This window comes from Labrus bergylta, chromosome 12 (genome assembly GCF_963930695.1).
Source record: "Labrus bergylta chromosome 12, fLabBer1.1, whole genome shotgun sequence".
In the NCBI taxonomy this organism is placed as follows: domain Eukaryota; kingdom Metazoa; phylum Chordata; class Actinopteri; order Labriformes; family Labridae; genus Labrus; species Labrus bergylta.
Window position 1 is genome coordinate 16405032 of NC_089206.1, and position 112355 is coordinate 16517386.

Here is a 112355-nt window from a genome sequence, read left to right on the forward strand (position 1 = left end):
CCTCAGTTTTGATTGAAAATTTGTTGGACTTTTGTTTTGATAAGAAACAAAGAACGATTTCTTTTGCCTTTTGTTAAAATAAATATTTTTGTTTGTTCTGCACATGGTTCCAGTTCCTTTTTATTTTTGAACTGATGACAGTCAGCTATTATGCAGTCCACTATGTTCCTTCCTCCAATCACTGGATTGACACTGAAATAATTTTGTTTGTCAACAAATAAGTGAAGAATATCCAAATCCATCCATCCATTCTCCTTCTGTTCTCCAGGGTTAGCTCATGTTGGCAGTATACTGAGGTATTCTTCACTCTCCCCAGCTGATGTTTATAATCCCTTCAGCTACACGTGATACTCCTTCCAGTTGGATGTGCCTGGAATACCTCCAAAGGGATGAAAAGGATGCATCTTATTTGAATGTCTGAACCAAGGGGCAACCTCCGGTCTCGAAAAATGAAGCCTATGCGGAAGTACAAAAAACTGCAGTTCCTCGAGGTTCCGCTTGAGGCTGGCTGCAGAAGCGCCGGAAGTGCCATAAGCCCACAGCCAAAAAAGCCCGTTTTTACCACAGGAATCAAAATGTTTACAGCCTGGTTCAAAAAACGAGATATATCTGAGAAGTTGACGGCCCCTTCTCCTCACACTGTGGGGGGGGTGAATTTTTTTATAACTCATTGGATTTTATTCTATTAAGGAAAACGGCTATGCCCATATTTGGTTGTGTCAGATTTGATTGACAGCTCTGCGCGGTCAGCAGGTCAGGAGGCTAACAGCTTGATCCGTCTGATTTCTCCTCTTTTTTACTTCGTTTGGAGAGTTTGTTTAACACATATCTGACAACATACATGGCTTGCTGTGCGGTTAACAGACCATCCAACAAGTTGATGCTTCAGTTTTTTTCGGTAAGTGATAAAGTAGTGTTATATTTACTGTATACTCATGTGTTTATATTTACGGACCTAGCTTGTTTAGCGTTAGCTTGTAAACCAGTCGGCTAACTGTGTAGCTCATTATTTACATTATTTACGGTCAATGGTTTAGAAATGTTTGTTGTGAAGATGTTGTTGTTGAAAATAATGAGTTTGTGTGATGTTAGAAGCTAAAGGTTCATCTCGGTGGTTAACCACAGACTGTAAATATGGTTATCTGACGTTATGATGAATGTTATACTCCACGTAAATGTGGACATTAAAAAACAAACTTTGTGTAGTAATTATCCGTCAGTAACATAAACTGAACTGAACCTAATCTGCTGTGCAGGTTATAGAGGATGACATTAACATTACATGGTTGATGTAGTGTCTTAAGATTTGAGCAAACTGTTAACAAATTTAAAAAAATGCACTTTGTAAGAGCATCTGTAACCATTAAGAACTATATTAATAACCATATTAATTTTCACTGAACTCATACACAGAATATAGCAGTAGAAATATAAAATATAAATAACATATGGAATGAAAATAAGATATAAAGCACATAGATATAAAGTATAAGAAATAGTTTGAAGAAGCCATGTACTGAGCTCATGTTAATAATAAATGAGTTACTGTATGTTCTGTACTAAAGCACAGAGAGTTGGGACCTGTTACTGATTTAAATAATTCAGATTATATTTGTTTCATGTTAAGATGAAGTATTATCCACAATAAATTGCTGAATTTTTCCTCACACAAAATCTGAGACCATTTGATGTGGAATATCATTGTGTGAGTGAGAGAGCTGGAAACAGCATGATTACAATAAAGTTTGTCTTCTTAACTTTAAATAGATGTTGATTACCTGAATACTGTACCTTTGTTGTCTGGGTAGTACACTGTTGAATTTATAAATGTGCTCTTACACACAGATGAATACAGAAAAATAGATGAGAACAAACAAAATGATTTAATGAATAACTGATATTTTCTCTCTTTCTTTGTCATCCTGAAGACCCCTCACTAAAAGTCCATGTTCTCCTGGATCCATGTCACATGCTCGAGCTTCTTCTGAATGACTTTTCAACAGTTGAAGTTCTGCTGAGAGAAGATGGCCAGCAGATAAGACAGCAGTACATCAACGAGCTCGACATGCTTCATCAGGAGGAGGAGGAGGGTTTGCACCTTGGAGACTGTATTCATGCTTCAGCTGTTCAAATAAAACTAGATCTCCTCCAAACAACTTGCAATCAAACTATTTTCTTCCCATTTTAAAACCCTTTGTCCAGTTTAGATGAGAGAAGTTGATATTATGTGATATTGATCAGGGAAGACTACATTTCTAAATCATTTTTAACTGTGTTTTTATTCACAAGTTATTGATCTTATTTACTCTCCATGTATCTTGATTTAAGAGTGGGGCTGTGTTTAAGGGCAAATTTTTGCAATGACTCTGTTCCATCCCACTTTCAGAAATGAACTACATTAGTATTTATCAAAAGAATAAGAAGTTGTGTAAAAGTAGACTTCCTTCCCTAAGCTATTGAGTTGAGCATTAATCTGAAATGTATACTCATAAGTAGACATAAAGGAGTGCATTTATATAGAAATATTTATTTAATCTGAAAAACAACATTTAAAAAAGTCTGTTTTTACAGCAGAGATTAACATGTTTACAGCTTGGTACAAAACAAACAAATAGGTGTGATTAGCTCATGTCTCGATGGACACACACTGTACGGGGGGGGGGGGATGTTTTGATGACTCATCAGTTTTGATTTGATGAAGGATAAGAGTTATTCACAATAAGGCGTATAGCTGACCATCTTGACAGGTGGGTGCGGTGTAACGGTTTGTCAAGAGGCTTAAAACCCGCCTCAGCTCCAGCTCTCAGTCTGTGGGTGTCATCACTCAGGCCATCCGGGGGGAGCCTCCCTCACAGCGAGCTGTTGAAGAGAAGCAACCGAAATCCACCCCAGAAGAACCAACAAATACAGATGTTGTTGAGGCTCAGGTTTCTTCCTCTGTCTCTGCAGCTCTCTGGGCACCTCGACGGACAAGTCACCAATAATCCACACTGTGTCTATAGGAGAAATACAAAGGTGTTCAATTAATGCCTCAGACAAGACAAAATGTACAGTTAACTACATGTGACAGCTCAGGCTGTTTTTTTGTTATGAGCCACATCTGCAGGAATAATATTGAACAAGGTAGCTGCAACTCATAATAATAGATGCCAGTCTTAAACATTATTTTTTCTAATACTTAAAGTTTTTGGTGTGAAGCTGACACTGTCCACAGACTCCATGACTTCACAGGGTTCAATAGAAAACAAATGTCTTATAATAAATACTAAATAATTATTTTTCAGTTGCCATGTTCACCGTCATCGCTGTTGACATCAGTAAATATAAGACACAGACATTCCTCTTTTTGTCAGAACAGTAACATGAACTGTATGCTTTGTAATATTGATTTCTTCTGGATGTCTCATATTTATTTACAGTTTATGGATAAAACTTTGTTAATGTATTTCTCTGCTAACACTGACAAAGTCTAACTGCTCTGACAAATAACTAATAACCATAGTTGTATATTTAAAAAAGTGTAGTTTTAAGACTTTAATTAAATATTTGTGTTGAATATAATTCGTTTTAACTGTGTTGTAGAAAAGTTAAATGTTAACTTACTGTTTATAGAGTTTTCTCAGGACGAGCAGGAATAGTTGATGATAGCAGCCTAGCTGTTAGCTATGCTGTGAAGTGGACTGCTAACGTCGAGCTGAATGGGCGGAGCTAAGTCCCGCCGGTCCCGCCTTACTGCTGTCGTTAGGTTGATCCGAAGTTAGGTTGAGACTGCAAATCCAATATGGATGCGGCCGTCGATTGGACTCATTTTCTGCCTATGTCACAGACGGGTCAGGGTTCGTCCAGTAATATTTACAGTCTATGGTCTGAACCAACTCAGCTAGCCAAACCTGAGGGGTTTCCCTGTATGTCTTAGTCTGTTTCTCTCTTTAAGGCTGAGCTCTACAAACTACTTTCGGAACCAATTCAACTACTTGTATCTGTAATCTTGTTCTTTTTATCCCGCCCAAAGCTTTGAGGTTCTGACTCTAGTCTGGGTTATTCTTCTTTAGATGCAAACAGACCCAGTAGAGCATGCTGGCTCTCAGCTCTGCTGGTTATAAAAGGGCTGAAACCAATGGCTCTTGTACAGCATACAATCCCTCGACAAGAATCCTCAGGGGGTTTAAGCCCTCTCTAAGTCCATAAAACACTTGTTGATTTGATGGGCAAACTCCCATGGCCCTTTTATTAAACCATGCATGAAGAGCTGGCCCACTGTTCCAAGCCAAGAACAAGAGTCCACTTTGCTCCTCCTGAATTTGATGTTTGACAATCGACCTGAGCCTCCTTCTGGCACCCTGGAATGCCATTCCCTGTGGTCGCTTATAGTTTTAAATGCTTCACTTCAAATGGGAACCACCCTTAAACTCCCATACACTGTCCACAACCTACTTGCAAAACTTAAAAGGCAATGCTAGGCAGAACATCTGATAATGACTTTCAGTATTTCAAATAGTTGTTGGCACAATTTGCCTCAGACAAATTTCGTCCACCACCTTGCTGTTGAACAGATTTTGGCCAAAACCAGAGCCAAAATCAGAACCTTGTTGAGGCTGAACTTGATCTGTAGGGGCATCACTGAAGTTAAAGGAATTGTTCACAGAGGCAGGATCTTTAAATTCTAACAAGTATAAAACCAGTATGGTGTTATCAATGATGATTTCCTTAAATTTCTAAAAGGCAGGAACTTTATCCTGTTGAAGTTACAAGTGTTTCCTTGAGGACTTTCTATCTTCGTGGATGAAAGATAATATGCAGCTTAGGTTCATTACCAAAAGACTTTAATAAACATTGAGCCTCAAGGCAGATAACTCTTCTATAATTAAAGATGATAGGGAATCCGACCTGGGTGCAGTAACAGAACCAGCGGCTTGGGTGATCATGCAGTCAGCCTTCTGGTGTTTTCTAATTCAGCCTACACAGGCTAAGCGACTCCTGAAAAAAACACATGATGTCAGATCTATCCGATCATTGTACCTAATCTCAAACTGCTGTTGGTTCATTTTTTTCTCAGTCTATGGAGCTTTCCTTGTATCTAGCAATGCTGGATTAAAATAGTTCAATAGCTGAATTTCTTCTTAAGTACCCTCTAAATCTGAATGCAAAAACTAAAACGATGGGTTACATGCAGGTCTTTGGTTTTTCCCTAACCCCCGTTTCCTTAACAGTTTATCAACAGTGTGTCAACGCCCAAGCACCTGATAACCTTGCTTGTGTTGATGCTATGCTCAACATTGGAATGCCTAAGGTCAGGGGCGGACTGGGATAATAATTCAGGCTGGGAGTTTGACTCCATCCCAGGCCACCCTGTCCACATGATCCACTAAGTGTGTAAGCCAACTGTCCTGCAAAATTAATGGCAAAATAATTAAAATCGCTATATGACAGCAATAAGATGATAATGGTAAATGTGTCTAAAACTGCATTGACATTTTGTGTTGCTGAGATGCTCTGGCCTACAAATTCTGATCTCCAGATGTACCGTAATAAACATGTAAAGCAAGTACAATGTAAAGCAGATCATCATCTTTAATAGTGAATTATATTGAAATCACAATATCTGTAAAATAATTTCAATAAGAGTGTTTGAACATATCATGCAGACCATCATCTTTTACTATTCTGCGAAAGTCTTTAAAGACTAGATTCAAAGATTTGACTGTTTGCATTTCCAAAATGAAAAATGTCATGACATTTTTGGAAGGGAAGTGCATTTCCAAAATGAAAAATGTCATGACATTTTTGGAAGGGAAGTGCATTTCCAAAAGCAGCTGAACTTACAACTGAACTGTACGAATACTGTATGCAGCTAGTGTCTTCTTATGAGCAGTGATGTAACTAAAAATTGATGTACCTCTGAAAGATTTTTATTAATAAAGATGTTAGCCTGGGAAAAAGTCAACTAATATCAAATCTTAAATTAAATGTTTGAGCATATCTGGACAAGACAATTACAATCAAAAGTTGTTTTCACCTTTTTTAGACCAGTAGATTTTTTTTGTCTGTGCTTTAATAGCTGCAGAAATGCTAGAATCTTACCACTTGTCTGTTCATACACCTAGAGTGTTTATTTGTCAGTCGGGCCAATAAAGCTGCTGACTATCCAATCAGAAGAATGTCCTAAAATTCCCAATGGAAGTCACCAAAGAGGGGCTTGTTCACTGTCTTGAGAGCTGTACACAAGGTTTTACAATTATATATTGTTGACTCCTTGAATAAGTGTTTGTAGTTCTGTGCAAAAAAGGAAATGTAACATAAGGTCTTTAAAGCTCATTAAAGTGGTGTCAATGAGGCTCCACATATTGCCAATGAGAATCCATCACATCTGGCTCTTCGTTTTGAAGGCTATGCCAGGATGTGACCTGTCTCTGCTGCTTATTTAATGCTGTCCTATATGCTCATAAAAATCTGTCAAGGTAAATTATGGAATCATGAGATCAAACTGTGCAGCATGGAGACTGAGAAAGAAATTGAAAAACCAACAAAAGCACAACAGTTGCATTATTCATCCTCTGTTTGAATTTGAACATTTGCTATTAGGACTTTTCTAAAATGTCACTTTCTGCTGCATGGGAGATCTCTTTCTGCATGGTATCCCTATGTCCCCATGCATTAGTGACTGCATTGATATTTTAAGAGCGCACAAGCACACAAACAAAACACAAACCGCACATGTTTTATTCAGCTGTGATGGGACAGATCCCCGTGAGAATAAGCAGAAAATTTCCCATGACAGTGCTTGAAATACAATAGACAACATTGATCTGAGCACTTCTTTAAAGCAATAACCCCACATATTTCTGTAGGGGGTTGAATGTGTCGTTTGTTCTATGTATGGTAATATGGCCAGTATGTTCAATGTATGATGCTCATGGACAGAAATGATAAGACTGGACCAAAGAGTCCTGCATAAAGGTAATTTCAGATACAATAAAAACTTGGCTGGTATATGACCGCTGGCATTTCCAGCTCTACTCTGTCTCTTTTCACTGGAGACCAAGTCAATAAAACACATTATTCATGGACCACTCACCTAATTTTCTGTTTGCATTACCTTCAAGAAACAGCAGTTATTGCTTTCATGGTATGAGTGGTCATGTAGTGATCAATTCTGACACATCAAGACAGTTGTGTTTGTCCTGAAGGCAAAGCAAGAGCAGCTATAGACACAGCTAGCATCTGTGAAACATACTGAGTTCTCCAAGCTGGAATGATGTCAAAATACCATCAGGTTTTGTTGGATTGATTTGAGGAAGTATATCCCAAACATTTAGATTTTTTCAAATGAATACGTGTTATAGTGAGTAACTCTATAGTAATGTTGCTTTGTATTCTGATAAGCCTATTTCTAATAAGGAAAGTGAAAACAACCATTCATACTTCATTAACTGAGGTATGTTTTTGAGTATGGTAACTGCAAACACGTTGAGCACCATGTCCATCTTTATTTCTAGCTGCAGTGGTTACGCGCTCTAATCAGACCTTCGAGTAGGTTGCAACATCGTTATTGCAACATTTAACACAAGCGTAACTAACCCCTGTGTATTCTTTGTAATCTTAGAATTTTGCCAAATCATTACAACCTTTCCACAAATTTGACTAATCAACCTAATTCCCCAATGTGTGTGTGTCACCTTAAATCCTCTTTGATATTCAACATATCAACTCCCTTAGATCAGCATTGTTTTACAGTAAGGTATTGTCTACTGTATATGTATTGCCATTTAAAAGCTGCATGTTTTGTTGTTGCTGTTAAGCAGACAGTAGTACCTGGTTAGGGTTAGGGGTTAGGGTTAGGGTTTGGCATCTTAAATATAGGATGTGCGCGTTTAGTCAACCAAACAATTATCATCATCAACCTCGTTGGTTTGCTCCAGCATTAATCGTCAGTTAAACTAACTCTTTATACTTTTATAAATGTAGACCCAGTGATAGTTAACTGTTGTGTCAAAGCTGCAACGTAGCAACCTGACACAATGCTATAGCTCCGGTTAATGGGCCTGTTCTCTCTGCTCCAGTGAATGGAGATCAAGTTGTATGTATGCATGCTTCAGGTTATACTGGCATATAACCCTGCATATAACCAGTCGATCAGAGTAATGCTTACCTCTCAGACATGTGGACGTTAACCTGCACGAAGGACCTAAGGTTTGGAATGCTAGCGTTAGCCACACTCAGAAAACCAATTTGACACTGTTTAACCACAGACACTGTGATCCTGCTTGTTTTAAAAAGATAACAGCTTATCACAACGACTGCACAAGATATGTATGATATGTTTTTTTTTTTTTTTACCTTTAGACAAGTCTACAGTATAATTTAAATTGACAGTTTTATTAACAGGAAAATGAGTACAGTCACATGCTAGACAGAGCAAGGCCTACAACACACTGTAGTGACTGGGATTTGCAATACTTTTTGTCACTACAGTTTGTGGCAAAATCCCCACCCCCTCAAAGCACACACACAGACACACTCACACACACATATGACCGATAGCCCTGGGCTCTCCTCTGTAAAAGACAAGTGCCATCCATAACAGGCAGGCTGAGGCTGGTAAAGTGATTACATTTATAACACACAGTGTCCTGGTAAACACAGCTGGCACCAGTGCTGTCACGCTTGACATGACGGCAAATTGCTTGGTTCATATTGAATAATGTATTGTGTTTTTAGTTTTGTCTTAGCAGAGGGTTGTCATCGACGTAGCAGATGGATGGGCTACACCTTTATTCCACCTCACTTACTGTAAGAACTGTGTGACCGTCTGAGCCAGAGGATGTCACAGACGGCCAACTATGATAACAACTGATAAGATACCAAGAGCAGGACATTTAAGGTCTATTGTGAGCATGAGGAGCACATTATAAGCCTGATGTACATCGGTATCTGATCATTACTGTCATTAAAATTCATTAAAAATCTGTAATGACAGTGTAATGAGATTTTTATCTGATAGCATCATGCCCTGAGTTTAACAAATGAACAGTTATTTGTTTTCGATAACACAGCACCTAGCAATACAAATACAAAGGCAAATGCACTCTCTGGTGGAAATACATGTATTGTTATGACTGACAAAGGGAAAATATAACTTGTCAAGTAGTAAAAAGTGTGACCCATATTATTAGCTTCACCTGTGCCTTTTTATTTTGCTATCACATTACAAAGTGTCAATGATTAAAAATACTTTTTTCATGTGGTTGTTAGTGTCACTAACCCTAACAAAAGGAGATTGTGCTAAGCGGTCATATGAAGCAGGTAATCAGCCTGATAAGTTAATTTAGGATTTCTATGAGCAATGATGATCAAGTCTGCTGTAAGCAGTTCGTCATACTTTACTCAATCGGAGCAAACTATGATCTATATATTTTTTAAATCACTGACTGTTTGAATGCACAAATTAAGGCTTAAAATATCACTTTATCATCACAAGTGTGCAATAGAGATGGATCTAATAACACTCAAATGAAGTATTTTCTCAAATGTTTTCTTGTGGCGTATCTTACAGTTTAAGATGTAATATTTCAGCTGTGGAAAGAGCTGTACAGGGCTTATAAAAATGAATATGAAAACATAATTTAACACAGTCTATATACCTAATTTTATATGATGGTAACTGTGAAGCAATAATAACATTCTTCATGATTATATATTTTATATGACAAACAGAAAAGACAAAGAGTTTATCAGTCCTGTCCTCCTCTCCTCTCACCATCAGCTCACAGACTTCTGGGATCATGAGCGTGATTGGTTATTAGGCTGTGTTTTTAAGGTGCTTAGTACAGGTTCATCGCTTATCCCAAACAAAACCCGCTTCAGAGCAGGTTAGGTTTTTCAGTAAGTTACCATGGTGATCATCCCAGGGTTAGGAGTGAACCACCTTCGTTGTGCTGTAAACCCAGAGTCAACCCTGACGTTACCTGGATAACCTAAGATCTGTACAGCCATCCATATTTATGTTTTGTGCATTTTTTTTATTAAGTGAAAACAGCATAATAAAGAAAAAAAAAAGATTTTTAGCATTTCTGCTAATTTAGGTTTTTTGGATAAAATCTGGCCCCTTTTTCAGTGTTGGCACAGTAACCACCTTCATAGAATTAGTTTGTAGTGTGTAATAAAAATCATTTGGTAAGCAAATAAGCAAATAAAAACATCAATTTCAGGCCACTTGTCCATAATTGCCAACTCAGACAGTCAATGCAGTATGCATCATTAATAATGATCAATCGATTCAGCTCCATCTACCTTCAAACTGTCCATTTCGCAGGAACAAACACGTGTGGTTTAGGAGAATGGAGATGAAATTGAATGGGAACAGAGGGTGAGAAACACAAAGACAGAATGGTGAATTAGTGAACAGATAAATGATTTTTGCACGTTTGATATTCTATCCTTAAATTCCATTCAAATCTATGTAAAACACTTGACATTAATTAGACTAATTTTTCAGAATTTATTTGAGCACACTGCAGCATGCCCACAGAAAACGTTCCAGTACAACTAAAATAAGGATATTATCTTTGAGGCTGAGGTTTGCATACTGTGACTGAAGTCACTTTGAATCAGCAAAATATACATGTACATCCCTTACCACCCATAGTGTTCCTCTCTCACATTTATAGCCACCTCCTGCTGATCTTCTTGTCAGTTATCTCAAAGATAAACATCCATATTGTGCTCAGTGAATATTTCAACTTCATGAAGGGGCAATTTTCACCTCAATTATCACATTTAGTCTGATGTTTAATTCAAACTACATTTAAAAAAAATATCTATAGCTCTGGATAGAAGAAAAGAGGGACACAGTGTCAGAGGACAGAAGGATAATTAGTGAGTGGCTGTCAATACAGGATTATGCTGAATGACAACATTATTTGTTTCCTTCCACCAGTAACTCATCACATAATTAATGATGGCACCCATCTTTCACATTACATCCAGTGTCCGACCATCAAGCCACAGTGACAATGTTTTCCCCGTCCCCCGCTTCCCCACAATCGTTTCTATCACCATAATTTCCCGAAATGCTCCAGGGTCTAGATTGGATATACTGTGGGGGATTTAAATAGAACAGCGTTGGTATGATGTCTGTGAGTCACTGTGCCTTTAACCTAACTACAATAACAAGGAGCTGTACAGTACAGACAGTAGTAGAAAAGCTGTTCAGGAGCAAGAAAGAGGAGGTGTCTAAATGTTTTTTTGTATTCATTGTTGATAGGATTAATTGCATTACAATAATAAAATACTATTTTAACTATCAGAAGCACTCTAATTTCTTAATCAAATTGTTAAATATTCTGTTCTGTCATACCATCTACGGAAAGAAATGAGACTGAGGTCAATTTGGGAATAAATATGATTCTTTTAACTCAAAGTTCTGATGGTAAAATATGAAATAGATATGATATATGAAAATATTTTAAGATATTTTTTGAGGTTTCATAATTACTAATCAAGCAATGCATATTTATTGCTCTATTTTTTTTAAATAAAAAAAATATTTTGTTTATTTCAAATAAACATTTCAAAAAGTATTTTTGTAAAATTGTATCTAAGGATTTTAAAACAAATCCCAAATCTAATAAATACATGTATAGCACAAACAGGAAAGTTTTCTTTTAATGAACATGTGCAGCCTGTGTGTGTTCAATCACAGAAAGCTTTTCAAAGACACAGAATTTCTCAACAATTGACTTTGCGTCATCGAATATAAGTTTACTTTCAGGTCTTTAAAAGCTCATTAACAGTAGCTGTGGCTCTTGAACTCGGTTGGGCAAGTTAATAAAAAAAAAAAAAACAGCTTACCATCATATGTTATTTGATGTCTTGAGCTTGTCAAGGTAGCACCATTTTTGGTGTTCTTGGTTGTCGTATTTGTGCTGTTCATCAGATGTTACAGGTGTAACAAAGACTCTTTGCACGCTGTTTCTGTCCTGTCTGCTTCCCTTACTTTACACCGCGCAGTGACATCAAATCTTAACTTGCACCGCCAAGTCTGTACGTTTCTCTTCTTCAGCTACTTATGTCAAAAATGAGTAGCCAAAAGCAGATAGCACCCTCTGTTGGTTGAAAACGAGTATGACAGTATTGATTTTGTTGCCTCATGGTTTTGAATTATGCCTTATTTATTTGTACCGATATTGAATTGTTTTGCAGGAGGTATAATTACATCCCTATTACAGTGATTAGCTTCAACCAGGAGCTATCCACAAGAAGTTAAGGTTCTTTTTTTAAGTGTGCCTGAGCTCTAGCCCACCTCAGTGAGGGTACAGCTAAAACAATGTTGGTTGGTTCAAAATGTAAAACAAAGGTAGGCTTTCAGAAGAAGTTTCTTTTGTGTTTCATCTCTCACAAAATGTTTTTCAAAATTAGTCATGTTATTACTGAGGAATAGACTGTTCAAGCTAACACTTTTAATTCAGGGAAAGCTTGAATTCTTGACATTTAACAGACATTCCTTTTCAGAAGGTTTTTTTTTACCCAAGGACAAAAATCAGTGTGAGCACACTGTGTTTCTTCTGCCACACTTTTTTATTCAAGGGTCTCCTCATTGCCTGAAAACAGTTAATCAGATTCACTCCAGTCATAGCCTTCGCTGCAATAGTGCGATTTTTTTGCCTTGACCGCCCACTTTGACATGAAGGACTGCAGACCGTTCCATCACAATTGTTGCTTTTGTCTCAAGCTGCTGCCATGCCAACCGTCAGCTCAGCCCTCAGACCACTGAGATATTAATAAGTTACCTGAGCAGGTTATTTTTATTTTTATTTTTTTAAAGTAGTTAATGACAGATTAGTAGGCCCAAGGTTTACTGCACACTGTACTGAATGTTATATGACATGGCTTACTTGTGTGAAAACATCGGCTCAGGGAATGTAGCTGCATCATGTGACCCTGAGTGGGAGTTTGGTTATTATTTGGATTGTGGATGATTGACTTAATTTCCCTGAAGGAAACCAGATATTACTTTTGATGGCCCTTTCGTCTGCCTCGGATGTCTTGAGGTTTCTGCAGAGAAGCCTCCACCAAGGGGAGGATTGATAAATGCTTTCACAGCTAGCATTTTGCCATTTATTCAAATATCGAGGGCTTGATTGAACAGATGATGTAAGAATGAAGAGGAGTCTGACGTGATGAATCTGAGAGGATGAGCTTACACTGTGGTGTAATTTTAGGGAATAAACACCGGTGTAAACCCCCAAGTAGCTGCAAACACAATAACAATATATGAAAACAAGCTGCGGTGAAAAGAACGAGCTCTACAGTTGGTCTCAACACAATTTTGCAACAAGTTAAGGTAATGAGATTACGGAGTAGATTACCCCGTTGTGTCTCCTCTCTCTCTTCACAGACTGTCTGCAGAGCCTGCATTTGTTATTTCCTCACTGATGCACCTGAACCTGCCAACTCATGTTTGTGCATACAGACAGAGAGCACATGTCTGGATTAATCTACCACTCAGATTTCCTGCCTACTCTCACTCTCTATCAGATATTATCTCTGGATTTTTGACAATTTGCAACGTGAACACATGCTTCAACTTGTTCACTTTATTGTTGAAATTCAGCACAGTGAGTTCACACTTACACTCAGTGAAAGCTATTTGCTCAGGTAGACATCTCAAAAAATAATGGCTCTGATGACATCTTTTTTCTAAACCCTTAAAAGCTTTTAAAAACTTTCTCTGCTTGAATAAATGTATTTTGAAGAGAACAACTCACCTCTTCTATTTGAACACTGAACCTTCTGCAATTTTCTGTGCTTAAATTATAGACTAATATTTGGTATAATGATTCATTCTGCATGGGAACATGTTTTATTGCCCCTGTCACCCTCTTTCAATAGTAACGCCTACATTTCATATTCTGCGCAGCATTCATTTTAAGGCTTCAGAATCAAAATATGTGTGGTGAACATAAATATATTCTCTATATTATAGCTTAAAGTTCCTCATTCAGCTCAGGATACGAGTAAAGTCTCTTGTCTTGTTTTCTGAGCTTATTCCAGAGTGAAAAGTCTGTTTGTTTGATTCTCATTGTTATCATTTTTTTCACAGAGACAATGTTTAACAAAGACTGTCCTTGAGTTAGTTAGTAGCACTGGACACAATAATCCTAACTTATTCACTAAACACGTCACAAAATACAGCATACATCTCAACAAATTAAATTTTTTAAAATATTATTAAGCCAAGTGCATTTAAACCCGGCATGTACATTTGACCTATGAGATTGATCTCTTTACACGGGCCATGCCTCCTTAGATGAGGCCACAGCAAAGATTGAGGGAAATGTGGTTCACAGCCCTTTAGGAGAGAAAGGAAAGAACTTTTTTTGTTTGGATTGTATTTGATTTCTGGAGAGGCAACCTGTTACAAAAAGGGAACTTTGTAAAAAAAATATGTAGCGGCATAGTAGTAGATCGCATACAGTAAGAACCGTCAGTTAAAGGGTAACTAGCTAAACCCCACATTTTCTCTACCCTGGAATTTAAAAAAATGCCTTTAGAATTTCAATGTATCAACTTCGAGAGGGAGGGGGGTAAGACACGTCTACTCACTGCTTCTGCTGCACAGAGGTGTCAAGTAACGAAGTACAAATACTTCGTTACCTTACTTAAGTAGAAATTTTGGGTATCTATTCTTTACTGGAGTTATTATTTTTCAGCCGACATATTACTTCTACTCCTTACATTTTCATGCAATTCTCTGTACTTTCTACTCCTTGCATTGTAAAAAATAGCCTCGTTACTCCTATTTCATTTCGGCTTGTTTTCATTCCAGCTTGTCATCGTTCAAAAAAAACAAAAACCTATCCAGATAAATCGCGCCATCCGGATAGAGTGAATTTGATTGTGGTTGGATGAGAAGTATAAACAAATACCATTCCGACACCCTATTGGTTTGTACGCTATCCATTGCACCTGCACATGACACAAATCATGTCACACTCCGGCAAGGAAATAGCAGACGTATGTAGCCTAGTACGAAGATGTCCGTAGCAGAGACTCAAGAGAACTCGAGCGAAATGTCCCAAGTTTGTACATTTACATTCCAATAAAGTCTATTGATAACATGCCTCTGAAGTTTGACTTTTTGCACCATTACAATACTAGGCAACTAGTCATCATATCTTCCGCTCCATGAAACACATGTTAATGCTCAGTAGTACACATATATGGTTCTTTAATGTATCTGCATTGTACTAAAATGCGTTAATTTTCAATGGGCATAAATGCAGCTGAAACACGTGCATCCCAAATTTTTCAACATTAACATTTTAATTTAACATTTTAGTCATTATAGCCTTTAGAAAAATGTTTTTTTGGGGAGGTGGGGTAGTGCACTATAGGCCCCTATGGCGCGGCCTAAGCTTTTGTCCTTAATGGCATTTATTTCCCCTTACATTACTTTTACTTTTATACTTTAAGTAGTTTTGAAACCAATACTTTTACACTTTTACTTGAGTAAAAAGCTTGAGTTGATACTTCAACTTTTACAGAAGTCTTTTTAAACCCTAGTATCTATACTTCTACCTGAGTAATTTTGACACCTCTGCTGCCGCAATATGATACAATGTTCGCCCCTCTCACACACATAAACCCCTATGTGCTGCAGGCTGTGTGTGGGACATACATGCAGTTATAAAGTGAAATGCAGACACCAGAGCTCAATAGGTCTTACAAAATCAATACAGAGAATAGTTTCTAAATATTTTAATTCATAACATGTAGTTTACAAAGTCAGAAAGTATTTTCAGAAGTGTTGCGACACCTGTGTGATTCATTATCCTTGCTTTGGAGTATATCAAATTATTCTCATTTGGGACAAAGCACTGCAAAAAGGCTTACCATTATTCTCACAACTGTATTTTGTTTTGATTACCAGTCATCACCTTTCACTGTTGCAAAATGTAGCAGTGTTATCGTTTGACAGATTTTCAATTTAATGTAATCATCTGTTCCTGCATGGCAGGCGAACTGTTATCTTAATTACACCGAAAATGTGCTTACAAATAGAACCTTCAATAACACTTTTATTGTTCTGGATTGTTATGTTGCATTGTGTACGTACCCTAAGTCCTTTTATATATAACTGGTCAATTAGGGGCTGGGTGACTGGCCCACATGAGTGAATAAGCCCCCCCCCCCCCCGAAGGTGTCTGAAGGTAATGCATTGTTCATGTGGATAATTCACATTGAATACTTGAATACTTCAGAGTAGACCAGACAGTGCACTAATAAGACAGAGTGCATTTTAGTATGAAAAACACAACAAAAAGGCAGCTGGAAGAGCTAAATAACAAAAATAATGCTAGACCTAATGACAAAAAATAAACTGAAGAATATTACCAATCAACTAAAAACCAACTATACCCCAGGGCTTGGAATGCTCCGCCCACCAACAACCAATAATCTTATAATACAATATGTGCATGCGAGTTACCGGAAAGGGTTGCACACCTTTAACGCTTCATTTGAACAAATAATAATTTAATCAAGCTTTTTCAAAAGACTATAATACAATAATACAAGCCTGCTTCATATAAAGGCCTGGCACCTTCTGTGGTGGAAGTCAATAAAGTGAAGTTCATCAGTGAATGGAAGTAAATGAAGTTATTCTTTTAAGATTTACAGTTTTTACACAATTATTTAAACTATCTTATCTGGAAACAACAGTAGAAAGCTTGTAACAGTTGACCAAGCTTGGAAAGACATTCTTGCCTTCACATCAATACCAGTGATTAATCCCATGATAAATCTGTCTATTGCATACCACATATGTGATGAAAACACTCTCAACAAAGAGAATGAGCCAGGATGGAAGGAGGAAAAAAATGGAGAGCAAAAGAACATGGCCTCTTATCTCAGGTGCAGACTTCCATTTAGAGAAAAGTGCAGGTAGCTCAGCTCCCTCTTCAGCTTCCATTTGAAGATCCCTGTTTGACCATCTCACTGTGTTATTGGCACATCTCAATGCATGGAGCTCTCAAGAAAAGAGCTGCTGGTTCTGCTTCTTATAGCTGTCTAGTGTCAAAGTAGGTGCATGCCATTAAGCTCTTGTTTTCAGGAATCGTGATCTATAGGAGTGAAGAAGTTTTGCCCAAAAAGAGGAGTATTCAGTGTGAGGTCTCCATTCTCCTTCAATCCATCTTTGTCTGACAAAAACTAATTGACGGTATCAATCGCAAGCATAAAAAGGCCTTAATGGATGCATTGCCAATTTAACATTAAGAAAGCATATTTAAGTACACCACAGAATTTAAGTTATTAATCACACTATAGTTTGAAAATGTGTTATGGTTAAAAAAAATCTGCTTAAAAATGTTTCATACCAAAACAACTTTACTGTAACGATTAAGTAAAAATGTGTGTGACAACATTTCGCTGTAGACAATATGCAAATGTAAAAAAAATAAACTGTTCAACCACTTAAACATAGTCCCAACGTTTTCAATGAAGTATCCAAATACTCCAGACTTGACTTTGAATGTGTTCTGTATTGTAGCAAATCAGAGAAAGTGTGTTACTGCAGCATTTTGAAGATCTATCTGTAATTGGTGGTCTGTAATTTGTCTTTTTCTCTGACTTGCTGCAGATGTTTATGGGTCATTTGGTTTTACAATGTCTTTGTCAAGCATGGCAATAAAGAACTTAAGACATAGCAACCATCCATCTGTCCATCTGCACATGGCCTTTTCATCTGCTATATGCCAGCAGCTGTAAGCCATTTAAAGAGCTGAAAGGTCAGCTCTATATAATGTATTCAGAACAATACCCATACAGTAAGACCTCCATCATCAGTGCTCATAACTATGTCACTCGCTGTCAGTTTCTCTTGATGTGTGAATAATTTTGATGTGCTTCCCAGTCATGTCAGCAGGGCCATCTAGTGGCTGAGTTGTGTAATGTCAAAGAATGCAGAGAATTGCTGCTTAATCACTTTGGGAATGTTTAAAAAAAAAACCTTTGGGAATGACATGAGGGTATTTAAGCTAAGGAAATTAGCAACCGTCTCCTGACAGCACAATGCTGCTCTTCATCAGACAGTACAATGCTGCACAAGTCAGCTTCCAGTCCTGCTAGCTGCATGTAGGACTGCATGCACACAAAGAAGAATCAACGATGTAGCAGCTGAGGTGAGAAAGACTTTTTAGAAGTTAGTGTTTCTTCTCTCTTATTTGCAGGACAAATTACAAAAAAATGTTGCAAAGTAACATTATCAAATGGAATAAAAAAACCCTGATTGTTATAAACATATTGCAAAAATAGTGTGGTTCAGAAGAACAACACTTCAAAGTACTACCTCTATAAAAACATAACCAAGTGTACACATTTCTAACAATGACTCTGAACACCATATATTTGGTAAATAAAACAGATGATAATAATATATATGAGTGGAAAATACATTTGAGGACATAGTTTTTGGCGTCAGAAGTCATATTCTTTGTAGCAGTAATTTATGATTTGAATAATGATACAAAAATTTAGATTTAAAAGTCTATTTTATGCTTAATAAAGTATTGTTACATAACAGATTGATCTGATTTTACTATGGAAACAGCAGTGCACTACTCCTGCTTGCTTGCAGCCGCCTGCTTGCTTTTTCCATCATTAGCCTGAGGTACACAGCACAGGAGATAAAAAGCTTACTTTGAACTTACAATGCTCACTTACAGTATGGTGCAGCTAGTTCACAGTCTTCTTTTTCACTCTCCTTCACGTCCTCCTTTTTCTCCCCCATTAGTGGAAACATCACATTTGCAATTAGCATTTTTATTCCTTGAATTAGCGGTCTGTGATTGTCACAAACAACAGCATCAACATTCCATTTTTCTTAACGATAACTAAAGGAACGTGGTCCATACTTAGCTGATCAGCATCGACTAATTGTATTACAATGATTAGTTTTGATACGTGTAGTTACTAATAAGACTCAAACTGTAGGAGTAATGGTGGTTTATGTTTTCTCAGACAATGAATCAAACTAATCAAGTTCACAAGCAGCAAAGTTCATCACTTGCATCACACAGTGACATCATTTGGTAAATTAAAGGTTTTATCACAGTTTATTTATTTGTTACATTTATAAAATAAAAATCCAGAGTGATGTGTCCATATGTATTTGCTGTATTACAACAAAAGACCCTGCTGGCCCCCCACTGTCGTTGTTGGTCCAAGTTCAGAGGGCTGGTAATGAAGATTTACTGAGAAAATAAAGTTGTAGAAAGTCTGACAAGTATCTGAGAGGACTGCAATTGATCTGATTATTGAAGAAACAAGTTGTGAATTTTCCCCAATTTCCACATTAATTTAATTTTTGAAAAGACAATAAGGAAAAATCTAAAACTGTATTTTTATTTGTAGATGAGAATATTTTTCTTCTCTTCTTTTCCATTAATCTTCTTTTGACCCCCAGATTTAACGTGTGACCAATAAGGGCTTGATTAAATATTAATAAAAGCATGTTTGTATTGACACTGAAGTGCAATGGTGAAGTGTGTTTTTCTTATTTTAACAAATCTTTTCCTTGTTCAAAATGCACACTATGTATGTTCAGAAAAGGATTCTTTGTGCCGCTCAACAATAAAAAAATAAAATCAATTTATTTAGCAATTTTCAAACCATGGTCAATTAATGATACAGCAACTCTTTCTTTATGAGATATTGTGATGAAACTTCCTTGAAATCCATCCAATAAGAGTACTTCAAATATTTGATGCCATAATTTGTGATGAATGTCATCAAATGACATTAATATCAGATTTTGTTTTGTTCCACAAGTTTTTGCTTGAACTAAAAGAACATGATTAATATCTAATTTTGGGTTCCCTTTATTCTCATAACATGATGCATGAGTGGCTCAGAGGAGGACTATGATTCAGTGAGAGATTGCAGTGTACAGATTGAGATATTTCTAGTATTTTTCTTTATGAACCATAGGAGGGTTGCTCCTCATGGATTCATAAAAAAAACCCAGCAGACATTAGTTTCATTTAATTATTTATTGACATTTACTTTTTTTCCCAGCATGGTTTCTCTCAATACCAATAGTATTGACAATAACGTTTCTTTTTCATTTAAATTACATTTATAATGTTTTACTCACATACACATTTATTGTTTCATTTTCTTATTGCAATTAACAAGAGTAGCCAGAATGAGTCAGGTATTGCTACAGTTCGCCATACAAACTCTTTGTCCCCTCTGACAGTGAAATTCAAAAATAACTTTATTGGCAAGACAAAATAACACCATAGCCTCTCCATCGCTCTCTCTCTGCTCTTGGAGAGGCTGAGGGCAGAATAAGGCTAAGGCTAGTAGCCTAAACACAGCTAACATGAAATACCTGCCCAGAAAATCTAACATTTATTTCCCATATGTGAATAATGACAATGAATCAGTAGGAATTACCACATCATGGACATATCTAGGACAAATATGAACATATCTGTGGTGCTGCTACTTGGCTGACCTACCAGGGACAAGATTGCAGGTTCAGTCATTGATCGAGTCTCTGACAGAATCCAGAACGATTGATCAATCTTCCCAAACCAAACATGTGCAGGTTTTTTTTTTTTTTTTTTTTTTGTCTCCATTATTTTGTTAGGCCACTTTTAAAAGTCCAGGTTTCAGTTTGTCTCTGATTGGTGGAAAGTGGGGAAAGAGCAGGTCCCAACACACACTAGAATACGTATGGTACACACATCAACAGGAAGGAGAGCACAGATCCTGGAATAGTTTCTCACTCATTAATTGAACTCTGCAAAGGTTTATCCAGCAACAACAACAAAAAAGAGCACAACGGTGGAAGCTGACACCAAGCCAACCTCTTCTTTAAGTAATGGCATAGATATGTTCCTCAGGATTTTCACTTAAACACATTTCTCACACACAGAAAAAACATAAGCAACTCAGTGAGTCCAACTCAAAAAATTAGCTTTAATCCCTAGATAACTGGCGTTGTACCCTGTCACCCAAGCAGAGATTACCATAGTAAAAAGGCCCTTTAATATGAAGGGTCGGTCCCTAAACCCAGCTATACCTCTGTATCTCTCGCTCTCTGTCCGACTCTCAGTCCCTTTCAAGGGCTCACACTCCACATGGAAGAACAGAAAAGTCTATCAGCTGGCTGCTCCCAGTTTACACATGACTCCAGACAACATGTCACAACATGTCACAATGAAAACAAGTCACTCCGATAAAAATTGCTCATTGCATTGCAATATTCAGACAAAGGTAAGACATTAGAGCTCATTGCTTCTCAATGAAAGGGCACAGTGTACATCTCGCTCAGAAAAGGGTGAAAGTTTGCTGCTGCTTAGCAAGCCCCTGTCTGTCAACCTTCTGTCAATTTATATATAATTTATTATCAATAATCCCACCCATTGCCCCCCCTTCATCTTTGCTCATACAGTATTAACATTTCCTACCTACAAAAATATTTTTATTGTCTTTTTTATTTTGCTCTTTTTTTAAAGTGTGATATAAATGCAAAAAAAACAACAGTCCAAACCAAAGGAAACAAAGTGCTCACTAGTCTTTGTAAGAGAAAACAAATCATGGTGCGTTTCATGGCTTTCAGTTGTAAGACAGGAAGTATTGATGGATGCCTCGAGCTGGACGTCTTGGTTCCCTCCCTGCTCTTAGTGGCCCTCACTGGCTCGGTTGTCACTCCAGCTCAAGATCATTTCTTCAAGAATGTGTTTGGCTTTTGTCTTCCTCTCTGTAATTTGTTTCCTTTAAGCATTATTGGTTTACCAGTGTCGATGTGCCCTCTACTATACACTCATATGAACCTTTGGAAATGATGGGAAGGAGGAGGAGGAGGAGGAGGGCAGGGCAGAAATGAAAGAGTTCAATCTAGTTACGTAGAGGCCTGACCCTGGATGCATGTAACAACATGACTAAAAATCAGTACACAGGGTCACACCTTATTCATACCTCCCCACCCACACAGTGAATAAAGACTCGGAGGATGTGAAGATGTCAAATAGCTTCTTTTTGAAAGCTAAATGTGCACGGATGTGTCACAGAATGGATTTGACCTTCGCCCGCACCAATTCAGTGTTTGTAATCACTGAAAAAACGAACAGATTATTGCCATCAAACATTTAAGATTGAGCTCAAATGCAGCAGTACAGTACGTATATGACTTTTGCCATCTCACCCTTTAGATAAGCCCTTCTCTGACTGTAATGGAGGTTGGCAGATGTGCCCTGTAGGGTTTCTTTGTTGATACAGTCTATTTTAAAACATAGATTCGTTTGGGCTTGTGTGTGTCTGCATGCTGCTCCGGGTGAATCCATCTGCTGACCCTTGCCAGCCCCCCTCTCACCTCACACTCTCAGGGAAATGACAGGAGTGCAATCCCCCACAGTTACTTTTCCGCTCTCTGAACCCCATCACCCCCACCCCCTCTACAAACATCATTCATGTTCAGACACGGCTACCACCTTCCTTGACAGCCGAAGTCGTGTTGTTCCTAGCGAAGACCAAGTGTCACAAACTGAAGAGTTGCTGGCCTCTGCACAGAAGGGAGCATGTACAGTACCGAGGAGGCGGCCACCGCTACATGTGGCGCTAACAGCAAAAGACCGATGGAAGCAGCTACCCTACTGACATAACATTATTGTCTTGGTTTTTGAGGTGCATAGGATGAGAAGATTACGTTGAGCTGTGATGACAGGAAGAGGAACCCAACCTGGCCCATACTAACTATGTAACACTACATTTGAATTAATGTTTCTAGAAAGGTTTGCGTGTGTTTTTTTTTTGTAGCTATCCAGGCGGCCATGATGGGGCCACAGTGCAAGGGAGGGGGAACCAGGGAGGGTGAGAGATGTACAAGGGAGTTCAATGCATAATGAAAACCTCTCCTCTCCTCATTCCATCTACACATAAGTCTTTGAAATGAAGGGAGAGTTTCAGGTAAAGGGAAGAAAGAGAGACATTTTTCTACTCCAGTCCGCCGCTCCTTTTCCCTTGTTTTTCTCTCAGTTTGATTTCTAAATGGTTGGATCTTTTTATGTCCCTTATCAATTGCTGTTTGTTGATCATGTTCATATATTCACAGTGTGCTTTTGGAGTGGCTGTTCCTGACTGGCCAAGGTCAGAAGGTGATGTGTCAGTAAGGGGAGAAGAGGATTGGCCCATGGGTGGTGCGGATAGGCCCAGGGGCGGGTCTCAGGATGGCGTGGCTAAGAGGAGGGCCTTGCAATAAGTGATGGTGTGGATGGGGCGCAGGACCTGCTGCACGGAGAGCCAGCTGGTTCGAGGATGCTGCGGCGGCCATTGCTGCAGCAACGGCCAAGGGGCTCGGCAAAAGCCCCGCTCCCAAAGCTTTGGTGAGATCCTTGGAGAAAGTCAATGAAGACTGCAGACAAAGACACAAACCAAAATAGGGAAGAGAGAGGGAGATATGAATGATTGATGTAGACCTTAATGCTGTAATGCAGATGATTCGTCTAAGTTGAGATGTTCATGAAGAGTCAAAAAACAGTACAACTGGCCAATGTTTGTAGAAATCAATTCAGCACGCTTTACCCACTCCAAGGTCCTGAAGACCTCATGTTCTCAATTATCACTGTCCATCTGATCTGTGGCTATGGCAGTAAAAGGACGAGTATGTATTCAAGAGGTAAAATTTTAAGGTTACCGCCAAATCAGCTCCCCTGTGCTTCTTGTGCCGGCTGAGGAGGGGGTTAGGCTTGCCCGCCATGCCGTCCCGGTGTCTTCGACTTGATATGTGCTGAAGGACAGGACACAGGGACACAAGTTACTCCCATTTGCAATATGTTAAATGTTTCCCATGTCCATGTGTATTATAAGTCATGTTTTGGACTATTATAATATTTTTTTCTTACCTGTTTGAGTTGCAGTTCAGAGTTGACCCGCACATTGCAGATCTCACAGTGGAAGGTTCGTTCCTGAGTGTTGGGGTCCACTGGCCCCCCTCCCTGCTCACCAATGGGCTTTGGGACAAGACGAGGATACGCCTTGATGGGGCCCAGCCCGCTACGTGCCTCCAGGATAGTTTTGTGTTTGGTTCCTGCAGACACACACACACACACACACACACACACACACACACACACACACACACACACACAGGTCAGCAATGAAAAAAAACAAACTGAAATTACCATTAGCAGTTATGAATAGAATAAAAAAAGTCCGAATACGAATCCTAATTTATTACACATGAGTCATACTGTTTCCATCTGGCTGGAGTTAAATAAATGTGGAAAAGTGTTTCTCTGCAATGCAGCACACTGATGGAGACTCTGTGACAGTGATGAATATCAGGCATAAAATCAAAGAAAATGAACCACTGGCTTGACACTCCAATAACTTCCCACATATGCACAACATGCTGAGCATGTTTATTTGTGAAGCTGCAGTGCCTAATTCTGCCACTAGAGGGCTGCAGTTAGACAGAGGTGCTCTGAGATTAACTCAAAGCCTTCTCTGGTGTCCATACTGTCCAAACTGTTTGATAATGTTTTTCATTCATGGGTGTGAGTGATGTAAGGTCATAAAGTGTGGACTGTTGTAAATTATAACAGTTCAAGTGCCAAAATCAATGACTGAGCTGAACCCTCATTGACAGGATAAAAAAAAAACTTTACACAATAAATGTCACAGTTTTCAAATTTAGGACCGGGTTATTATGAGAAGCAGGTTTGTCTGATCTTGGATGGATTTGAAGTCAGCTTCTGGTTATGACTCCTGTACTTTTTACAGTATCACTTCATATTTATGAGTTCAAAAAATACTATTACATCATTCTGTATAGCTGTAAGACTGCCTTTTGCCATATTGGTAACAGATGAGTCTGTATTTGAATGAGTTTCATGGTATTTGCTGTAAGACTATATATATATTTTGTCAATAATTTATACAATCGGAAGAGGGCATATTTTATAAGTAGACATAAACTAGTCAAATCATATGTATACATTTTTATAAAAGACCAGTTTGCAGAAATTAGGAAATCATCTTGATTCCAGCGAGTTTAATAATTGTGTAACAATCACTCAGTGATTAAAAAAGGTACTTCTGTCAGATATTGACATTAAAAGATTTCCAACCTTTAAAGCTCCTGTGAGGAGTTTTTGGCTGTTCATGAAACAGACTGACATTAATATTGAAGCCACTATATGACCTGCTAAAGCAAACAAGACCATCGACATGAAGATTGATTATTATTAAGGTATAATTTTTTTATGGCTGAAACTGCTGCTGCAGGGTACAGTAGGTGTCAGACAAAGTGATTCACAGCAGTCATGCAAAACAACCTTTTTCATGACAATGGCTTGACTGAAAGACACATTTGACGATTAAAAAACAAAGCTTACAAATGTACAGGACAAGATCAACAAGTAGATTAGAGGCACTGCTCTGTCCACAGTGGGCTCCGAAATCAACACAAACTGAAAGGTCTTTACAGGAACTTTAGAATAATCTACAAGGGAGGCACAACTCCATTTTTTCACGTTTCCATGTAGTTTTCCCACATGAGGGGATTTTTTTTCTTAATTTGAACGTACACTCTCTTCTTGGCTTTATTAAAAGGTGCTTTTGCAAATAACCTTTTCTTCAAAGTGGTTCACAACACCAGAGAAAATGCAAAAAAAAGTTTCTCTTCTAATGATCAAACGTTCTGGCTTTGGCTAAAAAATGTAAACATGACCCGCCGACCGACACTCAAATTTCCCACCTCCCATTACTGCTCTGCCTTCCTACCCTTAAAGTAAAACATCCCGCTGTCATTGGCTCTGACTTTGAGTCACTCTCTAAACCCCCTTTGAACAGAGTTAAGGTTACAGCTGAGGGAGAAAGCACTGGAGTGGGATGGTGGGGGTGGTGGTGGTGGTGGTTGGGTGACATGGAAGCTGTGGGCTCCGTGGAGAAGAAGGGGCTGGAATGACGGATTTCGCTTGTGGCCAGAAATGTGCTCTTGGGGTGTTTCTTTTCGCTTTGTTCTATTTCGGTCTGACAATGGATGGCCCAGTGGATTTTTTTTTTTTTGTCTTTATGAGGTTGACTCAGTGTCAACCTACACACAAGCAGACAAGGCACATTTAAAAACAGAAAACATAGGCAAAGGTTTGAAAGGAAACAGTTGTATAAATGATGAAAAAACATTACACACACATCATGCTATTTTTTCTCCTCGTGTGCTGCTTGTATCCTGATGTCTGTTCAGCATGTGCTTTTATTTTTAAACCCTTTTAACATGCACAGTTTTGATTTTGAGAATGAGTAAGAGTGATTGCTTCCAGACAATTTCCCTCATCGAGATTAGACTGTTTCAATTCTAAGTCATCCAGGGGTTGAACTTTGCAGCCAGCTTGTTGACAGCAGCTCTGTGGCCTCTGTCACTGTAATCTCCTTTTATACTTACACGTGCATGTACATTGTAAACATGCTAATAGGCAGATGTAGCTGTGTTTTTGTTTTTATCTGCGCATGATAGAGCATGGATAATCTAATCAATATAATAGTAACAATAGCGCTTTTATCGTTCAAAACATTATCTCAGAGGTTTTCATTGTCTGCTTTCAAGTCAGTTTAAGTTGCCCAACGAGACATTAATCAAAGAAAGTGCAGTTACACCCTTGTATGTTGTTTTTTTCTTCAAGTAGGAGAGTGAATAACAAAGTAAAATAATTCTGGAGGTCAGCAGAAACAACTGGTCCTCAGAGGCAGACAAGGTCAAAAGGAGATCCCTGTTGGCACGACATGATGGATTAGGGAAGGCAGCAGAAACCTGAGGGCTGTTTGCAGCCCTGAGAAAGTGTCTTCACATGTGAAAGCTGCCTGACACAATGTTCAAGCTGCTATTGTAGTGAGCTCACCCACATAACAGCTCTATTTTTCTTTTATTCCCCAGATTAACTCCCTTCTGCAGTGGTAACAATCCTCCTCTGCAACTTTTTCATTTGGAAGGCTGCGGGCTAAAGGAAACAGTTTTTATGCTGTGTGCAGCGAAACAAAAGACAAATCATGAATGTTGGAGAGTGGGAGAGATGTTGTTTTGAATAATCATGCCTTGTGTGGTGTGTGTAAGCAGAGTGCTGGATGGTAGTGCGAACAACATCCGGCCCCTGAAACCAGAACATGAGTGATCGGTTTCATGGGTTGAGACTGTCAGTGTCAAACAGATCAGTTATCTGCTGAGCGTTGATCCTCTCTGTGCCCTCCGCTGCAGGTCGCAGTCAAGCCATCAACGGATACAGCTGCACTGCCAGTATGTGTGTGACATTCGAAACAAAGTATTTTATTTATTTATTCATGTATTGCCTTCTTTAGATAGGACAGCTGAAGAGAGACAGGAAATGTTGGAATGACGTGAACTAAATGGACGCACAAAGGGAGTCAAACCAGTGACCAGTATGTGTTTACCCCTGTCATTACAGCATTTTCAAAGCAGTTTTAATAGCAATTTGAAAAATACTTTTTTAAAGACTGCTATGTTGGTCTTTCTCTGAAAAATCAATCAGGCAAGCTGGGTGTGTTACACTTTGTTTCTTTAGCAAAAACAGCAGCTGTGTGATTTAAGTAAACAGAGTAGAACCAAACTGATACAATAAGAAGGAAGTTTGTTCTCTGAAACGTCAAACTTAATCATTGGTAATAATTCATCCTGCATGACCTGAATGCCAGCTAATTGCAGGAGATTTTCTGCAGTTTTATGAATCCAAGATCTCAGAGGAACCAACCTTTGTTGTGGGCCTCCAGCTGTGACAGGGAGTTGACAGCCACCTTGCACAGCGAGCAGTACAGCAGCTTCTTAGCCTTGTCCTCCTCTGTTTCTGGATTGGACGGGCTGCTGGAGGCCTGGGAGCCAGCGGCTCCTGAAACTGGGGGTCCAGTTCCGGGCTGCTCTGAGCTAGCACTGGTGCTGCCTGGGGCGGAGGAGGAGGAGGGGGAAGAGGCGGAGGAGGAAATGGGGATCAGGGATGGAGTGGGGTTGGGCAGGAGGGGACACACTGAGGGCATGGGGGAGTCCATGGGCGGAGTAGGTGGGTTGGTGAGAGGAAGGAGGGGCCCCGGGGCCAGCAGGGGCACGTTTAACTGGGACAGAGGCCGCGCTTCATCTATAAAAACAAAGAAAGAGACAAAGAAAGAAAGAAAAATTGTCAGATGAAATGTGAAAATAAACTAAATAACAGATTTTTTATTTAAAGAGTACAAAACTCAAACTGTAGAATATTTTACTATTAACTTTTCATAAGCCTTCTGTTAGCTAAACCACATTCAAAGCCACTCCCAGCTGCATGTGTGCAAACCTTAGATCAGACGAACCAACACAAAAAGCTTGCAGAAGGAAGTGCTTTTTCATTGTTTTCTTGTATCGGCTATAATAGTTAAAAAGCGTTCCTTTTAATTAAGCTACATACAAAGCAGACCAGACGAGACATAATGCATGTCTCATGTGAGTGAAGTGACAGGAACACGTTTAATGTGTTTCTCTGCTTTCTTTTTGAACTTTTCAAGCGAGCCACTCACTGATGTGGTTTCATCTTAATGAAAAGTTTCTGAAGGGAGAAACAGGAAACAGAAACGTCTCCCTGCATGCGCATGTTTCCACTCTTTCCCAAACACCTGTTGTTTTTGGATTGGGCTTTATAGCGTCATGCCACTTGCTGAGTCATAGGGCAAGAATTAAATCCAAAGAAAATACTATAAATGTTTCTCTTTTTTGTGCTTGATTGTATGATTATTCTCGTTCCCTTTTTCATCACAGAACACGTCTATATATACATTTCCAGGCATATGTTTCTGGTCAGCCACTCAACAGTAATGCAGTCGGTATTCAACCGTGGTGGGCGTTAGCTAGATAGAGACCCCCTAATTTTGGGTGGGATATTCAGACTCTCCAATTCAGCAGGGATAACAGGCCCCTTCTCCAGACTCCACAGGATGTAGCGCCAAAGGCAGGCAGCAGCAAAGCCTGTCTGGATCATAGTATTTCAGGGATAATGTGAAGTATTCCTAGAGAGAAAACAAATATTGACTTGAAGTGCTAAATTTCCTCTTTAGGATTCCGTCATGCTTTGTGTCACATTTCACAGGGCCATGATATACAGTACGTGTATGTTTTGTTCCACCCTGTTAGCATCACTCCCTGGTACTATATGGTGATTTGTGGATTGTATAACAAAAGAGTGGCTATTGCATTGCATCATCTCTTATGAAGATACCATTGTGAGTGCTTTCCATTCCTCTGCCGTCCAAGATCAAAATTCCCTCTCTTTCCGTTTTGGAAGTTTCCAGCTGCAGTTCTGCAGGCTGCTCCAAGCGTTTGTCAAACAGATGTTTTGTTAAAATAGTAAGAAAGGAAGAATAGTTATCCTCTTCATGGCACAGTGGAGTCCATAAAGCAGGCCTGGATTAAGATGCAGAGTGAGGGTGTGCTATTTGAAGAAAGTTGTGACTCATAATGTTTTTACTGTGCCACATTTTTGACAGAGCGGGTTAAGATGATGGCAAAGATTGAACTTGAAGGTGAAAGGAGGCAGTGTGATGAAGAAGGTAAAATGCTTTTCTCCAGTATTGTTGTTAAATTTGCCCACACACACACATGCACATGACTTTAGCACAATGCTGGGAATCCACAGCGTCCATAACATGTGGTTTTAGTTAAAATACAGAGCTGAGGAAAAGGGAGGGCTGGCCAAATAGTAATGAGGGATTTCTTGATCCATGATGGCCTGGAGGTCTGCCATACCAAACCATCACATCCAGTCGCTGTTTCACCTAATACCACAGTGAGTGTCTCATACACTCAGCCCCCCTTTACATCAAGTTCAGCTTGAGGCTAAACCCTTGGGCCCTACTTAGCCACAGAAATTCACTTTTTGTAAAAGCCAAAATCATGAATCTAACAAAACAGCAAAGAGAATCTTTTTTTTTAAATCATATTTACTGTTCTTAATAAAAAGCATGACAGATTCAGTTTGGATTTGCTTTTGTTATGGAGTAAAAGCAAAGACAAATTGTTAGATTGTTTCCTGCCCTGAGAATTCCACTGTCAGTGGTACTTGATCCTGCAGACACTAGGGATATGCTGAAAGTCTAATTAAACATTGATAGGCCAGCTAACCGATGCTCTCCCCTGCTCAATGGCCTCATAGCCAAACAGAAGAAGGCAGCTTTAGCAGGCAGAGGTCAGCAGAGTGAGATAACTCAGTCCAGATGCTGTAAACCATTGCCTGGTGTGTCTACATTGCCTTAATCTACTTCAGGAAATCAAAGCTATAGTATGCAGTCCAAGGGGAAAGGTATTGTTCTTAAACCTGTGGGATATGATACAAGCTAATTCAAATTCCAGCAAAAGAACTTCCGGTGTTGGTTGCAAAAGTCAAAGATAAAAAGGATTTCTCAGAGAAACAGTGCAAAGGTTGTTGTTGCATCTCGCATGGTGGTAGTAGGAAAATGTAGTTTCCTTGCAAAATACTATCTCAGAGCTTGTGTTCTATTAGTCGTTTTCAGGTGTAACACTTACGTGAAATATTTAAGATGCTATTTTATTTTGTCTTGCCTCGTTGTGAACTTTAGTTCCTGTCATTGTTTTACAACATTAAGGAGTGAACATGTCTGTAAATGTTCTTCATACATGTACGTTATCTCAAAAGGTCGGGAGCCATTATGAAAACATTGAAGAGAGTTGTCTCCCCCCGCCCCCTCCTCCCTAGAGTCGATGTGCCAGCAGGTTGTCATGTTACAGACACTGAAGCTTCAGTGTTTAGCCAACTCTGCAACAGTTTTAAAACCTTTCTGCATTCTAACCACTCTCCATTTTTCTAAAGAATCTCCAATATTTATCTTAGTTGTTACATGTTTATGGTCCTGGAGCTTAATAGAAAAATGGCAATGCTTTATGTGGTTGGGTAGAATCAGTGATAACTGGTCTCATATCTGGCAAACCAAGGGGTGTCCAAAATAGCTGTGTGGGGGTGCCTTAAAAGCGCCTCCCTTCTCTATTCAAAACAAATACAGACCATTCCGGACAGGGATCAAAATAGGAGGAGGACATACTGGCTGCTGAACTGTTGTCAGAAAAGCCACACTTCAACATAACATGCTTTCTTAATGTCTAAGGATATATTAAGGTCATTTTATGATTACATTCAGTAGAAATCTTACGTATTGCTCCTTTAAACCAAAGGAAACTTGTGAAAGAGGCTTGCTTGTTTGACACAGGTCGTTGTCAGCTGCTTGCTGTGTGGGTTTGTACAGTAGGCAGCTACGTTTCATGTGTGTCGTTGTGTCAGATCAGAGATAAAGGACGTAACCTTTATCTCTAGCTAGAATGTCTCTATCTTCCTAAAGTGCACCCAGCCCCCACCATGTACCCATTTTTAATGATTTACAAGGTACAAAACCCAATGCTGAGCCTCATTCATAATGCAGTCTGGTGCATTTTTCCCAGTCTGGCCTGCATCCGAGCACACACCCGAAACTAGTTTGAAAGTTGCACACATGTAAGTTTCATTAGACATGCTACTTATGTTGATTAAGAGATATTTCAGAAAACAGCCCACTTAGAGAAATAAAAACAAGTGAATTCACAGGAAAATTAATCTCCTGAATCAAAAACTACTGTAAACAGAGCATGAAAGCCATCTCAGCTTGGTGTAACCCAACACTACAGTCACCTCACAGCCGTGCAACTCTAGCACTCACATGAAAGTCATCTGTTTAATTGACCTTGGTTGTGTGCGTGTGTGTGTGTGTGTGTGTGACTGCGAGTGTTAGTGTGGATAAAAGAGTGCAATAATATCAGGGTGGTTTTAACCAGGCCCTTCATTATAATGGGAGTGTCAGACACCAGAGGGATAAAGTTGAAGGGGGGGAGGGGGGCAGAGCTTCTCTCCAAGTAAACAGCTGCCTCTCCATCACCCAAAGGCCCTGCCAAACCCTTAGCTCACCGGGCCAAATCCCTCTAAGCCAAGGGCCTCCTCTTTGAGGGCAACTCTGACCGCAAACCCTTCGAGGACTATAAAACATGTGACCTGTTCTGAAAGGCTAAGAAACCCAACAGCATCAAACAGTACGCCAGAAGCAATGACACTTTGCTGCTTCAGCCTTCAGCAAGGTCTTGATGCGTCCTGTGTGTGGCCATTACTGTTGACTGCATTTGGAATGTCAATGTGAAATGATGCAATATAAAAGAGAGAGTCAAAACATTTCTAGACTGAACTTTTACTGTCTCATATCTGAACATCTCAAGAGAATGTGATATTGCGTAAAATCCCTGATCAACAAACCGGCCATTCACAGGAAAATCACTCAAAAAACAAATGCTGCTCTGTGTTATTGAGGATTTGCACTGTGCGAACTCTTCTTCTCTTCCTCCCAAGTGTGTAGGCTACTCACAAGGGTCCGACCAGTTTGTTTGTGCATGTGTGTATACATGCGTTTATGCATTATGTGTCTATCTTGTGTGTTTTTACCCCAGAGTGACCCAAGGCCTATCTCCACAGGCCAAAACCACAGCGCATCCATCCTCCAGACCATTTTCCTAGTTAAATCTGCACACAGCTGCTTCCTCCCAGAGATCTGTGCCCTCTTCACTATTGAGCAGAGAGACGGGATCACACTGAGGGCATGCACTCACAAACACACATAAGCAAGAAATTGTTCAGGCAGGCCAGGGAGAGATGAGGTCACAGGGTCACGAGACAGAGGCATTGGATGGAAAAAGGCATTCTTTCACATGTTGCTACTTTCAGATCTTGCTCATGGCAACTCCTCATGCTCTGGAGAGAAGGCTCACAGATGGCGACGGGCCTACAGCTGATCCCAGGTCCCCCGTGAGGGAAAGACATACCGTGAAAATGACTGGCCTTCCTACTACTCTGGGATCAGCTATAAAGAAAAAAACTTAAAAGGGCTGCAAGGGTAAGCCTTTATTGGAGTTGAATCTTTGTCATTCATGATGTATGCTCTGTGCCCTTCTGCCAATAAGGCTGAAATGTCTGGTAAACAGTCAGCTACAGAAATTTTATAAATGTCAACAAAACATGGCCGGCCTATTCATTGCCTCGTGTGCGATCCAAGGACAGAGTTGTGACACTGAGAGAATGGAAATTGTTGGGTTGGGAAAGGAGAAGGGCAAAGTCACAGAGGCCCAGTCTCTGAGTTAAAGCCTGAAATAGGAGGATGAGCAAGACTTGTAGAGACAGAGCTAAAGAAAGATCCTGCAATAGCTTAAGAATGCCTGCATCCTCACAAACTGATACATTAATCTTGCAACAGTTATTTACTGTTCATTAAAATAAGATTAGCTGTTGTGTCAGTCTTCTTAGAGGCTGGCTTAGATTCTGGTCTATCAGACTGTTCTACAATGGCATCAATAAAATAAAAATTAACGTTACATACATGTGGAGAAAATGATTTGGCCTGTATTTATATAATTAAAACAAAACTCTAGTCATATTTCTAAAGTTTTAAATCAAGTGTTAATGTTTCAGTGACTGGAGTGATGACAACCATTACTTATGCTACTTATGAATTTGTTTGTTTGGTTTTTATGGTTGCAAGTTTCTTAACAAGGATTTACTACAAGTGTCAAATATTTTTGGTGAAATATAACAAGATAAATCCAATAAATAATGGGTATTGTTGCGTTATCATATGAATTACTATCACTAACTCCTAATTCCAGCAATGAGGAATGGTGTTGCCACAAATGTAGGATATGAAGGACTGTCTGAAAGAGCTGCATAACACACCAAGTAAGCGTCAAACTAAAAGAAAGCTATGTCCTATGCTGAGTAATGTCGGCTAACTTTAGCTAAAGCTAGAAGGCAGCTGTTAGCTAGCAGGGCAGAGGTGACACTGAGGGGAAAATACATTTTACCATAAACGTGTTTTATTCAGGACAGTTGTCTGGTTTACAGCTGAATGATTTTGTATATCCCCAGCTGTTTCTCGGGTGATTTAGATTGTTTTTGTTTGTTGTCGTACAGTTTTTGCTGAATATGATTTATTCAACAGTAATGTTTAGAAGAAATAGTGCTTACTTTGTACAGTAATTTAAGTACATTCCAATAAACTTTTTTTTTTTCTTTTACTATTTGTACTCTATGACACCAGAGGGGCAGCTCTGGCTCAGTTGGTATAGAATTGGTCGTCTCTCAACCAGGGGGATGGGGGTTTGATTCCCAGCTCCTGCAGCCACATGTCCCCCAAGTTGCCCCCGCTGCTTTATCATCTACATGAATGTGTATTAATGGGATTAGTAAATACTGATGGACACTTTACATAGCAGGCTCTGCCAAGTCTGTTTACAATTTACCAATGTGGAACTTCTTAATAACTCACATATACAGACCACAGTGGAGTTCCTTTCAAATGTTCCAATAAAATGTCACTGTGCCCAGCTATGTGTGCTGTATGCCAACTCACCTGCTCACATTGTAAATTAATTAAAACAAAAAGTTTAACAATGCTCAGCTTAACAAATGCCTGTCTGTGGTTAACCTGGTCTAATACAGAAGAGACATGCTACTCATGTTGTAGTACCTATAATGATGCTTGAACTTTGATTAGCCTGTCAGTCAAAAATCAGGTCATCAGACATTTGGTTTTTATTTTGATGCACCACTCCTCTCATTGCTATCCAAGGCAAGCAAGATGCATCTCTTATGACATTTATTTATTTGTTTGAGTTGTATATACTTTCTTCATAATTGTTCTGGTCAAGTAAGCTTTCCAGTAGGAAATCTAAGAACTTTGGATTGTAATCAAATCAGTCACAAGATGCAATCAACACAAATTGAATATTCTGTATTTGGTTTTGGTTTGCGCCAGGATGTCAATTTAAACTTCTCAACCTTACTGGAAAATGGGGCCAGACTCTTCTGCTTTAGTAAAGTTTTCCTATAAACCTGCCTTCCTTCATTTAACTGATGATCGGCTGTTTTCATCAAGCATTTGCCAGAACTTAACCAAAGCTAAATTCAGACTGACTTGGACCCACTCCTTTGAAGGCTCAATCTAATTTCTCAGTGCAATTTCATGTGTCCCAGGCAGCAGAAAATAACTTGTTGCTTCATCTGTGTCCCACTTTTAAAGTTACTTGATCAGTATTCTGAATTCACATGTGAGTATAATATATAATAAAGTTTTATATATAACTTTTTATATAACTTTTTACATAACTGTAAGCGCAAATAGTTTGTGTGGGGTTTGTTGTTGGCCATAAGCTCCGCTGGAACCACATCAGACCACACAGAACTGAGATGTTCCCAAGAACAACAACACAGTGCAAAGCCGCTATGATTAGATGCCTCTGTTATTCTTGCATATTTTCCATCCAATTTTCCAGCAAAATGATAAACCTCCAAACATCCTGCACATATTGAAAATATTTTTCCTACAACAAAAAACACAGCATCACTTTTTTCCTCTACTCTTGTTTTTTTTTTTTTTTTTTTTTTTTTTGCTTTCTCTTACCAGCTTTGTTTGGTTCACTGTCTGGGGTGGTGCCATGGGCTCCGGGCGGAGACGGGGAGGAAGTCGAGGGCACAGTTTGAGGCTTTTCCCCGTCTTGAGGACGACTCTTTGAGGTCTCGATGCCTTTGACTCTCCTGGCATGGCGATTTCCTTTATAATGGGCTTCTGCCTGACTCTGTAGAAGAATACACAGCCACAAAAGAACATGTTAATGTTGGAAATAAACTCAAATTCCAGAAGGTAAGGAAGAAAAATTAAGCCTTACTGGTTGGCCTGCACAAAGTTGCATGCATGTCATTGATGATTGCATGCTATACTCAGAGGACTTGATTCAAAGACATCAGAGAAATAAAATGGATTACAAGAATGGGAAAGAGACGCAGTATTGCATTTACATTGCGACCTAGATCTGTCACTACCACTTTTATCGTTATTTTTTCACTTTTAAAAGTAACAAAACATGATCATTCAGTATATCCAGACAGACTAACTGTACATTTGCTTTTAGACAATCTGTGTGTCTGCAGTGAACATAACTTTTGACATATATCCTCTGCAGTCTAAACCTGGACACGGGCCCTGACAATACTTGGCCCCAGCATTCAGTAGTACAGCCATGCTGACAGACATGCCAGGGGGAGGTGAACCCTGGGTCAGCGGGATGCCACGCTATCAGCCTGGAGGGCCCATAAGTCCCACAAAGACACCACCCTGCCCGCTACAGCATGTACACATACAGTGCACATTATCAATGGGAGACTGGCATACGTGGGAGCCTACACAACATAAATAATGTGATTGACTTCAGCTACTCACTGAACAGGCTGAAGCTTTTGTATAATCCCAGACTCAATTGCTTGCCTGTGGATTTGTCAAAACATAAATATACATACTACCAGGCAGGAAGACTTTGTGATATCTTACGGAAAGCTAAAAATGGAGCTACAGGGAAGGAAGACCATCCTGCATTCCAGCAAAGCAAGAAAAACAGTGCAGATATCTATTACAGCAGCTTGTGTGGCTAATCCCACTGTATGAAAGGCCAGCTACAAGCTAATGTGTTTGTTCAGAGAGTAAACAGAGGTGAGTCATTTCTCAGCAGGCTACTGTGACATCAGAGAAGTCTGTCTCCAGCCAGTGTGTTTTTGTGTGGCTGCACAGAGATATGTGAGTCGGGGACAACATGGCGGGTGAGATGACCCGTCGCCAGTCGTGTGGCTTCACACAGTGTGTTCATAGACACGCACAGACACACAGGTGGGTAAGGGGTATTAAGTTTCCCTATCTGCCATATGTTCACAGGTGCTTTATCTGACTTCAATGATGGATTAAGTGTCTCCAGATTCAAATATACAAGGCGCCTTCTTTCTGTTTATGTTCTTAGTGCACTTGGGTGAGATTGCTCACTGCCTACACAAGTAGATGGAGCAGATGTTTCTAGCCATGTACTGCGGCAGCCAAATATTGTGTGTATCAAGGGGCCAATGATGAAGATGATTATTAAGTAGCCGGATTACAGTTGGTTGCCGGGGAGAGACATGGACTTGAAGTGTGGCTGACAGCTGTTGTAGGTGCTGAAAGGCTGGAAGCATTTGAGTGACACTTAGGACATCAGACTGACGACAGGCTCGGGAGTGGGGGGGGGGGGGACGTTGGCATAGGATGCAGGGGGCAATGAGTGATGTGTTTAAGCCTGTTTGTATGTTTTGCTATACGATGTGGAATGAAGGACGTAAGCTGGCATCATGTCGTGGTTAAGAAGACGATGTGTTTAAATCATGACGACAAATAAAGAAGACCTTTCGTGAGGCTGTATACCTTGAAGTGGGCGGACCGGGTTGGAACCCGGCCTGTGGATTCTTTCTAGCATGTCATTCCCCACTATCTCTCTCTCCCTCATTTCCGACTCTATCCACTGTCCTGTCTCTCCAATACAGGCACAAAAGCCCAAAAATGATTCTTAAAAAAAAAAAAGTGAGAGTGAGTGGACCCGATCAAAGGGGTCTTAAGGAGCTGCTATAGCAAAGCCAACAAGATCAGGTGCAAAGATAGAAAAGGGTGCAGATAGGGGAGTGATCTCTTAGATGAAAGACGGAATGAAGGGAGATAGAAAGGTATATGGTGGCACATGGCGGTGCAGCCACAGAGGCTCTCTTAACCTCTCCAGCCAAGCCCAGGGGATCAAATGTCAAGCAGCTGAGTATTAGTGTGAGGCCCTGGATGGAGAGAATGAAAGGAAGATGAAAGAGAAATACAGACGCCAGGGAGCTACAAGACAAGGAAGGTGATGTTAAAAGCTGGGCTGACATCGGGATGATATAAAAGGGGCAAAAATCTCAGAGAGAGGAAGAAAAAGCTGCAAAGCATCAGCCTGGGATGCCTGTGTTTCATTATGCAGAAGGTTCAAACTGAACAAGTGCTTTCCAGCAAGATTTTTAAAGGGGGTGGGGGGGGGTAAGCTGCAATGTTACTGCAAACCTTCAGCTGCAGCTCCAGATGAGATAAAAAAAAAAAAGAGGCAGAAAAAATGGGGGGCTGTTAAAAAAAGACATAATGACTCGGATTATAAAGACAGGACATAGAGAGGAAGGAATGTAGTGAAAAGCAGTGAAGTAAGTAGGGAGGAATGACGGATGCATAGCTGCCTATCTTGCTGCAGCAGCTGTGACGTTGGTCAATGCAGGGCAACAGAGTCTATGATGTCACTAATGCAGCACGCCACCAAGGTTATTCTGCATAACCACCTCACACCACCGCACAACGCAGGGACAGCGAGAGCATAAACCCCCCCTCTTTTTCCTCCGATCCTATCCTCTCCTTCCCCTACAAGTCTCCTCCTCCTCTCTCATATATTCCCAAGATGCACTGGGGCTGTCAGAGCTAGACACTAATCCATGCCCTTGACGAATGCATCTTATAATAAGTAGTGGCAGGCAATTTTAGGCATTTCCACAGTGTAAATAATGCAGCATTGGAGAGGGAGACGGGTAGAACAGGGCGGGAGGAGGTTGCTGAGCAAGAGACAGGCAGAGAGAAGGAGATAGAGAGAGAGAGGCACAGACAGAAAAGATCAAATGAGACGAATGAATGATGGCAAAATGATGCGTGAAATGAGGGGAGCACGGGTTGGGAGCAGGGAGGCAGAGAAGGATCCTTTGAAGACAAATACATTGATCATGACAGTGCTGTACATGCTAGTCGCTTTCTTTGACCTATAAGTAACCCAATCGGTTCACAGATGGCAGATAAAGACAGTGGAATGCCAACATCAAGGGCAACAACGACATTTTCTTTGAGTCAGAGCCCCTAATTGGAAGAAATTAGGGGGGAAATGTAGCACATAATTCTTGAAAGTATTTCCTGCTGTATTATTTTCCTCGATAAAATATGCAGCCTGACTAGATATTATGTAAGAGGAGAACAGTGTGAGTGAGGGGAGTCATTCTATGGGGATACAGGAGACAGTTTACGTCCAGCCGAGCTCAGTAGGGCAGCGAAAACTACACTGCAGCATGTGCTTTTTGTGTACGCAGGTAGTGAAAGTCACATTGACGGTAGAGTGTATACATGTAGGAATTAGGAGCTATAGGACATACGCTTGGGCTGCTGTACACAAATCCTTCAGTTACTTCTCAAATATGTTCACAAATAATGTGACATCAGTTTCTCCTGAAATCTAAACTTTGCTTTGACACTTACAGTCCCATTTCAAGCATTTTTTTTTTTTTTTTACCAAGTTTGAAAAATAAGAAACTTTTATGTGTCTTGTAGTTTCTGACTGTTATCTCAATGTGTTTTTCACTGTTTTTGTTTACTGGTGTAAACACATTTTTCATGCTGCTTTCTTGTATTCCTTTGAAGAAAAAGGAAAGCAAGAAATTGTAAAAAAATAAAATAATCACCTGGTGAATAAAGAAAACGACGATTGTGCCTGCCGTTTCTTTTCAAATTATTTTTCGTTCACTGTAGATTTCATGATGTAAACATCTTTGTGGAACTATTTCCTGTGTCGACGGAGATTTACAACAGACAACTTTACAAAGTGGCGGCTCAAGATTACAGCTCTGCAGCTCCCTAGACCACATGGAAACCATGATTGTAGACCTGAAAAGTAAATATAGCATCGGTCCCCTCCTTAATTTTGTGTACTGGGGATGGATGTACTCCCTGGCCCTACAGACTGCACCACTGAATAGGGAGAGTCACAGCCAAATTATACACTGCACACATGACATGTGGCGCTGACGTTGTAGTCTCGTTCTTTTTCTTCTCAAAAAAGGAGAAAACACTGAGAATGGGTTGGAAGCACTGAATATTAAACACTTCCATATATTTTTTTTGTTTCATTAATTTGTCATCAGTCATGTGTGTAAGTTGCCCATGGGTATAATGTGTCATTATACTATCATTAGCAAGCTTTGATGAAAGCTACACCATATGGACAAACAGATGAAACCGCTATTCAAATTAAGTGACAGAATTATACGAAAGCATGCAAAACAACTTGCTGTGATTACAAAAGTTCCTATTTCATGGCATGCTATAGAGAAATGAACTTTAAATGTGTTCAAGATCTTAATCAGAATAATTCACTGTTAATGGGGGGGAGGGGGGGGTTCTTGTTTTTCTGTCAGGGATCCTGCAGCATCTCTCCAGACTTTTTGCCGCAGAGATTTGCTTTTGCTTCACCAAAATCCAAACTCTGCAGAAACAAATTCGATTCCAGGAGGGTCATCACTGCCAAAACAAACACACCACATCCCCCTGTGTCTTCTACACATTCCTGAAGAATCTATGTAGGTATGAAGTTGTTTGTGCATAAGCAGCAGGACAAAGCATTTTTAAGGCAACATGGAAGACGGAGTGAGAGTCGCACTGTGGACGTGTTGTTGTTATTCTTTCTGTACCTCTGAGTTGAAGCGAATCTGGCAGACGTTACAGGAGATGACGGGCCGCTTGGTCTTCACTAGTGGAACTCCAAAGGTGTGGTTGATCACGGCCTTCTGCACCGGGTCCATCTGAGGGAGAGAAAGACAAAAGACAGAGAGAGATCTGTAAGATTTAATGCATACTCAGAAAGACTACTACACAGCACTGCGCTCCAGATGTCCATGGTGCTACAAGTCGACTTGCCGGTCCATCATGATGAAGTCAGGGGTGAACGTGCTAAGCCCACTGTTTAGATGAAAGCTAGAAGCTAGAGCAGAGTAGAGAGGATCATAGTTTTTTTTCTGCCTGAGATACTAACCATTGAAGTCTAAATGAGCACGCACACAAAGGGGAAATAAGGTACACAGACAAGAGATATTTCAGCATCTAACTTATGTTGACTGCACGTCTGTGTTTATTTGCTGCACACATGGTTTCAAGTGTGTTTACGATCTGTTTTTTGAAGCTGAAACACCTGTTGCACACAGACAAAGCTCGAGCCTCTGATCCTAAACCAGGTTCACACCGTCCCTGTGCTAATTGTTTCAGCCGAGACGTCCATCATCCACTTGGTGTTAAGCACCTCATATAAATTTAACTGACTAGCTTTAGCAGCTCTCCAACGTGTCATAGACTAAGCCACCCACTTTAACTGTCCCAGACACAAAAAGACCCTGCCTGTGCTGATATAAAAGGACTCCTTTCCAATTATTTATCTATGTTTGAAGCTGAATGTATCCAGCGATCATTTGTAATTGACCTTAGCATTATTCTGGCCTCAGTGGTTAGTGTGGATTTCCAGCACAGACAAATGTCTGGTACTATGGCTACAGCTAAAGGCACAGTTGATGAGATGATGTGGCTGTGTATCGCTATGCAAACGGAATGAAGAGAGACAAAAGCCCTGGCCTGAAGACCGAGGTGGAATTGATGCTGTGTGATTTGAATTTAGAAAAAGTTCCAGAGAGTCCTCCAAGTGTGATGCAAGCCTGTTGCTTTGGAGAGCACCGACAGACTCTAAATTACTTAATTTTGATCCATTTAATTTGGACAATTGGCTAATCTTTCTTTAGCTATCTAAGACCCTGAGTGTGTTCATCAAACACACAAATGGCTGAAGAAGACCTTGGCCTGAGAAAGAAGGGAAGAAAAGAGTGGCTAAAATAAATATCCTCATAACTCAAGCACACACAATGTGAATTTCTGCACAGTGCTTGTTACCCGGCAACCCAGGAGAAACAGGGTAAACAGAGAGAATGAGAGAGAGGGAGAGAGAAATGAGGAAGAGGCCTGCAACATTTAGCTGGGTGACAGGATGGTCCAGAAACGCACCATCTGGAGGAGCAAATGAGCAAGAGATTGGGAGAGAAAGATGGATTGGGAGAGACAGAAAGAGAAAAGGAGGGGAAATTTGAAAGAGGCCCAAAAGAAAAAGGAGAGGAGAGAGAGTAAGAGAGAGAGAGTAAGAGAGAGAGAGAGAAGAGGGGGGCCAGCCGGACATCCTCACATCTCACATTCTTATCTCACTTGGCTCTCTTTCCCATACTCCACGTTCCATGACTCCCTCTGCTTCTCTCCCAAGAAACAGACTCATGTAGTTTATACTCATGCTGTTTCTGTGAATTTAGACTGAGAAATGACATTAACTGTCTCTGAGGAAAAAAGGCAAACAGCCACTTTGATTTCGAGACAAAAAAATCACATTTTTCATATAAAAACTCCTGATGTTTTGACTGACTCCACATTCTGAGCAGATCCAAAACTTGTTTATGGGTGTCCAAACTGTGACTGGTGATACTCTCCTGTCCACACAAAGTTTAACAAGAGCTAAGCAGACTAGGTGGAGTAAATGTATCACATGATTCATGGGTTTTCTCCCCAGCTAGTCAGAGCAGGACTGGGTGTGGGTCAGTTATGATCCATCCAGTTGTTTCAGCTGTTAAAAACACCGTCCAGCTGCCAGCAAGCCTTTTTGGAAGGCAGCTTACATGGCTTCTTACCCAAATACTCCACAAAACATGTCATGAAATAGGAGCAGTGCATTGTGATGTAATGGCAGAGGGATTTTCCAAAACTCACTCAGTCCCTTTGACCGATTTTAAAAAGAAAAATGAAGAGTGATTTAAAATGTCAGTTTCCTGCATGTAGCCTTTGATTAAACCTGTGTTATCTAATGTGTAAATGACATACTTCATACCACTTGATTAATAGAGGAAAACTTGGATAGTTTTGGACTGTAGTATGAGCTCTTGCAGATGTGAATAAATCACAAAGAAAGCTGACTTTTGGTTCACTCTGCAGTCATGTCAACAGCTCCAGTGCCTTAAGACGCAAAAAAAAACCTTTGTGAAAACACAACTTTTTCTGTGGAGAAACAAGCCCAAAGAGCAGCCAAAGCATCTCTGCAACTATGTACCTTATCTCAACAACATATTCCTTTTAAGCATTTACTTTCACTCTCCCTACTCTTTCTGTTCCCCTCTTTCATCCTTTCTTTGTCACTTCTTCTACAGTGTTTGATCAGTTTCCTGCAACAAAATATTTGGATGCGTTCATTTCCAGCGACTAGGAATGCTCTCAGTGGGACCACTCTGGCAGTCATGCTAAAGTCTGCATTCTGCCAGATAAAAATAGAAAAGTCTTTGAAGCTTTAAATCTGCAGTACTTTTTAGTCGTGCCCAGATGAAGACACAGTTGGATGGAAAGCAGAAAATCTGACAATCTCCAAGCATTTAGTACTCACCTTCTTCTCCTCCGAGTCTGTAGAAGCTTGGAGCTGCATTGGTCCACCTGTGTGTGTGCTGCTGCTGCTGCTGCTGGCTAAGTTGTGTGTTTGGGTCTCAGCATGTGCGAGGCTGAGAGTGTACGGTGCACCTTCCTCACTCATTCAGCCTCCTAGTTAGTTGTCAGTGTTGAATACAAAGTAACTCACTGAAAGAAGTAGGGCTTGTGCCTAGAGATGCATTGCCAGCAAATGTTTCTTTGTCTTTTCTTCTTTCAGCACATGCACTCTCTGCCTCTCTTTAACCGAATACTACAAGTATTTCCTGAATTCTTTTCCTAAATCACTCCTTTCTTTACTGACACATCACCTTACAAGTTCCTCCCTCTCTTCCCCCCCTTAGCTGCTCTTTCACCCTCTGCCTCACACGTCCCTGTAGTGTGTTTCCCTCAGCTTTCTCCTCCCCTTCTCCTTCCCTCTGTCTTTCTCTCTCTCTCTCTCTCTCTCTCTCTCTCGCTCTCTCTGCCCCCCCTTCCTTCTTCATGTATACTTGATCCGTCCATGCGCCCAGGATTGTGTGTCTATGTCCTTCTCTCCCCCTCTTCCCAAAAGTTTACACCATCAATCAAATGTCATCATCAGATGATTAAGCTTTAGCCCTGTAGCCTGACCCACCAACCCCCCAAACAAACCACACATGAATACACACACCCACCCTGTAAAGAGTTTTACACACATTTCAATGTACATGAGATCTAATAAAGTCCCATGTATGAGCCATAGAGAAAATCTGATTTAGGCATCTTGTGCATCAACACAACAATTTAGCAGTTTTAAGATAAAGTCTTTAAGTCTGTTTTTTTTTAATTCAATCATATTTGATCTTTATATTATACTGATATCATTTATGTGTATCTTTGGACAGGATATCTGTGCTCCCTCTTTTGTCATGCTATCTCAAATTGACCCTGCTTTCTGAAAGCGCAGCTAATTGTACTAAATTACCACACGAGTACTTGTTGACACGCGCTTAGTGGAGGAGGCATTCAAGGACAGGGATCAACAGTTTTTCTATCCCTCGTCTATGGTAACAGGAAGTGCTTTTTATGGATAAATCTATATGGACAAAGAACAGTTTGTCTAATGATTGTGGAGCGTATTGGTTATTTTTTTTACATCTGCCTTTCCTTGCAAAGTTTTTGCTTTTTTAAGATACTTTTGCTTTTAACTTTACGTTGCCACTACACACCATGAGGAACATATAACCTTCAGGATTCCAATTTAAGATCAACCTTAGTTTGAAGGATGATGAGGCAACAGTTGTAAAAAAAGAAAAGATGAAACATCATTGAAATAGTCACAAGTACATTCTTAAAGTTCAGTAAATGAGAACAAAGATTACAGATTAACACGTAAAATGCTTCATTCATGTATATACATTCTCTAATAAACCCTCTAAAGCCTTAACTTTTCTTATAGCATCAAAGATAATAACTTAGATCCCTGCTTCAATCTAATGTTTATTTTAGAAGAATCTGACTGATTATTTATTTTTTATTTTTTATCTCAGTGTACCGTCCTTCCTTACTTATACTATATGAAATACTCATATTTCCCTGTGTCAGTTATATTTGAGTTGTTTGTGATGTGTCTCTTTAGCCTATGTTTGCTAATCAATCTTTCAATGATAAAATAAAAAGATTTACATAATAGAAATGTAAAGAGAGATATCATGAACAAAAGTGATGCAGAGGAGAGTAAACAGACAGTAGAGAGTCAACAAGTCTGCATGCTGACGGGCTTGCATGATAAGATACTTTCATCTAAAATTCCTGACTCTGCAGCCTGAGTGAGTCCACACCGGGGCTGAGAGAGCGTGCGGATGTCTCAGGCAGCTGCTGCAGATAAATAATTCAGTCTTGTCACTGTCCCCAGTCACATTGGGTAAGACAGGCAGGTAGAGGACAAATCGTATTAGAGGAGCATATAAAAAGCTGTATGTGGCTTTAGGAGATGCCATTTCTCGACTATGGGGCTAATGAGTCTTAATATGAGCCTCATTAAGACTGTACACACTCAGCACAGATCACTTATTAAGAAAGAGCCAGAGAATCACTTGCTGCCAGCTCTGCAAGGACAATTCTGTATTATAGCTGCTATTACACTGAGTCTTTATTCTAATACGGTGTATATTCATATTTTGGTTCAGACAGACACCAGAAGGCCTCTAAGAATGGCAAATTTTAATTTGAAATAATAACAATTAGCCTTCATTTATATAGTTATGTAGAGAGAGGGTACACTCAACCAGCATCCGGTTTCCTGATTGTTTACACATTCCTCTGCCTAAAAGGCCAACAAGCCATAAAATAAAGTCAGTGATGTAAACGGAGCTGCTCACACTTATACTCTTGGTCTTCTTGTATAAATTGACTCAACTACACAACACTGAATTAAACATGAAAACGTCTCTGGGAAAGCCGAGGGCAAAGACTTCATCTATAAAAAAACATCAAGACAGAATATTCTTAAGCAGCAACTGAAGTTATAGCTTTGTGTTTTGAATTTGTACACAGTTATAATAAAGGTTGCATGCTTACATGCTTTTCACTTAGACCTAGGTCTGTTCAATTTGGAGCCTCTGGGCTTAATCCTGTCATCTCAATCTCACCCTTTGATCATAAAGCACAGAAACACTTTCTTTATTCAAAAACTTTATCTGAAGAGAGTGTTTAAGCACAGGGATTTTAAGAGAGTCAAACTGAATGAAAGAAACATCTTAATATTAGCGTGTGCTTATAACAACCTACGATTTCTAAAAAACTGATTTGTGGTCTATTTACGCCAAACCTTTTCTTACGGTGTAACCTTTGAGAGTTAAACTGAATAAATACAGATGTTAAACTTGACATAGTTTTGATTTACACAAAATACAACATACAAAAAAGTCAACTTCTAACCCTTCTGAACTTCACTGTCCTGGACCTTCCAATCAAATATCCGCTGTATTATGAGGGTGAGTTTTTCAGCCATTGATGTCTTCATGTTTTAAAAACAATACAGTTAAAGACTTAGAATGCTGTGCATGTGCCTGACACTTTGTAGTGGAGCTCTGAGGTCAGAATGTTCTCCAAGCCTCTCCTATGGCCCCCTCTCCTGGCCACAGGGCTGTAGAACATCACTCAGAGTCAATGCACAGTCATAGCAGCAGAAGACACAAACATTTGAAGAGTCCCTGTAGACTGATAGATAGATTTTGAATATGTGGATGGAGAGTAGGGGGATATTAAAGGATAATAGGGGCGGTGCGATTCAGAGGCAGAGAGAGAGAATGAAATAGCAAAGGAAGGATGACATCAAGGCTTTGCTAGCAGACGCAGGAGTGCAAAGTGAGTGCCTGCATCATTCCAGTCTCTCTAATAATCCATGTCTGCTGGGTGCACTGCACTTCTAACATCAGTGAGAATACTTCCACTTATGTAATGGCCCATGGAGGGCTATTAAAATGACTGTATCATTAAAATGTGTTTAACACTGGCTGGACAAATGTTACCAGGCTACCATAGGAGGTCAAAGAATGAGCAAGATATTTCCAATTAGTAACATGAAATCTCTTTGTCTACCCCTCTGCAGACCAGGCCTTCACATGCAGAGAATAACTCGAATAGCACTGCCCCCTTTACAGTACATACAGAGTTCATGGATTTTACATATTGCTGACGAGAAATGTGTTGACAATCCCTAATGGTGTCTGGAGGAACAGGCGGTGAATTATGCTGAGTTGGTGAAATGCTAAATGACTCTACGGTCCAATCGTAATGATAAGATGTTAGTCAGGGCCTGGGGAACAGGAAGATCCTTCTCCGTTAAAATAAATACCACATCAAACAAACTGCAGTGTTTTAAGTACATGGCGATAAAATGGCCTCAGAACTGCCGTGATTTGACTTGAGTACAGTACATGAAATAATAATATTATTATTTCAAATATCTGCTTCCTTTAAAGTGAGAAAATGGGGGGGGGGGGGGGCTAACAGGGTGATACTGTGAGGTAAGCCTTCCTCCTCCTCCAGTTATTTTGTGATGAAAATATTATGGAATAAAAGATGTAATACCAACACAGAGAGACACTAATCTGATTAACATTTACAAAGCAAACATATTATTATCTGATTTAAGTATAAATTATAACAATATTTATCATTATCAAAATAATTAATTTACAAAACAATTTCCAATTAATTTTTATTATTGCAAGTCTGTCTGAACATGCAGGAAAAAAATAATAGAAAAGTGATGGTAATACCATAACTTTGTGCTAACCAGCTACTTATGTTATCACTAAAAACGTTTTGCCAATGTTAGTTAGCTACCAGGCAGCTGCTAGCCAGCAGGACTTCTTTGCTGCTCTCTACATACTAATGTTGGATGAACTGTAGCCAGTGCTAGCAGTTTTTTTTTTTTTTTTTAAATAATTGGTTAATGTTTAAAAAATATTCTTCACCTGCTAGAAACAATCCATGTCTCATTTCACATGTCCTCTTGCTGTTACTCTGAAGGAGGCCTGTCTAAAAATGACATGTTAACCCATTATTGATGTCACTATAGCAGCACCTTAAACAATGCAAAGAGAGTATAGCAGCCGATAACCAGTTTTAAGTTCAACAAAAAAAAAAACATCCTTATGTTCTGCCTGCTTACAAGTTTCCACATTTGTAGAGAAACTGCTCCCTCTTGTTTGCTTTCCTTTTCAAACTGAGAGAGTAAGAAGACTGGAAAATGTTTGGTTTGGATGAGTGTGCACCAGCCCTCACCGTGTTGAAGTTGTGAAAGAGGCTCATGCTGTGCGGAGGAGGGGCGGTGTCCATTGGGAACTGCAGGAAGGGCTTCATGTCCAGGTGGGGCTGGATCATTGTGGGGGTCCGCAAGAACGTGGGCACCGCTGCCCCAGCCCGGTTTATGCCTCCTAAAAAAAGGAATAAAAGAGATCGATAAATTCAAATTGAATGTAAAAAGAGAATTGACTTTGTGAGTTTATTTTGACAATGTTCATAATTTTTTGTCATAAAGAACAACGCAATGACCGACAGAAACAAATGCATTGTGTGGCTTATAAGAGATTGCACGCTTTTGTTTCATGGAGTCTGTCACAGCATCCCAAAAGCACAATGAGCCATAATTGCACGGCAAAGCAATTATTTCTCTGCAGATAGAGCTGAGCTATGTGGCACCATAGTGGCATTCTCTAAATGTGGGGGGGGGAGCAGCGTTTGTACCGTTAAGGCTGCTCCAATCATTGCTTTGGACAGGCTTTTCTGTTTTTCTTGACAAGTTGACAAGTCTGGAGCGCCAAAGTGCAACACCACTGCTGTGCACAAAATGCTGTGATGCTGAGAGGTTTGTGATGCTTTGTAGAACTCACATCATCACCTAAGCGTTTCATTTAGTGAAACACTCATTTCAAGTGAAGCAGGAAGAGGAGCAGGAGAGCTACAGAGACAGAGGGGATTCCTGTTATCCACCTACCCACCAGTCTCCTCTCTTCTCCTCTCCTGGGATACATCTGCACTTGATGATAATGAGCTTCATCTCAGCACGTGTGGCTTTATGCCGTCTTGTCTTTTGCTCTGGAGTTGGATCACTAGGTTTGTTTTATCTAATTATGCAATGAATGAATCATACATTGTAATTCCCATTCTAATGTCTGCATGCTCCCTGGTTTTTACAGTATCCAACATGCTGTTTGAGTAGATTAGCACTTGAGTGGAAAATCATAGTAACTGATGAACACAACTGCAAGGTTATCTGACATGCACACACATAAGTAAAAAAAAAAGAAAGAAAAGACATACTTCTACACCTTGAAAATGATAAATTATCCTAAAAAAAGCATGCAAGACTGTCATAATGATACATGGCTCCCTATTCTCCTTGCTGCTCCCATCTGCCTTCTTCTCCTCTCCACCTTTTCCCCCCCTCGTCTCCTCTTTAACCTCTGTCAGGGATGATAGTGATGGGGCCCACGCAGCAAAACTCAGCCTCAGCAAGCTCTTAGATTAAGCCTCTTAATATCTGCAACTGGATTTCTGTGGCTTTCAAATTCCCCCAAGACTTAAAGCTCTGCCGCTCTCCTTTTTTCGGGATTGCTCTAAGCTATACTCTCTCGCTGGGTTATACTTTTGCCGTCCCTCGCTCTGTGATTCGTCTCTACCTGCCTCCGCACTTTCACATGCTAATTTGTGCATTATTTGACACCTCTGCGTTTTTTCATCAAACTTTAAGTCAACCCAAAGTGATCAGAGGAAATCATATGGCTGTCGCACTGTAGGAACAGGGCGCTAGCAGAGGCAGTCTACAACGTTTGGATTAGAGAGTGTGGGAGGGAAAGAGATAGAGAGAGAGCAAGATTGACTTTGTCAGACGGAGAGTGAAAGTGCTGTCTCAGCTGAAGGCCAGCTGCCTTCTGTCGCGCATCTGTGCTCCTTGAGGAGGAGTAAGCTGCATCATTACCTCTAGTTGGGCATAAAAGTTTATTCTTCTGAACAAACTAAAAACATAAACATGTAAACACATGTAAGAAAGCAAAAACATATTCACACAAACCAGAAACAAGTTTTTTTTCGCCTATTGCTTGCATGCTTGTCCCTGTCTCCTCATTGCAGGATGACTCAGCACGCTTAAACTCTTCCCAAAAACATTTCTTTTTCTCTACAGAATAAAACTTGAAACACAAATTGTGTACTTTTTCTGCATGCACAGTCAAAATGTATCATAAGTGTAAACATGCAGCTTCTACAGGGACTCAGTAAAGTTGAGCTCCTCCTGGATGATGTTTGTTGTGATAAGAGAGGATGGGATGTCCTGTAGCTGCTCTGTCCTCCACCCGTACCTCCATGACTGATGAAGGCAGCTCCTCCTCTGGGGCTGCGCCACTAACAACATGACTAATACGCTGCCTCTTGACTGCATTTATCATGACACTACACCGCATGTTGCTACATGGCCTGAGCTCCTGTCTGTGGCTCATGCACAGTAGTAACGTTTGCAGTTCCCCTGTGAGTCTGCACTTGAACATGAAGTCTGTTCCTGGCAGTGGGTCAGGCTGCCTCTGGCAGGCAGACAAACAGAGAGATTTGGCTAACCTGGGTACAGAACATGTCCCTGCAGCAACAGCAGGAGCAGCAGAAATCTAAAGGAGGGAAAAGAAGCAAGGAGCAGGAAGCAGAAAGGCGAGCAGCAAGAGCCCTTGGAGAAAAGAAAGAGCTTCTCCCACCAGGGACATTGTGTGACTGTGTGTGTGCACTTTGTAATTACCTCATTAACTTCAACATGTCTTCTGGGACCATCTCACAGTGTGAATCAAACAAATCAGTTGGGTGCAGAAGTGTGTCTCTATTACATACCTGCACAGGTTTTTTGTGTTTGTATTTGTGTGCACAAGTGAATGTTTGAATGTGATCCCAGCAGGCACTGTGCACAATGACACAATCTTAGGGTGTCATCTAAGAGCCAGAGCTTATGAAAAATATTTCTCATTTAAAAAAGTATTGTAACAACAGAATAGGACAAATTGACAGAATTTAATCACAAAAAATACAAGTATTTCTGTGGTGCAAACATATAGGCTTATACAAAACACATGCAAACAGAATACTAATGCTAAAGGGATCAATTGATTTATCATTAGGTCAATAATTGATAATTAAATAAAAAAGATATATTACAATAAATCAAAATGCCTCACTATTTGCAGCTTCTCAAATCTGAGTATTTGAGTGTCATGACAATGAGATCGTTTCATTGTATAGACTGTTTACAAAATTAGAAACTTGGAGAGAAAATATTTGGGAAAATATAATGACTCCTTGCAATCAAAATAATTATTGACCGAAATCATTACCATCGATCAAAATAGTATAGATAGCTGCAGCCTGAAATGAAGCTTAAGCAGGCTGTTGCAGCTGGCCTGATCTGTTGTGAGACGGACAGTGTGACAGACAAGCCAGTCTGGAAGAGCTGAGAGGAGTCGGAGAGTTTGGATGTTGCTAAACCCTCTGACATGCCAGGAATCCTACCAGGCCCGCAGGGGCCATAATCAGAGATCTTAAATGGCCTGGGAATCTGCCAGAGGGCTCGATCTTGTAGCCGGGTCTTACAAAAAGAGCGTGTGGTCTTTTATGGTTTTGTCTTTATGGGGACTATTTAAAGTAAAGACAACCGCATTTATTGTTGATTTAAGTTTGGGTTATGGCTTCCTAATTGGTTTGAGTTAGGCATATAGTTTTAATGATTGGTTTGAGAGCCAGGTAGGGAAACAAGAGTTAAAAAGAAATATGTTGCTGTGTGTAAGCAGCCTTAAAATCCATGCGCACGCTGTCCGCATATTCAGGGACAACGCTTAGAGAAAAATACACAGGACAAAGCATGTTATCTGCAGCTGGAAGGATTGAAAGATAACACTGGTGCAGTATAGACCTAGTGTAAAGAGAGTGTAGGGGGGGAAAGAAGGAAGGTCAAAAGTAGAGCAGGCAGAAGACAGATCAAAGGCAGGAGAGACTGATTCTCCTGTTTGGAATAATTTGCTATAGCCTGCAAGGCCCTGATAAATCTCTCTCTCTCTCTCTCTCTCTCTCTCTCTCTCTCTCTCTCTCTTTCTCTCTCTCTCTAAAAAAAGGTCCAAGAGATTCCGGAATAAAGGGATTATCACATGATCAATCAATGAGGCTCAATCAGTGTATCAAGTGAAGTTACAATGTTTAGAGGTCTACTGTTCACTTTATCATTTCATGTGGGATTATGTTCACGACATTGAATGTCTAACTCTGGAAACCAAAGCTAAGAAGTGTCTTGAAATAATGACCAGCGGGTTATTCCCTCGTCTTTACTGTGAGGAAAAGAAGCAGTTTCTAGGCTAGGAGAATCTTTTCATGTCTTTTCATGTCTTCAGATTATCTAACAGGCTGTGTAGGTTGTGCCACACTGTTTTCAGCCTCCTTTCCCTTGGGCGGTGGGTGCATTCAGGAGAGAACAATGGGTGTAGGGAAGTTGGCACAGGGCATGCTGGACAGACACAGATGTGCCAAGGTGGTTGGCAGCAGAGGCCGGCAGAAGGAGGAGGTAACAGTCTGGCTGCCAGCTTGCCTCTCTGCCTGGATGTGAAGCAGGCACCTGTCCTCCACATGGCCCAGAAAGGAGGGACATAACAAGGCCACATCCTCTTAAAATCAGAGCCGCAGATACACTTAAAGATTGAGAGAGTGCGGAAATGCTCCAAATACAACACATTTGATTACACAAGCCATGACTGAGATTAACATATTGAAATGACAAGAGGGAAATATTTTTTTGGCATCTCAAAGTTTTTGTGCCAGGCAGCAGCTTTAGCGATTATCTGTGCAGCGTTGGTAATTCACTTTATCGAGCTGGTGTGTGCGGTGCTTTGAGATTTCAGACTAACTGCTGGCTCTAAATCTTGAGAAAACCTGCCCTCGGCTTATGTATGCATTATTGAGAGAACTCTGAGTCAGTGAGATGATTTAAAGAGACCGGGGGCTGCACTGGGAGCTTCCTCAACATAACCTCCAACATAGTCTCCCTCATCAAAACCTCTTTTTTCTCTTCCTCTGTCCTTCTCGTGCACCGACCGGCACTGTAGAAATGTCATTAGCAGAGCTTGAGACTCAGACTGACAGTTCAGAGGATGCTGCCTGTCTGCACGTTGACTTATTCAAGGCAGAGATAAAAACTGGGATTTCCAAGCTATTTCATAACCAGGGAGGAGGGGGAGGATTCTCATGACCTAAAATGACTGTCTTGTTGTTTTCATACTGTTTGTTGTGAAGGAAAGCTGTTGTGTTATGTCCCTGCTGGTCTTCTGTTACATATGGTTGTAAAGTGTGACAAACTGCTGGCCATCTGTCTGTCTCCATCCCTCTGAAAATGTCACTCTCATTCGGTCCTTTTCTCCCTCATGATCATCTCAGTGTGTATTCTGCTCAGAACACAGCTGTGCTCGGGCCTACTGGAATAGCCAATTCATTTCAGCAGTTGAGGCACGGGGACATGGGGTGAAAGAGAATAAAAATGTGGCCGTGGTCCCTGCTCAGTATTCCCTTTCTGTCTCAGACCCAGCAGGACAGTATGCCTCCCTTTCACCTGGCCCTGAGCGCAATCAACTGGATCACACGCCTAGCCAAAACCCCGTTCAGATGTACAAAGAACCAACCGTGATGAACATGAACACAGGCATCAAAGGCACAAATATGTGAACACAAGCATGGAGCTCTGCAAGATTCATTCACTTTTCCTGCTTCAATGAGCCCAGTTTTCAACATTTAGAGGCTTATCCAGCCAGGCAAACGAAAATAAATATTCTTGTGACTAACTCGTCTCTCTTTCTTTCTTTCTGTTTCCATAAAAAAGCAGATGACTGTTTTCAGTTTGCCCTGCACACATCCATGTACTGACACTTTCTCACATTCATTTGGCCTGATGTCTCACCTGTCACCTCATTATCCTAAAAAAAGAGCACAATACATGTTATCCGCCCTGACTCAGTGCTTGTCTACAGGCAGTATTTGGACTCAAAGATATACATACATCCCCAGAGAAAAGTGCGCAACTAGGCTCACATGATACCCCCAAAAACCTGAGCAGGTGTGACTAAACGTGACCACAAGAGTGTGCTCCTGAGCGCGCCTGATATCTTCAAAAAACAACTCCAAGTTCTAATTTTAGTGCCTGAAATAATTATAAAGTACAGAAACTGTATCAAACTTTATCTGTCCTATCTCTTCTAATATCAGTATGCTAATTTCCAGCTTCCTATTAAGGTTAATACATGCATGAAAGGTAGGCGGATGCAGATAAAGATCTGTTTGATTTGCTGCCTGGACTGCTGGTGCTATGCTACGCTTTAATGGGAGGATTATGCGTGGGAGAGCTGGAACTTGTTTCATTGCATCAAATACAAGCTGGCTTATTTTTCTTCTATGTTGCATGCAAGTTAAATGTGTCGCTCCGTCTGATGTGTGTGCTTGTGTGCCAGGAAATGTAAAAAGGTATAAGGAGGGCTTAAGTTGAAGTGTAATGATGCAAGACTTCAGCACAGTGCACAGTATCAGTCAGGACTTGTCTCAATGCATAATCCAAATATAAGCACTGTAGTGAGAGTCATGACAACACACACAGACACACACTCACAGCCGCATCACAGCAGTGCCAGAAGAGAAATATGGCTTGAAAATGAATACTGGCTTTGTTTCTGTTTTTTTTTGTTTTTTTTGTTAGCGTCTGTGAAGCTCAACTGCACAGGCAACATGTTTGTCTCTGTGCACATTTTTCTGCATCAAGTGGAGGGTGTCAAACTTTCCCTTCTAATTGTAGGTCTTTCATATTTGAACCAACCTACCAATTTGGAGAACAGCAATTTTGCTAATTTCATTGTACTGAAGGCTAGGAGAAAAGTGCAGACCGAAGCGTGTGTGTGGTTTTGTGCTTTGCGGTTGAAATAGGGAAAAAAATGTCTGTGCAGCAACAACATGAAGGTCAAACAAAGTTAATGCTGCTTCCAATGAGTGATCAAAGTTTCAGGGGCATAGTTGACATTTTTAGGTGAAAGTAAAACAAAAAAGTAAAAGTGTGCATTCATTATCATCGTGCCATCTTGTAATTAAACAAACACACAAAAACCAGAAACTCAATTTGTGGTCATTTGTTATATTATTCAACAACTTTACAACAGGCAGGCCAATCTTAAGAGCAGCTTCTCCTCCAACATATTTTCACATTATTATGAGAGATAATTTCAGACATACCAGTACTCATGTTCCTCAAAAAAAAAACATAAACACACTACACACAGATAAGGCAGGATAAACCTTCAGTCTCTGCCAAGTGGGAGTATTGTGCATAATGACAGAGTGGATGGGCTGGTAATGACACCCTAGTGAGATAATATGACAGTGGCATGCCCCAAAAAGCCCCCCAGAAACCTTGATCTCTCCTAAGTAGCCGAATCAAGGCAGGGAGGATTTAATTGCCAGTCTGTCTCTTTGGTAGACACAGAGGAGCTCACTGGGGATTCCAAGAGAGACAGAGAGAAAAGAAAGATAGGAGCTAACAAGGTAGAAGGTGTATGATGCAAAGTTATAGAATGAATGACTAAGAAGACAGTCAACCTCTGATTCCCCTGCCTACACTGCCTGTTGACCCTCAAATCCCCATTACACAGTGATCAAATAAACACCAGGGCCAGTGCACGTGCCCAAGCCACAGAAGCAGATGCACACTCACTTCCTTTTAATCCTTCAGATAAACCTCCTGCTGGCTCCTCGTCCAGCAGCAACTAAACTTTTGGAGCTTGTTGGCTTTTGTTGCAACACACAGACACAAAGACACACAAGCATGCACACACATGCATGCGGATAGTGGGCTGATCTGTTCTCTCCAGAGTAGGTTGTGACCTTCCTGATTCTTACTGTAGATATGTTGTAGCGCCGTGATCAGCTTGGCAAATCCAAATCCTTTCGCTCAGTAATTTTCCCCCGTCTTTTTACACTGAAGCTGTATTATCTGTTCATCCAAGGGCAGTAAAGGTGGGCTGGTAAAGTAATACATCTCTATTCTGTCCCCACATAACTGATATCCTGTGTGTCAGTAGTTCCACCTTAAATCAAGGATATCTCTGATAATGATGCTTTGGGAGAGTAGCCGTATGTTGGGCTGCATGTTGCAACCTGCGCAACCCATTCAGGGCGGGATTAATAGACTTAATGAAAATATGCCTGAATTGCCCTCAACCTCATTACATTCCAATGTGATATTTATCTCTATAGCACCTCACCTGATAAAAGCATACCATGCAATTAGGTTTGAAATACAGCACAAAATTATTTTGCAGTGCCAAGCTCAGTTTGCAGCCTGTGTATGTGTGTGTGTGGTGACTGAGAGTGTTAGTGCTGTTTTGAGGTCAGTAATGACAGACAAATAGCTGTCAGGGCTAATAGGAGGGGACAGCCAGGGATGATGGGAACACAGAGAGAACAAGGCAGTGCAGTTCGACTGTGGAGACAAGGAATACAGCACCGCAACAGTCTTCACACAGATACACAAAACAAAACACACAAATATGCACCAACACTCACCGCTGTGTGGTTGTAGTTGCACTAGTTTACATTCATTCACTGTCTTCAACCCTTTGAACTATCTATGAACCCGCAAACCTTCATATAACTTTCCAAAACCTGGGCTTTAAGTTTGAAGCCTTCTTCTTGTAAGACAATGAAAGAAAAGTGAATTCCACTGTTGTATTGAGGGGTAGTGGAAGACTATAGAACATTTTGCTGTAAATTACTGTTGAAATCATAGACTGTATAAAAAGATGGACAACATGATAGCTCCCCTAAAGTGCAGCCAAATTAGTTGATGCCCTACTGGCTGTAGTATAAGTCATAAAGAATGCCTCATCCATGTTAACATATAGCACATCAGTTAGACTACAACAAACATTCAAAAAAGTTTGACTCAAGTTTTGACTTTTCTGAGAACTTTATTATTATTATTATTAGATATTTGACTTGTAAAAAGGGCTATAACGCCATGATCATCAGCTCTAAATTATTAATGCAGCTCCTGCAGGTGTGTGCTAGTCCAGCAGAGCAGAGGAGGAACAAGCAGCAATCTTCAGAGTTGAAAAAGCAAACAATCAATCAATCAGTAGTTATTTGTATTTGTAAAAAAATCTCAAGACACTTAACAAAAGAGCAGATAAAAGACCTTACTCTTCGTCATATTATCTGCTAAGACCCAACATTAATCCATCATAAAATGAAGCCAACGTGGAAGTTCACAATCCTGAAGTTGAGGGTCCTCTTGAGGCTGGCTGCAGAGCACACAGAGTTCACATACACTCAGGCATGCACATTCCGCAGTGCTGTTCCTCCTCGCCAGCTCTGACCTTACACATTGCCATCTCGTTCCCCCCATTACGCCTCTGTCACTATACCTCCAACAGCAGATCAGCTGCATAACAACTTCAGGGATGTAAGTGTTCCACCTTCAAATGCGGTGTGTAAGTGTGACTGTCAGTGTATGATTCAAACCAACACAAGAATCTATTCTTCTAAATTATATTCGTGTTTTGGTCAGCAGAAGGAATGGGAAGTCAAAACTGTGGCAACTTGTTTCAAATGACACTAACAGCGCAACACAGTGGGTACGGTATTTCTGCTTCTCTGTTGGACATCTGCGGCAGATGGCATATACAGTCAGAGGTTGAAATACATTGTTACTGTTAATATAAGTGAACAATAAAAGCAAAACATAATGAGCAAAGATATGATAGGAGATTTTCAGTCTGATGGATTTCAATGGAGTACTTCTTGGAGTGTCAGAAATGTTTCACATGTAAGACAACCCAAGGATCAGGTAAATAAAAGCAGTGTTTGAAAAGATGTGTATTGGTCTTACGTGCCTTCTTCAATTAAGTATAGCAGCTATTTTTCAACCACCAGATTTAATTGTGAATACACTGGCCAACTACGTCATCCAGCTGCAACAGAAAAAGACGCAGCCATGTTCCTCCCCTTCATCTTCCCTCCTCTATGCTCTCTTTCTTTCTCAGGTTTCTATCTTTTTATGTGTTTTTCTTTTGTAATGAATGCTCCTCCCTTGGCCGAGGGCCAGTCAGGTTTGTAAGATGATCACAGAGATGTCCATTGGAGATGTGTCTGAATGTGGCTGGCTGTGGGCGATGTCTGAGTCATTGATGGATGGACTGTTGGAATCCTGTGGATGAGGAACCAGAGCATTTCTTTGTTGTGTCTGTTGAAAGACAGTGATCCAGTGCTGCAGAGGGAGATTAGACTTATGGCACTGGTAGAAAGGGGAGGGGGAAATGCTGTCTGTGTATCAGTACACTGCTCTGGGAACAGAGGGATACAGGGACTGAGAGAAGTCAAGAAAAAAAAAAAGGAAATAGAAAAAGGACAAGGTGACTTTCGTATTCAGAGGAGGCAGCTCACCAGAACATGTATACCTGCTCTTCCTCCCCCTCCTCTCTCCACCTGTCCTCTGTTGTCTGCTGTTTTCCTCCCTGTAGCCTGTTAAACTCCAACTTCTACTTTCCTCACTGCCACCCAACCCCCCACCCAAACCCATATGCGTCTCCCCCATCTCCTCCCCTTCTTGTTCAAGGCATGGTCACACACCCAGGTGGAACAATAGCCAGCAACTTTATTCCCATGCACCTCCCAGAAACCTATGCCCTCAGGTATGGAATTCAATCACTCAGACACAAACAGGTGGATCAACCCAAATACACTTTGGAGGACAGACACAAAGGCAGCAGATTCTCTCTGGGATTAGACCCCCAGCTCTCAGGGAGGAGAAAAGAAGGATGCATGATGGGTATCTGAAGGGGGGTGTGGAGATTTAAAAAAAAAAAAAAAAAAAAAAAAAACATACTCTACTCTTCGAAGAAAAAAACAACATGATTTACCTCTCAACATCGTTACGAGTCCTTTTCATTGACTTTAAATCCCCAAGGAGGGTAGAGGGTAATATGCTATCAGTCTAATAGAGTGGGGGAAGGAGACTTCAAGGGGTTGACGGCCACTGCTTTCATTTCAGCCCTGCAGTAAATGAATATGGAACAGGCCAACAAACAAGCATGTCCTCTAACATGACGCTCTCTGTTCATTCCTCTGCAATCCAACCACGGCACAATCTCTTTAAGTGCTGGTGGGGTCTCCTCTGTAATGTCACTTGTCATTGGTGTGACCACAAATGACATTTTTCTTTAAATCAGCCTCCATCATATCCCCCTGTAAGGAATTGCACTGCAACTGTGGAGGTGTGCATGCAAGCCACAGTGAATTTCTAAAGGTCAGGAAAACATCTGAAATTTGAAATGCAGGACTGAAACCTCCAACATATAGTAACTGAGTCTTAAATGAAACCCCTGCAAAAAAAAGTCCCTCCAAGGACGTTAATTCCCTGTCCGTGTGTTCATTTTATGAAGGAGGGAAACCTCCTTGAGGCAGACCTGAGCTCATTTGTCAAAGCAGAGAGCAATGTTTTCCTCTTGTCTCAAAGGCAGAAGTTAAGTTGAGTGCAAGCTTCACGCCTTTTCATACCACCACCCACACATTCAGGTTCAGCTGAGGCACATTCAGCATATTTTCCCTGATAGCAGGTGATGCATTATTCATTGAGCTGTGGTTGATCTTGGCTATAATAAATCTCTGGTCTGTAGACACATGGACATAAACCTGCACACGCTTACTCACACAAACTTTCATTCTCCGGTGTTGATGCATGATGAATAAAATAAAGGTAGTGAGCATCTATGAATCAAACCCCCGTGGGGAGATCTTATACAAAGCGTATAGAATGGATGAAAGGAGTGCCAAGCTTTTGAAAAGCTATCCAAAGCAGCATGGTAATGAGAGTAATGAGGATATCAGACGCTGAATATGGTGCAATATGCTTGTTTAATGTGACAGCTGAGTTACATCAGAGGTTCGACCCTGTAAAGCAAAACACTTCTGAAGAGAAGAAGCAAACTTTACCTTATAGTTAACATTTAAGGACACTTTGGTTGAAGAATTATTTCACCAACGACAAAATCAAAGTGATTGTATCAGGAACAGTGCAACAGTGGTGCACTGGACTGTCATATAATCACCTAGTATTAAAGCCTACTAAGGCTGACAATATATACTTTTAGTGGCTACACCTTCAGCACATGTACAGTGTTACAATCAAAGGGCTTATCCCACTGACTAAACATACATTTAAACAGCACAAAAAATGTTAATAACATGTTAGTAGAACAACTGTCACAAACAACTTTTTGTTTTAGCTCTAAAAACATGTGTTCTACGTTTCAATTACTTTGTTAAAGTTGTTGTGAGAGCTGAACCAAATGTAGTAAAACCCTAAGGTTTCCAAACAATAAGAAAAAGATTTTTTATTTTTTATTTAATCATATGAATATATAATTACATCCTTAATCTTGTATTCTTTTTCTACATTGTTCCATGTTGCAATATATCTCACAGAAATAAGAGAACAATGATTTTTATCCCGTGAGTCAGGGGTCTTATTTTAAACAAGATCCTTAGCTGAGAGCATGAATTCATCAGATGATTAGATGACCTTGTGCACTCATTGGAGCAGAAGAAATACACAAATCAGCTGTGTGGATTTTGTGTGTGCGTGTCTGTTTGTGTGTGTGTGTGTGTGTGTGTGTGTGTGTGTGTGACAGAGAGACAGAGAGAGAGCGAGAGAGAGAGTCCCATGTCTGTGTGTGGGCAGGGGTGTTTTTGGGGGGAGAGAGAACAGAGGGGCAAAGATTGAGAAAGGCAGACAGGACAGTGTGCTGACTTGACAGTCTCTTTTTGTTTGTCAGATGATTGAGGGAGTCTGCACGCTCACACACCATACCATTCTCCACCTCGTCCCATACATACTCCGCACCACCTTCCAGCTTCCACACCACTGGTGCAAATCAGAAGATGGGCGCTGGGTAGAAAAGCAGGACCACAGTCCAGGAGTGTTTTTAAACAGGACATGGGTAAATAGAGAGTTCATCGCTGTGGCTGAGGTGCTGTTTGCCTCTGCAGTTCAGCCTTCGTTGTTATTATGATTTATTTTTTAATGAGCAGCGCTACCCTCCCCTCTGCCATACAAAGGCCTGATTGAATCTGGCGTTCCATTAGCATGTTAAAGAGGTCCGGCTTCATCTGTGAGCTGCTGACTGACAGTGGATATCATCTCTGTAATTGCTCGCTATACTGGAGCCAGAGCCAGCTCGAAAGGGAGAGAGAGAGAGAGAGAGAGAGAGGTAGAAAGACTTCAGAGGGAAGGGGGGAATTGTGGAAAGACAGGGACGGAGGGATTAGGATTTAGAAAAGGGGGAAAGGAAGGAAAGAGAGGGAGATATGAGAAGATGCTGGAGCTATATTTCTGTTTATCTCAATTTGGTATGGTTGGGACTTTATGCAGGGAGCTGCTGGGAAGTCTGTTTGAATAAAGTTTTTTTTAAAGCTACAATCGCAGCTGAAGACACTTATCAAAGCAAAAAGAGTCACGGTGCTTTATGACAGAAGGCCTGCATGTAGTAGATTGTTTTACAAAGAAATTATGTCGCATCAGTTTTCTGTTTATTACTGCTCAAGCATGAGATTATGTTGTGTGCACCGTTGGAATTTTTGAGCAGAGTTTGTCATGTTCTGCAGGGACATGACACTGTACCTGACACCTTTATGTGACAGTGTGTGTTTGCTCTGCTTGTCAGGTCTGCACCACATCTCACCCTGTGTCCTCTGCTCTCTCCCTGCCGCTGTGCAAAGAATGTTTGTGCTTTTCCCCTCCCTCCTCTCTGAATTTTATTCTCTTTTCTAAAACTCTGGCGCTTCTACTTCCTCATCCCCTGAATCACTGAGAGCCTCCTCCTCTCCCTACATTGCCCTTGTTCCTCTCATCCTCTGTTTCCCTACTCTCCCTCTCCCCCTTTTCCCTCTCTCTCCCTGCAGTAAATGGTAATTGAACAAACACTGTGGTGGAGAAGAGCTGCAGAAAAGATGGTTATCCTAACTCCACAGGCTGTGCATCCAAAATTAGCCTCCCTCCCTCCCTCTCTCTCTCTCTTGCTTTTTCTCCTTTGCTCGCTTTGCTGTGACAGTGTGACATGCATGCAGTGCTTCAGCATTGTCAGCTTTATGTATTAATACCAGAGGACAGTCCAATGGTACCATGGTGGGGGTGTGTATGTGTGAAACTAGGATGTGCAGCATCAGCACATTTCAGACAACAAGAGACCAGGTGACAGTGAAAAATGTCAAAACAGAAATAATTATTTCTGACATCCACTCAACATTGCAGAAGTGAGTTCTTGATCAATGTTGCTTCTAATGTCAATATGTCGGATGAAGTTGGTTTTATTTTGGAAAAACTCACCAGGATTTATCCAAAGTCTTTTTAAGCAGTCTACAGGACAGAATTTGTGAGGTCAGTGGGGCTTCCACGTCACACAGCACAAAGCACATTATGTCAAAAGTCTGTCTCAAAACGATTGGATAGATTTACTAATGGTATAATTAATGGCCGAGGTTAATGCTATCAGGTCTTACTGTCACACAAAGCAGCTTAATTCATCAGCTGCAGGCTGCTGTCAGAGATTTATCTGACTCACAGCATCATTTATGTAAACATAAACAGCTGTGATATAATCAGCTGCATTGTTACAGATATGTAGAGGTATGTATTTTGGAGTTCTCTTGGTGTTCACACTTAAAGCCACATGTTCAGTTTTGACAGTATAAGTGTTTAATTTATTTTTATATTAAGGTTTTTGTGCCAAATTGGTGAAACAAACTGATCAGGGCTAAAAGGTCTCAGAGAAGGAAAACCTTTCGATAGATGGAAAAAGAAGAATTCACATATTTTCTGTGTCATGTTCATGTTAATTTTGATTTTGCACATTTTGCATTTTGTAAATTAAGTATGTTTTTTTAGATATATATTTTCTGGTAGAATATAAAAAAACATGATCTGGAACTAAACCACCACTCATCACGTTCCATCACTTTTTTAGTTTTACATCCGGTAAAAAAAAAAACACACACAAAAACCATGAACAGTCCGTTCTTTTCATAATGAAATGTACTGTAGTCTAATCAGTTGCTTATGCCAGTTAGCAGCACATTAATTCAAGAACAGGCTGAAATGTCAAATTCAACACCAATCAGATCCATTGAATTCATGCCAACATGAGGAGCCCTCTCCTTTGCACCATACGTCTGATCTTTCCTCACATTTATATTTTGCATTTATCAGAGCCCTACAATTTTAACCAATGGCTTATATTCTAACACATTCATGTACCCATTGAAGCATACACATGCTATAGTCCTCCATTTACCCTGCAGGCACCCAGTGCTCCACAAAGACACCATGAAATCTCTAACACAAACACATTTGCATGACATTATCGCTGATGTGCTATAAATTGGTGCATGAATAGCAACTGCAGAGCTTCATTGTTTGAATGTGTGCTTGTACACGTAGATGTGATGACAAATATAACAGGAATTTCAGCCTCCATTTACATTGAGTTGATTGTAAAAACATATCATATTAACAGCAGCTGGTTATGAGTAAAAACAAGTGTTTTGGTGTTAAAAAAACAAAAAACCATCTGAGATGTGTGAATGTAGTGATCTACTGTGGTCTCCTGTGTGTCGCTCTAGGATTAGTATGGTAATCATGGCAAATGTTGACACACACTGTTAGTGAGATTGATGTGTGTGTTTGAGTGGTGCAGGGCTCCACAGCTTTACAAACCGGCCGACTGCATTAGCCACTTGCTAATAATCTGAGCCTTGATGGCTTTCCTCAACAATGTTGTTCCCATGCTAAATGTGTTATTCAAATGCTCACTGGGTCCACCGCTTAAGTGTTAAGATCTATCACTGTAACTTTCCCTTACACTAACACTCTGTCCAAATCAATGTAGCTGCGTCTCAAGAGGTAGTTTATCACTGGCTATTATCCTTCCAGTATAGTACCCTATCTCGTCTGTACCGGAGGCATCAGAGTTTCACAGTCACTGAATATTGATGCCGCCCCTAAGGCCAGTGCTGACATATGAAAATGTGTGTATACATGTTTGCAAATGTGTCCAAAGAAAGGATCAGATGGTGGAGTGGTTAGTATCTGTGACAGTACAAACAGCCACAAGAAACAAGCAGGTGATTGTTATCATTTGAATTTCAATATACAGGCTTTTATTTTGGAAATGTGGACTGTGCTAAAATGTCATGCATATATCAGCGAACCATTATAATTCTTGGAGGGATTTTTGATTTTGTTTGGGTGGTTTTACCATACAGTATGTACGCATGCTTGGGGCCAAACCCAACAAGAGGACTGAGGATTTTTTTTTTAATTATTCATAAGACATTTACCTTTCTTATTAATTTTAAATGTAGAATGTCCAATTTAATTCCTATATTTGCCATCTGAGTATTTATTTAAAGCCACCAGAGTGAGACAGTGGACTACATTAAACTTGTGTTTTCAATGATGATTTAAATTCCCCACTGATGAAGATCTCAAAACAAAACAGCCAAAAACAACAAGACATAGGAGCAGCAGATAAAGTCAGGTGACTTTTCAACAACTAGAGATGTAGAGATAGCGTTGGCGATTTGGGCAGGAGCCAACATCATTTTGATGAAGCGAAAGGTGGAGCAAATGTGGGTCAACCACAGATACATTAATAGAATGGTCACCCCCTTCAAACCACCACCATTATAGTAATTTATTTTATTTTTATATTAAGTGAAATCATCTTTGTCTATTTTTGTCCTGGGTTGAATGGGCCCCTCAGACAAAAAAATTGCCCCAGCCTCTTCAGTAAAAGTGGTCTAGAACCGCCACTGAGAGTTAGCCGGGACTGAGCTAGCGAGTGTTAACAGTTAGCTTAAGTTAGCAGCTCGTTTGGCCTGATGTTGTACAAAAGCCTGAAAAATACTGATGGTGCCATGCTGACTTCACAAAACTCTGGCAACCCCAGACATCAAAAACACACACCTTTTCGCAAAAAAAAAATTGTTTTCAATCATGTTATAGTTTTTCTACTGTGTTGCAAGTAGCATTCACTTTCAACCACATTTAGGCTTTTTGTTATTGTGGACAGAGGAAGAAAGGCTGCGATGACATATCTGCACAAGACAGATAGAGACTCTACAAGTTTCTTGTTTTGGTTTTGGCTATGGCTGACAGTATAGCATGTGTTCAATATATATATATTTTTTAATCCATCAATAAATGCAAATTTCAGGCAACCCCATTTGAATTCGATGCGACCCCACTTGGGGTCAGGACCCCCAGGTTGGGAAAACCTGGCAAATGTGAGCTCAACTTAATAGTTGGTTTCAATATTTGCTAATGGCTTAAAAATAAAAATAAAAATGAAATAAAAATATTTGGCTTTATTCTTGTTTTTACTTTGAGTATGCTGGTATGGAGAGCCAAATGCACAGGGGCATTCTGACATTACTGTAAATTATTATTATCTCCACTTAATAATTATGATACAGGATGCATGTTCACACTGAATGCTTGTATATGGCACTGTACTCTGTGGTAGAAAGCCTAGGCGATGCAGACTGTGCTGTTATGCTCCACTGCTGCTAAGAGGACACACAGATGTGACGCTCCAGTGACGACGACAACAAACCATTATGTAGCCTTTCCTGTTTCTGCATCCCACGCCCACCACCTTGTACTCCCATCTTTCTCTCTCTCTCCTCTCTCTGTCCTGCTATCAGAGACTCAGACTCAGACTGCGGCAGCGCAGGGCAGTGAGTCGGAAAATACAGTGATTGTTTCAGACGAAAATAGAGGAGCTTAGCGAGAGAGGGTGAAGCTGAAAGAGAGCAGGGGAAGGAGAGAGGGAGTCCGAAGGGTGGCTGACGGAGTGGAGGAGATGTAGAGGGAGAGACTGCACCAGATGAGAAGAGCATTTCTAAGGTCACCGTGTGGCTTTGCAGGCTCAGGGGAGACTTGAAGAGAGTAACAGCTCCGCTGAGAACTCCTGATTGTGTGAGTGTTTGTGAGCAAGTGGAATGGAGAAAAAGAAGGAGTGAGAGAGAAAGAGCGGGGGCTGTACTACAAAGAGTCTCACCTTGTTCTGCACCATGCACACACAGCACCCTAGCTGTCATCCAGCTTTGCTCGCTTTCTCCATCAGGGCCGATAGAGACATGCATCATTCATGAGCAGGGACTTATTTGGCTGCGTCATCTCCTCACATGACTGTCAATAACTTTTTTCTGGCTCTGGCTTCACCTTTACTCAGACAGCGGGGAGCACGGGATGCTCAGCAAATGTTGCATGATAAAGGAAATGTCTTCAACACAGAGAGGAAGCTTCAGGAAGCTGCTATGATGAGTTCGGTTAGGACTAGGTCAAGATCAAGCTATACCCCATTAGGAATTATGGAGCTAAAAAGATGATTGACATAGAGGAGTTTTAGAGGAAAAAATATACAAGAAATGCTTGCCCAAATAGAAATTCATGAAAAACGAATCCACCACAGTCTGGGGTTGAATGGAGGCAAGATGATTATGCTTTTCTTTTTGGAATTAAAAAAAAAACGTTCCCCTTTTTCAGAAAAAAAAAATCACTTTAATATGCATCATTGCAGCATCAGAGAGAGGACAAACACATACAGATCATAGAGATTGTGATATGAAAGGCTAATTATCAAAGAACCTCTTTGTCCTGCCCCCAGCACCCTTTTTAGCCAGCCTGTCCTCTTCCCTGAGTGCCCGTGCCGCAGCCGGCTGTGAGGCTGCCTGCTGTGAAGGTCACCCTCCCTGCAGCGATGGATTACACAGGCACACAGTCAGGCAGAATACGATATTGCCCTTGAGGGTGAGGTCTGAGGCCCTGACTGGCAGAGACAAGCCCTTTTGGAACTTTTGGACCACTTGGCCTCTGGACTATGACAAAATTGCTACCACTAATCACAAGCTAAAAGGTTGAACAAGAGAAAAGGCACAGTGACAGGACTTGAACAGTACAGACAGATGTCCAGTAAAAGTCATAGAATTAAATTATTCTAAATTTGTATTTGTATGTCTAGACTTTTGACATAAACATTACTCGTTTCCTGCTAAATTTCTGTAGCTGCTGTAAACCACTAGTGTGGTAAAAGGAACCCTCAGATATCACAACAACATTGATGGGCCAACAACAGCCACAGATGAGTCACAGAACTCCCAGCAGGCGACAGAGGGAATCAAATCTGGTAGTCTTCATAAGGTGATATCAAAGAGCCTTCAAAAGAGCATTCATCACCCTGTTTTCTAGTCTGAATTCAAAGGGACAGGATGGCACCTTTTATCCTGCAAAAATGCTGCAATGAGGGTCAGTTTTCCATTGAGTGGGACAGGAGCTATTGGAAAGTGGCTCTCTCTGGAGTTGTGCCACCTTTTAGAGGTCGGAGGAGACAAAAGAAAAGTCCACGCATGCACATACACACAAACACAGTTGGCAGAACGCGCTGTCCTTTGCTGGCTCGGCTCTCCCTAGAGTGACCTTAATTTGTTCTGTCTTGAGTATGGGTGCCCAGTGGGCAGCTGATGCACCTCTAGGGGATGAACTGACAGGACATGTGAGCGTTACATACATGAGGGTTTAATCATATGTGGGAGAAAGACCGTTAGAAAGACATAGGACGAGGGGGGGGTTAAGAGTGAGGCCAAAAAACAAAAATTAGGAAAGAAAAGTAAATGTGTGAGCTGCAGCCATGTTCACAAGTTTAAGCAAAGACGACAAGACAGGGAGAACCGCAGGCTGGAAACACTGGGCGTTGACAATAAAAGCAAAAGAACACAAGCTGTCTCCCTACCGGCTAATCCTCTAATGAAGATTTGTGGTGCTGGCTGCCTGGTGATTATTGGTCCTGCGCAGAGACAAAACCATCCATGGTGCTACTGTAAATATAATCTCTCACATTTACTCAAGCCGTCACAAGCACAGATGAGAAAATGTTGCATAAAGGCAGGAGCGCTGCTTATAAAATGCATATGTGCTTTGCACAAACATGCTGTCAACCCTGATGTTAAATTAATAAGCAATCCCATTACAAGCCTCAACATTAACCGAAATTATTCAGATGTGAAGAATGCAATGTGAAGTTGCTTTTGTTTATGCTGTTATACCCAGACTGACTATGCTAATTTTATGGAAATGCTTGTTTCCTTCTTTCCTCTCTGCCCTTCCATTTGTTACATTTCATCAGCGCTCTCCGGAACCACAACAACAACCAGTGTTTTAGTTGCAGTCTATGCTGAAAGCAGGAGTTCCCCCATGCATTTATTCCATGAAAGAGAACTCCACTGCATTGCAAGAATCTATACTAGTAGAGACTGGAGATAGTGATTTAACCTGGTCGGAAAAGAAGTTTAGCCGATTAATGTAACAATGACGTCATCGACTTCAAGAAACTACAACAGGGAAAACACAGTATAACACAAGTATTCCAGTTTTATGAGGTATACTAAATCCTTTTTGTGTAATGACTCAGCTCCAAATGGCCTAAAATTGTGTCCAAACTCATTAAATCAGTAAAAGAAGAAGAAGGGGGAAAGCATAGGCAAGTGATTTAAGATTTCCTCCAAACTCAACAGAGTAAACTTTTGTTTGTTTTAAATGGGTAACTTCACTTCTCAAGATTCAGGTACAAGAAATGCTAAGAATTTGGTTTGTTTCAGTAATCCTTGTAAGTCATTTTCATTTTCTGTTATATATCCAATTAGATAGATAAAAAGGCAGAATGCTCCAGAATTAAAATAATGGGTTGGTGGAAACATCTTCTTGAACAACATAGCTACAAATGAGTGACATATAAGAGGAATTGCTGTCTCTCTGGGACCAGTTCTTGGATGACATTAAAGTGAAAAAGACAAAAAATAGACATAGACTGTCTGATTTGTGATGAAGGGACCCTGAAATATGACCCAAAGAGGTATGATATGATTTTATTTCTGCTCTGGCTGTTTGTTTTATTATTTATGAGTTTCTGGTCACTTGATTTATGTTTTGCAGCTACCTCCATGATAATATATAATATATGCCAAGTGTTCCTTATTTTAATGCTGTGTTAGAAGCTTTTCAAATCTTATTTAAATTAAAATTGCAAGAAAACAAACTGAGTGTAGGATACACAACGGGCTAATGTCTGCACATTGATTTTTGTAAACCACAAGCTCAAAAATCTTTCCACTAAATTAATTTAATAAAAACCACGAGCCCTAAACACAGCTTGTGATAAACACAGTAACACACTGTAAATGGATGACCTCAGATACCACATTACCTGTGTGTCCCTTACAGCCTTCTAATCCACACCTCTGGCACCTCACCCTCCTTATCCTCCCTTGTTCCTCCTCCCGCCCCCTCCTCCCTCAGGCAGGGGCAGGGAGCAGTGGTGCAGGTCCTGGCAGGGCCCACCCCTCCTCTCTCTCTCTCTCTCTCTCTCTCTATCTCTCTCTCTCTCTTTGAGACGCAGGGCTGCTTGTTCAGGGAAGAACTTGTGTGGAGACAGGTGTGCATACCAGACACTTGCACTAAGCCCTGCACCACGCAGGTCCTATAACTACCTGCTCGAGAGGCTTCCCCAGCTACCATCCAACATTGCACTGAAACATTCACCAAAGAAGACCTCAGTTAAGTGTGGTTAAAGTGTCTGTATAGATGGGCAAGATGCCTTAAAAGGCAGGTCTGGGCTCAACCTATACCGCCACCTTTTTTATCACCAAGGCTCTCTGCATTCAATCAGCGTTTATACACACCATTAAAACACATTGGAGCAGATTTAGTTGGCAGGGGAAAGGCAGAAGGGGTGGAGATTTAGGCTATTTTGAGCCGTTCATGTAACATTAAGGATTAAAAGCTAGCTCAGGGCTTCTTGGAAGCCAAAGCTACTATTCATTCAGTCTGTGTCCCTGGCTAACCCTGTAGTTGTAAGGAGCGAGCTGTTTAGATGGATGAGGTCACAGAGAGAGGAGATGTCCTTGTGGCAATAAGTAAAGTTTATGCAGATTTACAAGCGTGTCTGATACACTGCTAATGTTTCTTCCCTGCATGAGTCAGATGATGCAGAGAGACTGCCGCTCAATGCTCCCGGTTTGAAGGAAGCATCTATTTCTCCCCAAAGGCAAGTTTTAACAAAAAAATCATCACCCTAACCCAGATCTGCAGTAGTCTTTGTCTTATGTCTCTGTTTGCTCATTTCCTCTCTGCCTTTATCCATTCACTGCTCCCTTAAGTCTCTCTTCTCCTACACTATTCACTCACTCTCGCTACCTAGTTCTTTGGTTTCCTCATCAACTTCCTCCTCCTCCTTTTTTTTGCTTCCTCCTCTCCAGCCATCCAGCCATGCCCCCTCTGAAATGACCTTGCTGCATCTCAAGGAGAATTGATTTCTCTTTTGGTCTTTGTGTGAAACCCTATCTCAACAGCACTCAGAGGAATTTCCTCTTTCCCTCCCCAGGAGCTGCGTGAAGCTAATTCTCTTTCATGAGGACACTTTTCACTCCATTTTATCCATTGCTCCCCCCCCCCCCCCATTCGAAACCTCTTCTCTAGTGAGCACTCAGAAATAGAGCAGACATGATTAATGCAACATCCATCGCTGCCAAACGTTAGCTTTGCTCAACCTTTTTATACTTGGCTGCTGTTTGGGAAATTATTATTCATGCACCTCCCAACACTGTGACTGAGTTTTCCCATCAGCCGATCAATAAAACAGTTTTTACATTTGATGAGCGTGGCTGGTCAAAAACAAAACACAAGGGCTGGATTCAACATGAACAAAACATTGAGGACTAATATTCAAATGAACCTGATTATGTTGCAATAAACCATCCTGTGCAACACAAGGTAATTGAATTAAAAAAAGGAACAAGGCAAGTGTAAAAAGTTAAATGTGAAAATTGCCCACACATGGAGGTACGCACGATACTAAACCTGAGTATGTCAGTAAAAGAGTTCACATCTTTACTTGAGTATTATTTCAGTACCAATTAAAGTGTGTGCAAACAAAATCAATTGCCCTTGCAACACAGTTAATGCACGGTACTGTTCTCACTGAGCAGCTTTTAAAAATGTGTTTCTGTTATACTGGGGGTGGGGGTGGGGGTGGGGGGGGGGGGGGGGGGGAGGGTGTGTGTAGCAATGCAAGCCAACCGTTTAAAGCCAGACATGCAGGCAAATGTTTGGTACAAGGTAATCCAACACCTGTGGGCAAGAGAGTGCACCTGGTGTGTCAGGGAAGAACTCATCGGAAGCTCCCAAGATTCAGAAACAAAGAAAATCTTAAAGAACATTACTTCACAATGAATGAGCCACAATTGATGTCCCAGTGTTAAATATGGATATTAAAATGTGTGCTCCACTCAGCCAATATCATAAATTCTATATGGAGTTCAAATTATTTTGTATCCTAACCAACTATCAAACTGTTATATTTTACTTCTCAATGAGTGTTTTGCTCAAAACTATGTATTATGAAACAAAATAGTAGAGGACTGATGGAGGTTACTGTCGTGTTTTTGTGCTGCAACTTAATTTCTTCAAGTATTTCAAAGACAACAGAAAAGAAACGACATCAAATTCCAGGCAACATTTCCTCTGCTAACACTTTAGAGCTGCAGTGTGAAGAATCATCTGTTCCCCTTTCGCACTTTATGATCAGAGTGGCTATTGAAGCATACAGAACATTTTCCAGGCTTCAACTCCCAGGTGTCTTGTAGCCCCAGGATTCCCAGTAAGTAGTCAACCGGGCTGTCTTGGTGAATGCACTAATGTGACACCATAATCACGCACAGGTGCATTTTTGTGCTTCACAGAGTAACAGCGGGTAGCTGTGGGTGATGGCAGGTGCCTTCATTGGTGTGTGTCGCTTTAAACAGTACTTTTAATCCAAGTGTATGCATGTTGTGGAAATCTCCACCATGTCTACAAGTACATCGTGTTTTGTAAAGAAAAAGCCTCATCATTGTAATTCAGGAAATTAAATCATGCATGCTCGTGTTCCATTCGGGCCCTTTTTCTCACAGTGACTGCTCTTTGACAGAGGGCACTGCAGTGAGGCCAATGAAGCAGTGACACCTCCACCTCCTTCTGCTCCCTCTGCAGTGCTACACACACTCGCAGGCCTCACGCACGCACACAAACACAGATGCACTCACAGACACAATGGGTTGCCTTCCGACCAGTCCAATAACAGGCCTATTCATTATAGGCTCTTACAGACAGTATTGACAACCTGCTGACACACAGTCACTCCAGCATAAACAAATGGAGCTATAGAGAAGAGGAAGGGAGGGAAGAGGAAGAAGGAAAGAGACCTGTTATAGTGGCTTTTTGACTGAGGAGTATCGCTCTAGAAACAAGAAGAGAGTCAGACTATAGAGGAAGAAGAGAGGAGAGGAAGAGTGGTGCAAACCATCCCCTCAGAGCCAAATCACAAGGTCTCACTTCAGACGAGAATCAAATAAACCCTTTTCACACCTTAGATATGCTGCTTATTCTAATGAGGATTATTATGAATAAGTATTCTCAATGAGGTGGCACATACTAAAGCATCAACACTAGAAGAATTCAATACTTGGAAAACTGATAAACAAGAAGATATAAATGACTTCTATAAAAATGGTTGATGAGAATGTAGGCCTACATAACTTCTGTCAAACTTCATCACATGCGTGCTGATATTCTAGACCCCTGTACTAGAGCTTTAAGCCAGGTTCAACCTTTCTGGGAGTAAATTACAAAATGTTTGACTGAGGTTTTTAACACCAGAATCCTTTTAAATGTCAAACTCAGTGACATTAATCTGGAATATATCTGGAGGACTTTATACAAACACAGAAACACACTAAACTGCTGGACTTTGGACTTCTGCGAGCCAGGAGAGCTTTTAGACTATCTTGGAAGAGGACAGATGATCCGTCATTGATAATGTTGATAAAGAAGCTTTCAAACTGTAACAGCCTGGAAAGACTAAGTTACAGGGAAACATGCATGAAGATTAAAGAAGCTTGGGCTGTAGTCTTCACCTGAAAGCAAATTGTTAAATTGCAGGGGAAATTGTAATGCTGTTTTTAATCTATTTGATATATTAAGTTGAGTGTGAGTACATACAGTATGTATGATCTGCTCCATAACTGTTGAATTGTTATTGTTGTTTCTTTGATGTCATGTTATTAGTAGGAAATGGCAGTGAACATTGGGTAAAAAAAAATCATATTAATAGGGGCCTGACATATACAGGAAGTTACTGCAAGGTAGACAATGTCATCACAAAATACTTGGCCACAGCCACAAGTAAGCATATTCCTACTGACAGAAAATTGGTTATTCTGTACATCACCCTGTGGGGTTTGAAGTTGGTAGCTGCCTTTCTTTTTCATGTTAAATTAAAACAACAAAACAATCCAAATTTGCTGAGAATTACTTTGTGAGATTTAGTTTCACTTGTAAGAAGTTTGTATCTCACTTTTGCTAAAGCCTAAAGAAGTATGCATGCAAAGTTTATCCAGCATGTTTCACTGCAGAATGAAGCCGCACCAAAGCGTTCCTAGTCATATCTTGGGTATGCAAAGAAGCCTAAGGGGAAACGCTGTGCCATGCATACCAAATATCTGGCTCATTAAGGAGTTATAATTACTGTGTCACTTTGACATAAACAAAGAGAGCAGAGCAGTCATGGGGAAAATGGGGAGCAAAAAAAAAAAAAACTGCTGATCAGCTCAAAGACATAGTGTCCGGTGTGTGTCTTTGACTTGACCTCGAGCACCAGGTGAGTGTGTGTTGGAGAAAATGGGGGAGGGGTATCTGGGTGAATGGAATGAGCGATAGCTATGCAGACAGGTCAACAGAGAAACAGACATTATGAAGACAGATGAGGCTGATGTGGACACGCAAACACAAAGACAAAGAGAGAAATAGATTGCGTGGCCCTGAGCTCAGGAGGTCAGCTTTGACTCACACGGACAGGACAGATGAGATGCAAAGCAACATCCAAACCGGAAATGATCGTGACAGAGACCGCACAAACTTTAGGATGAAGTTCACAAAGTGAAATGTAAAAGAAGACATGTCATACTAACATTATTTACCCATTTAGTTGTGATTGAGAAGACTCAAAAGACTTCCATCCTCTAAAAGAAGATTCAATACCATGAGCTTCCTTCAGGCATTAGTGTGCGCAATTAACGCATTGAAGGCTTTTTCGACAACATGGCGGCTGGCAACAATGATGCAACTGCCAATCGAGATGCTTCACATCAACAGAAACCAAATGATCATGTTCTCTATCAGTTTGCCATTGTTCTCCAGCTGCCTCACTCTGTTCTCCGCCAAGATAATACACACATGCTTTTAAAGAAAACACACACATACAGCAGCAGCCCCATAACTTGGTGCAAAGCCCATGACAGGCAGGGAGCTAAGCTGGCTGCCTGCAGCTTTGTATACAATTCAACCACACGTCCATTGCCATTATCAGTATAAGGACTGTCATCGCTATCACAGCAGCCAAAGACCTCTGCCAAGGCCCCCGGACTGCCTGCGACGATACTTATCATGGACTTGTGAACACAACGCCGGGCACAGCAAAACAAGGGAAGGTCATTTTCTCAAGGTCATACCGAGGATAAGAAAAAAATAGACGAATACAGATGCTATATGGACACACTCCATTGTGCAAGACATTTTCACACACATACTCATGCCTTAAACACATCAGACACATACAGTTTTAAAGATAATTTTTAAAACCAAAAAAATGAACATCGCAATTAGTCAAAGGTTTTTATCACATCCTTGCAGATTTGTATCTGAATCAGGAATTTTGCTGACTGGAGGTCCACATCAGTGTGCATCAGGATTGTAAAGGTCATTACAATGACATTGCCCTTTTCAGAGGAGGAAAGCAAGAAATGCCAAATCGCTCAGCAGCCACATCATCATGCTAATGGAGCAGAATGTTAGGCTCTGGGAAATCTGAGAAATTATGGAAGACACCTATCTGAGGGATACGATGGGATGTTAACACAGCTTTTGTATATCTGAGCCACAGTGCATTATCTTCACTAAACATAATTCATTCTGCTAAAAAGATCTGCCTTACATTCACTGAAATTAACAGATCCAGACTGTCTGCGAAAGCAAATTCATAGTACAGCACAACAAAAGTCGCATTCCATGTTTTATTGCTCCGACCCAAAGTATAGTGCCAACACTTAAAATACACACACACGATAATAACTACCCTAAGCTAAAAGCATTGCTCTGATGAACGAATCTTACTTGTGTTTTTTTGCAGCAGACAGCTGTTGGGGGTTAAAGCTGCTGTTAACACATTCTAGCCAAATATCAGTTACAAGAGGGAGCTGTACTAACTGCACCCTGATCAAGACTGTGCTTGTCTAACTGTTAAATGATGCTGAAGTCAGGTAAATGTCCCATGATGTCCAGTGAAAGAAATTGGAAATGTAGCCTGTGCGAAAAAGGCTATTAAAAAAAGATAGAAATACCTCCTTGGAAAACAAACAAAAGAAACTTGAGTTTGTGCAAATGTTGCCCTTATTAGATTTATTCTCAGAGACATGAACTTCACTGACTTGCTCAGAGCCTGAAGCTCATGGGAATGCACACTCTTCAAAACCCTGCACACATCAGACTACATGACTCCCTATAATCATTAGAGATGTCTGCCTGAAAAACATGCCTGCCGGGAGAGTAGAGGAGCAGAGCTGCGCCTGAATCAGCCCAGGCATGCGTTAAAACAAAGTGGCCTCTACAGCAGAGAACATAGCAACACACACACACACACACACACACACACACACACATCTACACACACCCAAAACAAATCCACACACACAAATGACCTCACAGCTGTACACAAATTAATAGACTTGAGAACACTTTCACAAGCTGACGTGCAAACACGTACGCACAAGTTCCTCCTATCCACACATGAACACATCAAAGATCAGTCATATTACAGGACTTACAGTAGGAAGTACCCATCCTCTGTGTGTAGAGCACAGAGACCACACAGAATCCCCTCTCTCAGACATGGCCACTATGAGAGCTGAATACTAAAGAAGAAAACGCTGGCTGACTCAGAGCAGAGCAAGCCTGTATAAAAACTTAAAGCTACACTGCTGCAAAGTCACACTTAAATATTTCATGTTTTCTTGAAGAATAAAATGCCATTTGTGACGACATATTGGCACATAAAGGGTTAAAAATGCTGGAGGGACATGTTTTGAAGAAAAGAGGTTGTAAATAATCTAATCCCGTAAAGAATAAATCCTAACTTTGGGTAATTCTCAGTCTAAATCTTTAAATCACTTATCAGAAATCACCACCGCTACTATTTCCTGCAGGACATGACAGTGGTGGAGCCTGGTCATGTGACCAAACAACCTATAATGATACAGCCCGACTCTAAAAACCATGACCTTCCTTGTCATCACTCACACCTGCCATATTAATGACACACAATTAACGTAATTACAAGCACTAACCATGATTTAAAGGTCCATCCCATCATTTAGCATGGACAGATGTCTGTCTGTGTGGAGTGGACACCAAGCAGATCAGACTGTTAATAAAGAGCTGCTGGTGGTTAACATTAGGTAGGGATTACTGATCTAGCAACATGCCTGACCCCTCCAAAATCCCATACTTAGAAAAAAAAAAACACTCACCCAAAATCATGCTGAGTGTTGCCTTTGGTGTCCCTGTGTTGCTGCCCTGTCTCCTTGTTTCGCCAAAGGGACAATGGCTCCAAAATGTCTTTCAGAGTTCCTCCTCACTCTAAAGAAAGAGGCAACTCAGAGAGGCAGCGCTGGATGTGAGGACACACTGCTACTGCTGCTGCTGCTGCACATGCCGTCTCTTGCGCCTGCACTCTCCAGGTAGAAAGCAGAGTGTGTGTGTGTGTGTGTGTGTGTGTGTGTGAGAGAGAGAGAGAGAGAGACAGCGTGTCGTGGTGTGTGTGTGGAGAAGGAGGAGAAGGAGGGAGGTCCAGTGTCTCTGCAGTTATGGCTCAGGTAAGCCTGAGGACAGTATGGAGGGGGGTTTGTACCACAGAGGAGAGAGAGAAAAGGGGAGTCAGAGAGAGAGAGAGAGAGAGAGAGAGAGAGAGAGAGAAGGGGGAGCCTAAAGTGTGACAGCCAATCACAAGGGGAGGCTACAGAAGCAAGATCTTCTTCTTCACAGAAGCCAGGAGGAATTGCAGAGGTCTCCAACAAACAGCTGACAAGCAAATCTCTTCAAACAGTGTAAAATCAAAGGCAGCTTCAGATGTCTTCCGTGCAAAGACGGTACCTGCTGTAAAACAAACACTCCCTCTCTTTCTCTCTTCCCCTGGTTCTCTCTCTCCCTCTCTCTGCTTCTTGTTTTTTGGGGTTGTGTATAACCTAAAGGCACCTTACATGCCTCTGCTCTGATTGGTGGAAGCCTGAGCCAATGGGAACGGCAGCACACGCCTGTCATCATGCAGAGTGGAAGTCATAAAGGAGAGACAGAGCTTGACTGAAAATGCTGTCTTCCCTCCCAAAAAAAACTGTTTCTCCCTTTCATTTCCATTATTATTCTCACCCGTCTCCGCCCTAAGGGAAGCCTTTATTGTCAGATCTGTTTAATATCCCCTCCACCCCCAACCCCCTCTTCTTTCTCTCTGTCCTTTGGCTCCATGTGTATGTGAACTTGTTAAAGGATTAACCTTTCATCTGTTTGGCTCTGTTTTTTTTCTTTTTAACCCCTTCTTCCTCTTCACCTGTCCTGGCAAGGTTATGCATTTTATCAACTCTGTGTTTGGAATTTTAGGACTGGGAGTTTGGGGGCGTATAAGGGTTGGCAAGCAAAATGGGAGAGATGAAATGGAAAGCGACAGAGCGGAGGAAGCAGAAGAAGGAGGGGCAGAGATTAAACTAAATACAAACTGACAGAGCGATGAAGAGATGTGGAGTGACAAGAAGAGACGACCAGGAGGATGGAATACAGAGACAGAGACGGTCAGACACAGGAGAGGGGCTGCATAGAATTGTGGACCATAGCAATGCACTCACTAATTAAAGAGAAGCTTCACAGCCCGCTTCTTACGGTCCACTTCTCCTAAACCAAGAAGCCACTCAAACAAACGTCTGGTGTCACGTCAGAGCACTACTCCTTCTCTCCCTCTCTTTCTTCAAGGATAGTTAGAGAGTGACTTTTTTTTTTTAAATCACACAGCCACAGCGTTATTGAGACACTCAATGCCTAAGAAACGTCTTAACAAAGCTGTCAAAAAATTAATCCCCTTGGGCGGGCATGCTTGCAAACACACAGATACAAACACGTGAGCCTGAGGCTACAGAAAATGCTGCCTGATGTTCATAGTGCCTCGTCTTGTCCTCCTCTCTCCTTCTGTCTCCCCCCCCCCACCCCGCCCCACCGCTGCAGCCACCCTTCTCATGCTCTCAGGCTGAGGCTGTGAGTCACAGGGTGTTGGAGTGAATACTAAAGAGGGTGGCTGACACCTCCAATACCTCTCCTCTACACAGCAGCTCCACAGCCTACATTTAAGCCCTTTGTATGTAAACACTGGCAGAATGAGGTGACACAAGCACGTTGTGACTCGTAAGGTGAAATCCACTGGTTCAAAGCTGTTGGTGTTATGAAATATATAATAGCTGTTACCAAAGGTGCACATGAATCCCACTTTAACAACCAAGATCCATCATCTGCAACAGCAATAAAGAGTGACAAAAAGTTAGAGGATAGGCAGAATTCTAGTTTGTGGGAACTTGGATGAAACAGACAAACAAACAACAATTTTGTCCAGAGGAAATTGACCAAGCACCAAGAATATTAGTTTTTGAGAATGGGACACAAGCAGCTGGAACAATAGTTATCATCAATACTTTTCAGCCTGCAAGTCCTTCCTTGAGCATCTGTGTGTGTGTTTGTGTGTCAGCAAAAAAGAGCTGAGATAGGGTTTCCTCATTAGTTGTGTTGGTATCAATAATTCAGAGCCAGTCCTTGTTGGTGTTCAATGGGCCGAGTACTAATGTGCTGTCGGGCCAACAGGGGCCCAGGGCCCAGCGCCACATTAATGGATGTCATGATGAGAAGGTGAAATCGGAGTGTGGAGATCCTGTATCATCCAAAGTTAAGAACAGAGAGGAAGGAGGGGGCAGAGGAGAGAAGAGTAGGGGAGTCCAGGTGGGTGAAGACCACTGGGAGGAAGACAGATGGTAATACAGGACAGGTAAGCGATCAGAGGGAGCAAGGAGTAAGAAGTCAGGGGAAAGAGACAAGGAAATTGGGCTATTATGTCCATTCGGTTGCCCTTGGCTACAGATCAATCAATCTAAAGATGATGTGCTGACCTAAATCACCTTTGTATGGGCAGTCATCATGAGACATGTTAAGTGGCCACTAGGGGAACATTTCTAATGATTAATGATCTGACATAATTTCATTATTCATTTCCACATCAGTTGTTAGAAGTATTTCTCTAAAATCCTTGTGCAATCATGTTAGCGGAAATTAAATTTAAAAAAAAAACACAGTATAGTGCTTTAATTTACAGGTCCGTATCTAGCAAAGAAAATGCGTGGAAAATGGTTCCGAATTTGGACTTAAGTATAAGGGGAATATGATTTCCATTGAGACCTACTTTGAGATTTATGTATGTTGAATTGCTGACTACAAATCTAGAATTCCGAATTTCAGGATCAATAAAGTATCTATCCATCTATCTATCTATCTATCTATCTATCTATCTAGACATACTTTGACTTCTTAACGCTTCACACATAACGCTTAAAAGAAATCTAAAATAAATGTTGAAGAATTACTCCACTTCAGTCAAAAAAAATTAATAAACAAAAAAATTCAGTCAGGAGTGTTTCATGCCAAGCTCATCTGTTGTAAAAATCAAATAATAATTTACTCTGACTTTGTTTTGCACCTCAGAGCTACCCTATCTCAAGATGGTGAGGTTAGGAGAGATAAGTGGATTTTCACCACATACGTGTTTTTCTTTCTGCGGTGTGAGCATCACGATACCTGTCAGCTATTTTTCAAACACACCTACACACACAGACTTGGTAATGTTGCTTGTGAGGACATTGCATTGACTCACACTCTAGGTATCATACGCCCAGCCTCAACGCTGACTTAAAAGTGAGTCTGATTTTTATTAGAGTTTGCCTTGGTATAGGTACAGAACAAGAAACATTGTGTAGATAGTAATAACTTGTTTTTTTTAAACAGAACATTTCAACAAACTTAGTTATAAAATAACCATTGCACTGCGACAACAAAATAAGTCATTGCCTCCAAAAAGGTAGCTTTTTGGGAACCAATTTTAAATGTGAAGTCCCAGAATGTCATTATTACATGTTAACACACACACACAAACACATATAAAGGAAGTGAGGGGACTCAAAGGCTGAATCCCGAATTCAACACTCATGGACATTGAAGTGCACTCCTGTTAAGTGTGTGATTGCTTAGTGCTGTCCCACAGTCGAATCCTCAGGCTCATGAGGACTCTGGTGTGAACTTTTCTTACACACATTTTGCGAATCACATTTTGGTTATGTAAAGGATGTGCATGTCCAGCCCTAAACATAATTAAAGCAAGTATTTTACAGGAGTATATGGGTTAGACAAAGCAAGCACTGATGTGACAGAATTTATTTAAGTTTAACTAAATGTTAGATGGACATGAGCTTAGCTCTTTTCTATTTTTCTGACCACCCAAAGCACTTTTTACACAGTATGTCACATTCACACATACACACCCACACACTGATGGCAGAGGCTGCAATGAAAAGAGTGTATCAGTATTAAGTATAACTAATCCCATTCACTGGCGCTGTAGTGGGAGCAATTTTGAGTTCAGTGTCTTGCCCAAGGATACTCTGACATGTGACTGCAGTAGCTGGGGGTCGAACCCCAGACCTTCCAGCCGAGAAAAGACCAACATTACCCCTGAGCCACAGCTGCCTGTTAGTGACTGCATGTAGCCTTGTTATTGCTATGGGGTTATATATAGCATGTTTGAACAGTTGTTTGTGTTTTTCAGTCATATATTCATGAAGTATTTTACTTGTCAATAATTTGCTTAGTTATATATTCAATGGAGTTTGGCTTTTTTCTTATTATATAATGACTCATTTGTTTCCATGCAACATGTGATATATAGTGTCCCATTCCTAATTTTGAATACTAACTCAAGCCCTCAACCACACACTGCACACCTGACGCCGTTAAAGTCCATGATGTTGGACAGGGTGGACATTGGGATTGGGTCAGCTCTGAATCTGGATGGGGATTGGCCTATGCTGCCCTCTACTGGTGTATATCGGTCAACACAGGCTTGATTCCCTTTAAACACAGTCTGGGAAACTGTCAGAGTATTTCTGCTTAGAAGACCCTGGTGCTAGATGGTGCTGGGTGTCTGGAAAATTTCTGTGATGAAAATTGACGTGTAAACTGAGAGGCTAAACTGTCCCCAGAGCCATGTCAACACACACAGGGTTAAATAAGGGGGGCTAAACAGACATGAGGCACAGCTGGTTCAGTATTCATGGTATGTGAGAGGGTATGAGAAGTATATGCATCTCATGCAGAAAACGATCTTTAATACAAACTTACCGAAGCATGTCCTTCTGGACGTGTTTATTGTCAACAGAAAAGAGAGTCAGGCGAAGTGCAGCAGGTCAAATGTAAGAGATATATCAAGCCTGAGGGAGAGAGAGCGCCAAACTCCTCCATTCATACAGTGATATTATCTGTCTTTCTTTTCTTTTTCCTGCAGGGGAAAAACCCAGTAAATCTACAATTACTGAAATCCAGACAGACTGTAACTCACTCTCCTCCACAACAGCTCAAACACAGTGTCAAAATGCAACTTCTGTTGATCATAAATTCTCGTCATATTTCATGAGTTTGGGCATGCAGGAAATGTTAGTTTGCCTTTTTCTTTTCCCTGGAATTTTGTGTGGTGCATTAAAAGGATTTTTTGTTGATACAGGGTTCACACCTTGGTCGCATTTCATTCTTGAGGTGTCTCCTGGCAGTGTGGTGGTGAATTTAGAGGCTGCCCATGAAGGTCAAAGGTGAAAGGACAAGGCAAGCACAAGGCATCATCATACTAACACCACCCCCACACACACACACACACACACACACACACACACACACACACACACACACACACACACACACACACACACACACCCCTCCCCCCATAATGTGGCAAAGAATTAATCAGGGCTAGCAGGCAATAAACCACAGCTTATTAAAGTACAAAAGGATATAGCAATGTATGTCTTCACCAAAAATTGAGTCTGTCAGGCACATATTCCATCTAAAGAGTGACGATAGAGTAAACCAGCTCAGTATGAATGAAAAGACCTCTACATTCCCCTTGAACTGGCCCGAGCCTGCAAGTCTGATGGTTCAGCATATCAGTTTGCAACTGTGACGGATAATCAGCTCACTAAATTTAGACTATTGATCAGGTGTGGATATGTGCAGGAAATACGGCCAGCTGTACAGTACTGCACGTCCTCAGAAAAAAAACTGAAATAAATCAAGTGATGTGAGTTTTTCAAATACATTTGAAATTCTTTTGTTTGTGGATTTTAAACTGTAGGTGTTGTTAACCCTCTTTACTGACATGCATAAAAGAGCAAAAGGTGAGTTAAGAAACTTTAAAGTAATGTGTCACCATAGAGACAATTTCAGTGTAACTAAATACTGTACTGTCTTTGTGGTAATTGACTACCTGTTTTAAACAGGTCAATATGGGAAATAGTTGTTAAAAAAATACTGTTCTAAGTATGAAACAGATAGAGAGTTGGAAACCATTTTCATACAAAAATATAAAACATGCCCCAGATTTCCAGAGTATTATATAACTGCTTGTCATAAATAAAGACAGGTTAGACTGTTTTCTTTTTTTTTCATGTCACGACAAGAATCCTCAGCAGTATATTTAAATTTACACAACCCTTTTCAGATGTGGTACATTTAGAATTTGAGCATTAATTCATTGAGAGAATATTATCAGCAGTTGTTAATCAAGCTCACACAACAGGAAATCTAATTTCTCCAGGTTATTGGTTGCCGACTGAACGAAACAAAACATTTGACAAGACTTGTGCACTGGGACACTGAGATGTACTTTGGCTGCTTTGTGACATGTTTCTAAAAAGATAAAGAAGAAAATCCCCAGCTCAGTCAATAAAGAAAGAATCTGTAGTTGCAGCCAAACATTGTAAGTATGACATACTCTCAGTTCAAAATGTTTTTATGCCAATACAGCTTCCAGGGGAAAATAAGGAGAGTCTGCAGTTTTTTTAGGATTCATGGGTGCATGTGTACACAGGTGGGTGTGCCTTCCTGCCAACAGAGATGGAGAATGTTGATGTTGACTGTAATACAGTCACACATCCATGACATTTTTACAGCAGCACCAGAGAACAGAACGCCCTTCTTTCCAACCACATTCAGATCACTCTCTTGCACCACTTCTGATTATTATTCAATTCACTTAAAACGTTGCTGTATTCATTTCTGTTGAGCTGTTTCAAACAGATACAATACTGTGGCCCACACACTGCGTGTCATTATTATGCAATGCTTAGTGTACTTCAGCAGTTCAAAGTAATTATCTCTGCCTTAGATCATAGTCTATTTCTGAAGCTAAGACATTCCTCAGCTGAGAGTGATGTGGAAGATGATCTCCACGGAGGTCAAGGGTCAACTTCATCCCTGCTACAGAGTGTAGTCTCCTTCACACACTTATCAGACAAACATTTCATTTTTAACTCGCTTTTTTCTGATAAAAAATAATACTGAAGATGCAAAAACTATCATGAACAAGTTGCACACAAACAGCTACTACTAGCCCTGCAAACAGACCCACATACTGTATGTAAACCTGCACGCACATACACACACACACACACACAAGATAAGAACAGCGTCTCTCGACTTTGCAGTGTTCCGTCTGGGTGCGAGAGCAGCAAGAGACAGGTGGGTCTGTCATGGCATTAGTCAGCTCTAAGGGGACACAGTTATATTAGAGCCGAGAATGTACTCCCTGTATGAAAATCATTAAATCACATACACACATTTGATCAATGATACTTTTAAACAAATGTATATTTATGAGCGCATCTTTACATATTTTCAGCACCCAAAACTCACACAATCTTTAGCTTGCATATGCTCCAAAAGGAAGAAGCAAATCTTGTTCTCGCTCCGTGCAGAGACAGTACTGCATCATTTCAAATAGAAGCAGACACACGCAAGAGTAAATGGTAATAAATTGCTTTCTTACCTGTGCTCCACATTGATAGCACTTCTGGTCCTCCTGCTGCTCTTTCGTAGTGAATCTCCAACCCCGAACAGGCGCACTGGGAAACCACTATTTCCTCTGTGAGACTGAAACCAGTATGGGCCCCGCAGGTGGAAGATAAACAGCTTGAAAGGTCTCTAACTTTCTCATTAATTTGAAAAGATTCCAAGCAGAAAATAAAACGTATCTCTACACCCACAGTGGCAATGTAAAGGACATTTGAGAATAGAGACCACGAACATCACCTCTATCACCTCCCCTCCACCTCTCTACATCCTCTCTCCTCCCTCCCCTCTGTGTCACTCTCAGCAATGTGTGAAAACAAAGCCAGAGCAGGAGATTCCTGCAGCTAATCGTGGGAGACTGTAATAAGCGAGGGCAGATGTATCATAAGGACGGAGACAGCAGAGGGTGGATGGCAGAAGTAGAGAGGACACTGGATGAGGAAGAATCAAATGTCAATGGAGGCACGAGGACTAGAAGTGAGATACAGTGCTCAGGGGGAAGATAAATCCCTATCTGTAAATTTGTGGTTCAACACATGGCACAAACACTTTAACAGCCAAGACTGTCTCTAAAAGGATCACGCAGAAGGAAGGCAAACTGTGAAACCTTATACCTATGGTACAGCAAAAAGTTTAAACATATGGAAAGCTAACACACACATACTAAAATTCAGAGGTCAATGCTATTCTGCAATGTCTGCAGCCACCCACAGTACAGGCCATGTACAGTAACATGCAATGTACAGCAGATGTCCAATTCATTTAAAGTCTTAACTGTAAAATAAGGAAAGTGTCCTCTCACATCAAAACTATTTTGAATATTAAAATCAAGAAAAAGTGCTCACAAAGGCTCTAAGGCAGAATCATTTCTGAAAAGATGACTGAGTATTAGTGAGTGATACACATATTCAAATCATTAAGTCTCAAGCAGGCAGGCTTGGTTCAGCTCCCTGCAGGTTCTCTGCTGTAACATAAGGTTAGAAGGGGAAAAGGACAGCAGTTTACACTTGTAAGCACATTTCAGCACTCAGAGGCCCTGAGGGGTAGTGTTACAGGGACACACTGCTCATCAGGACTGTCCCTGTCTCTCACAGTCATAAACAGGACGGCTAAGTTGACAACACAAACCGTTAAACTGCAATGTTGAATTATGTCTATTATGTCTAAGCCCAAAAAGTGTGCTTTGAAATATAATCTTTGTAGTCATATGCACACTTGTGACTGCGAGTGAAAGCAGAGTAAGTGGTAGAGCCTTTAATACGATCTGTTTTCTGGTATAAAGAGGGAAATAAGACGCATTGAAAAAGGGTATTTTTCTTTTTGATGCTTCATAGCATAACAGGCCTGGAGAAGAGAAAGAAGGGAGCATTCATCAACACAACGAACAGCTTGCTGAAATGTCCAACAGGGGGAGTAATGTTCCTTTACTTTCCAGGTTTACTACTTTATCAGTTGATTGAACTTAATTGTTTTATAATAGATATGATTTAACCTGATAAAAGGGACAATACATTGCTGTTAGTATATCCTCATTATTTATTTGTGGTTTCATAAAACCTATAGTTACTAATATCATAAGATTATTTAAAATTACAGTTTTTACAGTACAACATTTCCTCATTGTGATACATAGAATTTAAGTTTTTACACAGAAAATAAGCTGAAAAAAGACTCGACTCAACAGTTTTATTTAAAATGTAACTGTTGACAGAAACTGGCAGGTTTAGTATAACCTCACATTTTTACTCCACCGAACACTTTTAGTAAGAGAGAACAAAAACCCATTGAACAGGCCAATCACATAGAACGCTGTGTCATGAGTTTATGAAATATTCACAACATTAGCAGGGGAGGGTTGCATGACCTTTTGGACATAGGAGAGACTATTTTTTAATCTGACATCACACCAAAAAACATAATGCACCAAAATCCATGTTGTGGGTTACACTGACCCACATCAGACTGGGATTATTATACCTGTTAGTGGGTTGAAAAAAAATGTATAAATGCGAATTAGTGGTAAAGATACAAACTGGAACTTAAATGGTTCATTTTTAAATTCTAATTAAATTAGATAATTTTAATAAAAACAAAAATTCAAAAAAGAAGAAGAATTACATTTGCCAAATTGACATCATCGTGGTGCAGATTTGTAAAAAGTTCAATTGTTTGTTCAAGTTGATATTTGTGATGTAGGACGGCCTAGTGATACATACAGGCTTGATCAAAAGTAGTTGGACAACAAAGTACTAAAAACCAAAACAACAGAACAGTTCCTGCACACACGATCGAGAACCCCTACGTTTTCATGTAGCATCTGTAATAATGATTAAGGTGCAAGTAGAAATTTGAGCTTCTGCTTGGAGTTACCTTACTCTGTGACCCTGCCCACTTTAAATTCAATCAGAGTCCAATCAGCCAAAACTGGAAACACCTGTGAAGTCTCCACATAAACAACTGCTCTGTGACCAAAAGTAGGTTGAATCTTAATTTGGGGTCACAGATGGCAAGCATAGACATACTAGCAAACAGGTTTCACTCATATGACAAAATGTACATTCAGGACTTAAGGGAGCAGAGCTTTGGAGACTGGCCTTTTAGAGAGGAATGTAACTGCACGCCTGAAAAGGTAAAACAATGTCTGCAGTGGAGAGCCTGTGAAGTCTGCTTGTCCCATTATGAAATGATTTGGAGGATTTTGTGTTCTCTCAGCTCTCAGAAATAACACCAAATTTGATGTAACCAAATCAATTCTTGACAATGTCTGATCATGATATCACAGGTATACCCCAGCCTTGTTTGCATAACCATACCACAGCCTTAAATCCAAGGATGTGACAGCTTTGTGATGTATATCTAAGCAGGTGTCAGATTTAGTTTCTTACAGCATTAGGTGACGGGTGCGCAGACCCTTGACCCACCCTGGTCAAGTCATGATCGATGAGCTGCTGACAGCACACTCGATGATGCCATGTTACCAGCACTCAACCCGCCTCCAAAAGGAGATCCTCCTCTTGTTTCAGTCTCCCTCACACAGCCATGAACTTGTGTTCTTGAATTGCACTTGTCATCTCTGTCATAGAGCTAACAGCTCATAAAATCCCTAATTTTATTGCTTGTTTTTAAATCACAGTAGTATCAAAAATAAGAAATAAAGGTATGCATCTGTTTGTTTTTTTGTCTCTGCAGATGGCCATGGCTGGGTTTGTGCACTGCCCAAGTGAAAACGAGCCTGATGTTGCATGTTGTTTCTTCTGTTTGCTCGAGCTGGAGGGCTGGGAGCCGGATGATGATCCCTGGTGAGAAAAGAAAAAGCATGGCACCTTATAAGGTGCCATGCTTTTTCACTGTAAAAAAAAACAATGTAAAATACTGGCAGTTGTGGTTGCCAGAAATTTACCGTAAAAAAGACGGTGACAATGTATAAGACATTACGGTATATTGTTTGGGCAACCGTAAATTTTACGGTGTACCTCAACTTATCTGTATATGAACTTTTAATCACAATTAAAGCCAAAAAAAAGTGTAAATGGTGCAGCTCAGCTTTAATTATTGTGTACTAACTCAGAGCTGAGGATTCCACAGCCATTAAACAGACAGATTGTATTATACACATCAGCATAGTGAATTAAAATAAAAGATGGCTGCCACATAGACTTTATCCTGTTCCAAAAACCACCTTTGAATATAAATTGTACTGCGTCATTGAGCTAAACGTCAGATATTATCTCTATTATCTCTACTGTCATCGATAATGGGTTTTTTTGACCAAGGTCTGAACATGTAAAGCGCTCCCCTAACTGTGGCTTCCTGACCATGAGGAAAGACGTCACCGAGCTGACTGTAGCTGAATTCTTCCGCAAGGAAAAGGAAAGACTGACAGTCTACCTCGTAAGTATACAACGAAGATCAAAGAGGAGAGGTTTAACTGAAATAATCAAGCAGATATTCTCCAGATTCTTTTTTTTTTCTTTTTCTATCCAGAGAAAGGTTTGTCATAAGAAGATGGCATTTTTGCGGGATGAAATAGACCAGACACTTGAGAGCCTTAAATCTCAGTTGGAGTCTATATGAGTGGAATCAAATTTCCTGTCTGTTTTACATTATCTTATTGTTTCATGTGATGGCAATTTTAAAAAATTCAATAAAGTTAATAGGGCTTCATTTGCTTGTAGTATTGTCTTTGACCACAAGATGGTGCATTTGGCTTAATGCATCAATGTCCCCTCCTCACAGACTCATTCTGCAGTCTCACACTCAGACCTTCACAAAGGCAATCTGTAATGAAAGCACACATTGAGCAGGATCACAATGTGGGCTATATTCCCTCTTTTCAAACCAAATACTTACCATTTTCCTGAACGTGCCACCATCTCTACCACCCCTTTTCAAACCTTGACCCTGGACAGATGGCCTAAAGCCCCTCCTTTTCAATACCAACTGTTGCCCCAGTAACATCTGTTACATATAGGGGGACAGTGTGCGCCGAGAGGGCTCACCAGGACACTCGCTTAACCCCATGAGGAGAACTGAGATTTAGGAAATGCTGAAGGAGGCTGCAGAAAGACAATTGAAATGATGGTAAAGGTGCTCATGCAGTAAACACTCTGAGAACGCTCTGTCACCCTGGATGCTTCACTGCTCTTATTCAGCATTTCAGGAAGCAAGAGTTTAACACTGATATTTGCCAAAGTGAAGTCTAATGAGTTTTAAATTTAAGATATTGGTTCTCAGTCGTCTGTGTCTGAAAGGAGGCTTGCAGGATTAAAACCTGTTAGCCCTTCTCCAACCTTCCTCTGTTGTGGATTAATATCTAATGTAACACTCTGGACACTGAGCCCAGATCAGCTGCTTAATTCTTCTTTATCCGCTCGCTGCAGAACAAATTGAAGTGAGAATATTTTGGCCCAAAAAAGTTAAATACGCAAAAGTGATGTAACATTTCCAATGAAACTGCTTTGCGTATATGTTTTCAGATAATTTTCTTGCGCTCATATAAAATTGTTGCTTTTGCAAGATATTCACTCAGATATTAATATTTTGTCATAATGGCCAGAAGTTAAAATTTTCGAAACAATCAGCTGTCTTCTATCGAAGGGAATATCAAAGGAAAATGCAGCAGATACGATTCCCAGAACAATGAAGGGTGAGAAATAGGATATGATTTGATTCATGGTGTGGTATTTGCATAAATACGCAGATTATGAAGAGTGTTTACAGTAATTGCTAATGTAACTCTAATCAGGGTTTATACCCACATCCATGTCAATCCACTTATCTATTTGTGCTCCAGAAAATGAACAAAGAGAACAGCATTATGGGACTTCTGTTGCTGAGTGGCACAGATGTGATAGATGGGCTTATGTGTGGGAACGTTGCAAAACTGATGATTTGATTGGATCATCACTAAAGTAGGGGCTTCATATGTTTTCTCCCACCCCACTTTATTGCATCTATTAATATAAATCCGTTTAAAACAAGTCATTAAACTAATAGGAATCTGCATTGCTCTACTACACATGGATTATTTTCTAATCTAATTAATATGCAGTGACAAAGGCCTCCTCTGTAGATTTCTAATTAATATGTTTCAGCGAAACAAACTGTAAACAGTGAGTGTAGCAGAAGGAGAAATGGACAGATGTTACCAACAGAAAGTTTACAACTTGAGCTCTCCATCAGGCCCCATCTGTTGCTTCTGCGCCGGGTACCTCCCTCTGACCCTCCTTCAATGCTTCTCCTCGCTCCTCAGCAGCTACTTTTAGTAAACCCTGATGCTCCATACACTGATTGCACCAGGCAACATTAATGACATCAGCATTTAACCTCCCTCATGACCTGCTTCAGCCATTGGTAAACAAAGGCCACATACCACTTTAGAACTAAATTTGCATACTTCCCAATGGAATTCATTGCTTTTGGGTTAAAAAAGTGCAACATGTACTAAGTTAAGACGAAAGCTATACGTAATTCAAAAGGTTTCATGGTTTTTGCAATTTTTCTAATGAATTACCACAAGAGGAATGTGATGTCTGATCCTGATGTTTCAAATTCAGTAGTGTTGGTGTGGCTCTGTCTTAGTTCCAAAAAATGCACACACAAACTGCAGAGCTGGAACCATATGGCTGATGTGCTTTACATTTAATTTATTTGAAGTATTGTACTTTTTTTGTTTCTATAACAAGAAAAACTTTCAGTGAAGTATTGAAATGAAGAATGTGAACTGGAGTTTTTTATGAAGCATGCGTCAGTCATATGTTTCCAGCTCTGTAGTTTGTGTGTACATTTTTTGGAAATAAGACGGAGCCACACTAACAAGTAATCAGCAAACAATTTTAATTCAACTGAAATGAAATTCTCAGTTTTAAGATTGACTCTTTCTACACATGTATACACAAAAACAAACTCAGTCTTAAGTCTAATTACGAGAATATATGTTGCATGCAAATCAGGATAATGTATGTATGTAAGCAAATTAGAGAAGCATTTTTGTTTTTACTTCTCCTACGTAACTTCTCCTCAGCCAGCAGGGCATGCCGGCTGATACCTCGGCCCTCCTACCTTTGGCTGTTTTTTGTTTTTTTTGTGTGTGCCCGTTTCCAAAAGAGACCTCCATCTGTCCCTACACTCAGCCCCATTGTGGTATTCCAAAGCCCAGCAACTTCCACAATGCAGTGGGCGTGCAGTGAGGTGGGCGGGTGAGGGGGGTGCAGGGTAAACACGACTGCATCCAGATCCCATTAGAAGCTCTTTAACTCCTACACCATAATACTCTCAGACTCTGGGAGGAGAAGGCCCCTTATCTGCATGCACCAATGTCACCTTTTACACCCGATCCAAGACGTAATGAGTGTGCGATCTGCCCTCTTTCCTCCCCTAACATCTATTTTTTCCTCCTTTGTTCTTTCCTACATCAGCAGAACAAGCTGTAAAGTTAGATTTTCTTTGCACTATTTATCAGACAAACTATGGTTGTTCTCATTTGCTTTGGAACATGGTTTATTTTAGCAATGAAGATATTTAAAAAAGCTCACATATGCAGCAAAAAAAATAGACACCCTGTAATAGTAATGTGTGGGTGATAGGATATGTCAGGGAGTATAAACACTTTATGAATAAAGTAAGGCTTATATTGTTGACTGTATGTGTGTGCACATGTCTGTATGTCAGGTGTGGTGGGGGGTTAGGGAAGAAAGACGAAAGGTAATAATGGAGAGAAAAAAACTGTGATATATTAAAACGTAAAATAACTACATTCATGTATCAATATTACAGGGGGGTTAGGACTTTTTGACAGAAAAAAATATTCTTGAATTTTTTATTAGAGTTAGAATGAATTGAACTAATATTCAATGTTTGGTAATAAAATCAGGGTAATGGCAAGTTAAAGTTTTTTAAATGTATATTTAAATGATTCCACCGTGTTGACCGTGACCATGCCAGTCCTCATTATTTAAATTCTCCCTTCCTCCAGTTCCTACATCTTCTCATGTCTCTTCCCACATCTCCCTCCATCCATCTTCTCCTTCTTTCTTCTACCAGCTGCCTCTCTAAGTCACGGCCGTCTCTTTTTCGGGTTGCTCCACCTCTCAACCTGAGCGCTCATATATATTCCTATGTTCCCCACAGAGGAGGCGTGAGTGTGTGTGTATGTGTGTGTGTGTGTGTGTGTGTGTGTGTGTGTGTGTGTGTGTGTGTGTGTGTGTGTGTGTGTGTGTGTGTGTGTGTGTGTGTGTGTGTGTGTGTGTGTGTGTGTGTGTGTGTACATGTGTGTGTGTGTACATGTGTGTACATGTGTGTGCATGCGCTCTGTGGCCTGAGAGCAGGGGGGGGGGGGGGGATCACTGTGTTGGCCCCAGCTTAAAGGCAGAGGGATTACCGGCACACAGACACTGATTAAAGCCTTCCAGCATCCCATGGCCCCATTAATACAATCTTAATCACAATGCTTTATCCTTCCATCTCGCTCCTATGGATCAGGACCTTTTCATTTTAGTGGGAGCCACTCTTGTTTGGCCAGTGGATTAAGCACGAGGCCCAAAGAAAACTGGAATATATGCACGAGACAGCAAGCTAACTCTTTTAGCTCCGCTTAATCTGCCAAAATGATTCATCTTCTGAATTAATATTACATGTTGGGAGCAGGATTCATGCAGTCTGTATGTTAAATATACCAAAAAAGAAAATCCCCAAATATAAAAAAAAAAAAAGAAAAAGCAGTTGCATTTTTTTCTGTGTTGATGTATGACATGACCTTTCTGTCCCGGGGGATTGTGCCACAGGTCGTGCTCTACAGCCTGTCGTGTCGGCCGACATGGCTTTACAGAGCCTGTGTATACTTCACATTAAAAGACCATTGTCCCCTTATCATGTAGAAGAGCCACTTGATACACTGAATCTTAGTCTCAGTTTGCAAAACACACTGTACAGTCAGGTTCATTTTTAAGCATTTTTTCAAGCAAATTGTGGGGATAAATTCACTAAAGTCACCATCCTGCAATAAAAAAGGCAATTATATTAGAGCTTTTTAGTTCAGTTTAGTTTTTACCAGAAGAGGACATTTGTTATGAATCCCTTTTTTTGTTTTTCGTCCTTGAACCAGATTTGTGCTCAATACCAAAACTACCGTTGTTAAGATACTGAAATAAAGATCTTTTGACAGGATCACATTTTTTGTTACCTTATGTGATATATATTAAATGGTATATATATTAAAATACATCTTGTGGATTTGGGTAAAATTAAGCCCGAAGTAACACAGAAAGAATCTGATTGTAATTTACTGTACTCCTTTATAATATTTTTTGTTTTTTATGAGGTGTATATGTATTTTTCAAACTATCTCTCTGCTGCCATGCCATGAACTCCATAGACTGTCTTCCATCTCTGTGTTTTGTAATCTTGAATCCAAAGTTAATATGTGTGGATTATTTCCATATCTACCCACTCATGTATTTGGACTCAGGAAGATAATCCACAAACCCCTCCCCAACACACACACACACACACACACACACACACAAAACAAAACGTAAAATTTTCAAAACAAAACAGCAAAAACACAAAGAGGGAGTGCACCAGTTTACTCTGCCAGTACTTTCTCACAGGCCAAATGTCTGTGTGTGTAAAGCTATTTGTCAGTCCTCTGCCAGAGCTGAGCACAGAGGACAAAAATGTGAATGAGGAGCAAGGACCTCCGTCACCCGTCCTGCCCTCTCCTCTTCTTTCCTCTCCTCCTTTTCCCTCTCTCTAACCCGTCTCTCTCTCTCTCTCTCTCTCTCATGCTCTCACTCTCCTCTCTCTCTCTCTCTCTCTCTCTCTCTCTCTCTCCCCAAATTGGCCCAGCTGTCCATCAGCCCCCCCACAGTTCCCCCAGCTGTCTGCCCTCCCCAAACGAGAAGCCAAACAACAATACAGGTCACAGGTCAAGAGAAAGAACAGGCTGCGTTCACAATGGACCAGTGGCGCCCAGTAAAACAATCGTTCCCTTTTTCTCCTCCGTCCCTTCTGCGCTGTTGCTGGGACTGGAAAAGACAAACCTTTTGGAGAGGTAGTTGAAGAGGGGGGACGTCCCCTTGGACAACAGCCTCCAAGGCACCTTCCTCTTCTTATAATGGCCTTAAGGACCACAATGATAAACACTCGACCACAACAGCGCTTGCTCTCCCACCTCTCTATTCTTTGCTTCTATGAAGAGCCATCATGTCCTTAAACACCATCGCTGAAGTCAAAACTGAGACTTTTGTCATTCGATGAGTGATATAAATGTTTTAGGAACCTCGGAACGGATTCGATCTAAGCTAGAAATGGGCATCACAATGCACTTTATTTTATTCCCTCCATGACTCTGTCTATTGATGTAGAAAAAGTCTTTGAAAATGAGCTTTTGCCCCACAGTGTTTTGGCATGAGCTGGATGGGAAAATGGGACATGTGGGAGAAAGAGACTCAGAAAAGCCTCTGTGACACGTTCACCTGTTCCCCAGAGCTGTTTTCCCATGGCCCACAACAGCCCTGCTGCCTGACCTGATGGACCCCGTGGTGCACTTCTGAATGATCATACACACACACACACACACACACAAACACACACACTCACACATCCCGCAACAGATCTCTATAGCACGACCACACTTCTTATATTCAGCATTTTAGTCTTGCATGTTTTGCCCTTGTAGTGTTTGTGAAAAAATACTGAACCACTTTATCCTTTCTTTCAAATAGAGACATTCTGTTTCCAATTTATTGTATTAGTAGAATTGTTTATTTGTTGAAGCATCTTTCAATAAAAGTAAAAAGTATCTTTAAGGTTATTAAGCCTGAATTTTATATCTGCTATATTATGTTCATCTATTGATGCTGTCCATTTGACTTCGGATAAATGCAAAGAGAACTTTGTATTCATGTATAAAGATCTTTGGATTTTATGTGAAATTGTATGACATAAATAAAGTTAGACTTCTTATTTGTGGTGCACTGAGAAACATAAGGGGGACTGCACATTTCTCATGGCAAAAGAAATGTGAAAATATGATAAGTTAATTTACATGAAAACCAAACAATATTATGAAGTCTGATCTGTTCACCATAAAGAATAATCTATTCAGAAGCATTGTACTGTCCCTAACCCATAATGGGAGATATGGACCTTCTTTGAACTGAACATGACAGCATGACAAAAGAAAACACAGAGCTGAAAGGGTTACTGTAGAAATATAATATAAGAATATTTATTCAATTAAGTGCGAAACAGCAAAATATTTACAACAGTACAGTATGACAAAAATAGTGACACCAATGAACAAGTACCTGAAAGACCTCAAATAAATAAATTAAATACAGTACAGATGACAGTAACTTACACCAAACCAAGAAGACAGTGAACCAAAAAAAAAGATGCTGAGAAAATTATTTTAAAAAGGACAAGACGTTATCAAAATAAATATTAAATACTGATATAAATAAATGCATTGGTTTTTTTTTATGGCCAAGGGGAGCATTGGTTGTGCACAATTAAGTTTGGATGACTTTATGATCAATTTTATTTCATAAATGCAGACATTTTCTGACTGTGTTCATGTTTTGGTTCAATCCCAATCACTTCACAGAAACGCACGTGGCATCCTCGTTCTGAATGGATTTGGCAAAATCATCTCCAGTCATTTTGTAAGTAACTATGTGGGGAAATAAAATTAACAGCTAGAAATAAAATCCAAATAATGACCAACATAAAAAAAAATTATAAATTACATTAATTATTTAAAGTCATGGGTGCATGTTTGTATCAGGTAGATCGAGTTGAGGTGAGTCTTTCTCTAAACTTTAGAGCTCCCAGAATCCAAAACAACAGAAATGCAAACCATTTTCTCTGTACAGTCAGTATCACAGCTGTTCTTTTCACAGCAGTTAATTCAAGAGAAGTCTTTTACCCTTTCAGTTTCAATATCCTCTACACTGCTCACTCCCACTTTAGAGTGTGCCCATCTGTGAGCTGATCATGTGAGACGAAGTGAAGGAGTCGAAGGCCACATCCAGGGGCATCTCGTAACGAGAGGCCTGAAAAAGTGGATGGCCCTGAGGCCCCCCTGCCGTGGACAAGGGGTAATGGTGGGATGGGAGGTAGTGGGCATGGTGGCCGGTGTGGGATGTGTAGTTCCTCTCTGACTCATTGGGAGAAGGCTCTTGCTTCAGGGCAAAGTTGCCACTGATGCTGAGAGGGGGAGTGAGGGGCCCGTCGTACGGAGGGGTGCCGCTGCTGCACTCGTTAGGGGAGGGGTTGTCGTACACAGACCCCTTGTATCCCTTCATATGGAGGAGATGGGAAGCCTCCAGGGAACCGTAAGGGGGGCTTGGAAGGCCTGGAGATGGGTAGCTGAGAGGATGGCTGGTCTGACCCCCTACACCACCCACCCCAGGGCCTCCACACTTGTCCTCTAGCTTGTTGAGCATCACGGGACTGGGCCCCAGCTGCAAGCAGCCAGCTACCAGGTTACTGGTGGGCTGAGACAGACCTTTACACAGCATCTCCACAAAGCCGTGGCTCTCTGTGGACTGGCCACTCTCCAGCACCTCTGACAGAGCCCAGATATAGTTGCGGGCCAGCCGGAGAGTCTCAATCTTTGACAGCTTCTGTGTCTTGGTGTGGCAGGGCATGACTCTGCGCAGACTTTCCAGTGCGTCATTCAACCCGTGCATTCGCGAACGTTCTCTGGCGTTGGCTTTGACCCGCCGGGCACGAAACCTCTCCTGACGAGCTTTGGTCATCTTCTTCTTCTTAGGGCCTCTTCTTTTGGGAGCATTTTCTCCGTTTGGTCCAATCTCCTCCTCATCTTCCTCCTCATCTTCCTCCTCCATGTCCTCACTACCAAGCTCTGTGCAGGAGTGGATCCGGCTCCCTCCGTTTAGGTCGTGTCGCCCTCTCAGCTCAGGGCTTTCATCTCCGTCCTGAGAGCTGCCGTCCTCATCCAGCCAGCCCAGGGAGCTCACCAGCTCACTCACATCACCACTCTTTCCAAACGGTTTGGGCATCATTTTGATCTGAAGAAATACAGAAACCACAATCAGTCAATCAACAGATTCAACCTCACAGGTGTTAACTACATATGTACTGTACAAGCATAATGCAAAACGACGACACCTGAACTGTGATAATCTGCAGAGGAACTATTTACAGAGTGCTCTCATTTCAGCACTTCAGTGTGGACAGCTCACTCATCTCATTAAAAAGAAACTGGCTCTGTCCAGCAACACAGTAAACCTATTTTAAGGAAACCCTGACACTATTTAAAAAGTCTTTTGTTGCGATATTCTGACATTAGAGGCTTGTTTTTAGAATAATGTGTCTGAATGGTCCCCTGCTGTTATGCTGTGGACGCTGTCAATCTGGGACAGGACAGGATTTACTCAGAATATAAAGCTCAAAGATTAAAATAGGGGACAGGAAAACTGTTCATTATGTTACAGACGACTGAATTTCTCCTTTTCTTCCTGACCTTACAGAATAAATTCATGAAGCCTAAAAAAAAATTGCATGTTAGTTTTTGTTTTTTTAAAAAGAAAAAAAGAATCTCAGACCCCAGAGTAAGAAAATAATAAAAAAAGAAACTTAATTACTGTGCGTTACTGTAATTACTGAGTAAAAGGATGATAAAAAACTTTAATGCATGAATTTGAAACTTAAAAAGCACAAATATGACTGCATTATATGAAACTGAAAATAATTAGCCTGTAAGAGTACTATAAATATGAGACCTTTATGCCAATTGATTGCAGTTGACCATAAAAAAATCATATCAAGCTTAAGAGATTTTTTTTTTCTTTCTGTCCTAAAAGGTAAAACAAGTTTTCCTTTAAAGAGTACCTGCCAAAAATGGGAGAACTGACATCTTTAGTTCTTTTTCATTATGGATTTATAAAGAAAACCCAGTGGCCTCACCTGTTTGGATTCACAGCTCGCTCTGTGCAAAGTAAAAGAAAATGTTGAAAAGACGAGAAACTGAGTGATGAGTCCAGAGTCTTTGCGTTTCTGTCTTAATGAATCCAAACTCTGCTGCTTCCTCAAATAGCCATCAATGCGCATGGAATGTTCATCTCCGAATGACACGACAGAGCTGATTTTTTAGCATTTAGCCGGGTAAGCCCCTCCCTCCTGCGCCCCACCCACCATCAATTCATCCAAACGCGCGTGGCGGGCTCGTGGCCAGAAGTTTTTCAACAGAGGCAGAGCTTGCGCCGGGTGCACGCGTGGACAGTGCTTTATTTTGCAAATGAGGAGTCCCTGAAACAATGAAAGGGTATAGTCTGATTGGCCAGAAAAATGAAAACATATTGAACACTTAAATCTTAATTAATCTGATCATCATAAATAACAACTGATATAAGTATAGGATTAAATATGTGATATGCTATGAAACTTTAGGATAGATTCATAAACGCACACAAGGATAATTTTTACATCGCACAAAGGCCATTTTCTGATCTGCATCTCACTCTTATTTGACAATACATAGACAACAAGACACCAAGGTTTTGTCAACCTATTGTCCTCTTACAAAATTCGTTACAGGATACGATGACTTTGTCAAAATATTAAATTTACTTTTTTTGCTATGATCAAGTGCCACCCATTTTATAGCAGTAGGCCTACAAGTCCAAACTAAGTTGATGTGGAATTATCTTTTTTTGTCTTTACACTCACTATTTGACAGAGAGATTTCGGTGTAACGTCAGAATAAGGGGACTTTTTGTAGCCAGACCTAGGAGAAATAAAGTCCTTTTAAAAAGTATTTAATGCAACTCTGTATATCTTCACAGTTAGAAATGTTGGACATAAACATTTCTGGTTGAGTTTTAACGCGCGTGTTAACTAACTATCTCAATCGATTGTCTTCATTAGTCGGTTGGATTAGGATTTTTCCGCTTCATTAAACACACTGTGTGCCTGGTGTTTGCTGCGTAAAGAGACGCTCTTCCATGTGTGCGTATTTAAGTGATTTTGACAGCTTTCTGTGCACAGAGCAGGTGTGTGCGTTGTTCAGTTGATTTCTTACATTTTTAGCGTCATATTCTGCCGCCAATAACTGTGATTGTTGATATGATTGTCGAATCGATTGGTGGTAGGCCTATTATGAACGGACAGGTAGAACTGTATGTGTTGATTTTGAATGTTTGTTCACGTTAACATGGACAATAGAATCGACTTTTTAACACAATATGTAAAGTCCTGATACCATTATGGCTGTGTTGTTTAGAACCTTACCACAATATTGAGCATTTCCCTCAACAAATGTCTAAGCGTAATAAACTCCCGCCTGTCCTCGTGCGTGGCGAGTCGCGCCGCAGTGGGGGTCTATTGTCATTACTGGCCATTGACAGCCGGGGTCTCGCGAGTCGCACGTGCCCCCGCATTGATCCTATTGTGCGCGCGATTGTGCACAGTTGTGTGCTCGAGATGGTGACACACTGAACTTTGCCAACAGCGCTTGTATGCGTAAGCGTTCGGTTCGGTGGCTATTTCCAGATCTTATAAGAAATATGCAACGTTACTAATCGGCAACATAGCGCTAAAACAGGCACTTATCCAGCGATTTATTGAACAGACCCTAACAGATGGCTGGATATAGGAAGCATGGGGGGAGGGGGGGGGGGGGCATCTGTTGCTTGGGTGCTCGAGCGTCACCGCTTGCCCGAGATGATGTCTCGTGCTGAAACAGCATTTATACACCTCTTAACGGTCCTAATCACTCCTGGGCAGTGCGTGTGTGTGTGTGTGTGTGTGTGTGTGTGTGTGTGTGTGTGTGTGTGTGTGTGTGTGTGTGTGTGTGTGTGTGTGACATTGCTTGCATGTGTATGGCCTAAAGTCCAGACTATTGATGTGCCCATAGCTCCCCAGGTACATGGACCCCATACTCACCCAAACACACACACACACATATAGTACACTCCTCTTCTGTCCCATGAGTGTGAGCAGGGTCTTCACCACACCTGCAGCCTGTGTGGGGAATTGGGGCACGGAAGTCTCCCACATTTCCCATCGGTTTCCCAAATGACTAAGTATTGGAGAGGGAATTGTGTTCTGCTCCCATTTTCGCAGTAACACAGATAGGCAGCCTTCCGGAAGAGGTCAGGGTGCACACGTGATCTGGAGCAAAGTTTGATGAGTTTGCATGCTTTAAATCTGGGCTAAGCATATCAATCAAATATTTACTTTAAAATAATGTATTAGTCAATTTCTGATGCAACATGCAAGATTTTTTCAAGTATATATGTGTGTGTGTGTGTGTGTGTGTGTGTGTGTGTGTGTGTGTGTGTGTGTGTGTGTGTGTGTGTGTGTGTGTCACTATAGTTTTGTTGGTTAAACTGGCTAAGATGTATGCTCAAAAAGCCACCGAAGATACATTTTGGTATTTGAGTAAAAGTACCAGTCTTAGCTTTTTAAGTGCTGTTATTGCAGAATGGAGTAACCCCCTTCCTCACTGCCACAAGTGAGTTGTCTCTCGCCCTCATCCCCTGGGACCCTGAGTGGAATGGGAGGGATTTGTGCACTGCGCTGACAGATGGGTCCTTGTTCCTGTCTTTTTCTTCATCTTTATCTCCCTCGCCCTCTCTTGCTAAAACACAGACACACTCACACACACCAAGACTGCACGAATACAATAGGAATTAAAGCTCCGCACACATGCTCCCTGCACTGCTACTGAAAGCTGAGCCCCTTGTAGTAATCATAAAAGATGGAGTGTGCGTTTGTGAGAGGGGTTGGGGCGGTAATGGGTGGGGGTGATGTTGCAAGGGATAATGAGGAAAGGGATAACATTGTTATATTGTCAAAGTAAAATAAAAAGTTTGAAAATGTCAGCCACCAGAATTCATTTTTAGATATTTAAGATGTATCTGTTGCACATCTAAGAGTTCTTGTTTCAAGTTCTGAAGCAAGTCTGTCTTGACCACATTTACTTTACATGACTTTTTCAAATAATTTCTACTTTGCCGTTAGTTTGTGCATTAACATGCACGCTTGTGTGTGTGTGTGTGTGTGTGTGTGTGTGTGTGTGTGTGTGTGTGTGTGTGTGTGTGTGTGTGTGTGTCCCAGGACTCAGTTCTCTCACCATTTGCTGTTCACTGAGGCTGAATATCAGACATGAGGGAGACACCGACTGAGGCATACTGACTCTGCTGCACACTGGGGAACATCAGTCGTGTCTGTCTCACACACACACACACACACACACACACACACACACACACACACACACACACACACACACACACACACACACACACACACACACACACAGTCCTGTTTTAATCTTAGTTACAACTCTATGTTAGTTCAGTCTTTCATGTAAAAGATATCATAAAAATATGTATTTTTTCACATGTTGTAAATACTTTTATATGAATAAAACAAATGAAAACTGGAGATCACTGAATGAATGAGAGTATATGCAACTGAGAGTTTGCACTGCTCCATCTGCAGTTAACACACATTAACCTTTGCACACAAACCCCAGTGACACATGATAGTCGTGGTCTCAAAGAAAGTTTGTGTAAATCTCCGCCACACAGACAGACTGGCAATTATCTTTACCACTTTATGTAGGAATATAATCCCATGTTTGACATAACCCAAGCATAATTTTTGGCATTTTGTCTTCAACACATGTCAACCCTCTTAAGAGTGTTTAGGTTCACAAAGTTTTGATTTTGATAAGATCAAGCAGAATTTCATCCAGGCAATCTGAGCAGATTGTTTGCAGTTTATTCTTCCTCCTTTTGGCTAATGGATTTGAAGACATTCCAATCGGGCAGAAATGTAGCTACAGAATGGGAATCAGGCCTGAGGGCAATTCTCACTAAGTGGGGAGAGAGCCATTAAACAAAGGTGCCCGTGGTTTCATATTCAGGATACTTTACAATCCTCCGTCCCAGGACATCAACAGTGTTTTTGGGTGTGCTGTTGGGGGGGGGGGGGGGGGGGGCTCCATCTGCCATGCTGCTGGTCCTCAGGGAGACGGGCATATCCCAGGGGTGTTTTGGAGAGAGAAGGGCTGAAAGGATTACACCCAACCACTAATCAACAACGGTAATCTGCGGCCCCCCATACAAAATCCCCTCCAATCCAAACAACAAATTTGGGACAGAAGATGAAACCTTTAGCGTACAAGGATGTCTAACTTATGTCCAACAACCTGTCAAACCCAAGGACGATTACAGGTGATTTTTAATTGGGAGAATTGAGTGTGAAGGTGTGATTGGCAAAGAGCCATGGTGTGTCTGTGATCAGGTGCAAGTGTCCCACAAGTGGCCTAGTCTGATTCCCAGTGTGACCATTATGCAAATACAGCAACGAGACAAGCCTGCAACATAAATTAGTCTAACGGATAAAAGCACTTCTCTAATCAAACCGGATTGCAAAATCTATTTCTTGCAGTTTGGGGAAAAAATTGAAAAATACTATATCATCTTAATTTTTTTGTTTCTGTGAACAGGAATCAAGGTTTAAAATTGTCCTTAATCTTTTGGAGAAAAGTTTTCTCTCAGCTTTCCTTTGACTCACAGCAGGATACACAAAGTGCAACCTCTAAGCTGGTCCCTCCACCCAGAGAAATGATAGCAGGGAATCAAGTTGCCACTAGTTTTCTTGGTCTTCGTCAGTATGGTTTTGATGTGTGGGGCCTGGGTGGGGTCTGAATATGGTATTGGTGGCTTTAAAGCTCCACAGGACTACAGAAAAGCAGCCTAATGATGGTGCCAGTCCTCCAGGGCATAGGGAACTGGAGCATCCTGGCCTGCATCTCTTCTACCTCCTGCAGTATGCCCATTGGCTACGCTGCCTCTAAGCTCCATATCCCCATAGCCTCATTGTTTAGCAGGCCGGCACTGTCAATATTAAGCCTGGCTAATGTGATCTAAAGGCAGCTGGAGCAGCCCTGATTATTACCATGACACAGCCAACTGAGAGGAGTAATATCATTAAAAAAATCAGGTGGTTTGGAGATTTGCTGTAGCAAGGGGGGGTCTTTGAATGGCATTAGGTAGGAGGACTGCCATAATTTCATTAGTCAGTTGGTGCACCTCGGAGGATCTGTTGAAACATTTCCTTTAAGTTGAAGTAATTTCATTTTCCTTCAAAAACACTGCAAACCAAATAAAAGACAGGGGAAACGATTATAGGAATTTTCCCAAGAGTGTGTTTTTAAATTAATTCAGACATGTTCAGAACTGCAGACACATTAAATTCATAATACGATAATATTTCAATTTCCTAATTGCAGCATATGAGGTCTAGTTGAAAGAAGATAGGATATGCCTGTTGTTATTATTAGCCTCTTGTGCTGGATTATTGTCGCAAATGATGAGTAAAACGTGAGGCACAGCTAATCTTCTTAAACTGCTTGACACTGAGCTGTCTGCTCGTCAGACTCATCAGCAATCAGCTGGAAAGTGAAGTGGCTGACAGAGCCTGTTAACATTTCAAAATAAAATACAATTATGAAAGGCTATATCGTTGCTTTTGTGTTTATTTTTGTTTTTAATTTTTAAAGGGGTTTAAAGGGATGGCTTTGTTGGGAGGTCTTTTCACCTCGTTTTGCATGTTCGATCCGCTATTAAAGCGCCAGAAGTGCCGTTGGTCTCGCAGCAAGGGTCTTATGTCGCTATTGTTTTGACGCTGCAGCCGCGTAAACGGTGATTTCAAGGCCGATTGAGCGCGCGATGGATTGTGGAAGAAATCGACTGACAAGTGGGGAGCATCGATTACAGGAGGAGAGTCGGAGTGACGCCAAGAGTTTTACTGCTCATCACAGTGATGTTAGATTCTGCCATAGACCTTATGGAAAGAAAAAAAAAAAAACATTCATAGATAGATAAATAGGAAGATAGACCATCATTATGGGCCAATTCCTATTATTATTTTTATTGTTGTTGTTTTTTTACTTATTTTATTATTATGATTATTCAATATAAAACATTTCTTTTTTTTTCGTTATTTTCTATTGAATGAGTGTAAATTTAATCCATAGAAGGTAAATATTAATATAATAATTTATACAGTCTATGGTTTAATCTATGAACTGTATGTCTCTACGTGTCTGTCTGTTGTGTAACAGTGACATCTAGTGGTCATGGTTCGAATTGCTCTCTTTCTTTCCTAATGTGGCTTCACTCGGCATGTGTGTTTTTTTAACAGTGGAGGAAGAGGAACAGTACTTGAATGAAAACCCCCATCAGAAGTGGACGGAAAAAAAAAACGATGCAAAGTCACTAATATATAATATAAACAGGATTGTAATGGTGTGAGCAGGACCTTTACAATAGGCTGGACTATTACACAGCAGGTCATAAAATCATTGGGCTACTAACTTTTTACTTCCAATCTTTTTGTTTCATCTAATAAAGTTGTTTATGAACAACAACACATAAATGTACTTGTATAAAAACCTAAATGTTTTCTACAGTGCAGAAAAGAAGAAATATTAAATATCATGAAGTGAATACATTTAGTAATTTATAACAATAATAAAAGACAAATAAGTTGGTGATTTGTTAGATCTTACAAATAAAACTAGCACCAATGTATTTAGTTGGATTTATTAGATGTATTAAAATCAAGGTGGCAACTTTATCTTATATTAGACAAAAATAGTAATATTATAAATGTTAAGACATGGCAAAAATGGGCTGCATATACCACCCATGTAAACATGTAAAATGCAGGCCACTTGTAGTTCCATGATACATAAACTATTCAAGTAATGTGTAGGAATTTTAATCTTAAACCCTAACAGAACAAAACATATTCTACAGTCAAAAGTCTTCAGTTACCTAATCCATTATTTCCAAGCCTGTAGAAAACAAGTGCCACCAACTCTGCAGGAAAGGTCTAGTCTAGTCTAAAATCTGTGTATTGGCCTTGACACAGAAACCCTTTATAGCTGCTTCACTTACAAACATCTGACCCAAATAAAATCTAAATGTGCTCAGAGTCACAGGAGAAGCCAATATCCCCCTCTTTATTCTTACTTCCAACTTTCATCTCTACTCCTACGCTTTGTTTCAGGAGCTCCTTCACATGCTATTCCATGCATCCACCTCTGCATTATCCACCTGCCAGTCCCTGAGCATCATTATCATCATCAGCAGCACCAGCAGCACCCCCCTCCCACCCCTTAAGAGGACACGCGTAACTGACACACTTAACTTCCTAGCTTGATACCGCCTCTCAGGAGCCATAGCCCTAGCTAGTGCAGAGATCTGGTATTACACTTTTGGCTTCCCAGACATCAGGAATGGCTCCTAAAAGAGAACCCTCAATCAAGAACTCTCCTTCCCCGACAAGCCAAACAAGACTGGGTCCTCCGTATCCCTGCTCCCCTGCAGCTCCTTCAGCTCCAAAACCGGCTCCAGAGCAGAAACCCAGGATGCTGCGTCCCTCAGATGCACCATTTGACCCCAGCACTTTGGAGGTAAGTAATGTCCCTACAGCAGATTTCTTATGACAAAGCTAATGTGGGATATTAATAAAACTGTACATCATTTCTAAATGTTGTGTTTAACTAATCATTCTTAGTCATTTAGTGGTTATTAAGCATTTTGTAATATTATCCAGCCGATACACAATCAGAACATGTTGTCAGATGTCAAGTGGCACTTTGATTTTGACGATAATACATCAGACAAAGCTAACGTAATGAATCTGTTATAAGGCTAAATCTGAGCTAAACGAAGAAAGAGGGCACTGAGAGTGAGGCTGTCAGTCAGTCGGTGGCCTCCTTAGGGAGAAAAGGCTCTTTCCTGTGACAGTATGTGCTATTTCTCTCATCCAGATGGATATTCAAAGAAATTCTTAGCCTGCTCCTGATTATTACAAGTAGCAAAATAACCACACTAATACGAGTCAAATCTAAAAGTGCTGAAGTTGTTTCCCTTTTTTAAAAACCACAAACCACAAAGATGGGAGACTTTCTCACACTTCTGTCCTATAACTGAAGTGAAAGCTTTTGAGAAGAGCCACAGAGAGAACCAGACCCTGAGGCTCATAGTTTTTCAGTTATCACAGACATATCTTTGAAACAGTATTCAGCAGCTTTTATCTTGGTAGCGGCCAATTTTGACTGCTTACCTTAGCAAAATATGAAACCTGTAAAGCAAACACTGAGAAAAAAATATTCAGAAGGATCAGTGATGCTCAGGAAGTGAACTGGCACCTCTCCAGCCAGGATTTGAACCAGCGACCAACCCAACCCAAGTTCCATACAGACTGAGCTACTGCCGCCTCAATAGCAGTAGACATTGAAAAAATCCTATTCAAATTTTGAAGAAATGTAATATCCCTAACTAAACTGATTGCCCACATTAGACTTTGTTTTTTTTCTGTGCTTTAGCTTTGCTTCCATTTTCATATGCTGTAAATGTCTCTCTGTGTGCAATCTGGGGGGGGGGGGGAGTGTTTCCCATCTAGCCAGTGATGATATTTGGGCCATGTTATCACACATGCCTCTACTGGGATCATAGACATAACATGACAGAAGGGCCTAGCTGCTGCTGGGCAGAGACAGCACTCTGGCCTGGCTTTTCAGAGATGTGGCATAAGTCCATGATCTAATGTGCAGGCCTTAAGTGATCCGTCATTCCTGCATGCCAAATATTCACATTCTGTAGTGACCAATTTCAACAAACCCAATATTGTTTGGAAAAGTCACTTGAGGGATGAATGTGGAAGCTTTTGGACACGTGCTTAGCTCGAAGAAATGAACACAGTCTATTGATGTTGTGATCCAGCAGATCAATCCATGTATTTTTAAATACTTCTTATCAATAGAGGAAAATATGACGAACCACTGTCTATAAATAAAACAAACAAATCCGCGTTGGATGCGTTAACTCAGGCCACAGGCTGACACGGTAGAAAAACTGTTTGCCTCCATTCAATCACCTGTCCCACCTCACCTGGAGCCTTGCTTTAACCACAGCATCAGCCCAGGCTACACATAGTGCAGTAGAGGGCCAACACACACAACCATAAGGAAAATACCATGACACAAAACAAACACATAATTTGGCTCCAACACATTCTTAAGAAAATACTGTGAAGTCATTCGCTGCAATCAGGCATTAATCTACCTATGTGTGGTCGTAATCACTTAAATCAAACTGTCACCACAAAGGTAAAAAAAAAAAAAAAAACATCCCTAAGCCAAATTTAATCTAAATTAGAACACACTCCTGTAGTCCTTTGACTCTCTTCTTAAGGTTAAGGGCAGCTTCTTAAAAATAGGCCAAGATACTTCCTTAATGGGATGGACAAATTACCTCTGTAGATCATAGGCATATTGTGATTCATTTATCTGGTCCCTTCTGTGTACGTTTTGGGACTTCGCATTTCCTACTCACGCACATGTAGGCTATGTGCCATCAGAAATAAGGCGTAAAATAATCATGTTTTTAACTCAAATTTAAGGGACACTTAAGAAAGAAAGAGCAAGAGGCATTTTTGACAGTGGATCTCTGTTGAATTCAATGTACCATATATGGTCAGCTTTTAAGAGTGAGTGTGGTATGACCAATTTTAGTTTATACCCCGAAAGTTATTTATTCCTTTTACATGTCGCTAACATAATAATATTTAAAGTTAAAATAATTTTGAGGCATATCATTAATGTAGGACCATTATACATGACACAAACCATAGGTTTACAACGCTATATATGGAGGTTAGGTGTTCGGCCTCACAAAAGTTTTTTTTTTTTTTTAGTGCGTCGTGCGTGCTCTACGTCATGACGTAACACTGTTAGGGTTGGTTTTGTCACCCTGCCCTTCACTTCGAGCCGTCACACATTCTTTGGTTAGCCGACGCATCGGACACACCTTAGCAAACAGACATGGTGGGTGTTTTTGCTCTTGTACCACTCGACTTAACTATCTTCTAAGTACAAGTACAACTGAAATGGACGTTCAAGAAAATGCTTAGCTTTGCAGGAATGTAAATTGTGTTTGAATCGCGGAACAAGCTCGCCAGTCGGTGTTAGCGGAAGTTAAACTTTTGAGATGCTAACGTTAGCCTACAATGGTAGATACAGTTGAAGATACAACGATTACCCACTTAATGTCGACGATTTCTTTTCGAGTATATAATTCGTTACTGAACATGTTGTATTTTGAAGAATGGTCGATTTTTGGTCAATTTCACTAACTTTTTTAAATGTGGAAAAAAAAAACTTGGACAGAAACCCTAGCTAGCTTTTCTCAGCGCAGCAACCTTTATTCATGTAGCCTAATTTCTCTTTGTACAGTCTGACTTCTCGGAGGATCAAATCCTTGGTGAGTTTTGAACTTTTGTTACGTGACTTTATCGAAATACCGCTTCTTTTTTTTTTTGCATGCTTCCGTTCTTGCTTTGTTCAGATGACACTTTGCCCTGCAGCTCCGCCATCACTCTGCTTTACGCCCGCTTGTCACGGTAGTCGTGGGTTTTAAGCTATATTTCCTTCCTTTTTCCTCCATACTGTTTCACCCACTTTCCACTTGCAATTGCTTGTCCTTTCCAGATTGAATTTAACCTGGATCAGATTCATGGTAAGTCATTGAAGGGGTCTGATCGCTATCTCGAAGTGTTTGGGTCGGGCTCTGCATGAGGTTTCATGATAAAAAACCACCCTGTTTAAGATGTGACTGAGACTCACCTGTTTGGTACGTCAAAGTTAGTCATATTTTTCATCTAACATTATATTACTTCTCAGCTCTGATCGTGTGTTGCAGTGTTTTTGTTCGTAAACCATCATGCATTTAGCAGCACTTAAATAGCCAAAGCTTTTATCTGTTCTTACAGTTCTTGTAGACATGGCTGTGTCTGTTTTTCATAAACTGTGTCTGTTATCTTTCAAGCGGCTCATCTCCATGAGTGTGCCCTTTTTTGGAGTTGGAGATGGATACAGCCGTGGATGGTTTGTGTCCTAGGGCTGGTTTGTTTAATCACCGTTGACATAATAGGCCACATCTACTCTCACTCTCCTCCTACTTGCCTCCACTCCTCTAATACCAAATATGGTGATGGGAAAAGTGCTCACCAGCCAGAAGGGAAGAGGCACATTCCTCAGAACAGGAAAAACCTAACAACACTGGCTGAGCTTTTTTTGGGGAAATAACTTGTCCCATAACATTAGGCCCAGACTTCTGCACAGATGTTGTGTAATCATGTCTCCCTGATTGCTTGATCTTAGCTAATCTTTTTTTGTTTGGCTGTGTAGCCTAACTAGAATGGTTTTTGTTTGAAGTCAACAATGTTGTGATCCGATCCGCCAGAAGGATGGGATTACATTTACTGACAGTTGATGATGCCAAGGCAGTAATCATTTTTTTAAATTAATATGCTCACCCTGTGGCAATGTGTTTCTATAAAAAATAATAATATAAATATATAATATAAAAAGTTTTAGGAAGTATATGTTCTATCCACCAAGACATTTATTTTGTTCCTGGCTGAATCTGTTAAGAACTATTAAAGTGTGGGCTAGTGACACGTACAGTATATGATTCTTTGCAAACAAGATCAGTGAAAAGCAATTACAGACAATGGGCATGGACCAACTGAAGCACATCATTTCCATGTGTATTTCTTTGTTTAGGGCCTCAATTAAATGTTAAAAAAGATGAAATAATAACAATCAACGAACAATTAGTTGGATGCAGCTTTTCCAATAATATTTGCCTAACTTTTCATATTTATATCTAAAAAGATTTAAACAATTTCACTCTAAACAAACATCCAGATTGAAGGTGTCATTTTAAAGAATGTTCATTACTTTGAATATAAGGTATATACAACACATATCCTGTCTGTCTCTATTGGGTCACTGAAGTGATGTACTTCTAAGTGCTGGTTTGGTTTTCATCTGTTGTTGAGTTCCAGTCGAAAATGTTTTAGTTCATTCTAAGACCTACAACATTTAGAATGGTTTTTGTCAGTACTGGAAACCTTAGACAATTTGGCCCTGCTTTTAATCTGATATTCTGAGTTTTGTATTTTGAATATTTCTAACTTTTACCTGCCAGCTTCGAACATTTTAAACCTGTTGGCCTGTAATTCAGACTCATATCTCATATTTATGATGACTTATTCTGCACGTGTTTACATTAACCACAGCAAAGATGATTTACCTGGTGGTGATGTGGCACCATGTTTTTGTAAAGAAGAGACAGACTGACCAGATATTGCTAAATTGAGGAAGTTAGAGGCGTGTTTGTCAACCAACAGAAAACATAAAGAGGTGCACTTTGAATCCGTACACATGATCATGGATTCACCTTGGTAGGCTGGTATTCTACCTTAGGCGTTTCAGTGTGTTGCTCTGTGCCCCGCCTATCCAGTAATCATCACTTCTCATACCTGTGCATTCTCTTGTCTGCTTCTGCTCAATTACTTCTGGCTACTCTGTGTTCTTCTATTATCCGTGTACTTCCTGTCTAAATTCCTGAATACAAGCCTGCTTATCCTTCATACAATTCTTTATATATCCAATTCTTTCGTGTGTCTGTGTATCCTGCAGAGTTTAAGGAGGCCTTCCAGCTGTTCGACAGGACAGGAGATGGGAAGATCAGCTACAGCCAGTGTGGGGATGTCATGCGTGCCCTGGGACAAAACCCTGTCAACGCTGAGGTGCTCAAGGTCCTGATGAACCCCAAGGCCGAGGGTGAGAGTTAAAAATGCAAATTACAGCAGATATATATATATAAGTCTAATGAGCACCAATCGTTGTAACTGTGCTCGATTTGTAAAAAGAGCTAAACGACTTATTTTCTTCTTTCTCTTTTTTGTCTTTCTGCAGAGATGAACACCAAGATGCTCGAATTTGAGCAGTTCCTGCCAATGTTTCAGACCATCGCCAAGAATAAGGATCAGGGCTCAATGGAGGATTTTGTGGAGGGACTGCGCGTGTTTGATAAAGAGGGCAATGGCACAGTTATGGGCGCAGAGCTTCGTCATGTCCTCACCACATTAGGCACGTTACCTTTTTAGCCTTTGAATAAATATCTAGTTAGATAAATTATCCTGGTTTCTTTTCTGCACACTATTCACTTTTTTTAACTTCCCATAAAATACTGCAATTCTTTCAAAGGGTGAGGGATGTTAGGACTAGAAACATATATTTAACTTGATGTTGATCACTGTTATCCTTTTTAAAAGTAAATCTTTTACATGACACTAATGTGAAAATAAATAACTGTTTTTATGTTTCATTTTCAGGTGAGAAAATGACAGAGGAGGAGGTGGAGACACTCTTGGCAGGACATGAAGATGCAAACGGCTGCATCAATTATGAAGGTAAAAGAAATCAACCATAAAGGAAGTGAAAATATTTGATAGCATCGACACTGAGTGTAACCCAGAGCCTGAAATGAAAGTTGTTGTTTTTTTTTAGGGCGGGGGGGGGGGGGGGGGGGATCTGCAAACCTAAACATGACGAGGAATTTCTAACTGGTTGTGAAACACACTGAAATGAATACTGTTTCCTCTGACAATGCAAGACTAAGGGAAATCCATGTTGTTCTGTTAAACATATTGTTTATGGTTGAGATGACTTTAATTGTATCACCTTAAGCTCCTACAGTTACATTATTTACACATACAGTATACCTCTCTCTTCTAAACACAGACAGCGTTCCGGCCCAGTTTTAGCCTGCCATCCCTCTCCTATATTCACAGCACACCGTTAAATAAATAAATGCTCTAGAAAAAGAGAGGGCAGGCTTATGCACAAGTGATCCACACTTCATGTTGCCAATTCTGATGCATAGTCTCCGGCCGGTCTGTTAATCGTCTTGAATCGCTTGTCGTTGCAAACATTTTTATATCGAGTGGAATTTTTCACTGCATAATGAGTGCGAGAATTGCAGGAATTTTATATTTTGTGCGTGATTCCTGCATGCCGACATTCAGGGCCTGGTAACCATGTCATTGCCTTGGAACAGAAAATAATGGAATGCATCCTTCACACCGAGTCTTCAGTGTGATCATGAACCCTCTGTCATGTTAAACACTATGCATGCAGTGTTGACAGGTGTATGAAAAGCTATTAGTAGAGTATCTTGTATCCAGTAAACAAAGGGAAAATGCACCCTTATAACTAGAGATGCACCAATCCACTTCTTGTCAGTTCTGATCCGATTCTGATATTTTACATAACTAATAATGTTATTGTTGTTGTTGGTAGTATATGTAAGGTGACACAAATCTGTAGTAAACCCAGAATTGCATTGCGCTGGCTTCACATACAAACAGGATGTAGCAACAGCTGTCAGGTTTTTCCAGATTAAATCTTTTAAAAGTGTAAGAATTTTTCTTTTGATCAAGCTGTTCCATCTCGTCTTAACGTTGTCATGGAGACAGTTTGCGGGCACTTCTTACAGTTCAGTCTGAACATCTTCAAATTGAGACAATATTTAAACCCAACCATATTTTACCATATCAATATCAGATTGAGAGGTGAACCAATTGACCTTGAAGGAAATCGGGATCAGCCAAAGAAATTGAAATCAGTGCATCTCTAGTCTCTATACATGTACCCATTTTAATATTTGTTCTTGAGGCAATCTTTCAATGTCAAACTGCTGACAGAGTGTTAACTGTTCTTCCTCCACAGCATTTGTTCGCCACATCATGTCAGGCTGAGGGCCGGTACGGGCATTTGGTATTCATAAGATGGTACCTCCAGGCTTTC

The 112355-nt window shown here is 40.6% G+C and overlaps 4 protein-coding genes and 1 long non-coding RNA gene across 10 annotated transcripts in view; 2 read left to right on the plus strand and 3 right to left on the minus strand.

Moving 5' to 3' along the window:
- Nucleotides 1–1927: 1927 nt before the first annotated feature.
- Nucleotides 1928–3874, minus strand: LOC136181114 (uncharacterized). The gene is made up of 2 exons (XR_010667538.1): nt 3604–3874; nt 1928–2996 (listed from the first exon to the last, which is right to left on the minus strand). It is a non-coding gene; the product is annotated as an uncharacterized lncRNA (long non-coding RNA).
- Nucleotides 3875–20036: 16162 nt separating this feature from the next.
- znf385a (zinc finger protein 385A) lies at nt 20037–84362 on the minus strand. 3 transcript variants are annotated; one of them, XM_065961360.1, is made up of 8 exons: nt 84120–84362; nt 47986–48137; nt 40428–40538; nt 35521–35695; nt 27774–28151; nt 23913–24097; nt 23705–23797; nt 20037–23422 (listed from the first exon to the last, which is right to left on the minus strand). In XM_065961360.1, the coding sequence occupies exons 1-8, from the start codon at nt 84130–84132 to the stop codon at nt 23174–23176; spliced, it is 1356 nt and encodes a 451-aa protein (XP_065817432.1). In that variant the 5' UTR covers nt 84133–84362; the 3' UTR covers nt 20037–23173. The 3 variants fall into 3 exon arrangements, with proteins under 3 accessions (XP_065817432.1, XP_020489995.1, XP_020489996.1); XM_020634339.3 differs by lacking the exon at nt 84120–84362 and adding an exon at nt 76480–77153; XM_020634340.3 differs by lacking the exons at nt 47986–48137; nt 84120–84362 and adding an exon at nt 43193–43600.
- Nucleotides 84363–86607: 2245 nt separating this feature from the next.
- birc5b (baculoviral IAP repeat containing 5b) lies at nt 86608–88306 on the plus strand. The gene is made up of 4 exons (XM_020634251.3): nt 86608–86771; nt 87332–87441; nt 87916–88033; nt 88127–88306. Exons 1-4 carry the CDS (start codon nt 86646–86648, stop codon nt 88214–88216), a joined length of 444 nt encoding a protein of 147 aa, XP_020489907.1. The 5' UTR covers nt 86608–86645; the 3' UTR covers nt 88217–88306.
- Nucleotides 88307–94855: 6549 nt separating this feature from the next.
- On the minus strand, nt 94856–97736 carry neurod4 (neuronal differentiation 4). The gene is made up of 2 exons (XM_020634355.3): nt 97577–97736; nt 94856–96678 (listed from the first exon to the last, which is right to left on the minus strand). The coding sequence occupies exons 1-2, from the start codon at nt 97718–97720 to the stop codon at nt 95611–95613; spliced, it is 1212 nt and encodes a 403-aa protein (XP_020490011.2). The 5' UTR covers nt 97721–97736; the 3' UTR covers nt 94856–95610.
- A 7176-nt stretch (nt 97737–104912) lies between these two features.
- The window catches only part of zgc:153867 (uncharacterized protein LOC337226 homolog), a 9060-nt gene continuing 1617 nt past the window's right edge, over nt 104913–112355 (plus strand). The window contains exons 1-6 of one of the 4 annotated variants that reach the window (XM_065961122.1): nt 104913–105104; nt 108186–108213; nt 110184–110327; nt 110463–110636; nt 110882–110959; nt 112278–112312. In XM_065961122.1, coding sequence (XP_065817194.1) covers nt 104928–105104; nt 108186–108213; nt 110184–110327; nt 110463–110636; nt 110882–110959; nt 112278–112306 — 630 coding nt within the window. In that variant the 5' untranslated portion in view covers nt 104913–104927 and the 3' untranslated portion in view covers nt 112307–112312. Of the gene's footprint in view, nt 105105–107400; nt 107523–107930; nt 107959–108185; nt 108214–110183; nt 110328–110462; nt 110637–110881; nt 110960–112277; nt 112313–112355 lie in introns of those variants that run through there. The other 3 variants (XM_029277430.2, XM_065961121.1, XM_029277429.2) reach the window with 3 other exon arrangements.

Bases quoted from the DNA above. Each gene is read 5' to 3' on its own strand.
- znf385a (XM_065961360.1), bottom strand. The intron at 40,539-47,985 runs GTGAGGGCTGGT...TCTCTCCCTCAG, and splicing joins TCTTTCACAACTTCAACACG to ATGGACCCGGTGCAGAAGGC. The intron at 24,098-27,773 runs GTTGGTTCCTCT...GTGTGTCTGCAG, and splicing joins GCTGGAGGCCCACAACAAAG to GAACCAAACACAAAACTATC.
- birc5b (XM_020634251.3), top strand. From the start codon at position 86,646: ATGGCAAGCATAGACATACTAGCAAACAGGTTTCACTCATATGACAAA. The intron at 87,442-87,915 runs GTGAGAAAAGAA...TTTTTGACCAAG, and splicing joins GAGCCGGATGATGATCCCTG to GTCTGAACATGTAAAGCGCT. The intron at 88,034-88,126 runs GTAAGTATACAA...TTTTCTATCCAG, and splicing joins AAAGACTGACAGTCTACCTC to AGAAAGGTTTGTCATAAGAA.
- neurod4 (XM_020634355.3), bottom strand. From the start codon at position 97,720: ATGCGCATTGATGGCTATTTGAGGAAGCAGCAGAGTTTGGATTCATTA. The intron at 96,679-97,576 runs GTGAGGCCACTG...GTATTTCTTCAG, and splicing joins CGAGCTGTGAATCCAAACAG to ATCAAAATGATGCCCAAACC.